Below are 144,179 nucleotides of genomic sequence, written 5' to 3'. Positions count from 1 at the left end.
CCAGTATTTTAAATTAAATTAATTACTTATATGAAGTTGAAAAATGTTATTTCATGAAAGCCTTTAACATAAGAGTTAATAATAAATAAAAGAGTGTGTAAGGAGAGGTGTTTCAAAGAGTAAGAGAAAAATAATTTCCAAGGAGATGCAGAACAAGGGATTTCTTTGCAAATATGGAGAGTTTGAAACAGGTGCAGAAACTGGGAGTGCAGAAACCCTTTCTCAAGATAAAATAGAAACATAATTTATTTTACCTTTGTCTTAGATAAATTCTCATGTTTGGGCAAGAACAGATGTTAAAGAGTATTTCTGTTCTTTCCCTAATTGTGTTGTTTGTTTGTGGTTTTTTAGCTTGTGGGCCTGAGAGTAGAGAGTGAGAATAATAAGGGGAAAATATAGGAAATAAAATCCTAAAAATTAAACTCTCTGTGTAACAACAACAACATTTCTCTGCAAATTGCACAGGCATAGACACAAATTAAACTACAGATTTTCTTCTGAGGACATGCTGCTAAAGAATAAACCTGAATTATTGAACCAAAACCAACCACCCCAGGAGCAGGATAATTTTCACATACAGTACATAGATGTGTCAGGCATATTTATTGTTCTTTATTTCCTTTGATTTAGTTTCATAGAGAAATCCTAAACAGAACTCTATAGATCTCTCTCTCAGTTGTCTCTATAGGGATCTCACCTGTGAGCCTCACTGGATTTTGATCAAAGGCCATGGAATAATGTGGTTTTCACGTGGCTCATTATGACATGTGGGGTTTTTTTGCACGTTCTCTTTAACTTTGTAAGGGGTGACACTCAACCTCACTTTGGGACCTGCCTTGGGTCAGGAGTTTGGAATTGGATCCAAGTGAAAATCTACAGCTTGACCAGGCTCAACTGCCTCAGATGAGCTTACCTAGACTGTAATTACAAAAAAAAAAGTATAATACTTAAAAAATACTTACTCTTTATAGCAGTCACAAATCCCAGAGTTATTTCAAAGCTAAAATTGTGGAAAATTAAAAAAAAAAGTCCAAGGCCATCATTTTTTGGTGTCTGTTAAGGGTGATAATTGCACACTCAGCAGAGAATTCCCTTCTAAAATCAGGCTAGAGGGCCCACTGAAAAATGCAGAGGCTCTTGCACATGGAGCAACACCAAGTTTAGGATCAAGACCTGTGATGTGAAAATGCTGGGCTCATTGGGAAAAAGTCTTTCCTTCCACCACTGTTAAGAGTGCCATCATTTGTCCCTTTATAATGCAGAGTAAACCAAGGAGAACTCGCACGGTTCAGGAGGCAAAGGAAAGAACTCCAGAGATGAGTTGTTGGAATATAATTCCAAAATGGCTGAAATGTTCACATGGGTCCAGCTGAAACTGGGAATTACAGGAGGAACTAATGGTGGATACTTCAATTTAAGAGGGTTTAGATGGAATATTGAGAAGGAATTGTTCCCTGTGAGGGTGGGCAGGCCCTGGCACAGGGTGCCCAGAGCAGCTGTGGCTGCCCCTGGATCCCTGGCAGTGTCCAAGGCCAGGCTGGATGGGGCTTGGAGCAACCTGGGACAGTGGAAGGTGTCCCTGCCCATGGCAGGGGTGGCACTGGATGGGCTGTAAGATTCTTTCCAATCCAAACCATTCTAGGATTCTATAAACCAGAATATTTTAGACTTTTTCCAGCCTTCCTAATGAATTTTGTTCACATATGTGTTTTCATCTCACTGGCTGCATCAGAGAAGGTGCTTTAGAGTCCACAAGCTTTACTTAACTACCAAAATTGAGGGATCATGTGGCTATGTCTAAATTTAAACATTAAACCTGCATTTCTGAGGAAAAGAAATCTTTAACTTGTGGAAAAAAAAGATTAAATCTTTGATTTTTTTAAAGTTACATTTTTTAGGGTATTTTCCTGACCTATTTCACTATTTTCAGATACATTAAATGGTTTTGCTGATTCCTGCAATATTTACATACCTGGCCCTTACCAATGTAAAAAAGGTTTATCAAAAAAGACTTGGTTTATACCAAATCTTTTGACTGTTCTGTCCATATAAGCTGGTATCTTTTTTATCTGGTATTTCCATTTTCCCAGGTACAGCACCTGGGAATTTTTTCCAATCATGCAGAGATTTCAAACTCTGATGCCACAGAGTAATTTTGGTCTTTGTGTATGTATTTTTTAAAATATATATTGCAGGCATCTAAAAATATGAATTAGGGAAAAGCTCTTGAAATTCAATCTTAAAGCTGTAGCTAGGAAAATTATTAAATTAGACTGCTATAATTTAGTTAATAATCCCACTATATTTCTTTAACATTGACTTTGTAGCTGTTTTCCAGTTATATTTTATTCTCTCTCTCCCCTTGATTAAACATTATGCAGCAATATACAGCAGTGCAAAACTCAGAGTTGTAATGATAATTATAATTCATTAAATATTGATCAAATTAAATCTAAAATTGCTTGGATGTCATTCATTTGCTAAATACAAAATAAAATCCTATAACATGCAAATAACTTAGTGGTTGTGTACATAAACTAATAAAATGAAAATATGCATGGTAATATTCTCAGTAAGGAAAGAAGTTTTTCTTAAATTAAAACTGTAATTTGACCAAGATGATTATCCCTGCTCCTGCCCTTGAAAATCTGCCATTTGACTGCTGTCACCAGCAGCACAATTCAGAATGCAAAATTACATTCTTATTTCTTTTTAAATCTTTTTAAATCATAGAAGTTTCATCAGCACTTTGGAGCTGGTAAGTGCATACCAAATACCTGATTTTTGCAGACAAGGAGGTTACAAGAAAAAAAATACTGCCACTTTCAGGTGCCAACTTGTGGCATTCACATTCTCTGAAAAAATCCCTTCGCCCAGGATTTTTCTCCTGGGAAGCTGAGAAGCCTCAGAGAAAAGGAAAACAATTCTTATCTCATTTGCTTCTCCTGTGTTTTGGAGATTGTTTACCCACAGGTGATTGTTTACTGGATTCTGCTGTGAGTTGTTTTCACTCTTTGACCAATCGGGGCCAAGCTGTGTCAGGAAAGACTCTGGAAAGAGTCACGAGTTTTCATTATTATTTTTTAGCCTTCTGTAAGTATCCTTTCTGTATTCTTTAGTTTAGTATAGTGTTCTTTAATATAATATAGCATTATAAAGTAAAAAACCAGCCTTCTGAGAACATGGAGTCAGATTCATCATTCCTGCCTTCATTGGGATATTCCCAGCAAATCCAATACCAACTCTTATGTTGTTAAGCAGTCATAGAACCACAGAATTGTTTTGGGGGAAAAGGACCTTGAAACTCATCCCATTCCACCTCCTGCCATGGCAGGGACACCTTCCACTGTCCCAGGTTGCTCCAAGCCCCATCCAACCTGGCCTTTGACACTTGCAGGGATCCAGGGGCAGCCACAGCTTCTCTGGGCACCCTGTGCCAGGGCCTGCCCACCCTCACAGGGAACAATTCCCTCCAATATCCCATCTACCCCTGTCCTCTGGCAGTGGGAAACCATTCCCTGTGTCCTGTCACTCCAGCCCTGGTCCAGGAGGTTGGTGATGCTTTCTGTTTAGGATTTTTACCCTTATTTGTAAAGGTGATGAGCAGCACGTTTGCCTGGATGTGTGGGACAGGATCCCTTGAGCATTTGGTGCTGCCCTAGCTGCTTCCCTGCACTGCTGGGATACTCAGACGTGGCACAAGACCCTGAATACTCTGAGCCCAGACATTTCAACTTTACATTTCCTTCCCAGGCAGCTCAAATCCCTGTTCCCTGGGCCTCCAGCAAGGGCCACCTGCTCTGCCTGACATCAGCCCAGCTCACTCTTCCCCCAGTCTTCACAGCATTCCAGCAGGCAGTGAACCTGCTCTCCAGCCCTGCACGGAAAGGAAAAGGTGTCTAAGAACATTTGGAGAGGAGCTTGATGTATGAAAGCTCTTAAATGTCCCTGAAATTTCTGCTGGCCTTTTTCCTTCAGTCGGGCTCGGTTATTTTTGCCTTGGTTCCATAGATTTTTGAATTCTCTCATAACCTTTAGAAAATGCACCCCAAAGAACCCAAAATACAGGCTGTTTTGGAGTTTGCTTTTTCTCCCTGATCAAGGCCAAGTGTGAGGTTTAATGGACAAGCAGCTGTTGGATTTCAGAGGGAGTCAGGTTCAGGGATGCTTTGCCAGCACCTGGTGTAGGGAGAATTGGTACCTCAGTAAAGATGTTGCAGAGATTTCATTTCCATGGCAAGTTATCCACAACTGGGGCATGCCCAGGAATGATTGCTGGCTTTGTCAGGCAGAAGGAATTGGGAGGAATGGCAGTACTGCAGGAAGGAGGAGAAACCCTGGCAGCAGAGGGAGTGGCAGGGCTGAGCAGCACCCACAGGGAACACCAGTGCTAGGGAAGATGAGTGATCCACACACTGCTGTGGAAAGGGAGACAATTCTGTAAAGCTGCAGAGGGGGAGTGACAAGCACACACAGTTACAGGGAGCTGCTGAGAGCAAAATGCACCATTATTTGGCCAAAGGGCAGCTCTGTCTGGTGAAATCTCTTCTGGCAGAGAGCAAAATGCACCATTATTTGGCCAAAGAGCAGCTGTGTCTGGTTAAATCTCTTCTGGCAGCCTACAGCTCTTGAAACTCAGCAATTTCCCCCATTTTCCCTGTGTTTCATGAGGAGACATGTAAAGAATCATCAATTCTTGTCACCAGCTCTGTGTGTGCAGCAGAGCACAAACTGAGTGGCAAGATCTACAAACCTTCCACATCCACAATCGATTCCAACACTGTGTTCATGCAGCAGCAGGAATAAAGGACAGCAAGAAAGGAATGTTTACATGAGGAATTACTTTAACAAACTAAATCAATTGGTCATATCATAGAATTTCACAGGGATGTGTCTCTGTCAAACTTGACATAGGTACCAGAGGAGGAGTGAGAGGGTAACAGCAACAGAAAGGCACCAGAGCAGTGACTGGATTCAGGACTGGTTTAGTTTTTTTAGACAAAAATTTATATGAACAAGCAGCAAGCTGACCTGTTTTTCAGAACAATAGTCTGTAACAGCAGAAAAGGGAGGATTTGCTGTCCCTGAGCAATGTAATTTCTGAGAGTTAAGGCACCTCAGCCCTTCTGGGCTGCTGCTTCTATGGCAAGCCAGAGAGCAAAGCCAGTGATGCTCAAAAGTTTGCACCAGTTAGAGCAATAAATACCCTGAAGGAGATGATGTCAGTCCTTGTGCAGCAGGATCCACTCCCCTGGAGGTAAAGCAGGGTAATTACTGACTGACTGTCCCAGCTATGTGAGCCTTAGAGCAGCTGGGAAGGAGAGAGACACTGCCAGGAAATCTGAGTTACACTAGCTAAAATCTAGTACTTGTTGCAAAGGAAAAAGTTCACAAAAAGTTTACAAACCCAGATGAAATGCTTCTGGTTCATCTGGAAATTCTGGAATTCATACCAGGAGTGTTGCCTGAAATGAGCCCTTCTTCTCCAATGCCAAGCTCAGGCTGTGCCCTAAGTTGACGATGTTTTGGTTCACACCCTAAAAGTGAGGATTTCAGCTCAAAACAGGTTCTCCCTCCCTCTTTGGGAAGAGTTGGTTCCTCTCCCAGCCTTGGGATGGCTCTAGGGAAATAAAAGGAAGTTTGGGGGTCCATCCTTCCTGGCTGGCAGTGTGGCAGAGAGGCACTTTTATGCAGTGTTAAATTTTCACAACTCTGTTGTATTTCTTTCCTCCCTCTGTGAAATAATGACAGCCATAAAAACTTGGATTGAAAGATTATCTAGAATTATTACAGAAAAAATATAATTTAAGGGAAAAATGGAGCACTAGCAATGTGTACCAACCTTGTAATGAAAACAAGACAACATTTTCACTGAGACTGCCAATCAGTTTCTTAGTATGAATTATTTTCCTACATTCTTATTAATTTTACAGCTCATATCTTGGATGTAACTAGTTAGGAATATTTGGATTTATGTCATAAAGTCCTAAAAGCTGTAGCTGGAGTCCTATAACAAAATATACCTTGATGAACAATTAAAATTAATTTTATTGTTCACATATAAATAGCAGATTACCATTGCAAATAAACAGTGGATTGTTAATAAATTCAAGACTGCAGCTTGTCTTTGTTCTTAACACATTTTAGTTGCTGGGCAGTTATTTTTGAGTTTAATTATACACAATGGGAAATAGGATGCCTGACAGAAATGAAACTTCATTAAATAAGATTATTTTAGTAGGCTGAGTTACAGGGTTTAATTCTTATTTACAGCAGGGTCTGTTCATATCACACTGGCAATAGATGTAATAAGCACTATATCAGACCCTCAAATACTGCTGTAAATTAGACACAAAGTACAGGCCTGTTTGATGTGGGGCTAAATCATCATTCAAAATTAGATTAGAAACTGAAAATCTCATTTGTGCTAAAAAGCCTTTAGATAATAAAGGCCCAGGCAATGGCTTGGAATCCGGGAAATTATCATATTATATATTGGGAAAATGGACAAAAGACAAAAAAAATCAGCTGGCAGGGTGTACTTAGGGAAATATCCCATCTTTACCAGCCTTGTTTAAGAAAATGAACCAGCAAATTCTGTGACAGAAATACCGGTGCCATCAGTACAAAAGCAAATATTTTCCATCACAAACCAAGGCCAGTTTTAGCTACCAAAACAGTCCTTTAAAACAGCTCACCCCTCTCCCCAGGGAGAACCAAAGCACCTGAATTTGGGACTGAAATAAAGATTTGGGGGTAGGGTTAAAGTCACAACGTGGCCAGACTGGGAGAGGAAGTCTGGCACAAGTTTTAGCCCACAGAGTGGAAAGGTTTAGGAACAGCTTAGAGCAAGGCTGGATTCAATTTCCCCAAGTGCCTTGAAGGTTTGGAGCTGAGGGAGGATGCACCAGAAATGCATCAATGCACATAATTTAGAGGATTGATCAGTGTGACACACAGATGGAGGAGACCTCATTGCATGCCAATAAAAAAAGAAAGCCTGCTAATAAATTTGCACACTAGGAATGATATTCCTTTTAATTTCCATGTTACTTTGAAGCTATATAAAAAATTCTCTATCCAAACTATCATACCCTTTCAGACATGGAAACCTATTCAAAGGCTATAGCTTATCTTTTACAGAGTTTATTAACTGTGCAGCCATTCATTTTTTAGGATTTTTTCAGGTGATTTTATGAAAAAGATAATAACAAGTTAGGTCACCAAGTCCTGTTTACTGCTACCCGTCTACAAAACCTTGAAATATTTTCAAGTATTTTATCTGTATGTGCTCAACCTACTCTAACATTTATTTTAGGATTTTAAGTGCTGCTAATGGCATAATAAATTCTCCAAAATTTTCTGTTCTTTCCTTTATTGCCTAACAAGAGGGGAAAAAAAAGAAGCCTCAATGAAGTAACCTTTTTTTAAAGGTCACCTTTATTATGGCAGAGATTATCTCCCCAGGTTATCAATGTTCAACATCACTGTTTTGATTAAACATTATTCTAACCTGCCACAACTATAAAACAACCTTTCCCCAGCCATCTCTCTGTGGATAATGGACAGAAATTCTTAAATATAATTAATGGCTGGGTATAACCATCCGTTTTATTGGGATTTTCCAAAGCCACAGTGCTGTGACACGGAGGTTGATACATGGGTGCCAGTGATGGTAACTAATCATTTATGTCCTGGGAAAGTGGTGTTTTCTGTTTTTCATTCACTGCAGCCTGAGAGTCTAATGGCAGACAGGTAATCTAACACCCATTAAAAGTGTAAATTATGTAGTCATTTACAGATGGGAAACAGTAAACAAATCTGTTAAGCACTTTGCTGAGACCATCATTTGAAAGCCACAACATTATCAAACCTTTCCACAGCTAATGCCTTCGAACCCAGCACTGGAAATTTGTTAATGCTGTCAAAGCCAGTTTATTCCTCCCTGCTTTATCTGTCAGGGGCAAATGTTTACATTATCACTCCTTCTGAGACATCCCTTTATGTTGTCCTTGTAGCAGAGAACAGAAATAGCCAAGATTTTAGCACTTTTCAAAAGTAGAAGAAAGAAACAATGAACTGACTTTTCAGTTTTCTCCCCATTAGCAAGTTAGTTTTGAATTCTGACAGAGGATGGCTCAGTGATTTGAATAACATTTCAATCATTAATCACTCAAAATTATGGCTAAGAGAGTTGAGAGCCACAGGAGAAGGAATGAGGCTGTAGCTGAAGCAGCTCCACAATTCAGTAAAACACTTGTGCATCAAGGGGAACATTTGGAGACTGTTAGTGCTTCCATTTTTATAGATGCTCCTCCAAGCCATTGTTTGAAATTTATACCTAGATGGATTTAGCAGGGCTTCTAGTCCTTATGTAAACTGGATAAATAAAAGAATGTTTAAAATCCAGTTTTTCTAATGATGCTGAATTTTTAGTGACCTTGAAAAACCCAGAAGAGTGGTCATTCCTTCTAATGTATCACTGCAAATTGGAATAAAAAATGGAATAAAAAAATAGTTATCTGATTCATCTGGTACTGGGCACTGAGAGACAGGAAAAGATAGTTCTGTGCCAAAGGTGTGACTCCAGTCAGCTTGGGCATCTCTAGCCTGGGCAGGTTTGTCTGTGCAAAGATCCCCAGGTTGGTTAAAGCACCAGCTCTGCTCCTTCCTCCTCTCTGACCACACAGGTCTAGTAGGTTGTAATTCTCTCATTTAACTAACATCCAGCTTTTTCCATCTGGCTCAGATTAGTGCCTGAGATCACATCCCTTGGAGTGGCTAAAACAAATTCCCACTCTGATACTTCCAGCATAAACCTCACAAATACATTGGTGGTGACTCTGTTACCCTGTTGTCTGCAAGACTGTTAGTTACACTATTTTACAGTAACCACCTTATGGGGTCCCAGTCTGCACCTGACTTGGGTCCATGTGTGGAATCAATGGTTTGGGTGCTGCTTCTGCATCAGGCACTTATCCAAGAACCCAAAATTGCAGTGCTGTGACAGTGACTGATTTTTGTCTTACTGATGTGTGAGATTTTCTGGGTTTTGGGCTGGGGATTTTCTTAGTTTTCACTAAAAGGGAATAGGAGCAAGCAAATGCAGTTTCAGGACTGAATTTGGACCAAGATGCACATTTCCCTGGGGATACTCACGTGAAAGGCTTTCTTTCCTATCCAAGTGTCTTCTTTTGATCAAGGTTTGAATTCTGGGGGAAAATGGTGCCAATTTGCTTTAGCTCCTTGCTGTTAAGTGCACTAAAGGAATGTGTGCACCCTTAAATAAACAACAGTCACTGCAAGATGGGAGCCTGAGCTGCTGCAAGTGTCACCCAGGAGGAACCTTGAGCTTAGCACAGGACTGGGGATGCCATGGGCATTCCATAAAAAGTGGCTCCTGATGGACATGACTTTATCTACTCACTCTTGAGCAGATCAGACATCCTCAGTACATTTTAGATAACACATCAATCACTGTTTTTGACATACTAGGTCATGACATGAGCTTCCTTCTCAAAATGCTTTCCAAAGGTCTCGTTTTATTACAAGCCTGATGTTCTACCCCATTTCTTGCCATTTGAAAGCAACTAATATAGAAACAGTTGCAAACAAGTGACTAAAGCTGTGAAGATCATCCTTGCTGGTTGTCTGGTAAACAGGATCCCTGGCAGATGTACTTCAAAAGCAACTCTCCCTCATTAACCTGCACAGAACAGAAGCTGTTGCATTAGTGGGCAATTAAACCCCTCAGATATCTTCCATACCACATTCCAAGCACGTGCCAATATTTAAGCATCTGCCAGACAGCAGGTGGTTTGTAAATCATTATCTTTTCAAATTATGTTGCTAATGGCATGTGTGAAATGACTGAAAAATGACATGTTTCCTCCTCTCTGTCATTAAAATCAAATAAATTGCTGCAGTGCATTATCTAAAGCTTGAGAAGCATAAAGCACTGGCAAACCTGGGGTTCCCATTTTCCATCCTGTTGTCCATCAATGATGGGCAATACCCTGGGATATTTGATTTCCATGACTCCCCTCTACCAGGAACAACTAAAGATAACCAAAGGCATCATCAATGAGTTCCCAAACGAAACAGAGCTTGTTAATTAGGAACAATCAACCAATTCTTCAAACAGTATTGACAGCTAGCACAGTCTGGCTATAAAAATAGTGAAGAATTCCTGTAAGAATGCAGGGACACTTGGGAAAACAAATGCCATTGTGGGGAAACAAAGGAGAGAATTTGGAAGTAAAGTTGAGCCCAGGGATAAAGGAGGGGTGGGAGGAAGGGATGTTAAGATTACACCTACTAAGATTTGATATAAATTCACCGAGTCAGATCTGTCTTGCCCAGGACAGGAATTGCTGAGTGATCTCTCCTTGTCCCTATCCAAACCCACAAGCCTTCAATTCCATTTTTATCCCCCTGTCCAGCTGAAGAAGGGGCTGATGGAAGGGCTTTGGTGAGGCACTGGGCATCCAGCTGGGCCCAACCACATCACAACAGACAAATCTCTTGGGTTTTTGACAATCCTTCAGTGCAGAGCTCCCAGTGAGTACTCAATGAGGAATTCAGTTTCTTTTCTGCAAGCTTAGGGCTTGCAAATACAGAAACACAGAATGGTCTGGGTTGGAAAGGACCTTAAAACCCATCTCACTCTGACCCCCCAACATGGGCAGGGACACCTTCACTGGCCCTTCACTTGTTCTGAATCCTGTGCAACAGCTCAATCTTCTGAGGATAAAACACTTTTCCAAGTGCTTGGCTTGGCTGCTGGGGGTGGCAGTGCTTGTTCTACTTTTCCAAAGCAGTCTCTCACCATGGCCTGCTGGGTGATGTGGACACTTCAATGGACACATCCAGGACTGTCCTGTTCCTTTTCAGCCCGAGGAAACCATTTATCACAGAGTCACAGGACAGCCTGGGGTGGAAGGGAACTCAAAACTCATCTATCTCCAACCATTGCATAGATGTCCTACTTAAACCAGCTGTTAACTCAGAGAGAAGGGTCAGTCTGTGCCTTACCCTGTAAGCATGGTGCTTGGAAATGTGGTTTGTGCCCTAAATAAACAGATAAACAAAAGGAGAAACCTACAGCCCTATAGAACCACCTCATTGGGGCACAAGTTGAAAAGAAGGAATGTTTAAATACATGTCCTTTCAGGATCTCCCCCTGTTGCAAATGACTGGCAGAAAGGATGCAAGCTTCATAAAATCAGGCAGCCAGAGTTGAGAATTTGGAAAGCTAACTTGATTCTGGGCTGGAAAAGTTTTCTGAAGTAAATTAAGCAAGACAGGTAATTTTTTTTTTCTTTTTTTCCATGCTAATTTTATATCATTTCTATTAATGAACAGTTGCTTCCAAAATCCCTACTGTTTCCAGATCCTGAGCATTCTAGGTGACTGGTGACTTCCAGATATTTTACATCAAGATAACTGCCAGTTAAAATGATGGATGAGCAATGGGAAAGGGTTCATAAGTATTGGAGGAGAGCTGTGATGTGCTTTAGCCCTGTAGCCTTCTGGCACAGCCAATAAAGACAAAACAATAGTGGAGATTTACTGTAGGAAGGAGCTGTAAACAAGGCAGCAGTGAGTGAAAAACACTGCTGCAGTGCAGACACAAAGTCCCACACAACTCTGGGACATTTCTGTTTTGCCACCTAAAACAAACATATAAAAATCACAGCCCATTCAAACCTGATTTTCTTTTTTTTTTTTTTTTTCTCATTTTAGAGAGGATCAGTGCATTGGAAAAGCCTTGCAGCTCCTAAGGACTCCACACAGATCTCATATTGGAATTAAAATACCATGGCACCACCTTTATATTTTGTCTGTGTCCATCCTTTATTGCCTTCCCCATATTACCTGTGGTAGCACCAAAAGATCTGGTCCATTTACTGTAATCAAAATTCCCCACAAATCTCCCTGGTTCATATTTAGTCTGATTGAAGCACCAGTGATTCCTCTGAACAGAGCCCACCTCACTGAAAGGCAAAGAGCAGCAAACCCAAAAAATTGGTACCATAAATCACACAGAATGGGTTTGCTCCAAAATATTTCCAGTTTCAGTAATTAAGGAAGCATTACCAAGCTTGCTGAACTCTTCAGTGTGTTTTAGAGTCATGTGAGCAGTTCTCAGAGCTCCTGCATCCCTGTGTATATTGAATTATTTACCTACAAGACAAGAACAGCTCAATATCACAAGTGAACCATTTAAGAGGTTTCTGCAACGCTTGGATTGAAATGTTCTGACTATAAACTCAAATTAATTGTTACTAAAATCTTTTGAACTGTTTTCTTCATGATTTTGTAGTAAGGGAGGTTGGATGGCCAGCTCAGGCTTTGCTGTATAACCAAAAAAAAGAATGAAAATGAGAATCACAGATTTGGGTTCTTTCTGAGTACCTGTTCCCACAAGGGTTCAGATGGATGTCGTGAGGGGCAGTGTAGGGGATGGTGAGCAGTATTTGCACATCTGGCTCCAAGCATGGAGGAAATCCATGTTAAGCACGTGAATATGATACAGAAATATCAACAGGTACCACAATCCTTTCAAATAAACTCAGAATTGGGAATGTGACTGGAAGATTTAGGGGAAAATTGAAAATAAAGATCCTTTTGCAGGTCAGCAATATATTGAATATTTGCATGTTAGTTACAGCCTATTCAGACAGTCTCCTCTGCATTTCTGCTGGGAGCAAAATTAACTTTAATTTCCTATTTAGGGTTGTAATTTATTCTTGATTGCATTAAGGAGCTGTCCTTCACAGCTAATAACAGATACAAATACACTGTTTGGAAAATACATCTCAGATAAAATATTTCAAACTATTAAGTAGTTTGAGTTCAGGAAGACCCCCTAAAAATAAATTTTGTTTGCAGTAAACAGTCATTTCAGAAGACCAAAACTAAAGGCCATATTTTTAGTGGAATTTACTAGTAAAGATACAGAGAAATTTGAGGGCAGGAACCTGTTAATATTTTCTAAATTTGCATTGTTATTCATGGAAGCACTTGTGGAATATTCTCCTCTATCATGTTTGGAAATCCAATTCCAAATCCTCATTTGTTCAGGCTTTCTGAATCAGGCACCTGCTGTGAGGAAGGCTCATAAAGCAGTTTAAAAGGTATTTACAGAGAATAAAGTGCATAAATGCTGTAACAAGCACACTGGGATTGTAATTTAATCTGAAATCCCTTTTGGCATGAAAATTTTACAAATACTCTCAAATTCCTGCAGGTGTAAGAGGGAAGGTGGTTATTAAGATTTTCCTATTCAGCACTACAGCAAGTGAGAGTTCCTGGTTGTTGTGTTGAGCACAGTGATTAATTTGGTCCAATTAATGACTGTGTTATAATTGTTTCAGCCTACAACCTTCCCTCCATTGCAGCTGAAATTCTCAAACCTAAAAGAGGAATAATGTACCAATGACTGGATCCATTCCAAAGTCAAATGGTTTTCTGAAGGAAGTGGCAGAAAAGGTGCAAGAAGGAGGGAGTTGTGTGCAGGGCATTAAATCCCATTGCACAGGAGCACCAAAATTCATCCTAGGTGCAGTTTTATTAAGATGTACACGACCCAGATGAAACTGAAAGACTAAAGCCATATTTTTTTCTGAATTAGGGCAGAGTTTGATCCTTCTACCACAAAAGGTAACAAGTTTCAGCAATTAAACGTGACTTAGAAGAGACCAAATTCTTCATTATAAACAAGAAGAAAGAGACCTTGTTGATAAATTGAAGGGCACCTTAGTTTGGGTTTATTTTTTAAATTTTCATAGAATTGTTTAAATTGGAAAAGACCTCTAAGAACATCAAGTCCAACCAGCACTGCCAAAGCCACCACTAACCCACGTCGCCATGTGCCACATCCACATGGTTTTGAAATCCCTGGATGGGGATTCCAGCACTGCCCTGGGCAGCTGTGCCAGGGATGGACAGCTCCTTCCATGACGAAATTTTCCTCAGTATTCAATCTAAGTCTCCCCTGGCCCAGCCTGAGGCCGTTCCCTCTGCTCCTGTCCCTGTTCCTGGGAGCAGAGCCCGACCCCCCCGGCTGTCCCCTCCTGTCAGGAGCTGTGCAGAGCCACAAGGGCCCCCTGAGCCTCCTTTGCTCCAGGCTGAGCCCCTTTCCCAGCTCCCTCAGCTGCTCCTTATCAGACTTGTGCCTTGAGCCTCCAGCAGCTTGTGTCTCATGTTCCTCAAACTGTCTTTAGAGTTGGTTTTGCAGGTTAATAAATGCTAAAAGCACCTTCATATGGCTCTGTTATTTCCAAGTGGCTAAAGTTTTGCTCATGCAATGAATTCACCCACCCTGAAGACATCAAATCTCAGTTCTCTTTCTTCTATTAAAAGCCAATGAAGAATTCCACCTTCTTCCCTCTGAGGATGGGCTGCATCCAGATTCTCCTTAAATCTTCAGGCTTCTGAAATTGTAGTTGCACTAGGTAAGAACTGCTTGACCACTTTATTCAGAGGAAAAAAATCATTGGATTGGTGCAATGATCAGCTTTTCCCCAGGCTGCTTCAGGACAGTTACAACATCTTCATGTGGTATCCTCATGGAGCTCAGTGGGATTCAAGGTGATGGCAGCAATCATTTGAGAAAGAAAACAAATCATAGGGTAATGTATCAAGTCTTAGACAATGATTAAACCTCAATACCAAACTAACCTTAGAGAAATTCGAACATTGTAACAAAAAAATTAAAGACTGGATTTAAATAAATTATTAAGATTTATATTCAATAACTGAACTTGAAAGCAAGTCTGCAACCTCACTTTGAAACTGGACTTCATTTTGCAAATGGAAGTGGTGAAGAACAACTTTTATGTGCCTGATCTTGATCATCTTTAATGTTGTACATTAACTGCAGATGGGTTAATGGAGTAATTATTTTATTTATAATTAAAATCACTATTAGGGAGTGATAGTGAAAGACTACATAAATAACTTCACTATGCAAAGAGAAAATAACTGAGGAGAAGTTCAATAATTGTGATGCAGTTCATAAACAGAATTAGGGGTTGTTTTTGCAGATTTGCCTACTTTGTCTGAAATAACAGCCTCTGAGGAGTGGGGCACAGAGAGAATGAGAGACATTTTAAGCTTTCACTTTTTAATAGAAAGTGAGCTTGTCTCCAAATCACCAATGGCTGGAAGAAAAGGTTATACAAGTGAATGGGAGCCTAATTATATACCACAGGTAGTAAATGTAATGTTATGTTTCAATGATTTTATGGATAAGGAGCTCATTTGTGTGCTATTTCCAATAGGAGTTTTATGACTAACACTAATAAATAAAAGAAAATATGTTCTGATTTTTAACAAAATGCAGGTTCTTATCCCAGCAGTTTATCTCAGTCTTATATCCAGGGACAAGGCTATGGCCCAGCTTAAAAAGCAAGTTAAGTTCTATTACTTCTGCTCACCTCTGCATAAATACAGACCGTATTCTTTAATTGCTTACCACCACTATCATCCCTTCCCATAAAGTTAATTGGCAATAAACTTTCCACGATGATGGCAAGATTATTAAAAAAAAAAAAAGGAGAAAAGAAAGGAAAAAAGCTCTCAGCCGTTTTTGCAGGGATCACCTTTCCCTTGCAGGCAGCACACCGTGATTACCATACGACAGATCTCAGCATGACTCCTTCTTCTCTAATTTCCTTCCCAGGAAGAAGTGTCTGCCCTTTCCTTTACCTCCAAGTCAGCCTCTTCTGCTGCATAAATCAATACAGCACCATTAGCTTTGACAGAGCTAAGCCAGTTCACCACAACTGATGATACAACCCCTTGTCTGCACACCCAATTAAATATTAATTAAAGATGAGCAAACAAACAAAATTTCTTGCCAGCAGAGGATTTGGAAACCTCTCCAGCATTGCATTATTGCCCCTGTCAGTCAGGACATTGAGGATGAAGGTCTGGAGCTTGCAAGCAGTGAACTGTGGTGGAAGAAGGGAGTGATCCATCATCTCTCTGCAACACAGTGCCCAAAGCTCCCCAAATATTCTCCTCCTCAGAGGTGTAAGCCCAACGAGGGTGGATCAATGCGTTGCCTTACATTGAACCCTCACTTCTGCCCTGGTTCATACCCCAGTCCTTGAGGATGTGGGCTTACCACATTTTATAGTGGTGATGTGCTCCCAAACATCCAGTCCATCTCTGGAGAGACAGCCAGGACCAGGGGAATTTTACACTGCCTGGAGTTATTTCCAGATTTAAAAACTGAAGGTGTAATTCTGTGGGGTTAAAACAGGGAGGAGAAAGGTTCTATAACTAGAGTGGAGCAGGACTGAGAAAGGATGAAGTTACTCCATAATTCAGCTCACCAAATTTTGGAAGCAAATAGCTCTCAAATCAATCATTTAAAAGCAGAATCTCCTTAAAAGGGGCGAATCAAAGGATTATAAAAATCCTCTTTACTAACTGCTTGCTAACTCCACAGAGTGACATCCACAGAGAGGATGTCAGCCCATAACTGCTGTAGGAGCTAATGAGCTTAATGTCCCAGCTAAAACCATCAGAGATATTTGCAACTCACCCCAAAGTGGGCAATTTACAGCACAAAGTCTTGAACAGTTCTTGTCACACACTTGGGTACAAGCATCACTAAATGCAGAGGTGAGGGATAGCTCCATTCTTATGCTGATAAAGGGAACTGCCTTTTTCTCTACAAACTCAGGGTTAAAATTGGTGTTAACCTGTTAAAATATCCATTTGCAAACTTCTGTGGGACAGAGAGGTCATTTAGAGGTCATTTACTTACCTGGCTACAAAAATAGCAGAAGGTGATGAAAGCTTGCATCAATTTTGAATTTGAACCATTAATGTTAAAACAAGTGAAATGTGATTTGTTAGGAGATAAGATTTGCATTCTCAGATTTTAATTTCACTTTACCTACTGTATAATCTGGATTTTTAAAAATGTATTCTGATTAGCATTGAGCTTGGTAAGAAAAGGGCTTGATTTGGTCTAGGCTTTATATAAGCCACGGGTCAACTTCCCATTTGCACCCAAAAAAGTGCTGATAAAATTTTGTCCTTAAAATAGATTTGCAGGCATAGCTCAGGACTGATGGCATCTTTGTTTGGGCAGTGGGATGAAGGAGGACACAGCTCTGGGCAATTGGCCATGTTAACATTATGACTGCTAACATTACCTTCTTTCCTATATTTATCCTAAATTCACATACAGGTGTGAAAAAACATTTTTCAAAGGTTTTAGTCCCATGATTTCTACAAGACAGTGAGCTTGGCTGCCTAAAATTCTAGGTAGTAAAGTGCTCATATTGCACTAGTGGGAAGTGGATTATATTTATTTTTTAGTTCTTCTAAAATGTCATTTAATTCCTTCCATAAAGCATCTAGGATCAACACAACTGTTCCAGTGCAGAACTCAGAGATATTTGGCTTATATTCTTCTGGAATAAAAGATTCTTAATGGAATTCAGGTTGTTCAGCTGGGAGAATATAAAACTCCAGGGAGACCTCATTGTGGCCTTCCAGTACCTCAGGGAAGCTTTTAAAAAAAGAGGGAGAGTGACTATTGACAAGGATAGATAGTGAGAAGAAAAGAGGGAGAAGTTTAACCTAACAACAGGAAATTCTGATTTCAAATAGTTACTAGGAAGGAATTCTTGGCAGTGAGGGTGGGCAGGCCCTGGCACAGGGTGCCCAGAGCAGCTGTGGCTGCCCCTGGATCCCTGGCAGTGCCCAAGGCCAGGCTGGATGGGGCTTGGAGCAACCTGGGCTAGTGGAAGGTGTCCCTGCCCATGGCACTGGGTGGCACTGGATGGGTTTTACTGTTCTTTCCACCCCAAACCACTCTGGGATTCTGGATTCCATGACTCAGCAGAGTGCAATGAAAACAACAAGCACTTCTGATTTCTCAACTCCATAATTTTATTTCAATAAAAGCATTTTATCTAACCTGTTCTAACTTAGCAACCTAACTTTAACCTACAGAATTCAATCTAATTTTCACCTACAAAATTTAACCTAACTTTAACCTACAGAATTTAACTCTCTTAGTTCTACTAGCTCTCCTCCACAAATTCCTGAGGGAGCAGCCACAATGACACCTCAGCCATGAGCCTCCTGGCCCACCAGCAGATCAACACTGCCATTGAGCTTGGTGTCTTCTGCTCAGAATGACTGAAGGTGTCCTCAGTTGTCCTGTCCAGGTCCTTGATGAAGATGTCCAGGCCATGGTCAGGGTTACTCGGGGCAGAACCCTGATCAGCTTTGGGTCTCGCTTTGCCTCCGTGGGTGTTTTATCGCTGGCAGTGTGGAGCCACGGTGGGATGGCCTCTATGGGTGGAGGCATGAAATGAGGCATTTGAAGCTCCTGAGCACCCTGAGCAGAGCCCTGAGTGCCCTCCTGGAGCGGGACGGGCGCTGCACGGGGACAGCTGCAGCTGAGTACAGGCGCCGCAGACGCTCAAATGTGATCCTGTCCCTCCTGAGCAACTCTGCCTCCCACCAAGTGGGCCCCATGGCAGCCTCCAGGTCCCTGAAATCCCTCCCTGCATCTTCCACTTGGGACAGGCTTTGTTCTCCTGACTGCGTGCCTGTGCCCCTGGGCAAGAGCAGGGATTTCCTGTGATGTGGGCAGAGCAGGGCTTCCTGTGGCTGATCCACACCATCGTGGGTGGCTGTGCAGACTTTAATGCCCCAGCTCCCAGCCTGTGTCTCACACAGCAGGAATGCTGAGGCACTCACATTCTCCCTGCTCGGGTTCAGGCCTTGGTCTTCTTCCTCTGACTCCCATGAGAGGGACCATGACATGGTGGCCATCTCCGTGCTGTGGCTTGGGTCTTGGTCTTGCACCCAAGCCTCGTGTGGTGGGGACATGAGGCCAATCTCCTCCTGAGCCATCCTGCCTGGCTCTGTGTCTTCTGGCAGTGGCTCAGATTGGAGGGACCATGAGGCGCTCTCTTCCTCCTGAGCCATCCTGCCTGGCTCTGTGTCTTCTGGCAGTGGCTCAGATTGGAGGGACCCTGAGGTGCTCTCTTCCTCAGCGCTCCAGCTCAGGTCTGTGTCTTCTGGCCAGCCTGGGGCAGGAGATGTGCTGCGCAGGCCAAAGTCTGCCTCCTGTGCCTCCAGTGAGCTGGGCTCCACCATGAGGGCTGGGCAGAGGGGGTTGACCCAGATGGTGTGGATGGTGACATCCTTGTTCTTCTTCTGCCACAGCTCTTGGGCCTTGCTGTCTTCCCCATGGGACACTGATGGATGTGTGTCTTGGTGAAACAGCTTTTGGAGTTTTCCTGTCTGGGTGCCCGTGGAAGCTGCTGGGTCAGGAGATGTGCTGGGCAGGTCAGAGTCTGCCTCCTCTGCCTCCAGCGAGCTGGACTCCTGCATGAGGGCTGGGTAGAGGGGGTTGACCCAGATGGTGTGGATGGTGACGTCCTTGTTCTTCCTCTGCCAGAACTCTTGGGCCTTGCTGTCCTCCCCATGGGACACTGATGGATCTGTGTCGGGGAGGAAGAGCTTTTGGAGTTGTCCTGGGCCGCTGTCAGACTCCGGTTTGTCTTCCCCACTAATGCTGGCCTGGCAAAGCGTGGACCAGTCCTGCCTCTGGTTGCCCAGCTCTTCAAGGAGTGCCATCAGTCCTGACCTTGCTCCACACAGCTCCAGCTCTTGCAGCTGGTCGAGCGAGGGCCTGGGAGTGCGGCAGCGCTCTAAGGGGTACGGGCCTGCGGGCGTTGTCCGCTCGGACTGGGATCTGGGGGGTTCATCCGGGCCCTGCTCTGGGCATGGGTGAAGCTCCCAGGGCTCTTCCCATGCTCCGTGTGCGAGGGGCCCGGGGGGCCTCTCTCCCTCACTGCTCTGACTTTGCTGGCTGCTGCTTTCCTTTGGCAGTGTCTGGAGAAGGCAGTGCCTGTCCAGCTTGGGGAAGGGCTGCTCCGCACTGTGTGCTGCTGGCAGGAGAGCCCCCAGCTCTGCCCCTGCCCCCTGGGCACCGACAGCTTCCAGCTGGCCGGGCGAGGGGCCGGGGGCGCAGCAGGGGCCGTGCGGGGCAGCTGCTGGGCTCTGTGCCCCCGCTGCTGGAGCTGCTGCTGCCGTGGCTGAGCCCGTGGCCCGGTGCAGGGGCCGCTGTGTCCCCGGCTGCCGGATGGCAGCCGCCACCCTGCTGAGGATGGCCCGGCAGCCGCGGCGCAGCGAGCGCAGCAGAGCCCGGCCGCGGGCCCTGGGGCTGTGCGGGGCCGCTGCCCGGCTCTCTGCTGCTGCCGCCTGCGCGCCAGGGCCAGCACGGGAGTCCCGGTGCTGCTGGGCCTGCGGAGCTGCTGCTGCCCGTGGCTCAGAGCTCTGCACCTGCACGCAGGAGGAGAAGGCTGAGGCCGAGGCGGCCGCGGGGGAGCCGCAGCGCTGCCCTGGCACAGCGGCTCCCTCCGTGCCGGCAGGCCCGGCCCGGCCCCGGGGCAGCTGCGTGCTGCCATGGCCCACCTTGGCCCTCCTCAGAGAGGGCAGCCGCCTCTGCTTGGGCTGCACGCCCCTGGGTTTCTCCTGGCTCGAAGACATCTCTGCCTCGCCTTGGCGCTGCAGAATCCCGGGAGCTGCTGTCTCCTGACGGAGCTGCTCTCCTGGGAGTGCCACCCCCGGGCTCTTTGCGCCCTTGGAGACCCTCCTGGCCGGGGCGCGGCCCCAGGTGTCACAATGGGCTCTGGGCACACGCAGCCCCGTGTCACAAAGGGCCCTGGAAGGCGCTGCTGTCCCCGGGGCCAGTGCCCAGCACCCCGAGGCCAGCGGGGGGCTCCGAGCCAGCTGCAAAGCGGCTGGAACCAGCTGGGAGCGGCTGGGACAGGAGCGTGTGCAGAGTGCGGGGACAGCGCTGTCCCAGCGCTGCTCGCACTGACACATCAGGGACTGCCAAGGAAAGCAGTGCTTAGGCCACAGCTTTAAAACGTGTGTTTCCACATCATGCACAGCTGTTACATTGTTGTTGGGAGTTAGCTTTCTTCCCTTTTGTTCCTTTTTACGTCTAGAATTTCTTCTCATAAATGACTAGGGAACACGAAGAGCTGGGTACTTAAGAGAAACAAAAGTGGTGGCCAGGCTGCGGGGAGGAGGGCATCTGCTTGGGCTTCTCTCCTCAGCAGTTTCTCCCTGAGGGAGGGGCAGAGATCCTGGGAGAATTGGGCAGGGACAAGATGGGGCTGGGCCAGCTGCTGGCTCTGTCTCTCTCTGTTTTGGAGGAGCACGGTCGGAGCTGCTGCTCGGGGAAGGGAATTCGCTGCTGCCGCCGCCGGGGCCCAGCCCAGAGCTGCTGCTTCTGCCCTGGGGGGAGCCTCTGCTTGTGAGAGCAGGCCCTGAGCTGGGCCCTCATTCACACCCTCCTCACTGAAACTCATACGGTTCAGGAGGCAAAGGAAAAAACTGCAGAGATGAGTTGTTGGAATATAATTCCAAAAGGACTGTTATGTTTACATAGCTCCAGTTGAAACTGGGAAATTACAAGAGGAAATAATGGTGAATATTCCAGTGGAGGAGTGCTTAGTTGGGCTACTGGGACGGAATTGTTCCCTGTGAGGGTGGGCAGGCCCTGGCACAGGGTGTGGCCAGAGGAGCTGTGCCAGAGCCTGGATCCCTGAAGTGTCCAAGGCCAGGTTGGATGGGGCTTGGAGCAACCTGGGCTAGTGGAAGGTGTCCCTGCCCATGGCACTGGGTGGCACTGGATGGGTTTTACTGTTCTTTCCACCCCAAACCACTCTGGGATTCTGGATTCCATGACTCAGCAGAGTGCAATGAAAACAACAAGCACTTCTGATTTCTCAACTCCATAATTTTATTTCAATAAAAGCATTTTATCTAACCTGTTCTAACTTAGCAACCTAACTTTAAGCTACAGAATTCAATCTAATTTTCACCTACAAAATTTCACCTAACTTTAACCTACAGAATTTAACTCTCTTAGTTCTACTAGCTCTCCTCCACAAATTCCTGAGGGAGCAGCCACAATGACACCTCAGCCATGAGCCTCCTGGCCCACCAGCAGATCAACACTGCCATTGAGCTTGGTGTCTTCTGCTCAGAATGACTGAGGGTGTCCTCAGTTGTCCTGTCCAGGTCCTTGATGAAGATGTCCAGGCCATGGTCAGGGTTACTCGGGGCAGAACCCTGATCAGCTTTGGGTCTCGCTTTGCCTCCATGGGTGTTTTATCGCTGGCAGTGTGGAGCCACGGTGGGATGGCCTCTATGGGTGGAGGCATGAAATGAGGCATTTGAAGCTCCTGAGCACCCTGAGCAGAGCCCTGAGTGCCCTCCTGGAGCGGGACGGGCGCTGCACGGGGACAGCTGCAGCTGAGTACAGGCGCCGCAGACGCTCAAATGTGATCCTGTCCCTCCTGAGCAACTCTGCCTCCCACCAAGTGGGCCCCATGGCAGCCTCCAGGTCCCTGAAATCCCTCCCTGCATCTTCCACTTGGGACAGGCTTTGTTCTCCTGACTGCGTGCCTGTGCCCCTGGGCAAGAGCAGGGATTTCCTGTGATGTGGGCAGAGCAGGGCTTCCTGTGGCTGATCCACACCATCGTGGGTGGCTGTGCAGACTTTAATGCCCCAGCTCCCAGCCTGTGTCTCACACAGCAGGAATGCTGAGGCACTCACATTCTCCCTGCTCGGGTTCAGGCCTTGGTCTTCTTCCTCTGACTCCCATGAGAGGGACCATGACATGGTGGCCATCTCCGTGCTGTGGCTTAGGTCTTGGTCTTGCACCCAAGCCTCGTGTGGTGGGGACATGAGGCCAATCTCCTCCTGAGCCATCCTGCCTGGCTCTGTGTCTTCTGGCAGTGGCTCAGATTGGAGGGACCATGAGGTGCTCTCCTCCTGAGCCATCCTGCCTGGCTCTGTGTCTTCTGGCAGTGGCTCAGACTGGAGGGACCATGAGGCGCTCTCTTCCTCCTGAGCCATCCTGCCTGGCTCTGTGTCTTCTGGCAGTGGCTCAGATTGGAGGGACCCTGAGGTGCTCTCTTCCTCAGCGCTCCTGCTCAGGTCTGTGTCTTCTGGCCAGCCTGGGGCAGGAGATGTGCTGCGCAGGCCAAAGTCTGCCTCCTGTGCCTCCAGTGAGCTGGGCTCCACCATGAGGGCTGGGCAGAGGGGGTTGACCCAGATGGTGTGGATGGTGACGTCCTTGTTCTTCTTCTGCCACAGCTCTTGGGCCTTGCTGTCTTCCCCATGGGACACTGATGGATGTGTGTCTTGGTGAAACAGCTTTTGGAGTTTTCCTGTCTGGGTGCCCGTGGAAGCTGCTGGGTCAGGAGATGTGCTGGGCAGGTCAGAGTCTGCCTCCTCTGCCTCCAGCGAGCTGGACTCCTGCATGAGGGCTGGGTAGAGGGGGTTGACCCAGATGGTGTGGACGGTGACGTCCTTGTTCTTCCTCTGCCAGAAGTCTTGGGCCTTGCTGTCCTCCCCATGGGACACTGATGGATCTGTGTCTGGGAGGAAGAGCTTTTGGAGTTGTCCTGGGCCGCTGTCAGACTCCGGTTTGTCTTCCCCACTAATGCTGGCCTGGCAAAGCGTGGACCAGTCCTGCCTCTGGTTGCCCAGCTCTTCAAGGAGTGCCATCAGTCCTGACCTTGCTCCACACAGCTCCAGCTCTTGCAGCTGGTCGAGCGAGGGCCTGGGAGTGCGGCAGCGCTCTAAGGGGTACGGGCCTGCGGGCGTTGTCCGCTCGGGCTGGGATCTGGGGGGTTCGTCCGGGCCCTGGGGATGGGTGAAGCTCCCAGGGCTCTTCCCATGCTCCGTGTGCGAGGGGCCCGGGGGGCCTCTCTTCCTCACTGCTCTGACTTTGCTGGCTACAAAGGAGTGGTTATTTGGGCTACTGGGAAGCAATTGTTCCCTGGGAGGGTGGGCAGGCCCCGGCACAGGGTGCCCAGAGCAGCTGTGGCTGCCCCTGGATCCCTGGCAGTGTCCAGTCCCATGATGGATCGGGCTTGGAGCAACCTGGGATAGTGGAAGGTGTCCCTGCCCATGGCAGGGGGTGGCACTGGATGGGCTGTGAGGTCCCTTCCCTTTTAAAACTTCCTGGGGTTCTTTTTAATCACAGTGCTGGGAAACTTCTCCCCTCTATAATATCCACCATCTGTCACAAAAAAAAAAGTCTTCCGAAGTCTGGTAATTCACAAGCGATAGCCCAAATTCAAATATCCTTTAGACACCTTATGGATGTAAATAAGATGAACATCCCAGCACATATCAGAAAGCAATTAGATGTAATTCATTTGAATATATTTCATATCTTTTCTAATACCTTAGAAACATCAAAATATAAAATGATATTGTGGGAGCCTACACTGATGGAGTATAAAGCTGAAATGTAATCCAGGACTACAAGAATAGATAAGAGACACTTTGAATCAGTCAGCAGAGAGTTACAATTAAGAAAGGAATTTCTCTTTTTAGAGAAAAGAAACTCAGGATGAGTCGCTATTACACATATGTACTTCTAGTGAATAAAATAGGAACGTGGTTGAGAAATGTGTATGTGAAATGTATTTTCCTCAGGAATTTAGGCTGCAGTGTCCCAGGTTACAGGGAGAAAGGAAACACAATTCTTAGAGGGAAAGAAAAGTACTAAAACTCAGGGAAGTTCTCAGAGATTATTAGCATTATTCCAACTCTTAATGTCACCATGCATATTAAATCTTGTTTGCCATGATTAATTGTTTGGTGGTTTTTAATAGTGTTCTGTGGAATACAGAGGACATCTCAACTGCAGTGCAGGTGACACATCAGGACCTTGAACATCTGCCTGGATATAAAGGCATACCCTGATTTCCAGCTGATTATCTCTAAGCCATTGTTTTTAACACTGACTGCTGCATTGGAAGGACAGTTATGGCAAAGAGTTTTATGTGAAGCTTCTAGAATAAAAAGTTAATAAGAATGAAATATGCGGAATGTTGCTCTTTTGAAAAAAGAATGCAAATTTAGGAGATTTGCTGATCTTAACATCCCATTTCCTGATAACTGCTTGGTATGGGAAACTATTCACCAGATTAACCAACAATTCTGAGCCACTGAGACTTTAGTAGTTGGCTTCAATCTATTCCTGGAAATCAGAAGAAAGCACATTTAGGACTACAAGGAAAGCTTTAAAACTACTGTTTTGTACAAATCAGCTTTTTTGTTCTCTACTGTTGCTTTTAATTTGAAATTTCACACTTCACAAGGAGAAAGAGAGGATGCACAGTCCTGATGGATCCCTGGATCTGGGCAGGTCTCAGGACTCCCTCCTGCTTAATCCCAGCACTGACAAAGGGTGGCACTGACAAAGTGTATCCCTGAGATGCTCCAGGAGAATATGCAGCTCTCATGTGATAAATTATACCAAACAGATGTCTCACATGTGACATGAAACAACAGCTTTCTGCCAGGTTGCCATATCCCAAGAAGACACCTGAGCAATTCACCCCTTCAGAGCCCTTTTCCATGGGAGTTTTTAAATGCCCTCCTTAAGCCCAGCAAGAATCTTAAGCCTGTGTTTTTAAAAGCTGGTGCCTCTGAGTTATTTTCCAGAATTCATTATGTATTCTGTACCAGTAGCACCTAAAGCTCTAAAGCTCATCATTGTCAGTAAAAGTCTCATGCATGTAAACAAGGGCTGAACTTGCCTGTTATTTAAGAACAGAGCTCAAGTCTCTGTTTTGATCCAAGCCCGTGCTGCTCTTAAAATTTCTGAAGGTCAAGACATGCCTGGACTGTTTTTGTTTTTGTTTTTTTTTAAAAAGGTGATGCACAAAATCAAATTCCATTTGCAGTCTGGTCTCCAAATCAGCACTTTAATTCAGCTGTTATTTTGTAAATGTCCTACTCATGCCACAATACACAACAATCTCCTTGCATAATAAATAGCAGGGTATTTAAAAAGGAAAATACTAAAGTGCAAAGCAAATTATAAAAAAAACAAATCCAAACAAACAAAACCACAAAGCCATGTACCGCCACTACATTGCTGCTGCTGCTCCTACTCCCTTCGCTCGAGCTGAAATCCATCTGAAGTTCACGCAGACCATGAAATCCTGAAGTTTCAAACAAGGCTTGGAGAGTAAATTTGTGGTGAACTGTCTGGAAGAGGACTCTGCTCTTCCTTCTCCCATCAGCACCTCAGTGTCAGCTAACACGGGAGGGAGCAAACCCAGAGGAAACAAACTGGACAAAAGGTGGTCTCCTCTGTCCTTTCCATGAGGCCATATCCACACCTGAGTGAAGAATTACCATCCTACTTTAAAAGAGTGGAAAGTCAAAACTATTTGTCATTCCTGAGGGTGTTTGACAAGTGAGGATGGAAGAAGCTAATGCCAAATTACTGACAAAGAAATCACACTGCAGGAGGAAAACTGCACATTTCTGGCTTGTGAAGTGGCCCTAATATGTACTCCATCTCGGAATGCTGCATTGCACTGGCACTTGGAGCTTGGATTTGCCCCTCTGAGGCCTGAAATATGGAAAGACACACATAGTTTTATTATGAGTTCCAAATTCAATAACTAAAGTCTAGCTCATATAAAAATCTTGAATTTCAGATGTACTCCAGTTTTTAATCCTGCCTGTAAACAGTATTCCAGCAGCACAAATGAAAATACCCAAATGCATCATTCATGGGTATAATATGAAATGATTGTTTAAATTTCAAGATATGTGAGGGGAACAGCCCTGCAGATGCCTAGGGTCAGGCCCTGGAGCTGAGATTCCCCTGCAGCCCATGGGGAAGTGGCTGTGCCACTGTGATACACTATTTAAATCATAGATTGAATCCAAGATAAAGCATATTATTGTATTAATCAATATTTGACATTTCCCCAGCAGTTCTCAGCATCTTACACAGCTGGGATCAACTTGTAAGTACTTAAGTGTTGCAGCACTGATGAAATGGCTTCACAGTTAATATATTCACAAGGTGGTGGCTGCAGGGTTTTAAAAAATAATAAAAAAAATAAAAAAAAGGTCACCTACATCTTTTCAACATTAATCCATGACTGGGTTTATAAAAAATTACTCGGTCATCCAGGTTAAGAGTAGATGTGTTCAAATGAACTGAAAGCAAACTTCCCTGTGTAGAATTAATTATAGCTGGCATGTGAACAGCTAATAAAAATGGTATTTTTTATGTCTTTGTTATAAAATGTCTTCATGCCATAATTAGGAGTCTACTCTGGAACTGCAGGAGCAGAACTATTGCTTTGCTCCAGCAGAGCTACTGACATTGCTTTACCAGGTATTTTCTTGGCAAATGGGCCAGGAGGAAAAGTAGAGTTCCACTAAAATACCTGGTGAGGCAATGGAAAGAAAAAGAAATTTTTGTTGTTGTTGTTGTTTTCTGAGTGATTACTCAGAGCCAAAAGGGCTGAGTAGCACAGAACCATAAAGCTTAAGCACAGATATGAAGTGTAGCCCTGGAGCCAGTTTCCCACAATGGCAGCTCATCAAGTTAAGGGAAATTCAAGTTAAGGGAAATTGAAGAACTTCTTTGACTATGGATAAGCACATCCATCACTGTCAGACACATGCTTAGGTGACTGACTAGATGCTTCCCAGAGGAGGTGTGTTGATTTGGCACGGCCTGGTTTTTGGTAGCAGGGGAGTGCCACAGATGTAGCTTCTATGAGAAGCTGCTAGAAGCTTCCACTATGTCTGACAGAGCCAATCTCTGTTTTAGTTCTCATCATCCTCCTCTGACTCTGTTAATAATAAATTTACCTTATACCTTGAAATTTGAACCTGTTTTGCCCTTAAAGTGTTTTTTCCCAATCCTTATCTCCACTCATGGGCCCTTCATTAATTTTTTGTTTCCTTCTCCTCTGCCCAACTGTAGCAAGAGAGAGTAAGCAAATGGCTTTTGTGGGTGCTCTCAGATTAGTTTATCATCCCCTCATAAGAAGACATTAAAAATCTGACATTTTAAATTGCAACCTAATAAAAAAGATATTTCAAGACTCTGCTGGTTTGTGCAAACCCACTTTTGTTGTAAAACATCATGTTAGAAAGTTTTTTTACAGATGTTGATGGCTATTTTAATAAAGAATGTAATTTAATGAAGCAATTGCTTTCTTTTTCCATGCAAGAGAAATTGAAATGTTAATTCAAATTGGATTGGACAGATCCAAAACCTGACTAATTGAATGTAAACAAAAGAGGAGGAGGAGGAGGAGGAGGAGGATGCCAAGTTGGCATCTTCTGCAGAAACAAGGGGATTGTGGTTATCATTCCTATTCTTTAATATTTTCCTAAAGGAGATGGAAGACTGAGAAATAATCATATTAAAATAACTGTCAAATTAATCTATATTGGGAGGCAGTTGACAGTAGAAAACCAAGCAAAGCAGAAACATGGGGAGAGGAAAAAAAAAACAAACCTAATTTAGGCACATCTGAGGTTGGGGGAAATTATTAAAGAATAGAGATGGTGATAGAAATGATCCAAAGCATTTATCCTTTGAATAAAGGAGAAAATAGAAAAGAAGCAATCAGCTGGCAATGGTGGAGCTGGAGAAACATGGTTGAGCATAAATATGTAAGCAATAGCACATCCACAGGGTGACCATTCTGCTGCTCAGCAAAGGAATTGCTCCAGCAGGAATTCTTTTCCCTGAGAAGCCTTCTGGAGCCAACTTCCAGGAGCAGTTTGGAGGAATTGCAGTCAATGAGGAGAAAATGGGAGCACATGGAAGATGGATGAGATGAAATGTGGTGTGTAAAGTGATCATACACTTGCTAAAAGGGGCCTCAAGGACCAAAATGTTTACAGCCAGAGTGAAAACAGCTAAGAATTAGTTTACACCACCCCATATACATATTCTTTTTACCTCAGCCAACAGCTGAACTTCCCTGAGTCCTTTATTCCAACACAAGGTGGGTTTCATTACAAAATGGTATCACAGGAAAGGACTTGATGTGATCATGTGAAGTACATGACCCGGATCTCTGCAAGGAAAATGAGTGATTCCACATGGGGAGCTGGACTGTGGCATTATTGGATAAAGAGAAAAAAATGAGCAGAGATTAATGGACTGAACAGCCATAAAACTTCCATGAAAGTCTTCTCAAGGAGTGCTGGAAGCTTAAAGGAGGATTGAAGAGGTGCTGGGAAGTGAATAGTCCTTCTGATCACAGGTGGCTTGCTTACATAATAAACCCGCTTTCCATCTATAAATTAGGACTTCATAATAAACAATTTGAAACAGGAAATTCAAACATCTTTCCTACTTTTATGCATGTGACTGGCATCTCAATCAACAAATGTAATTGCAAATTTTAAAGAACACTATAAATCACTCTCCTTTCTCACTGCAGTTTTCAGCATAAATAGAATTTTATGCTCCTGATTTTTGGAGCTGACACATTATTAGCGTCATACATTATGTCTAAAACAATTGAAGGAAATAGAATTGATAAAACAGAAATAAAAAGCATCCAGCAATGAAAAAACTAAACCAATAACAGACTCTGAAACATTCATCAAAACATATTAGCAATAAATTTTAATCAGCAGGATGTCACTTCCCATTGAGTGAGAGCAGAGAGGCTGTGCTGTTCCCACTTACTGACATAATATAACCAGCACTACAGAAAAATTGGTTATCAGTTGAACTCTCAACTTGAATCAGAAGAAAGTAACAGGATGAAATAAAAATGAAATGAAGCAAATCAGAGCAGAGCAATGTGGAAGAGCCTGTATGGCCAGGAAGCCAATTGTGCTCAGAAGGTACAGCTGCTGCAGAGGCAGTAAAGGCCTGAAATGATGCCTCATCCCTGTGAAGGCAGTGACATTTTTTCCAGCAGCAAAGGCTTGTGGCGTGTCCCTGAGTGATTTTTCAGGAGCCAGGCAGGCAGCCAAGAGTGCAATACCCAGCTCATGGCCTTTGCACATGCAGGGAACTGAGAGCAGTGCAAGAGCCTGAGGACATTCCCAACCTAGCATCCCCCTTCCCACTCAGGTACCTCCTGGAGAGCTGAGCCCAGGGCTGGAAACTCCATCCCAAAAGAGGAGAGTGCAGGATTGTTCATAGCCACATTTCCCAGCTGAAAGCAAGGCTGCAAGCTTGGGTTACAGAATCATCCTGGAGTAAGAACACAAATTAATCTGCAGAATGCTGTTGGCTTAGTGTTACTACTGCTGCTGCTGCTGCTGCTGCTGCTGTTACTACTACTACTGCTACTGCTACTACTACTGCTACTGTCTTAGTAGTATATAGTAGGATGGGAGCTTCAGACAAGGTTTTTCAGAGAGACCCGCTCATCACAAGGTACAGAAGGAACCTCCCAGCTCCCTAAACTCCTTCTCAGAGAAGATTTTGGGAGCAGCTGGATCCAGTCCTGGTCCCACACTTGTCTGAAAGAGCCTACAGGTGTAATCGAGGCTTTATACAACTTTGTCCTGAAGTATTGAGGATAAAACCCCAAATATATTTATATCAATTAAATAAAGGATTTGTTTAAAATCGTGATGGTAAGGATTAGACTTAGAGGTCTAATCAGAATGATTTACATAGTACAGACAACTATAACTAATATGGTGCAAAAAAAGCTAGAAAAACTGTTATTAAGTAAAGCTTGGTGTCACTCACCCATCCCAGTGACCAAATCTCTTTCCTCAGCCTCAAGGAGTGACCTTGAGGGGGTCCCCACTCCAGGGAGGAATCTCCACACACTCCCAGGAGGGGGGAGGTGTTAGATGATCCTCCCATTAAAAAGTGGGGTGGGCTTTTATTGGCACAAAGTGACTGATGCCAGATGTCCCCAGGCTGGGTTAGACCAGGTGTCAGCACTGTCACCTGTTGGTTCTTCTGTCAGGATCTCAGGAGCCACTCCTCCAACTCAGGAAGCAGTCCATCAAGAAAGCATATTCTGCCATAGTCCAACATTATGAGTACATGGAGAGAAGGTTCTGAATCATATTTATACAGTCAAGCCAAGTATCCTGTAAGATCAAATACTCACTTTTAAAAATCCATTCCCTTTTTGAAGGATACATTTCTAATATTCACACCAGAAAACTTTCACGAGTTCAAAAATATAGAGTCCAAATGAATAACTTGATTAAAATTATACACTCTGAACTAAAAATCAGTTTATATGGTCTACTATCTTACTGTCATTTAACAACTGTGCTCTGTTTTCTACCTCTAAGTGATAATCCTTTACTGATTGGAAGAAATTACCTGCTTTGGATTGTGTCAGAGTCCCAGCATTAAAATCTAGAAATCTGATCAAGAGCACTGTGTTTTTCCTTTTGCTGGAAAAGTTAGAAAATTCTTTTCTTTGACAGACTTCATCATACCCTGCTTGCATCCTTCCCTTTATGTGTTCAACCTATACCTCTAATCTTTAGTTAATGAAAGAAGTTCACAGAAAAGTTAATAACAGCATTCTGGAACTATTAATTAAAACCTGAAGTATCCCACCTTGGCTTGAATGTCTCCCCATATTTCTAAAGGCAAATAATGATACTGAGATCCAAAGTAATCCATCCTCAATGACTACCACTCCTTGTCATTTGATTGCCTCGATACAGCAGATAAATTCTAATGGCTCCAGTCGAATTTGAGGCATATGAGTGTGAAGAGCACAGTAATAATAAAACCAATTGACTCAGAATGGCTCTGCATGTGTAAGTGACTGCAAGGGAGAGCTCTCCTTCCACTGTTAACAGAGGCAAGGAGGCTCAATTTCTGTATCCAGGGCTGTAATTATAAAATAATTAGAAATAATCTGCAGGTACCTAGAAATAGAGCCTAATACCAGGGGTAGGTATATAAATGCCAAATGTATGGGCTCTAAGCTGATTAGCCATGGACTTCCCTGAAAGGCAATTTAAATCAACAGGAGTAGGCTCAGTGCAAAGGAGTCTTCAGACAAACTTACCCTCAGATTCATTAATTATTCCATCTTTCTAAATGAGCTGCCACAATTTTTTCTTTGTCTACAAAACATATCTAATAAATAGAACTGAAATTAATGTAAACCAAAATCAAGGACAAACAACAGAGAGGACAAGGAAGCAAAACAAAAACATCACGGTGTGAAATGATGCAAACCAAAACAACTTATTAAGAGAATTACCTCCCAAAAAAAGGTTAACCAACACTGAAAAGCTTTTATCTTCATGGAAATCAGCTCTAAAATCCCTCTTGCAACAGAAAGAGTGCAGCTGTGGCAATCCCACTGCACATTAAACTGTCTCTTTCTGAAATTCCCTGCTCCCCAAGGTAAGTGATCCCCAGAGAGGCAATCTCAAATTATGGCTGATGTAAAAGTCAATGGATTTGGAGGGGGCCACTGTCTTTCCATCAGGATAAATCAAAGATATAGTCTCAAAGGAAAGGAAAGGATCCAACCCGCTGCCTATGGAAAGGCCTCATGCATATTCAAAGCTGTGCTGTACCATAGCCTCCCCTGTCCTGGTCCTGCCAGCTCTCCCCTCCCTGCCTGGCTTTGGAACAGACACAGTTCCTGCTGTATTTCAGCCTTTGCATAGGCCCATGATGCAAAGCTAAAGGAAGAATCCTCAGAAATTATCCCTCTGGTTTCTCAGCTGAGGATGCTTTAATTTCACTTAAGAGTCTTGGCATCAAAATAAGCATCTGTGTTTTTCCAGAGGTTTTTCTCAGTACATCCTGGGGTTCCACAGACATCCACAGGGACAGGGGCTCAGGCCACTTCATGGACAGCAGCTATTCCAGGTTCCAACCTGTAAGGAAACGTGCAGGAGAATTTGTGCTGGGGAAACCATGGAGAGGAAAACTGTGTCTGTGGATTGTTTTACTTTTTGTCTGAGTTTTGTTAAGACAAGTTTCTCGTGTTTCATATCTGATTAGAAAATTGTTTGTGGCCTGGCAGTGAATGTGTTGTAGTAAAAAAAATCTGTGTTCAGCATGTCAGTTACAGCTAAAGGAAAATGAAAGAATTTTGGGCTTAATGATAATTTTCCTCATTTTAAGATGTTTGTTGAGGTAGCAATTTGGGATGCAGTCTGGGGTTGTGGCCATGTGTGATGATTTTCCACATTGCTGCAGCCAATTTGGGTTGGAGTCATAACTGGGGTTATAGTCTAGGTTTTTAAAAGTATTTTGCTAATAAGAAATGAAGAGTATGAAAATCTAAAAGCAAAAGACAAATAACACCCAAGCCTAAAATGTTTATCTATGTAAAGGCTTCAGTGTAGAGGAATTGTACAGTCCAGCCTTGTTTAGCAGTTTCAAGACTGAACTCCAAATTTGTTTATTTTTGTCATAAATCATGTTGTTAAATAACGCACTTGTATTCTTCTTAGTTTCTAGATATAATAACATTTTTGTGAAATGGGTAAAAATGCTTAAATTTGAATGTCATTAATACATGTAAAGCACAACTTCTGCATTTGACGCTATTCATCACATCCCAAATTAATCATCAGGGACAGAACCCAATAGCTCATTTCAAGCAAAGGCCAATAGCTCTTGGGGAAATTAAATCATCTTTCAGAAATATTTCATTTTGGAAAGCTAATAATTCAATGGAAATGGATTTTTAGGAGAAAAACCTGAGTGTGTTACATAATCTTTCTGTAGGGTTCTCCATCTCATACATTAACATTTCATGTCACATTTTAAAGCACAATTTGTTGAAAAATAGTTTACACTGTTGTGTTGAACGTCACAGTCCTTTATTATGTCTGAAGTGATAATAATACCATTAGGAAATTCAAGGGAACATCACTTAAATCTGATTGAAATGGAGACAAGCACAAAGGAAGCAACAGATACATAGCAGGAAATTCTTGTTTTTGCAATGACATTTTTATCTCATCTCTTCCCTCCCCTGTTGTACTGGAGGATGGGGTGTCCAACCACTTCTACAGAATGCTGTGCAATCTGCTGTTCTCTACCCCTCCCCTCCTGGTGTGACAGCTTAATGGAGAATGGAAATAGCATTAAAAGCACATTTATTTTTAACTTTGCTCCTCTAGGTGCTAGACAGCTCATGGCTGTGCAGGGAGGGAGGAAAGGAAGGACCTGCACCCTGTCCTGATGGGAACAGGGGAGATGATGTCCTTGGAAGGGGGGAAGGCTGGTTTGGGAATTTTTTTGTTCCAATAAGTGTTTATAACTCTTGCCACTTGCCAGTTATATCGGTCATTTAAAAATAAACCTATCATAGATTTGTATTATTATTATTATTATTATTATTATTATTATTATTATTATTTAATTGTAAAACAGGTTCAGGTTTGCACTGTGAAAGGACCAGTTCCACTGCCATGTGTTGGGTGTTGAGTCGTGGTACTGCTGTCAGGGAAGTTAGCAGTGAAGTCTTCCAAACACCGGAATGATTGGAATGTGCTCCAACGGCCAAAAGAGGGGTTGTTTCAAATGTTTTCAGAATATACTTGTTTCCTTTATTGGGATTCTCTTTCTCTAAATGCCTGGAGGTGCAAGGGGTGTGACCATCAGCAGGGCTCACCCTTTGGGGGTGCTGTGTCCCCATGTCACCCCGTGGGCTGCTCACCCCATAAAGGAAGGGAATCCTGGCCCTGCTCACACCTGGAGCTCCACCCTGCCCCACAAACCACAGGCCCCATGCTCATGAATCCTTTTGGATCAGTCCTAGCACAGGCATAACTTAATCCCCATGTTTCGTCCAAGTGACATATTAATTATTGATTATGCCTAATGAATATGCTAATGGGCAGGATTCCAGAGTTCCCGCTGTGCTCTCCAGGCCCTCATCCATTTTTGAAGAGGTGTCTGGAGGACACAGCATCTGGGCCTGTGCCAAGGCTCCATAACGAAGGCCACACACAGAGTTCAAGGGCTGGAGCTCGTCCTTCAGGGAGAACAGCAGAAACTTGTTCAGTCAGACAGTTGTTCTCGAGATTTGGAATTAGATTACTCACCCTCTCCCAGTGTAAATGGGGAAAGTTATTAGTGCTTTTACATTCAGTGGGGGATAAGGTGTGACCTCATTTTCCACTTCAAATGAAGGGAGAAGGGGGGAAAAACAAGTGGAAAGAAGTTCAGCCCAGTGGTGTAGTCGATAATGCATTAAAACTGAAGCACTCCTTCTGCCTGCATTTGCAATGACATTACAGAAGCTGTCAAGCCTCTCTGTCTTCTGGCTGGTTTTCATCCTCAGGTGAAATAACAAAAAGGGAACAAAAAGTTCCTCTGGCAAGGCCTTGACTGAGGGTTTTGAATGCAGCCCCAAGCAAGGGCTGGTGTTGAAATTGCTTCACTCTAAAGAGCCCTGGGTGCTCTGGAGTGTCTGTAGGGACCTCAGCGCCTGCTTTCATAAAGCTCCGTGGTTGGAACCATTTGTATTAGAGCAGGGACAATTAATGTAATAAAAGAGATGGGAATGGGAATAGTTTGGTGCACCAGGCTTGGAAAAAAGTGCTATTGTAATCCTTTACAAATAGGAGACAGAAGTGCATCTTGACAAGACTACCATGAGCACTCATGAACTGATACATTATCAACCTTGAAGATATCAGATTGCAAAGGAACAAAAAGCCCCTTTTCTGTTTTTTTGGACACTGAATTATTTAATTTCAGCAAGTGCTATTTTTCTGTTGTTTTTCAAATGTTAGGAGGCTCTCTTCAGTACCTCATAAATAAAATGATGCTGCAGCTGCAGGCCAAGGCCCCACAAGAGATCAAATAGCACCTAAAGAGAAGTGCTACTAAAGACATGACTCCAAAGCACAGAGTGGGTATTAATGAGACAGTAAAGTGAGTTAGAGTCACTTCCACAATCAGTTTTTCTTTCTCATAATCCTATTTCAAAATTCTTCCTTTGGTTTGGAAAAGTTCTTTCTTTGGTGAGGATTAATTGAGGGAAATATCATCTGTGGGGAACTAGAATGGGACCATGATTCAATCACAGATCATAATTTTTAATGTATCTTTATGTACAGGTTTATATGTTTTAAGTTTTAATTTTAGTGTAAACCAAAGCAAAAATATGTAGCACAAACTTGAAGAGAGATTTTCCCCCAAAGCCTGAAAATTCAGCTGCCAACATATTTTGGAGATTTCCATAGTTTGTAAAAAGGGAAGTTAGATTACTATTAATGAATAGAAACATAAACATAACAAAATCTCAATATTTTTCCCTTGCAGGAGCAGATAAGATTCCTCTTTCAGCCAAGGAAAAATACTTTTTTATTGATCCATCAGTTGTGCAACAGGAGTGTTGAGATGAAAGAATTTAAACTGCCCTAAGGTTTCCTAAACCAGTAGAATAAATTGTGTAACAGTAGGTTCTCTTCTTCAGAACTAACAAAAAAAATCAAAATCTTTTCATGGAATCCCAGGATGCAGAACATCCCATGTCTTCACTGACTGAAAATACTCTTCTAAAGAGCATGAAATTTTGTTTTTAGGGATTTGCATTGAAAAACTAGGGATTGTCCCTATTTCTGGAGCTGGATACCTGAAAAAAAAGGCTGTCCTGTAAGGCTGGGGTAAAATGCTGATTTTTTTTTCTCTGCTAATCACAGAGCCATTGAGTCACTCAACACCAGCTGATGAAGGAGCCTCTCTAACCTCTGGATACTTGCTTTTGTATTCTTTTTTTCCTTCCCCAAAATTGAAAATGGGATATAAAAAATAGATTGCTGGAAACTGGTAGTCTGGGCAGAAGTAATACAGACGGTGCTACACTGAATGAAGGGAAAGGCTTCTGCCTCAAAGGTAAACAAGAATAAACTCTGTGTTTCTGCACCTGCCCTTGGGGGTCAAAGCAATAAATACTCTGTTTTCCTTTCTTGAAGTTTATACTTTCTGTAGGAATGTGATTTTGTTTTCACAAAAAAGGCCTTAATTCTTCTTCCTTGTGAAAACAAATTTCATCACCAACCCATAAATAATCACAGGAAAAAAAATAATAGCAGCCTAATTTACATCTAACCTTTCTTTTTAATGATTAATGGATACTATTTATGTAAACTGTTTCTACATTCCAGCGTGAAATGAAATTTAAATTGCAAATTTTACAGTGGTGCATTTTAACTGGTGACCCTTTCCCCAATCACAAATGAAAAAAAAACCCAATTACATTTGTAATAAAGATGCTAATGCATTTCTTGTTTTTAGGGTATGTAAAGTTCTTGCTGCTGGCAACTTTCATTCTCCCCACTGATCAGACACTAAAAATGTATTTTCCAAAGTGCTCCAAGATGTGTGGATGTGGAAGAGTTCTCAGCTCATTCACTCTGTGTCCATGGCCAGCCAGGTAAACCTGTTGAGGGCTGTGTTGTCCATGATATTCCCTGGACAAAGGCAGCTCTTGGAAGAAAAGTGAGTTCTCCTCACCTTTGAGGCACTGAACTTTTGTCACGGACGTATTTTATGAAAAATCCTTTTGCCAGGATCTTTTCTCCTGAGAAGCTGAGAAGCTTCAGCTTCTCCATGTTTTGCTTCTTTGGAATGTGATTTGGAGAATTGGTTACCCAGCATGTGAAATTGTTTTTATTTGAGGACCAATGACAGCCACCTGTGTCAGGGCTGTGAGCAGTCATAAGATTTTATTATCATTTCTTTTCTATTCCTTGCTAGCCTTCTGATGAAATCCTTTCTTCTATTCTTTTAGTATAGCTTTAATATATCATTTTCTTTTAATATAATATATATCATAAAATAATAAATCAGCCTTCTGACACATGGAGTCAAGATTCTCATCTCTTCCCTCGTCCTGGGACCCCTGTGAACAGCACCACAAACTCTCACACAGAGGGCTCCAGGGATTACTAACAGCTTGTACACTGGTGTGGGAGATGCTCCTTCCTCTCTGCCTGCTGCAGGCTGGCCTGTCCTTCATGCAGGGCTGTGGGCATGGCCAGGAGAGGAGCCTGCAGCTCCCTGGGCTCTGCCTCTCCTCAGCTCTTCCTGTCCCACAGAGCTTGGGATTGAAGGTCTCAGAGGCAATTCAGTCCAGCCTTGTGAGGGTACTAGTTGTTGGTTTTTCTGGGTCTGGATTGAAGGCACTTGAGACAGTAATTCTGAAGTGTTTATTATTTCTTATCAGTAAAACAGTCTCACTACTGTGAGTTGGGCAGCTTTTCATTAAAAGGCACAAAATGGCCAACAATCTCTTGTTACAAGGTCTTTTAAGACTGAACTATCCAATTAAGAGCTGACACCTGGATTATTTTCCCTTTTAACCCAATAACTGATCCCAAAGAGCCTTCATTGTGCATTTTTATGCCCAATTACAAAATGCCACCCAAACCCATGGAGAAGAAGGAAGAAGCAGCATGAAGAAGAAACCCAGGATGACACCCTGTGCCCTCCATCTTGCTGCCATCCACAACAGACTAAAAATCCCAAAACCTCAATTTCTCACCAAGTGATTCACATACACTGCTCTCTATAATCTATTGCACACTTTTGTGGATTCCAGTCTATCTTGAAGTCCAGGAAACTTTCTCCATGAGTGAGGCAGTGCTCCCTTGGGGGTCAGGGCACCCCAGAGCAGACAGAGAAATATTCCCTGTGTGCCCTGGGTTTCCACACAGCCTGGAACAGTGGAGACTGTTCCTGGAACTGGAACACTTCTGCCTTTGCTTCCAGTTGCACTCAGGACCTCTTTGGGGATCTAAGGAGAAGGTAATTCAGTACCTTGCTGTTGCTCTGTTAAAACTCCAGAAGAATCCAGGAGTGGAGAGGAAGGAGCTGAGTGCTTTCCTGTGTCCCATCACACCCAGGACTGTGTTCAGCCATGGCTTTCCAAGGGCAGCAGCTTTGCACCCTCTCTGGAAGGGGCTGGGGGATGCTGTGAGCTGCACAGACCCTCTGGGGTGCAATTGGAGCCCCAAGGCCCCAGCAATGTGTCACATCCACTTGAGGATCTGGAAGGGAATGAGGAGAAACAGGGATTAGCCAAGGGTGTGGGGGGCCAGTTGTGCCAGAACTGGGTGCACTTTGCTGCCTTGGGGCTGCTGGCCTCGTGAAGGGAGCAGAGGCAGAGCTTTCCAGCTGGGTGTACTTTCCTCACAAAGGCAGAAAACAAGAGTCAAGCACATCAAAACTACCTGAGAAATCTTTTTAATTTTGAAAGCCTTTTGTTTTGGTGGGTAGAAGAGTTTTATTCTATTTTTGTAGCAATGCACTGTCGGAAAAGTGCTAGACTAAATATTGTATTTGTGTCTGCACATCTGCAGGGCAAGAAGAAAGGTGATAGGGACAAAAAAAAATAGAACAGTTTGCAGAAAGGCAGGGTTTGGGGACTGCATCAGGCTGTTTCTGACAGTGCCAGCAGACAGAGCACTGCAGTGCTCATCACTTTTTGCTGGTCTCTGTGTCCAGCAGTATGAAAATATCATTTTATCCACAGACTGTGCAAACTCTCATTCTGTGAAACATTAAATGTGGAACCCCTGGGTGTCGTTCTGAGATTTGCTTTGCAGACTAAAAGAGCACTTTAATAGCAGGAATATAAACCTGCTTAGCAATGCTTGTGAAAGCTGTGACAGAGATGACCCCAAGGAATCTCAAGCTGTAACTTTTGCAGCACTCAGTTGTTCCTGGATCTGACAGATGCCTTGGGAGAGGGAGCACCATGGTGTGGTGGGGATCCACATGACTTAGAGCTGTGCTGAGGCTGATCAGGACACTAATTCAGCAAAGGAAATCACCTCCCTTTAACTTGGGTGGGAGCAACTTCTCTGTATCACAGGGGCTGGAACTGGATGGGCTTTAAGGTCCCTTCCAACCAAACCATTCTGAGCTTTCATGATTTTATAATTACTGAACATCTTTCTTTTCCAGAACCCCCCAGTCTGTCCTTGGGCACCTAGGCTCCAAATCCAGCCTGATGATCTCAGCCCAGCACATCAGGATGTGCATTTGCAGTTTCTGGAGTCCATGGCAGCCCAGTGTTGGTGTTTTTGCTGGATCATTGATGGTACACAACACCCACTCACTGCTTGTGGAACTTTGCTCAGCTCTTGTCACAGAATTCATGGTTTTAAGCACTTCTCTCTGTCACATAATTGCTTGCCCTGACAATTTATTAGCACATAATGCTTCCTTTGTGTTGCCACCAGCCTTGAGCTCTGCTGTTGTGTGGTTTTTAGAGTTCCCTGCTATTGTTCTGGTCAGCAAAAGCTCACCTGACCTTACCTCTTTGCTTAATAACTCCTTGGGAAGACTAATTTAGTCTGATTTCTCTGTGCTCTCAATGCTATCTTATTATTTTCTCACTTAATTTCTAGCTGAAAGTGTTATGTAGCTACAGCTAAGAGGTTGGTTCCCTTCAGCAATTCATTTTTTTGTCATTGTACAGTGACCAAAGCACTCAGCTCAAGCGACAGAATTCACACAAAGCCTGATGCTCTGGCTGCCCTTCAGAGGAGGCTTCTGGGTTCAGATCTTTCTTCACAAAGAGGCACCAAATTGATTTAATGGACTGTTCTAACCTCAGCCAAGGCTTCAGATTAGCATAAAACCACTTTTTGCACCCTCAGTTACTTCCCTGTGGAGGCTAGTGGCTTTTACTTAACATTTACTTAACTTATTTCTGCTGATATTAGAAGTAACAGGGCTGGGTTTGTAAATGAACATGGTTAAACGGAGTCTATAATAGACAAAAATGAAAATTGCACTGTTTCACCTTTAATGAAGGTATTCAGGCAAGGTATTACTTAAATTGCTTAAGCAGTTGTGGTTATAATACAGCACTGAAGATGCTGAACTTGTTAGCTTGTTGATTGCATGGTTGTGTCAGGGCTAATCATGACTGACAAATAATTGAAGCAGTCTTTCTAACTCTATTAAAGGATATATTCAACAACCACAAAATCCTCATCTGAAAGGCAAATCCTGAGTGCTGCAGCCCACTGAGAACCTTTCCAAGCTGTGCACACAGCAAAATGTTTGTTGTGCTGCTAGATGTGAATATTGACTTTTAATTTACTCTTTAAAATGAAAATCAGAAGGGGAGAAAACCTCTTTGAAAGGGTTTTAGTCCTTCTCATTTAGGCAATTAGCAGAATATGCTTAAGGAAACATGATGCAAGATCCCTCTTCCGTGACTTGCAGTTTACCTTGTCGGGCAAGGGGAGGCTTTGGTGGTTGGTTTAGTTTTGTTTTTAAATGAAATTATTAATTTTATCTTATTGTGAGGGCAGAGAATGAAACCACTGCCTGGTTCTGCTCCTCCCAAGTAAATGCCTGCAGGGACACCTTCCACTAGCCCAGGTTTCTCCAAGCCAAGGTTTCTTGGGCACTGCCAGGGATCCAGGGGCAGCCACAGCTGCTCTGGGCACCCTGTGCCAGGGCCTGCTCAGCTCACAGGGAAGAATTTCTTCCTAATATCCCATCCAAACCCACTCTCTGTCAGTTTAAAGCCATTCAGTCCTGTCTGAGGTCTGGGTCTGTTCCAGACCCCTCAGGTCAGAAGAGGTTGGTGTTACCTGGCCGGTGCTGCTCATCTCCTTGTATTCGGATTTTGGGGTGGGTATGGAGGTGTAACTGCAGGTGTTTGGGGCACATTCCTGCTGTTAAGGATCTGCTCAGGGACAGCATTGTTCCAGGATGTTCCCTTGGGGACAGCCAGAGCACAGATGTGGATCCCGTGCCTGGGATTTGGGCACCTCTGTCCCTTCTGCCTCTGCTGTTCCACCTGCAGCTCGAGGCTGCCTCGCTGCCCAGGGCTGCTCAGGGGGCTGGAAAGGATCCTGCAAATCATCCTGGATCTGCCAGACAGGGATCTCCTGCCCAGGGAAAGATTTTCTTGTGCTCTTCTCAGAGTACAGACTCTAAAACCCTTTGAAACCTACTGAATTGCTTTTTTCTCTCTTCTTGTAGAGCACTTCTGAAAAAACCCCATCTGCCTTCCTTTTATGTTTTCATGGAATAACCTGAGCTGGAAGGGACCCAGCAAGATCATCCAGTCCAACCTCTGACCCTGCACAGACACCCCAACAATCCCCCCTGTGCCTGGGAGCATTGTCCAAACACCCCTGGAGCTCTGGCAGTGTGTAGAAAACTACATCACACATCCCTCAGAGATATTAAGCTCAGGGCTCAAATCCATATGACTTATTTTTATTTATTTTTATGGATGCATGTTCTTCTGCCAAAAATAAAACGAAGCTCAAGCAGAAGCTTGTCTCATGGGCATTGTATTTCAAATTTCATATTGTATTTCCTAAGTAACTGAAATAAAAATAAAAACATTAAAATGAAAAGCATTAGAACAGCAATAATGCAACACATGACATTTAAAAAAACCAAAAAGAATCACAGCTACATCATCTTAGGCCTCTGAATCAGTGAAACAAGCTGGACAGGAAACACCTGCATCAGTGAAACAAGCTGGACAGGACTGTTTCAAAAGGATAGTTTGGAATGTATTTTGGTTCTATTTCTTAAATTATCAGCTTAATAACTCTGAGGAGGGCTGTGGGTTGTTGCAGAGCTCAGTGAGTGGCAGAATGTGCTGTTCCCTTGTCATTTCTAGGCTGGTCTCATTTCTGCTCAGCCTGCCTTATCAGCATGTCAGATGGAAATCAGATCTTGCAGAAGCTCTATTATTATTGTTTTGTTTTTCAGCAGCCATAAAACCTGACAGTTTTCTGACATTTTCAGCAATTGAGGGCACAGACATTCTGGATTGCAATGTTTCTCTGCACAAAAGCTTAATAGACTTGACGTGCTTTTCCATCTCTCCTTGTTTAGGAGGGACACAGGAGCCAAAGTGAGATGTTAACTTCCACAAAGAAAATCAGAATCTGCCACTTTCTCTCTTGTCTGCTGGATCAGAGCCTCAATTTCCATCAGCTGTCTCCAGTTGTGCTGAAATATGATTGAACATTCATCTTGTTCCCTGGCCTCGGCGCACGCCGTACAGCACAAGTGACTACAAATTGAGAGCTCAATATTGGTTGTTATTTTTATTTGTTAAAAAGGTACCAGTTTATGCTCTTTTTGCTCATAGTAGCATAAAACTGGAGTTAAGCACTGCTTTGGCCAAAGAAAATGTGATATATTCAGGCTTTGAGCAGCCCAGTTTTGCTCTTTTTCTGTCCTTAATTTTGCTATTGTTCCGGTGTCAGCCTGCAGTAATGTAACAACCTCAGCTCATCCTGGGTTAAACACAGTGCTAGGGGCATTTTAAACTTTATGGATGCTCTCAGACAAGGCTGTGAAAAGGGGAGAGGGCAGTGAGTCACTGACCATTCCTGTGCTGCCCTCAGAATTCCACAGTTTCCCCTTTTCCTTCTTTCTGTACCTTGGTGCGTTTTCAGCAGTTTTAGTGAAAAATTTCACAGCAAGGTGGGTGTTGCTCCTTAAAAGGATTCATGGTAATGAACATCCTGGCAACTACACTTACTTTGGCAGTTTTTAAAGCACAGAACAGTCTTTTCCTACTGACAGGTCTAATTTCCTACTGACAGTCTAATAGGACTTTTCCTTTTGCATTTTTCCCATTGTGGATAGATAAATATGCCTATTGTGAATAGATAAATACTGCAAAGCTGTATGGACACCATTAGGAGGCAGGACTCGGGCTTTAGGAGCCTTCCACAAACATTTAGGGAGCTGCACAAAGAGCTTTCCAATTAATCTTGCTTTTTGTGGGTCAAGTAGTCCTGAGAAACCTTGGCCAGGAGCAGGCAAAATTCAGCTTTGCTGGACCAACAAGGAAGTCCCTTGGAAAGGGATGCTGAGGGATGAGGAAGGGGCAGGGGGAAATTGGGGCTTGAAAGAAGAATTCAATGAGGATTCAGGTGGGCCAAAAAGTATTGCTGGAACTGGAAAGTGGAAGGAAGGAAGGATTTGGAATCACTGCTTTCTGCCCATGCAGCCTCCCAGTTCTACACCCATTGAGTCCCAGGACTGCAGCCTTGTGCCTTCCTGGATGCTGAGGAGAGACATGGAGAAGATGATGTTTAAAACCAAAAAAAAGGGAGGGGAAAATCCTGGGAAGGGAGAGCAAAGAAACCCAGGTGAGTTTGGTGGGAAACTCTGGAGTTTTCCACTCCTGGCAGCTGGTGGGGCAGGACGTGGTGGCATCTCCTGAGGTGTTCATCCTGCTGTGGATTTGCTCACATGTCCTGTTGTCTTCCCAACAGGAACTGGGATGGATGGATGGATGGATGGATGGATGGATGGATGGATGGATGGATGGATGGATACTGTGAGACAGAAAGGCTGAGGCTGCCATTCCCTGTTTCAGCAGCTAAAGGAGCCGAACTCATGAGTTACAAGATGTTTACACAAAATAAGAGGGTTGCTACATGAGGCAAGTTCATTGCACAGACTAATTTTACTGACCTCCCCAGGAAGGAATGTAGCCAGGTAGGTATTAGCACATAGATTATCTGTCAGCTCTATGTTTTTTTTATTTTGTTTTGGTTTTATTGCATTTATATGCTCTTTTATTATTTTGAAAACTTTTCCTTTTGAAAAGCAGCAAAACTGCATCAAACCTCCTCAGTCTAAGCCTGTGAGGTACTTTACCTGTATGCTGGTTGCTCCTCATATAAAACTGATAAATAATACTTTTTGGACATTCAAACCATGTACAAATCATCATTCAACTCATCACTGCCATTTTGTCAGTGACTTACAAATCCAGGAGAAAAGTTTTTATAGCAGGTATCCTGAAAACTCCCATAATGAACTCCCAGGATACAGCAAAGACTGCTGCCAATAATATAAATAAATGTTGTATCAGGCTGTGAACATGAAATGGAATACAAAATAGAACAACTGAAAGGTTGAGAATGGTTGTTCTTTGGTACCTGGTTTATATTTTATAACTATGGGAACTAAATCAATACTATAATTCTTTATGCACAGATATTTCCTATTTTGCTATGGAATTCCTATAAAATATTCAGAAAACAGTAACTTGAAGGGCTCAGTTTATTTTCTTGGCTGTCAGGGGAACATTGCTTGAGAGGATTAAAAAATATCCCAGAGCATTTTTTCCTGGACGGTGTTTCAGGCAGCTGTGTGCTCAGGGATGGGAATAAACCCACAGTTTTAGGGAATTGTGTTAATCCCATTGATGCCTTGTGAAGGCTGCCCTAGAACAGAGGCTGGACAGAGCTAAAGAATAAAGCAGGGATTTATTCAAAGGCCTCAATGGATGCACCTTGGGCAGCACAAGAACCCAGCCAGGGCTGCACCCAAGATGAACCAAAATGGTCACAAAATGGACAACCTGCCACAGGGTCTCTCACTTTGATCAGTTCTGCTCCATTTGCATCTTGCAGTTCATTGTCCAGTTACAGCTTTAGGTTATGAAGTCCCATTTTTCTTGTTTTTCTCTCTTCAGCCCACGTTGTTTGTGCTCTTGGTGCTGAGATTTGGATCATTTGTCCTTGGTCCCCAGCTGGAGCAGGAATTGTTTTGTCTCCCTACTCTGTGCACAGAGCTCACCATCCCCTGATATGAAGCTCAGAATTACACACCACAGCAGCACAGAATCTGAAAAATAGAAAAGCTAAACCTGAGGCATCACCATTGGGAGCAGAGGTTTGTACCCACAATGACCTTTGCTAAAAGAGGCCGTGGGCTGGGGGAGCACAGCATGCCCTGGGATTGAACTTTCCCTAACCCCAAACTCTGCCCTAAAATGCAGAATCCCAGAATCTCTGAGGCTGGAAAAGCCCTCCCAGACCATCGAGTCCAACCCATGACCGATCCCCACCTCGTCAACCCACCCAAAGCACCGAGTGCCACATCCAGCTTTCCCTTGGACACCTCCAGGAATGGGGACTCCACCACTTCCCTGTTCTTCTCCAATGCTCTTTTTTAAACTCATAGATTCTTTCCCAACTTACCCATAAATTTGCTTTAAATATGTGCTTAAAGCAAAGCATTTTAAAACGAGCACCTGCTGCTGTAGAGAAGAAGAGAGAGCAAGTTTTCCTGTGAGTGGGAATCTAATTTGTTATCACCTGTCTTAGGTACTTAGGAAGATGATTTGTGGCCTACATGAAAAATGGAGTTGTTTCATGTAGTAAAGCTCAATTTTGTACTTCAAAGAGCACATAATTTTGTAGCTGCTTCTCAGAATAATAGAATTTCACTTTATTCAATTATTTATGTTTTATATTTGAGCTTACTCTTTAGTTAATAAATTAAGTTGTTTTATTTATTATTCTGTTAAACGGAATAATTTTATTATTTCTATTTCTATTAACTCCAATTCTTTAACTCAGAAAGGTTCCTGGGGTCATCTTCATCTTCTCTCACTTAGAGCATGGCTAATTTTGAAGGTACTGCAGCTTCCTCAAATTCATTATATATTTTTTTGTTGTTCTTTATTTCCAAGGATGGAAGCTCCACCACCTCCCTAAAAAAGCATGAGAAAACCATGAAACTGTTGATCCAATTCTTCTTCTGTAGAGCTCAGCACAGCACTAAGGGGGCACAGAAACCTCTGCCTTGTACCAAGGAGGGTTTATTTTTGATGGACAATACAGTTCAGGGGAGGTAAGGCAATTAAATACTGTTTATACTGCAAAATTAATCCCTTTATTGATGAATTGAGTGACTTGTAACATGGAAACTGCTTGGGTTTTTTTAGGAGAGTCTATAAAGGACGTCATGGAGGAATTTGTTAAATGCTGCATTCATGAAGAATATTCCAAATATTTCCTTTTTTTTTCCAAGAAGAAATGCTTCTTAAGGAAATGATTCATTGTTCCTTAATGCTTTAAACAAAAACACTGACTTTTTCATCCCGAGGGAGTCTCTTATTTTGCCTTTTGGGGTGGAAGCACTTAGCCTTGTGCGCATGAAGCATTAAAAACTCTGAGCCAGGCCTGCCCCATGTGTCTGCAACAGCTGTGATTTTACTCCTTTAGATTTTAAGGCTCCTTTTCTTCCTCTTCTCCTCTGTGGCAGCCTGGGCATTGTTTTCATATCTTTCATATCAAATCAGAGTTATAAATTCAGCTCTTACATCTGGAACCATTTCTCTCAAAGGAAAGCAGAGAGTCTGACAAACTCCCATGGACTCCAACGATGCAGGAATTATGGAATCCTTATACATGCAAAATATAAGCAACAAAATTTAAAAACTGTGACTGTAACTCTGTGTTTACAATTAGGACAGATTCCAGTGCAAACAAAAAATCCTGGATTTTAGGACAGACTAATTTTCTTTGATATTTGAATAACTATTATTTGCCCTTTCTTTTCCCTGTCTTTGCACTCCCAGGAAAATCCCATAGAAATGTAAGATGGGTAAAGAGGCACCAAATGATGGTGGTGGTGTTTTCAGCTAAAGACCAGTGTCCACAAAGGGGTTTTAGACCTGTTTTGTAAATAAAATAAAATAAAATAAAATTCACAAAACATGTTTAGGCTTGATCTTAATAAGCTTTTGGGTAGTCAGGTGAACTGTGGATTTTCTGACATCTCTCCAACCCTTTCTGTCTTTGGTGTATTTCATACAGAATATGTTTTGCTTTATCAGACCTCTAGATTTGATCAATTTGTGCTGGTATTGATGCAGAAATGAAGCCAGTGCCCCACGACAGGTGTTGCAATAAAATGCCTGTAAAGCAGTAGCCTGTTCTCTCTGCACTGACTTTCCCCTCATTTGAAGGGCTGCTATTTTTATATTCCATGTTTTTTACAGGATTAGCTCTGGTTGCTGGAATGGTTTCAGCTCGCTGCAGCCCTGGCAATTGCAGTCTTTGGAATTAAATTACAGACTTTTCTGCTGTGAAAGACCCAAAGGCTGTGTACTGCATTGTTTTTGAGCTAAATATAACACTGGGCTAAGCACAGGTTTGCTCCACAGCAGGTATGAAGGTCCCAGAAAAATCAAACCAGCCAAACTCCTCCATCTCAGGATTTTATTCCAGGACCTTCTTCCTGTAACCTCTGGTTTTGGGAAGCTGGAGGCTTGAGCTCCACATCTCAGCTGGGAGAGTGGCTCAGCTCCTTTGCTCCTCTTCCTCCATGGGCCTTGCAGGAGTCAGAATTTCAGAGAAAACAAACCTCACTCAGTGCCTTCCTTCAGGTAATGAGCCCTAATTAGGATCCCTGATGAAATTCTGGGTCTTTGCTAGATGGCAGAAGGATGCCAGTGCCTGTGAGTGCTTTTTTCATTAGGAATTAATACCATAAGATTTTAAACAATATTTCATTTAGACACTGTTAGACTTATTACAGAAAACCCCGAACAAATAAAGAGCAATCTCTAAGGTCATTGCTGCAGTGTGATTGCTTCACATTTCTCTTTATTTCACAAGGTCTTTGCCCTTCAGCTCCTGAGAAAGGCAGAACAGGGTTTTATATACACTTTATGATGTTCCCTTAAAAAAAACCCACAAACCCAACTGTCTCCCCCTCTGATGAATTGAGACAATTGAGTGTGAAATCCTTGCTGGGTGCTCTCAGTAGTGAACACATACTTTGAAGGAATTATTTGCATCTCTTTTCCAGGTGTTTGGTTGATATTTTTTTGTTTGTTTCCCTTTTTAGTTGCATTCATTCCATATGCCTTAACTTTCTGGGATAGTTCAGCCTGGAGAAGTCTCTGGGGAGATCTTAGAGCCCCTTCCAGTGCCCAAAGGGGCTCCAGGAGAGCTGGAGGGGGACTGGGGACAAGGGATGGAGGGACAGGGGAATGGCTTTAAGTTTCAGGAGGGCAGGGTTAGATGGGATTTTGGGAAGGAATTGTTCCCTGTGAGGGTGGGGAGGTTTGGCACAGGGTGCCCAGAGCAGCTGTGGCTGCCCCTGGCACTGTCCCAGGCCAGGCTGGATGGGGCTTGGAGCAGCCTGGGACAGTGGAAGGTGTCCCTGCCCATGGCAGGGGTGGGATGAGGTCTTTGAGGTCCCTTCCCACCCAAACCACTCCAGGATTCCATGGTTTATACACCAGAAGCCATCTCTGGGAAGCTCCCAAAAGCACAGTGTATTTAATGCATCTCAAGCTCATCAGGATTAGATTTTCTCCCTCTCTTTAAATCATGGTTTGCCTTGCAAGCTTTTATTGTGTAATATTTTATGCTCAAGCCCAGCCTGATTCCCTCAGGAGCCCATTCATCAGGGCTGGCTGTTATCACAGTGCTGTAACTTCGCAGCCAGGCTGCTTTGCCGAGTTGTCACCTTTGTTTGTCACCTAAATGCCCCGAAGGTGGTGGCACCCCTGGCCTGGAGACAAGAAAATTGTGTCCAAAAGCCCACCCAGGAGCAGGATACCCCATTGCTTTACAACCTGGAGTTCCTGTGCTGTGGGAGCAGCAGGTTCCTGGCCTCATGAATCTTGTTAAAGATACTTTTAGCAGCAAAGGAGGCATTTATCTCCACCATGGAAATATTAACAACGTTTGGATATTTATTCACAGCAAGGAGAATCTTATTTACTGCAGTGCTAAACTGGCCAAAGTTTTATTGTATCTTAAAAAATCAGCTAAATAGGTACCAAAAAGTGAGACTCAATAGCATAAAGATCAAAGCTTTTACATTTTGAATTTGCTTGGGAAAAGAAAAATCTTAAAGTAGTTTTAAAAATAGCAGTTTTCCAATGTAGCTGAGTGTTACTGACCTGACACAAACCCTGCACTGGAAAGGAATGACTGGAAACCTTCTAACACACCTTTGGAGTGAATAAAAACTGGGATTATTTGAGGAACAGTGTAAATTAGTTTGAGAATGAGGTAAGATACCTACCCCATATTACTCCACTTTTTGTTTATAATACTCACATTGGTGTTTTCTACTGCAGCTGGGTGTTAAGAATATTCTCTGCTGGTTTTTCTAATGCTTAATAAATGTTGCCCAGCCAAAAATTCCTAGACAGCAAAGTCACTGGTGGCTCATTTGGCTACCCTCCACTTCAGGAGTAAAGAAGCTGTATTTTTTAATAATTATTATAATCTAACTTGATATTAGTATTTCTTTGATTATTTAATACTTTTAAATGAGTTTGATCACAACTCTCGGATGAGACCATAAGGTCTTGGAACTCAATAAATGGGATTAGAAGGTAAAACTATTCAATTTATGTGCTACTAAAACACATGCCTTGTTCCAGCTTTTTTGTATTTTGTTTTTTTTTTCCTCAAAACTCATGCTCAGCCAAGACATAACTATGAGTGATAAAATCAGAGCACTCCAAAGATGTGTTCAAGCAGCAGCAGGCAGGTGCTTCCCTTTATTAATATATGGGGCTTGTCAGAAGTACAAGACTACAAAAATTGGCTTACTTTGATGTATTGAACTGTTTAAGAGAAATATTATGCCAGCAATTTCCCATCCCTTGTCCTCAGAAGGAAGTGTCTGTCTGAAGTGACTCTGGGGAGAAGGAAAGGTTCCCTCACAGCTCCAGGAGGCCAAGCCTAAGGAGGTTTGGTGGATGGACATGAGCAAATCTGACCTTCCTTTGTCATGATCTTTGCTAAGTGGGAGTAAGAGATCCTTGCAAAGAATGATTTTGCTGGGAATCCAGTACTGATGGGAGGAATTCAGTCTTTGAGGTTTGGTCACATTGGGGTATTCCTGTGGATCATGTGCCCTTCCTTACTCACAAGGTCGAGTACCTGTGCCTTCTGTGAATTGTCCAACATGGAAGGGATTATCCTGGTCACTACAAAATCCCCTTTTCCTGTCGCTTCCATGGGATGCAGGGTGGCTGTAGGTGATACACATCTCCCCAGCTTCTTTCCCCTCCTGTTCCCGTTCTGACCTTGGCAGTTTTTAACTCTGGGTTGTGCAGGGGACAATATTGCTGTCTGATGGAATTGAAGTGGGTCAAGAACTGCCTGAATGATCCAATCAAAGCCATTAAAAACTTGGAAAGTTGGCCCAGTGCTGCATCTCTGTTGGGCTCTGCCTGTGAGGATATGACAGGAAATTCTAAATGCTTATTGAGACAAGTGTTATTCATGTTTGCCATTTGTGCCATTTTGCTGGCTGTTCTCCTAATTAATCATCCCTTCAGGCTGCCATTTAGATTCTGACAATTGCTAACACATGCTTTCAAAGCCTGCACCCTACAGACCGTGCTGTTGGTGGGTGTCTGAGGGGAGGGAGGATGTGGCCATATAAATGCATTCCACAGCCTTTGAAATGAATTCCCAAGTGCTTCAATCACTCTTCCCTGCTCTAGGCCAAACCCAAACATTGTTCTTACTGAGATGAGAGTTTCATTTACCAGCGCTGTGATATTAAACTAACCAAGATTCCATTACACGAGGAGTATTGAAATGAAATATTATGGAAATGGGGATTGTCTAACCCTCTGCATGAAATCAGAGCCGTTTGAAAGGGAAGGTGGCCGTGCTAAACACTGTTATCTCTGCACGGTGTCAGCTCCCTGCTTGCCTTTGAGAAGGGGAGAAAAGGAGGAAGAGTGGTGACACCCCTTTAGTGCAGCCTCAGCAAACATGAATTTGATTTTAGTATAGGAGGAGCTTGCAAGGCTCTTCCCTGCTGTGTGCAAGATGAGCCCGGGGAGGAATGGAGCCTTCTTTCCTGTGAAAGTATTTAAATTATACAGTAATTAGCTGAAATTTCTAAATAGACTTTGTCACAAGGACTGGGGCCAGGCAGGACTCACAGGAATGTGTCAGGCTCCAATTTGCAAAGTCAGGCTCCAATTTGCTTTCCCTCTCCTTGTGCTGAGTATCCTGCAGGATTTTCCTGGTTTGTGTTGAAGGATTATCCTGGTTTGTGTTGGAGATCATCTTTCCTGTCCCAATAGAAGAATAGCCTTGATTTCACTTGGCAGAGCAGGAAATGGAACATTCTCACTTCTGTGTAAATGAGTGCAGTGTATAGATATTATCTGTGGTTTGGGTTTTTCTTTCTTCCTCCAGAATGTTGTTCTAAGATACCATTCTCCTAGAAATGGAGCTCAGGTTTATTCTGTGTTCAACTATTACAGATAAAGATTTTTAATTAGAATATAATGATTTTGTGTACAAGGTACTGATTTGGGATGTGAGAGGCGTCGATTCTGCTGCTGATTTCATCATGGACCTGCTGTTTACTCATGGACTTATTTCTTAATTGTGTCTGTGTTTCCTTTACCTTTTTTCTGTCTTGTCTCTCAAACACTGTACAGGCTTTAGGGATTGGGATTTTTTCCCTACTGAGTTGTATGAAGCAAACACAAGGCAACCCTGATCTCACTGAGGGCTTCAGTCATTACCATGTAACATTTATAATACTCCTGATTAATAATATATTCCAGATGAGCTTCCTAAAGCCCAGCTTTGAAAGTTAAATCAGTTAGCAATTTCTGAGATAATTCAGACACTAAAAAAAACATCTAATAAATTGATTTCTTTGTGTTCCTCTGTTGACATTGTGGTAACTCAGCTCCCAATCCTACAATGACTTCTCTGCAAACCTGAGTGTACTGTTGAGCAGCTTCCCTGATGAGGGGAGCAGCTCATGTTTGCAATGTTAAGTGTGTGTGAGCTATTGAATTAGAAGAAAACATAAAACCCCAGATTACCTTCATTGTTCTGAAATCCTGCTTTGTGTCCTTGCATACAAATCTTTGCCTTGTACAGAGGATTCCTGTCTTCTGACCTTTACAACGAGTTATTGCATGTACTCAATGTTTACAGCCCATTTACAGCAGCCCCAAAACCAGGCATTTTGGGTGAAAATGCTGTCATGCTCTCTGTGCTGGCTGTAGGAATATGGAATCCGTGTCATTTCAAGCTTCCTTAGTGTCTTTAATTATGTGCAAGCCAAAAATTAATGAGCCAGCTCTCTGCATGTGAAAGAAGTCAGCAGTTTTTGGGTATTTCTGCACCAACACTTCACAGATTCTGACTGAGGTTAGGGAGCTACTGTACCACAAATTAATCTCATTCTGCAGGGGATGTCTAAGGAAATTAGGTGATTACTCTCATCTCCAGTGTGAGAAATCTCTCACAGCAGCAGTGTGAGCAACCAGCCCAGATGAGCTGCCTGCTGCTGGGTGAGATGAGTCCCCTGGTGATGGGGCAATTCTGAGGGATCAGAATTTCTGGGTGCACAGGGTGGAGCAGGAAGCCTGTCCTCGCTGCCCTGGGTGTGGTGGTGTTTGTGGGTCCCCAGGACGAGGGAAGAGATGAGAACCCTGACTCCATGTTTCAGAAGGCTGATTTATTATTTTATTATATTATATTAAAAGAAAATGATATACTAAAAGTATACTAAAGAAAGAGAAAGGAGGCTAGAAAAAGAATGAATAATAAAATCTCATGCCAGACTCAGAAAGTCCGACCCAGCTGGCTGTGATTGGCCATTAATTAAAAACACTTCACATGCTGGGTAAACAATTCTCCAAATCACATTCCAGATGAACAAAACATGGAGAAGCTGAAGCTTCCCAGGAGAAGAAATTCTGGCAAAAGGATTTTTCATAAAATATGTCAGTGACACTCTGGGGAATGTTTCCTTCTGTGGGAGCACCCAGAGTGTTCTTGCATCTTCAGGAAGGTAGATTCTGTGATTCACAAGAAAGGAATTTAAAATACTTCAGAGGTTCTGACTTTGCCCTAATGAATGTGGCAGGCTGGGTGAGGCAGGTAAATATATTTTTGGGGTTTTTTTTATGTTTATAATTATTGTTTCTGGCCTGGCTGTGGGCAGTTTCCTGAAACCCTGGAAGAACCCTTTGGAAATTCCCCATTGTTGTTTTGACATTGAATGTTAGAAGAAAGGTTAACCCTGAATATAACTCATCTAGAGAGGTGGGGTTTGGAAAAAGTGTGCAATTTCTTCTCAAGGAATAGTACTTGGTGTCAGATTACTTTGTGCAACCAGAGCTAAGAGAAATAACTTACAGAAAACCTGAGAAATGACAGTTCCACAGGTCTGGAAAGCCCCCAATACAGGGTGAGTTGGTCCTAGTGGCACTAAATGATTTCATGTCATGTAGAAGCACTTACTGGGTTTTTTGTGATGCCAATAGTATAGGGCCATTGCAAAACCAGATTGTTTATCCCAAGGCAAATTCTTCTTTGTTAATATTTGCTTTCATCTTGTCTGGGAATAAAAAGTTTGAAGGATTTGTAGAAAGCAGAGGCCTTTAAAATATCAGCTGGAGATCCCTGAAACATTTGACTTGGTCTTGAGGTAATCCAGAGCTGCCTGCACTGTCTGATGTCTGCTCTGAGCAGGGGTTTCACTCTTGTGAGGTCTGAGGAGCCACCAACCATGAATCAATTGCATTCCACCAACTGTGGAATCACAAGGCTGGGGTGCAACTGCAGCAGGAAAAGGTTTGGTTTTGACTGTAGGGTGAATCTTTACCTCCCATTGTCTTTTCACAGAACCACAGAATGGTTTGGGTGGGAAAGGACCCTAAAGATCAATTTGCAATCCCCCTGCCATGGCCAAGGCACCTTCCACTATCCCAGGTTGTCCAGCCTGGCCTTGGAAAATTCCAGGGATCCAGGGGCAGCCACAGCTTCTCTGGGCACCCTGTGCCAGGGCCTGCCCACCCTCACAGGGAACAATTCCTTCCCAAAATCCCATCCATCCCTGCCCTCTGGCAATGGGAGCCATTCCCTGTGTCCTGTCACTCCATCCCTTGTGTCTAGGGCAGGGATGGCCTGTGGACACCTCTCCTGGGACACTGCAGCCATTGCTCCCTGGGCTGCTGATAAAATGCACCCAGGAAAGGCCCCAGGAACAAACCTGAGAGGCAAACTGAAGTTTGGTTAAGCTGAAGTGCCTGAGGGTGGTGGGCAGTGCTTGGAGTGCATCCTGAGCAGGCTGGGAGGCAGCAGGAGCTGGACCAGCTGCAAGAGGAGCCAGGTAGGACTGGGATGAGAAAACCTCACATGGTGAACCCAGAAAACAAAGATAAAGGTGACATGTCTTAGATAAGCCATCTTGTCATGACACAAAAGACCTGGAGGTGACCTCAGTTGAAGCTGTTTGGAGTTTTATGCCATTCCATTTTTCCCAGACTGGTTTAGAGTTATAAATCTACAGACAAACTCTGTTTGGGTTGGGTAAATCTGTTCCAGGGACACCTCTTCACCCAGCTGTGGACTATCTAGGGCTGGCACCTCCTGCCTCGGGCTTTGTGGCATGGCAGTGCTTGGATGTGGCCCCTGGCGTGGTGACAAGGCCACAGGAGAGCAGCAGCCCCAGGGCTGTCACTGGGGATCACCAGGCACACAGCACAGATGTGATCACAGAACTGGGAGTGCTGCAGCTGGGGAGAACCTGACCTCACAGAGATTGCCTTTGGTTGCCTTAATGGATTTGATGTGTTTGCAGCAAAAATGATGTTTTGCCACAGGGAGAACACCGAGTTGGAGAATTTCCGCTCGCTGCGACGCGCGAGGCGCTTCTTCATTTAATCAAATCCTTGACAGGCACACTTCACACATCTCTCACAGCAATTAAAGGAACCATTTTCCCGGGGTAAGGAAGGCGTTTGGTTAGACATTATTTTAAATATAAAATATGACATGTTTTGTCAAGACTATCTTTAAAATGACAGCCTTGCTCTATGCTCGATTCTCGCTCCGTGACTGACTGGTGAGAAGTGAGATAGCTTTTAGGGCAATAATTTAACATGTTTTTAATTAGTTTGCTATTTGCATCTGATATTTTGCTCAATAAAAAAGCTAGAAAATATTTTTTTTCCTGCAAAAGGGCTGCATATCAAAATTCAGACACCAGCACGGAAAGGTGCAGAACATTTATGACCTTGTGTGATTAGTGATCTCTGAATCTAATCTTAAGGTACTTTAATGGACTATAATTATCTACAGTGTATAGTTACTGCCTTTCCTGAGATTGATTTAAAATTGCCTCAGGAGGCAAGTGCTGTGTAATTATCTGATAAGAACTAAACTTGATACTCTGACTGGAAACTTTTGGAAACACAAAAATAAATATAGTTCAGGACAAAACTTACTGCTGGCCAGCTTCAGAAATGAAATCTGTTCTCCTAGGCTGTCTCTGCGGTGACAGATAAAGAAGAAAAGGGGAAAAGCTTACAACCATTTCCAAGATATCAGCCTAATTCAGCAAACTTAGTGGAAAGTGGGCTTACCCTCTGCCACAGATGTTCCTACAGAGCCTTGAGCAGAAGAGAGGAAGCTGAGGAGAAAGAGGTGTGGACTCCTCTGACCCAGATGCTGAGACAATAGGTATTCTGTTAAAACAAACAGGGTGCTCAGGAGGTTTTTCCATGGGAATTGGTGACACCAGGAAGGCAGGGAGGCTTTGCAAACATTCTGTGAGTTGTCCCTGGTGATCTCTGCTGGAGTTTCCAGAAGAACACGAGCCCCATCCCAACGAGACATTGTCAGTGGAGGTGGTGACACCAATGCCAGCTCACAGCTCCACCAACTCATCCTTTTTTAGTATTTAACACATGGTGCTGGCAGCATTGCTGAATGTAGCACAGAGCAGGGAAATTGGACATTCAATTACCTGTTTTTTAAAAATTCAACTCTCCTTGCACTTTTCCTATTATTTCAAACACCCCTGTTCTTTGGACCTACCCAATTTCAGAGATTCCTTGGGAAGTTTGCTTTAGGAGGAGGATGGAACTCTCTTTAGATTCTCCTCATGTGCTGACTGCAGTAAGAGCTTGGGAGTTCATACCAGTTTAATGAGTTGTCATCTCAAGGCATGATTGATTTTGGTAGGAATATGAAGGTACACAGACCCCAGCTGTGCTGGGACAAGAAACAGTGGCCTTCAGGATGCTGAGATCTTGATTTGGGCTCTGTCCTTTCTTTTTGATTGGCTTAGGTGGGGCTGAAAAGCTGTGCTTGGGAAAATGAGGTGTGCAGGTGGACCACACCTTTCCACATTCATTTGTGCCTTATTGTCCAAAAATGCATTGACAAGAGTTTGTGCCAATGGGACAGTCCTGGGAAGAGGAGAGGCTCAATCCCTCTGCCTCTCACTAGACCACAGTGCTTTCAGGTCCAGTCCTGTGGACAGCCCAGCTCAGCTTCCTGTTCCTGAGGGATGGTGCACTGAGGAATGATGCAGAATTATCCTGTGGCACTAAGGAGGCCTTTGGTTAATCCCCTGCAGTCTTCTCAAAGTGTCAGAGATCCTTTCCTGACACTAAAGTTGTTGTCTCTTCCCCAGTGCACCTCAGTTTGGGACCTTTTTGGATGAGGAATGTTGACAGATCACTCTGTGGAATGGGAGTTGTTGGCTGCTGAGGATCCCAAGTGGTTTGATGGTGCAGACAGGAGGCAGTCCCTACGTACTTAATGGAAAAGTTCTTCAAGTGGGAGAAGTTAAGAGCTAAAAATATGTTGTCAAGAAAATTTGAAAGAATAAAATGTCAATGGAGTTTGGAGCCTTCCCACCAAAATGCCACAGTGCAGGAACAGAGGAAGAAGGGTGTTCAGTGGAGAAGTGAAGGAAATAAAAAGAGAAAAAAGCAACACAAAAAAGGAAATTAGCTGACAACATCATGTGGAATCTAAAAACACAGAGAAAGAACCACAGCTGGCAGCAGGATTTTCTTATGTAGCTTTGGAAGATGAAACCTTTACTGGCCCACTGGAAGATGGAGGTGATAAAATCTCTAATAGTGACTCAGAAATGGCAACAGAATGAAATATTCAGGAAGAATGACACTCTGCATCACAGTCCACATGTCATCTGAGCACTTCCAGCTTGGGTAGCATGACATCAGTTGTGGATCTAATATGTTATTCAATTAATATGGAATGAGGGGACAGGAATAGAACCATCATGAGAGAACATGGTTTATGGAAATAGATTCTGGACTTGTTCAATCATGGGGAGATTACAAATATAGGTGGCAAAGGAACTGGGGAGCTTGATATACTTAGTCCAGCAGACTTTTGTAAGGCATTTAACCCAGTCTGCTTGACATTCTGTAAAAGAGCAAGTGATACCATGTCAGGGAAGCTCACATTAATTGGATGGAAGCCTGACTGGCACAGCTCAAGATGTCATTACTGCAGAACAACCATCAGATTTTTTTCTGATTTTCTCTCCCCAGAGCTGAGGTCTGCCTGGATTAGGAATAGGCAGAAGCTATTGAATATTTTTATCTAGAGGCAGGGCAAACTTAATGCAGATAAAGCGTGGAGATAACAGAGGGCTGATGAAGTGGTAAATAATGAGGAGGCCTGGGAATGATCTAGAAAGCTTGACAGGTCAGCCCACTCAAAATGAGTTTGTTTTAATATCATCCAAGTCAGGACAGGAAAGGTTTATATCTCTTTTTATGTAACAATTGCTGCAGCTGGAAAACAGACAATGCTCAGGTGTGTAAAACTCTGAGCAACCTGTGCTAATGGAAGGCATCCCTGCCCATGGGACAAGATGAGTTTTAAGGTCCCTTCCAACCCAAACCATTCTGGGCTTTTATGGGTCCTGCCCCTGCTCCCTCTCTGTTCCCTGTGGAGACAGTTCTCCAAGAGCTTCTCCAATGTGAGCCCATCCCAAGGGCAACATTCCACAAACTGCTGCCATGTGGGTCACTCTTCCACAGGGTCAGTCCTTCAGGCACATCCTGCTCCAGTCTGGGTCCCCCACAGGTCACAAACACCAGCAAACCTGCTCCAGCATGTAGGGCTCCTCTCTGCTGGGGTCTGCAGGTCCCTGCCAGCATCCTGCTCCTGCAGGGGCTTCTCATGCGCCACAGCTCCTTCTGGGCATCCCCTGCTCTGGTGTGGGCTCCTCTGGGGGCTGCAGGTGCATCTCTGCACCCCTGTGCCCTCCATGGGCTGCAGGGCACAGCTGCTTCACCCTGGGCTTCCCAAAGAGGCTCAGGGCATTCTCAGCTGCAGCACCTGGAGCATCTCCTGCCCTCCCTTTTGCACTGACCTGCAGAGCTGTTCCTCTCTCATGTTATCATCCCAGTCTTCTCTGCCAGTGGTTCCATCTGCCCAAAAACTTTTTATTTTTCCTTCTTACACCTGTTATCCAGAGATGTTGCTGTCATTCCTGCTGGGCTCAGCCTTGGCCAGCAGCAGCTCCATCCTGAGGCTGGCTGGAATTGGCTCTGCTGGACACTGGGACACTGCTGGACACTGCCCACATGTGACAGCATTCACAGGGGTCTCAGGATGAGGGAAGAGACAAAGAAAGATCTGACTCCAGGTTTCAGAAGCCTTGATTTATTATTTTATGATATATATTACAATAAAACTATACTAAAATAATAGAAGAAAGGATTTCATCAGAAGGCTGGCTAAGAATAGAAAAAGAAAGAATGATAACAAAGGCTTGTGTCTCGGGCAGAGAGTCTGAACCAGCTGGGCTGTGATTGGCCATGAATTAGAAACAACCACATGAGACCAATCCCAGATGCACCTGTTGCATTCCACAGCAGCAGATAACCATTGGTTACATTTTGTTCCTGAGGCCTCTCAGCTTCTCAGGAGAAAAAATCCCAAGGAAAGGATTTTTCATAAAAGATTTCTGTGCCACCCACAGCTGCCACCCCTGCAGCCACCTCAACTCCCAAAGCCTGACCATGCCATCCCAACACAGTGGAGAAGGTCTGGGAGAGGTCAAAGGGGGATTTGAGGGCAAGGGGACCACATGAAGGGGCTGGCTGGGGTTGCTTGGTGACACTCTGCATTTGGAGATAGAGAGCATGGGAAAAGTGTCCATGGAAAAGTGTCCCTGACTCCTTCCTAGTCAACAGGCAAGTGTCCCTGACCTCTGCCCACCTCAGGGTCCAGACAGGTGGTTAGTGGGGAAGTGGAAATGTTTCCCATGGATGGTTCTGTACTCTGGCAGAAGTTTTCACTGCAGTACCAATCTGAGCAGAGTTACTAGGTTTTTGTTCTAGATATATAATTTACTGGCTGTTTTGAAACAAATGTCACTTGCTTTTCATATTTACGGACAGCTGGGGACCATGAAGCAGCTGTTTAAAGAACTGTATTTACTTTTAGATGTAAACAAAATATTAAAGTGCCTTGCAGAAATCTCTGTGCTCACACAAACAGCTCATATTCTATATTATTTATATGTGAGAGTGTGTGGGTCGCTGCAGCTTGTCTCTGTCTGGTGCATTAACTCTCCTTATGTGACAACTCTCTCTGGATGAAGCAATCTGCAGAGGTGGACAGACAGTTGCTGGAGGGCCACTCCAAAGATGTTGTTAAAGGAAAAAAAAGTGTCCTTTTTTTGGTCCTCTTAGATGAGCAAGGTGAAAAAAAAAATCTCCTTAACCACAAACTTTTCTTGCTGGCAAAAACTTGGTGGATTTTCCTCATGAAAAAAATGATGGAAGTTTAAAATAAGTGTTTTGCATAATTTGGGAGAATGCAATGGGAAGCTCTAGCTCTGAGAGACTGTTCTTACTCATGATGAGCAGTGGCAGATGTGCTTTCTCTCAATTTGTTACGTGAATTCAGCTGCAGCCTTAAAATTCTCCCTGAGTCACCCCGACCCCTTGCCTGGTGGGGGAGATTCCCATTGGCCTGTGAGATGTTCCCATTTATTTTAAAAACATGGGGAAGGGGAAAGCCTCTCCTGGAAGGCTGATGAGAGTGTCCAAGGCTGCCGGGGTGTGGTTCTCATTCTCCCTGAGTGATTTCATGGGCCGTTCCCCCCTGGCACTCATTTCATGGGCTCTCCTGTCACAGGCCCGGATGGAGGCGTGCGGGGACACGTCCATGGAATGCAGGGTGACCAGGTGACACTGTGCGGGTGGAAATGCTCACAAGCAGCTCTGCAGAGGGGCTAGGGACAGGCAGGAGGGACTGGAGCTGAGGAGCTGATTCCTGCTTCCAGAGGGTTTGCTCAGGGAGGAGTGGGGATTGCCCAGGGCTCAGTCACCCCTGGGGCTTTCCTGCTTCACATCAATTTTGGCCCTTCACCTCTGCAGGAATGAACATGACATTTGAGTGGGGGTCAACTTACTCAAAACATGGAGGGGTTTTAGAAGGTTTTCAGCCTCCATAGAGGTCAGGATGTTATATGTGGACACTTCTCTGGGATATCCAGTGCTTCTGGTTCAGACAAAAAAGGTGTGGTTGGATGGATTTCATTTAATGAGCGCTGCGTACTCTCCAGTACCACCAACCTTATAACTTCGGTGTTCTGAGACAGCCTGTGCTCATATTGACTCAGACACATTATAAATTTGGGTGATATCCATAGTATCAGAGGAGAATTTTTATGATTACATGACACAATGCCAGAAAAACCCCCAAACAATCCGAGGCCTGTGAAAATCAGCAGCATGTGCTGAGAAAAATCAATAAGCAATTTGCCCAGAGAATCCCAAAGAGAATGCATGTTTTTTGAGACTTAGAATAACTTTTGCTTATTGATTCCTAAAATCTCCTGGACAGGGAGAAATGTAAATACAGGGATCCTGCTTCTCTGGAGCTCAGTGGGAGGAGGATCAGGCTGGCAGCTGTGGGATTTACAAAGGTACGCTCTGCTGCTTAATGAAACTGTTTAATTAGAAAACTTTGTCACAACCTATATGTGGCTCGAAGGCAGTTTTACCAAACAGGCTGAATAGTGCCTGCCAAGCATTAAAGCTGATTGGTATTCTCAGCTTGGGAGGGAGAGGAACACGGAGAGCACTGATAATGAGAGTGGGGCGGCTCCCGGGGACTCGCCCTTGTGGGCTCTGTGGGACTCTTTGTCTTTTGAGCAGGTCCTGGTGTCTTCTGCCACCTGACAAGCCAGAATTAAGCTGAAATACTAATAACTATGTATTTTGACTGGCTTCAGGTCAGCCTGTGAAAAGCCAGAGTGCTAAATCAGGACTAACTTAACTCAATGTCACCATGCATGGAACCACATCTGCTTTTAACCAGTTTAACTCTATGTTCACATTGATTTTTTGATTTTCATCTTAAAAGCCGCTGCTTCTGTCAGAAAATGGAGTATCTATTGCTAATTCAATCTGTGTTTCTGATGTTTCCATGTTTCTGATGTTTATTTGTTTAAAAAAAAAACAACAAAGAAGAATAAATTGAGAACACAATTTTTTAACTCAATTGCAGCACAATTTTAAGCCAGGAAAAAACTTTTCATCTTCAGGGTAATTTTCTTATAAAGATAAACCTCACATTTTGCATATTCTCCCATTTTCACACTGCTGGATATTAAAGCACAGTTGGTGCTCTCCATGAGTGAGATTGACAATTCTCTTCTTCTTAAAATGCCAAAGGAAAAAAATCCGTGTCAGTTCTTCAGTCTGTAGAAGATGTATCCAAAATATTGAGAATTCATGTGACAAGGAAGTGAAAAATTGTGGCAAACACACCCTTGTTTGTTCTTAAAAATGTCATTGTTTTTGCCTGCCAGTTATTGAACTGCTCCTCCTGACTTAGTGTGGTGCTTGATCTAATTTTACTGCTGGGTACCTCATATCATCATTCTCTGAAACTCGGCCTCATTTCCATCTCCTCACAAAACTCAGCTCAGACAGAAGCAGGCTGCTCCTTTGATTAAAATGTTAAGGCAAAAAATTTCCTGGATAAGCATTGAACAGATTCTTACTGTGGTCATACAGGAAGAGTATTCAGAAGTTAGGAAGAATTGTTTCTAAAAGGAACAGCTTCACCTTAATGTCATTCTTGTGGATTTTATAAAATTAGCTCCATAGAGTCAGATGTTTAAAAGACATGCAGCAACCAAGTATAAAAAAATGAGAGCAAGGGTTTTAGAGATGCTCTGTGACCATGGGCACAGACCCTTAGGACATATTTTGTGAACCTTATCAGTATGATGGGTTTCTTTGTGACATGTGGCCTCATCTAATAAACATTTCCTTTGTTTCTGCTCATGTCCATTGGCTCTTGCTGCACATTTTTGAGAACTGTGTGGTCTTGTCTTGTAGCTGAACGTGAGCAGTGGCAGAAGCCATGGCCAGATGCTCCAGTGCCTGCAATATCTGTGCCCTTCACTGGGCTCTCTCTGGTGTGTTGGAGCCCAGATCAGGACATGTGCTGCAGATGTGGCCTCTCCAGGGCTAAGAAGAGGGAGAATTTCCCCTCCTGTAAGTGCTGGCAGCATTCCCAGTGCAGCCCAGGTCCCTGTGGCCTCCTTTGCTGCTCGGCCACGGCGCTGGCTCGTGTCCATCCTGGCATCCACCCTGACCCCCAGCTCCTTCTCTGCCAAGCTGATTTCAGCCCCAGCCTGTGCTGAGCTTACCCCACCCCTGGGGCAGGAGTTTGCCCTTTCCTTCATTACCTTGACTGAATTTCAGGCCATTCACCCTGGCCCATGTTTCCGTGCAGTTGAAATCTTGCTGAAGGTGCCAGAGCTGCCAGCACACCCGGGGCTCTCCCAGTGATGAATCACAGAAGGGAGGGCACTCTACCCCAGCAGCCAGGTCATTTATAAACTCATGGAGCAGTACTGGCACCAGTATTGATCCCTGAGGGATGGAGATTGAACTTGCACGTGTCCTTTCTCAAGGAAAGCCTGTGGTATTTTCTGGGTCCGCCATCGGAGGAGGATGGAATGAATCTGACTCCATCTTCTTAGAAGGCTAATTTATTATTATATTATATTATATTATATTATATTATATTATATTATGAATGCTACACTTAAACTATACTAAAGAATAGAGAAAGGATACAGACAGAAGACTACAAAGAATGATAATGAAAAACTCGTGATTCCTTCCAGAGCCTCGACACAGCCTGACTGTGACTGGTCATTAAGTCAAAACAATTCACATGAAACCAATCAAAGGATGACTAGTTGGTAAACAATGTCCAAACACATTCCAAAGCAGCAAAACACAGGAGAAGCGAATCAGATGATTCGCTATCATTTTTCTCTGAGGCCTCTCAGCTTCCCAGGAGAAGAAATCCTGGTGAAGGGATTTTTCAGAAAATACGATGGTGACAGAAGCCCATGGAGCCTTTTAGAGGTGGCTGCTCCTGACTGTGGCAGCTCCTTGTGCACAGACACAGCAGTTTTGAGAAATCAGGAGCCTCTTGGATGTAAATGGTGAGAGAACTGGGCTGCACCTTCTCACTGATGACAATTTCAGTCCCTCACAATGTGTGGGTCACGTAACGCCACAGAGGTGTTAGGTTTTCCATTTAGGTTGGAAAAGGCCTTCAAGATCATTGAGTCCAACTTTCAACTAATATTTAATGCCTTTTTGATATTTTTAAGGTGTCTGCATGTTTGCAAACAGCCTTGCCTTGGCAATGTTACACAACCCAGATAAGAAGAGAGCTCAGCAGTTCCAGGACCCAGATTTTACCCTGCCAAGTTAGGGGGACTGGATGCTGCACCTCAGAGTTTTACCCCACCCCTGTCACAACACAAATATCTTCTGTGAGCCCCCTCCTGCAATTACTCATGGAAATTTTAGGTGGAAATAATATTTTCCTTGAAGGTCTCACAGTGGTAGGGAGTTTAAGACAGAACATGGCATTTTGTGAGGTAAACTCAGGGCCTTCCTTCCCTCTACATGCATGTGACTTCTGGAGGTAAATTTTGCACTTCAGTAAGATTTGGGTAGAGTTTTGAATGAAAATTAAGAAATTAAGTTTTTCTTTTTCTCACTGATTCCCTCTTATAATGGAAACTTATGCTCTGGATTTTAGGAAATCAGGCACAAGAACACTCCAGCGGCTGTTTTTCATTCAAATCCTTTAAAAGGATATACTGGTTATTCTGAGTTGGAATCCTGACTTATTTCCTACAACTACTATTTCTACTGCTAAAAATCCTATAACTGGGAAATAGGACATGAAACCCTTTTAACTGACTCCTTGCAGCTAAAGCCCACTTTCTGATGGAAAAAGTTTGTGCAGGATAGTTAAATCCTGTGTGGGAAAAGAGCTCCATGCAAGGTAGGAAGCTCCACTTGGAGTTGTAAATGTGTTTACACGAAAAGAATGCTCTGATTTTTCCTGATTTTGCCTTAGGAGCACAACGGTGATGGCTGAAGTGCTTCTCCTGCTTCTGGAGTTGCTATTCCCTCAGCAGAAGAGCAGATGATTTAAGAAGATGGATAAAACTTTATTTTGTATGCAACTCCTTTCTGGTACCTTGTCCAAGGTGGTGGAAAGAGTGAGATGAGACAGGATGAGAGGAAGCAGCCTCAAGCTGCCCCAGGGAAGGTTTAGATTGGATATTGATATATATCTCCAATATAAATTGGATATATATACATAAAGGATTGTCCAGCACTGCCACAGGCTGCCTAGGGCAGTGGTGGACCCAGCATCCCTGAAGGTGTTCAAAAAACAAGTGGGTTTGGACAGGGCTTGGAGCACCCTGGGCTAGGGGAAGGTGTCCCTGCCCATGGCAGGGCTGGGGTGGGATGATCTCTATGGTTCCTTCCCAGCCAAACCATTCCAGGATTCTCTGCTCTCAGTGCAGAGGGGTGGGTCAGAGCACAGGCATTGCTTCAGTGCTTGCAGGATTTATTGATTTCTTTTTATAACTCATTATCAGTTCGTGCTACCCCTGTCCTGACTGGACACCAAAGCAGCCTGCAAATGGAAGAGGAGCATGGCACAGAATGTTTCAGACTGCGAACCTCTGCCAAAAAACTCTGCAGTTTGTGGAAATAAAAGGAAAAAACCCTCTCCTCTCTGTGAAAAGATTTTGTTTTTCTTCTCAGGCTCTGTTAGATTCTGCCTACAGTTGTGATAATTTTCCTAGCCAGTTACAGACATAAGGGAAAAATACCTTGCAAGGATGAGGTAAATGGAAATTTCTCTTGTCTGTCGAGCTCAGCGGGTTGTAAAGGAAAATATCCATACTATTTATTTCTATTATATTCAAATTGCTGCCTATATCTCTCAGTGACTTAAAAATAACACAAAATTAGATATTTTTTTTCCACATTGCTGGACATCCTGTTGTGTTAGTTTTTTTTTTTTATTTTTTTGGTACTCACTTTATGCTGTTAGCCCAGGCTCTGGCGCTTTGCTAAGTAAGGGGCTAAGGCTGCTGATTTGTGTAACACCTGTCATTATTTCCAAGCAGTCTGACAGCTTTAATAAACCCTTTTTGCAGGGAAGAGGGAGCTGTATTTCATGGATCCGGAGGGAAAGCTGGCATCTCCCTGCCTGCTCCATCCTGCCTGCGTGTGGTGGTGCTGAATCAATAACTGCTGCTCCCAGCCCCTCCAGAGCATCCCTCAGAGCCTGGCAGCTCAAACCAGCGAGTCCCAAACAGTACAGCCTCTTCCCCAGGCTGTGCATGCCTGTTAGCTTCCCTCTTCCCCTTATTTTTCATTGGGAATGCTGTATATGCTTCATTACAATAAATGCTTTGCTGGTAGATTTTCTGCAGCACGTTTTGGCAGCTGCATAACAGATGGATGGATTCTGTGCCCACAGTGCAGGAGGACCTGAAATGAGGAGTTCATTTACCTTCAGCTTTGGGGATTGTCTTGTTTCACTGCTTTTCAAGGGAAAAGGAGCTATTCAGGGACCTGAGTAGGAACAGGATGAAATTCCCACTTTGTCCTTGGAAATGTTCAATAAAGACCTGGGAGTGGTACTGGGGGATGTATTTAGTGGTAACCTGGCAGTACTGGGTTAATGGGTTGGACTGGATGGCCTTAGAGGGTTTTTCCAAGCACAGTGATTCCATTATTCTGAATGGGTTGCGACTCAGGAGTGTCACTGTCGTATTTTCTGAAAAATCCCTTCACCAGGATTTCTTCTCCTGGGAAGCTGAGAAGCCTCAGAGAAAAATGAAAACAATAATTATCTGATTCGCTTCTCCTGTATTTTGCTGCTTTGGAATGTGGTTGGAGATTGTTTATCCAACATGTGAATTGTTTTTACTTAATGGCCAATCTTGGTCTAGCTGTGTCAGGACTCTGGAAGGAGTCATGAGTTTTTCATTAGTATCTTGTTAAGCCTTCTGTAAAGTATCCTTTCTCTATTCTTTAGTATAGTTTAGTATAGTATTCTTTTATATAATAAAATAATAAATTAGCCTTCTAAGAACATGGAGTCAGATTCATCATTTCCTTCCTGCCATGGGAGACCCCAAAAATACCACCCAGGAGAGCAGGAATACCTGGCACAGAAATGTGTTTTGTTCCTCAGTGCCACAAAGCCCAGCACTGGAGGAAGGAGCCTCTGTCTCACCCTGATCCCTGATGTCAGGAGGAGCAGGGAGTGCAGAAGGTTTCCTCTCCCCCAGGTCTCCTCTGCTCCTACAACAGGGGATCAAGGCCATCATTTGAACTCTCATCTGGGGCTGGAATCAGGGAATTCCCTGCAGTCCCAGGCCATAGCAGTGGAGGAGGGAGAACATGGATTTAAATAAGGTTGTTCTGGTTTAAAAAGAAAACTCCAAGTGGGAGCTGAAGGTGAAAGAATCCAAGTTAGGCTCTGCCCAGGTCCCTTGTATAGGCAAGCCCTCCTTGCTCATTTTCAGTAGTTCAAACACTCAGACTGCTAAATGGACTGAGCTATAAAATATTTAATCAGGTTTCCCAACATTTCCTTATGATATGCAATAATCATGATGAAGAAAAGGGGCTGGACCCCACTCTTCAAGGCAACCCAGGAGCGCATTTTAAATTCTTCCTGTCACCAAAGAAAAAATCTCAACTTTCTAAAAATACCTGGGTGAGAGCTGGTGTGTGTGCACTGCCCCAGCCCAGTCCTAGGAGGTGCTGGGTTCTGCTGGTTACACACAGCCAGGGCCAATATTCTAAAGGCATTCAAAGATTGTGCTTCACCCTCTTAAAATCCCCTACTTCATGTTAATTCATATTATAAAATCTGCTTTGCAAAAATGACCCTAAGCACCTTTTTCTATTTTTTAAGGATATTCTTGAAATATAAGAATATTTAGGCTTTTAATTCCCTGTGCTTTTCAGAAGAGGCTCAGGAACAGATGCAAAGCCAGACTTGAGAAAAGAAGGAACAAAAGATTTTTCTGAGTGATCAGGGGAATGTGGCAGGCTCGGTGGGATGATGGTGACCCTGAAGGGAAGGGCTAACCCACCAACAAGGGACAAAAGGAAGTGGGGACAGTTTCCTACCACCCCTTTTAGCTGCTTTCTGTCCCCTTTGTACTGTCTGTGTTTTAAGAAAGTGACTGTTGACTGCTTTGGTTGACTGTGACAAGTTTTAGTCTCATTTTGGGGTTAAAGGCCTCTTTCTAGTTCCAAGGATAGACTTCCAGAAGGGCTGTGGCACTGCAGAGCTTTGACAGGACTCAGCATCTTGTCACACTTGTGAACACAAGTAGCAACATGAAGAGATTTTGGTTATGTCCATATTCCATTTGCTATTTTTGCAAAGGCTGGAAAGTGCAAAACAACCTAAAATCTAATCAGAGGGCAATGGATAGGTCTGTATTTTGTGTCCTATTTCATGTATCACTAAGCCATGACTGCAGTGCAGGTGGTGGAGCTGTAGGAATAAATGACTGCTAATGAGATTTGTAAGAGTTCAACTTAATGTGTAAGTTTATTTATTTACAGACTGAATTTTGGGCAGGAGTTCAGGCCTTTGCTAAATGCTTTTGATCAGGCAAAATTCCTATTTCCCATTTCCATGGGCAATGTTTAAGAATGTCAAGAAATTATTGTCTGTACTGTTCCCATGCCAATTTATAGAGGGAGGTCCGACATGGCTGGATTTAAAGCAGGGATCATCTGCATTTCTTCTCAGGAGGTGGGAATGGTCCCCTCAGGCTGCAGCACACTCTGACACTCCAGCTGAAATCCCAGGTCTCTGGAGGTCATTACTCCACCCAGAGATGCTGCTGCATTTTTTATTATTGTGGTTATGGCACTGCAGCCATTTTACAACTGGTTTTTTTGAGCATCTCCATCCTAAAGACCAAGCTGGGGGTTTCCCCCAAGGAGTTTCCCTTGCTTGTTGTTGTGAACAGATGTATTCTGCAGAAGGTCCAGCAAATTAATCAACAAATTAGTCCACCAAATCCAGCAAATTAATCCAGACAATTATCAGGCTACATATTTGTGTCTTCTGACACAAGTTTGTGTCTTCTGGCACAAATATCTTTCTGTACTCCTGGTTAGGTCAAACCCTGAAACAACTCCCAAACCACTCCAGTTTGAGTAAGCAAGATTTCACTGCAAATTAATGGGAACAGAAATGCAGGATTTTCCAGTTCAGTGCTGTAAAGCTGATTTAATATTTCACAAGAGCTGCATTTCACACTGATGTGAGCAACCTGTTGGAGCTGAAGATGCCCTGCTCATTGCAGGGGAGCCAGGTCACACCAACTTTAAAAGGTCCCTTTCAACTACAGCAGTTCTGTGGCACAGAAAAGGACAACCAGGACTCCTGTTTACTCTACTGTAAATCCCTGCCTCCAGCCAGGCTCATACAGGGATAAAGCCCTGGATTTTGCAGTGCTGCTGGTTTCCCAGTGACAACTGGCACTGCTACACTGTGCTGGGCATTTCAGGGTGTTTTGTGAGCTCTGGGGATTGCAAACCTTGGCTGCACGTTTCCAAACCCTGGTTCCCACCCAGCAGAGACCTTATGGCAGCACAGGCACGAGCAGGGTTGCAGGAAGGAGCAGGGAGGAAGCCCGGCGTGCTCCTGTGTGCGGCTCTTGGAGGCAGATGGTGCTGTTGGCCAAGGAACGCTGCTGCAGAGGCTGCCGGGCTCCTCAGACAGACCCCCGCAGACAATTGCAATCATGATGGCTCTCAGAGCTCCTCTGAGATCAGCAGGCATCATTCTGGGTGGAGATGCTCCCAGAATTTAAAGCAGTGCTGACTGTCAGGGTTTGTGGGAGTTATCTGGAGGAGCGTCAGCAGCTTCGCGCGGGTTTGAGCGGCTCAAACCTTCCCTGAGCAGGAACTCTTCTGCAACAGTCTCTCCCAACATGCTGGTGTGGGGATTTCAGGGTTCCAGACATATCTGGGAGGAGCAGAGGTAGAACCCAAGCAGGAATGGTCTCAGGAATGCTGTTTCTGAGGGGCAGAGTGGCTCTCTGCTGGGCTTGAACCACGTGCTGCTGCTTTGTGGAATCACTCTGAGCTGCTCACCACACTCCAGGCCTCATTGACCATGTCCAGGCTGCAGTAAAACACAGCCCTTGCTCAGGATTACTGTTGAATATGAGTTTATGAACAGTGGGAAAAGGAGATTTAGGCCTTTTAAATGTGAAATGTGACATTCTTAGTGGCAAGTTGCACTTAGCAGAATGAGAACTGTGTCTTTGCACAGAGCTTGAAGGGAAGCAAACACTGTTAGATGAACTGCACAGGCAATCATTGGGCTGATCCATGAGCCACAAACCAGTCTTGGGAGTGTCCCAGGCATCAGCAAGGTCACTGCTGCCTGCAGGAATGTGCTCTGGGACAGAGAGGTTTGGGATTTTGGGCACCACTCTGGAATCTCTCCTTTGTTAGACTCACACTGACAGAACTGGGGCAGAACACATGAGAGGGGCACAGCCAAGGAGGGCTGAGGTGGCACCTGAGCCTAGAAGGGGCCTCACCTTTTCACAAACTAATCTCCCTTCTTTTTCCATGAGCTGTGTAAGTGCTGTTTTTATGGTTATGCTGTTGCTGAGCCCAAGTGTTGTGGAATGATGAAATCTAATAAACATGCCGGGCTCTTTTATTCATCATTAGGCTCTGAACACTTTAGGATTCACTTGGGTCACATTTGGGAGCTTTTCTCTGCAGCTCTCAGGGTTAGCAGGGCCATTTTATCCAAACAGGCCTGAGCTATTCACACATTCACAGGAATCCTGAGGAATGAAGGAGCTCACTGCAGATCCATGTGAGCTGAATCAATATCAAGGGCATGGAGATGAGGACTGTGATTTTATTCCTCTGTCTTTTTGGTTGGTTAAGTTCTCTGCCAGATAAAACTGGAGCCTCAGAATTTTTTTTTCCTTTATGCAGCCCTCCTTTAGTCTCAAGTTTTTCAGAACCAGGTTAAAAGTGTAGCAGAGGAAAAGTCTCCATTTGTGATACAAGTGCCTCTAAACCAAAAATCCTTTTTAGAATTCTTCCTTCACCTTTCCTCTTTTTCCTCATGTCATTATGCTCATTTTTAAGGTGAGCAGGGGAGAGGAAGCCATGGGGAAAAACTCAACCTGAAATTTTCATCAAGGCTCTGTGAATTTTCAACCACTAACTTACAGAAGCAATTTTAGTATTGGAAACTCAACAAGGAAATCTGTAGCTACCTAAATACCTTTCTTGAGCAAAGTGCTATTTTTTCCCAGACAATTATTATACCTGTTGTGGATTTATTTTTGTCTACTTGCAGTGTTTGTGTATGATATCTCACCAAATATGAGCTCAGAAAAGTATCTACTGGAAAACATTATGATCAGGTGAGAAATTTATGGGCTCAGTAGCAAATTTATGATGGATAAGTAAAACTGGACGCAAATAATAATGGAAAATCTCACTTATTCTTGTACTGTCAGCGAAAGAGCTGTAAGGCAGATTCATGTGACACAGGGCAAATATTTATTCCCAGTTAGAGTAATTTTATTTGAGTGTAGTGGGTGAGCAGCTGGGTGCAGCTTTCTTATAAATTAAGCTTTGGGATCTTGTTTTCTTCATTTTGGGTCTTGGTCAGGAATAGTCCATACCTGGCAGGAAAATTGCTTTCTCATGAATCTCTGGACCCTTCTTATTCAGCTTTCTCTGTGCCTGACATCTACCTTTTGCTTATATTTTTTTCTATTTTTTAATACATTTGCAAATTCTGATTAGATATGAAATGTTAATCTTTATAATTGTTTTGGTGTAGAAAAAAATAGTACTAAAATAACCCTTAGATTTTCAGCTTTTGGCTGTGAAATCAGTGCACCCACTGATATTTTATTGGTAAAGAGCTCATTCTGATGAATTCTTGAGGGTATTTAAGAATTATTAGTACCAAAGCCACCACTTGACAATAAACATTTCAGAGCAGATTTGGGAGGACATCAGTGAGTTATAAGAACAGACACTTCCAATTTTTTTTTTTTCAAAATCTGAATGTGGAGGGTGGAGTTTTAAAAGGCTGATACCCTTCATTGGTAGGAAAAAAAAATAAAATAAAAATAAACCCATCAGGTTTTTTTTTTTTTTTTTTGGAAGATTAGAGAGTGATGGTTCAAACTGTGGTTCTACCAGAGCCTAAAAAAGGTAATTCATCATGTAAGGAGCCCAGGTTGCAAATCTCCCATCCCATGTAGCAATACACAATTAATCCAACCTTAAGGATGTGTGCTGTAAATCCTGATGACCCTTTGGCAGTGTGAGTGTTACAGAATGAGCAGCTCTGGGCACATAGAATGAAGTTCATCAAAGACAGAACACCCTGGAGAAAAAATACCCCAAAATTACCTGGAAAATTAAAAAGGGAGATATCCCTTTCTCTTCCCCATGTTCCCCTCCCATCCCCATGCCTGCACACAACCTTTCACGTCTTAATTGATTTATGTGTGGGCAAACATCACCTGCATGAGTTATTTCTGAAAGGATTTTAATGCTTTGGAAGTACTTAAGGGGGGAACAGCCAGATTCATAGCTGGCATAACTCTGCACAGCTCTGCTGAAGTCAGGGGATTTATAATGACTTGAATACTTAGGAACCAGGCTTAAAATATGCAGCTAGAGAACTGCAATGCTTCCTTGCTTGGAAAAGTTTTCCTTTGGGTGAATCTCAGGCTGGAAGATGAAACACCTCAACCCTTTCACCAGGAAAAAAGGGGGAATGGTTCATCCTGGACCTGTCAGAGCTGCTGCATTTATGGCCAGTGTGGCTTAGGAAGATCTTCTGAGCCCCAGCATGAGGGAGACAGCTCTGTGCAGGGAAGAGCAGTTTCTATGGATCTCTTTCTGCCTTACCTGCTCTGATGCTGTGGCAAGGATTTATTCATGTCTGCAGTGCAGCTCTGGTGCTGCTGCCTTGTCTGAAGACAGCATTTGTTCCCTTCTGCTGCTGCAAGGAGGAGCTGCTGTGGCTGGCTGGGAAGGGGAGCCCATGGCCACAGTCTGTGCTCTGGATACTCTGCAGGAAAAAAAAAACCCAAAACTGTTTTGCAGGAATTTTTTGAATAGGTAAATGGTTCTGTGGGGAATCCAATCTCTTCCCAGGACAGAGCCTCATTCCCCAGGTGGTGACTGAGCCACTGCCCTGGGCCTGTGCCCACACCAGGGCTGGCACAGGCCTGGATTCCTTCTTGCCCATCTGAACCCACTCTGGCACTCACTCTCAATTTCAGAGTTTATGATTATCTAAGATAGAATAGGAATATCTCCAGTAGATGTGCAGCACAATGAAAAGCAATTTGCAATTGTTCCCAGCAGCTCTCATTGCTGCTGGAGGCACAGGCTGCTGTTGAAACCCTAAGGCTCTCCAGGGGATCCAGTCAGATTCCCCAGAGCTGCCCTGTGCTCCTGCCTGACCACTGCAGGCAATGCAGGTGCCACTGCTGCTCATTGCCTAAAACTGGCACAAACCAGCCCCACCAGTTCAATTGTTTGGGGCATACTGGGAGGTGCCCCTCAGCTGCCCCATGGCACATCCCTCTCATGGAGCCCAAGAGGTGATGCAGCTAGAAAAAAGGGATTATTCCATCCTTACCTTGGGATCCCAACCACAAAACAAGAGTCTAAATCAAGGACCAGGCTCAAACTGTGCAGCCAGAGGGGGAATCACCTCATTCACTCCAAACTTTCCCTCAAATAGGTCCTGAGGAAGTCTGCCCTGCAATGCACTCCAACTTCACTGCTCTCTGCAGGGGAGAAAACAGAGGAGTGAAATTTGGAGCAAACTCAGAGAGGGAGTTGGATCTGGAGCAAACTCAGAGAGGGAGTAAGATCTGGAGCAAACTCAGAGAAGGAGCAAAATCTGGGGCAAATAAAACGTTTAGGGTCATTTCAGAGTTGAGCCTCTGCTCAACTTCCATGAGATAACTCTGTGTAACAGAGGAATGAAACCCAGCCCCAAATCCTTTTAAGGAACTCCAAATACAATTTGTGTGCCAGACAGCAGCAGCATATGTGAGAGGCAGAATTATGCACCACGAGTAGCCCCTGTGTTCCTGCTGCTTATCAGCCCTTCCAAGACAGTTGGCTAACAGCCTCATCTGGGAATTTTGAGCAATACTCAGAATTCCTTTGAACACAGAGTTCCATTAGCTGCAAATTAATTGGATCTGTGGGTCAGTGGGAAGTGGATTACCACAGTGGAGGAAAGTGGTGAGCATGCTGCACATTGGTAGCACATTAAAATCCTCTCTGGGAACAATCTTTGGAATATTTCTACACAGGATGCATCTTATGAGTCTTAGGGTTTCAACAGTAGCCTGTGCCTCCAGCAGCAATGAGAGCTGCTGGGAACAATTGCAAATTGCTTTTCATTGTGCTGCACATCTACAGGAGATATTCCTATTCTATCTTAGATAATAATAAACTCTGAAATTGAGAGTGAGTGCCAGAGTGGGTTCAGATGGGCAAGAAGGAATCCAGGCCTGTGCCAGCCCTGGTGTGGGCACAGGCCCAGGGCAGTGGCTGTGCCCTGTGCTGGCACTGCTGAGGGACCTCGAGTGCTGTGTCCAGTTCTGGCCCTCGTGGCCAGAGAGACCTTGAGGGGCTGGAGCATGTCCAGGGAAGGGAACGGGGCTGGGGAAGGGGCTGGAGCACCAGGAGGGGCTGAGGGAGCTGGGAAAGGGGCTCAGCCTGGAGCAAAGGAGGCTCAGGGGGCCCTTGTGGCTCTGCACAGCTCCTGACAGGAGGGGACAGCCGGGGGGGTCGGGCTCTGCTCCCAGGAACAGGGACAGGAGCAGAGGGAACGGCCTCAGGCTGGGCCAGGGCAGGCTCAGGGTGGACACCAGGAGGAATTTCTGCATGGAAAGGGTGGCCAGGCCTTGGCAGGGGCTGCCCAGGGAGGTGTTGGAGTCCCCATCCCTGCAGGTGTCCCAGGAAGGCCTGGATGTGGCACTCAGTGCTCTGGCCTGGGGACAAAGTGGGGATCAGGCACAGTTTGGCCTCGTTGGTCTTGGAGAGCTTTTCCAGCCTCAGTGATTGTGGGATTCTGTGACCAGGCTGGCTTCCAGCATGTGATAGCATCCAGAAACCACATGTGTGTATTATAACAAATATACAAGAAATATGAGCTCAACACCACAAATTTAAAGAAAAAAGGGTGAGAATGAAGGTATGGTCTGAAAGGATGAGTATGGCATAGTTAAGCCTCTGATTTTTTTTGCCTAATTTTAAGCAAGATGTGCCCAACATCTACTGAACTTCTGAGCTTTCCTAAGATTTTTTGTGGACCTCCATCCACACGTTTACTATTTTCCCCTTGCTTTCTGCTTAGGGATTTTTTCCTTTGTTTGTTTGTTTTGCTTGGTTTTAGATTATGTTTTGGGGTTTAGGCTTTTTTTGTTTGTTTTGCTGTGTTTTTTTTTTTTTTTTTTAAATTTTTATTACTATTTTTGCTTGGTTTGGTCTTGGTCTTTTTTCTTGGAGCAATTTCCATGAATTTCCATAAACAAATCCCTAGTTCTTGTTATTTCCATCTCTAGTCTCATCACTTTCTGTTGTCCTTTTTAGGTTAGATCCTTGCCATCAGCTTCCTTCTTCCTTTCCTTTATTTCCTATATTCTTTATTGGCACAGACTGATCGTGGTTTTCCATGATGGGAGCTGAAGAACTCCATGTAAATCCCAATTTTCCCCATATCTTTACTAGGAAATAATACACAGCTAACAAGTCATCTTATATTTCCCATCAGCTGCACTGAGCCAGTGCTTTAGATTAATTCAGTTTATTGTTTCAGCAGGTTTACAAGTTGCAGAATTCCACAGATTTCCACAATGCTGGGGATTGGTGATGTTTGTATGGATTGGCCTGTTCCCTGGTGATGGAGTGTGTGTAATCATCATTTTCCAATATGCAAAAATTAGGAGCAAAAGCAGCCTAGTGCCTCCACTCTGTGATAATTGATGCTGGCTTTATGGATTATATTTTCTTTACTGAGGACCTTCTCGCTGAGCAAATTTGACAAATGAAAACACTTGCTGAGATTTTTATTTCCCTGGCAATTTTCTGTGTTTTCTTCTACTAGCAATATCATATTTTTGTTTGTGAAAGGAAGAGTTATTGTTTATCCTCGTTATTTGCCTCTTAGAGCTGAAGTAAAAATAACTGATATTGAGGACACATTAAAATGGAAGCAGGTGGAAAAGAGCAGCTTCTAAAAAAAAAAAAAAAGCCATGATTAGAGAAAATTTTACAAACTTGCTTGTGGAAAACTACAGCAAGTTACTCCAGAGGACAAATGATGATTTGACTTGCTGGGATGTTTTGCTTTTTTAAAATCTTGCTGGACACATTAAAGATCTAAAAGATGCTTTTAAGAATTTCATTTATTTCTGTTTCTCTGGTAAGCACCAAGTCCAGGCTGTGCTGGAAATGCAGAGCAGGAGGCAGCCCAATTCCCTGGGCACATTAAGCAGCTGTAGACATAGGACATATTGGAAAAGCTGTGTGACAACCTCTGTTTTCCAAGCTCCCTTTCTGGAAGATGCCTCAGCTTCCAACCCTCTTTTCCTTTTGGGAAGCAGGGTTCACATGTGGCCCTTGGGAGATGGATGAACAGCACCCACAGGGTTTATTCTGTCCATGGGTACTTTGGGAGAGGGAAATAGCTGTGGTGTGCAGCTGAAATTTGGAATCTGGGACATCCTTGGTGTGGACCTGCTGCTTGTGAGGGGGCACCACCAGGATTATCTCATTTATTCCTTCTGGGGAAAAAAAAAAAATCATCAAAGAGGATTGTCCATGGAATTGCCCACGATAAAGAGAAGAAATGCAGTGACTGCCTTTGCAAGATGACCTTCAGGACTTGCATTAATCATTCAACTCCATGAGGCAAAGGAATATTTGTCATAAAAGAGCTGTCATTCCTCCAAATGGCATTTAGGCATCCAATGAAACTGTGGATTGCCTACAATATCCATGGAATCCCAGAGTCCCTGAATGGTTTGGGATGGAAGAGACCTTAAGGGACCATCCAGTGCCACTCCTGCCATGGGCAGGGACACCTTCCACTGTCCCAGATGGCTCCAAGCCCCATCCAGCCTGGCCTTGGGCACTGACAGGTTCCCTCCTCTCTGCCTGGGCCACACAAACCAGTCTTGAGACTCCCCCCAGAATCTCCAGGGAGTTTTGCACAACTTCCACCCTTTCAGGAATGCACAAAGCAACAACTTGGATTTGGGTTTTAAGGGTTTGCAAAACAAAGAAGACAAATAGACACAAAGGTTTTCAAGCAGGCGCGTGGCTCGGTGCCACGCACAGAAGTGAACTGGAATTAATCCCTTTTCTCTGCAGGTCTTGCAGCAAAGGTGCCTCCAGATGCTCCTCACCGGGTAGGAATTCAGGATTTATCAGCAGATAAATGGGAGAGATGTGTTTGGACAAAAAACAGATAAGGTGAGAGCTGGGATAGCCACACTACCCCAAAGGGAATGGCCTGGACAATGTTTGGTTTTTTGTCAGAAGCTGAAGAAAATGTCACTGTTAAATTTTGATAAGGAGATGCACACCCACACCCCCACTTACAGCATCAACTGATGCTGATGTCATGAAATGTGGATGGAAAACATGATTTTTTTTTTTAAGTCCAAGCTGTCTGCTGCAAAATCTGTTCTTATTCAATCTTCCTTTCTTTTTCTTTCTTGTTTGCTTGTAAAGTGAACGAAATGGTCAAGCCTGGAAATTTCCATCAGTCTCTTTCTATAAATTAAAAACTTCATTTGATGCCTTTTTAATTGTCAATTTTAACTTATTCTAACAGCATTTAAAGTAAATATAAAGATAAGCTTTGAAAAAGAATATTTAATCATTTCACTAGTGTAAAACAAAATTTATTTCTAACCTTAGATTTTAATCATGCAATGAAGAAATAGTTTTAGTAACAAATTCATATACTGGCTCAGGCTCTAAAATATGATTTAAGGTGAGCTACAGCAGAACAGGGCATTTTTAATTGTCACTCTCTAACACTCTTTAAAGAAAAGTGTGATTGATGTCCTTTAAATGTTTCGTAATTTTTTCTTTAAAAGAAAATAGATTTATTGGCATTCACTGGGGTCCAAGTTCCTCCATTATGTATGTCTGGAGGTACTTAGAAATTTCAGATGTAGTCACATCTCTTTTACATTCTCTTTTCTTTAACTTCATTAAGCAGCCTTAAAGCCATGGGATCAGACCTGGTATTACTGATTTACAATTATCTTTTGAATTCCTTTTGTAACCCCCACATGAACCAATCCACAGAAAAAGTAGCATTTTGTTAAAGGTAATCAAAAGGCAAAGTAATTCCATATATCTTCTTTTCATGCTTTACTGTTTGAAATCCCACTGAAATATTATTGCCAGTGGTTTTTACCTTCTCTGTGCTTTAAAACAATTTAAGAAAAAGTCTGATTAAAGCAGTAGCTGCTTGTGATAAGAAAGAGGAAAGAAAGGATGACAACAATTCTTCTGTACTTTTAATAAAGAATAATGCAGGAATTCCTGGTGAGGGTGGGCAGGCCCTGGCACAGGGTGCCCAGAGAAGCTGTGGCTGCCCCTGGATCCCTGAAGCATCCAAGGCCAGGTTGGACAGGGCTTGGAGCAACCTGGGACAGTGGAAGGTGTCCCTGCCCATGGCAGGGGGTGGAATTAAAAGATTTAAGGTCCCTGCCAACTCAGGCTGTTCTATGATTCCTCTTTTGTTGCTATTAATTATAATGAAATAAATTTCTATTTAAGTAAAGTTACCTTTTTATTTTTCAGTACTTTTTTTTTGAATCTCAAGGTGTTTCATAAGAAGCAAAACAAGCTCCCTAGGATCTGTGAACTGGCACATACAGGGGGGTTCAACAGCTTTGGAAGGATTGCTTGTGAAGGTGATGTGCATGAAGCAGGTGTCTCTTCCTGTGCTGTGAACAGTGGGATGGCTCTGGAGTCAGTCAAAGCAGGAAGGATGTTAAAAGCTGTGGGGATATTTGTTGATAAATTTGCAGGAGTTGCAGTTGGCTGAACTGCTTTCCTCCCCCACATCCTTCACTGCAAACTCAGTGCTGAGTGACTCTCCCACCCACTCCCTGTCAAAAACACTCTGAGTGCTTGGTTTGAAAAACATAATGTCTGAATTTGCTGTTGTAGCTGTTGCCAGGTTGTCTAAACTCACACAGCACCACATTTTCTCCAAGCTCTAAAGGTAGAGCTCCTGTTAGAAAATTACCTTCCCCAGATTAGCGAGGTTACTTCAAAAATTTGAAAAAAAAAATAAAAAAAAAGCTCAGTGACTAATGCTTCTATTAGCCAAATACACAAAGCAAAGAATGTCTTAAGTTGTGTGCTTTGTTGGAAATTCCAAAAGTGATGGCTCTCCTGGGGCCTGTATAATTCATACAGCACTTTAACCTGTGATTAATTACAAAGTCAGCAGAAGCTTTGCTCCTTCCCACTTGTGCTTTCATCAACACTGCAAATCCTAAAGTAAATCTGGGCTAGGCTCTGAGAGGCTCAAGTGACTTGCTGGGCTGATTAAAAACCAGCCATCCTGCCCAGCCTTGGGACTGCAGTGGGGAAAACCAGAATATCTGGGAGGAAACATCCACCAGACACCAACTGGAGAGAGAACTTTGTTGTTGTGAGGGGAAAAGTGACGCTGAAAGAGCAAAAAAAGGGTTCTGCACAAGTGCAGAGCTGGTGTGTGTCAGAGCAGGTAGGACTTTGGGATTTGGGAATAGTGTTTTTTATGGGGATTTGTGAATTTCTGATGTGCTCTGGAGGTGGAGAGAGGAAAATGTGCCATGGGAGCAGCAGCTTCAGCTGAACCACTGCAGGGTGAATCACAAATTGGGGAGTTTGGCCATGCAGAAAAAGCCTCTTGGCTGATGCTGTTTGAAGTGCACATCTTCCTGGCTGAGGTGAATGATCTGTGGGCAGGAGGTTGCTCTCACTGCAGCCTAGAAATAAATGTTCCACAGAAAACCCAACATAATGATGTGAACTTCTCTCCCCACGACTACTCTGCTATTTTTTGTGTTTATTTCTCTTCCAGGCTCTCACAAAGCTCTGAGGTTATTAGAATAAGGTGAGATGAAAGGGTTAGACAAAGAGGGGAGGGATAAGATTTCATTCTGGATTTTTGTGTGGTTTGAACCACTTTTTCCTTTGTCCACCTATTTCAGCCTTGCATGGGGAATGGTTTTCTGCAGGTCACTGCTCCCTGCCTGGGCTCTGCTGTGGCTGTGGCTCAGGAGCAGAAGAGAAAGGAAGCGGGAACACAAGATGCACCTTATTGTGAGCAGAGAGTGGGCACATCCCTGTGTTTTGACTGAAAAGGAAAATATGGGTTTGTGGAAGGCAGCCAAGCTCTTCTTGGGAGAGCTGGGAAAAGCAATCAGGAATACCTCTGGGAGCCACAACTCCTTGGAGTGTGTCTCACCCAACACAGGATGTATTTGTCAAGGATTAGGATCACTGAGACCACACAAAAAGCTGTTTGCCATTATTTCCCCATCCCCACTTTCCTCCCCTGACAGGTTCTACAAACCTCATTGCTCTCAGCCAGAGAAGGGAGTGCAGAGCTGTGGAAGCTGCACTTTGGGGCTCGTTGTTGTCACTGTGGTGGTGGCACTGCCCCAGCTGTGGCTCCCTCCCCTGATCCTGCACCTGCCCCGGGGCACAGCCGGGCTCTTCTCCCTCCTTTCAGAGATATTCAGGGAGCTGCAGAAGGAAGTGAGATAACCCACATGAGCAAAATCAATCAGAGAAATAAGGAAGTAAATGGTTCTGCCTTTCAGTTTTTGGAAATGCACGAGGAGAGGCAGCAGCTGGAGCTGAGCAGGGGAAGGGCAGAGCTGTAATCAAGATGCTCATTTTTCGGCAAGCCCCAGATGCAGATCAAGAAATGCAAAGTTTGTGCTGACAAGGAGACAAGGGCCTCAGCTCTCATCCAGCAGAGGGTAAATTAAAAAATAATTATGGAGAACAGCAATTTCTCTCAAAGTGTTCAATGCCTTGCATATTTACCCCAGAGTTATTTTTTTTTTTTTTCTGTAGATGAAATAGAAAGGCCTGGGGATATTTAATGCCTGTTTGTTTCTCTAAGAGCCCTACTCTGCCCACAGGCCAGGAACCCTGCAGCTGGCAAGCATGAGCTGGTCTGGAAGGGGAGTTTTCCAGGTGGTGGGGTTTAGGAGAGGTTGGCAAGAGTATGAGCAAACTTGTAAATGAGTGGAACTCCCAGGCAAGGAAACTCAGAGACAGCAAAGCCAGATTTTTCTCATTTGGTATTGCCATGGATTGAGAGAATTCAGTTTTGGGGGAATAATCACGAGCAATATTTGCACACCTAAGTGAATATTGAACAAGTTTCTCAGGCTTGTCCTAGAAATACCCAAGCAGCTCCACTGCTGAATTATGGGTTCAGTTCATCATAAACATGAAATCAGTAAAGAAATTTGGGTCTTTGGTTTCTGGCCCTTTGGACAAGCTCATGTTAAATCTTAATGCTACCCCTTTGTGATCTATTCTTTGTCCTAACCAGTAACTGAGATAGGTCTATAAAGAGCATGGATTTAAGGAGAAAGTACAGGTTCTTGACCAGTTAAGTGTTTTTTAGTTTATATTTCCATTGTACCATACATTACAGCATAGGCTGCTCTTCAGTATATCATGGGAATGCAGAGAAAATATGAATAGGTTGGCTCATGGATTTAAAAGCACTGGATTGTTCCGTGTGTGCTCCCAGCTCCTCTTTGAAATTATCCTCAGCATAAAACATGTATTTACATTCAGATCAGAAGTATCCACAAGAGGCATGCAGCTGTGGAATGTGTTACATATTGTAATTATAAAGATATATTTGTTCCCTTTTCCTGGGAATAGATTCTGGTATTGATTTGTTCTCACTTCTGCTCACCTCCACCGAGGCAGTGGGGGGAAGGTGGATTTTATGGGAAACAACGTTAATTGCCTTATCTCTGGGGGAGAAATACAGTCATTGAAAACCTCACAACTGGGTAACAATTCCTCCAAACAGACTTAGAATAATGATCCAAGCCACATTCTTTCTTAATTAAGACTGTGATTATAGGTGGTTACTGGGACACTTGGAAGGTTTGGGCAAAAGAGAAAGCCTAGAAAGTCAAAGGGGGAAAAATATAATGTCGAGGACACATTTTTAAAATCATATGAAAGCTGCAGCTTCTCTAAATCGTTTTGAGAACAGGAGTTTTCCAGCAGATTCAAAGACATCTGATAAGAGAAAACCTGGACAAAAGCTCAAGTTTTACTTTTAATCCTTAAAAAAAAAAAAAAAAAGAACCAACAAAGAGTCAAAAGAGCAAAAAAAGAGAACCAACTCAATCCCCAGACCCCACAAAGAGATCTTTGTGGAACATTCTGACCCTCAGGCTTGGCTCTCGTTTTCCTGGACCTCGATGGAGACATGCTCCCCCAGAATGAGCAGAGGAGGCCAGGGAGGCACACGAGCTCTGTCAGTCCAGCCTTAGCTGCATGAGCAGAGAGCATTTGTGGGCTTTGAACCTTCTTTTCACCCCTCCTGGAGGCAGTGCCCCAAAATTGCTCATGGGCTGGATTGCTTTGGAGGTGCAGCTTTGGAAAGCAGTAATGAGCGTGAAGAACTCTTGGGCTGGCTGTTTTTCTTGAGCTGCAGGGCTTTTTTAGGTTCTGAAATATGAGAGCTTCCAGAATTACTGCAGCAATATGGATATTGTTACTAGAAAGTTCTTGGTGGTTGATGTAACCCTTCTATTCCGGTTTCTTTTAAGGATGGTTACAATATGCCTGTTTCCAAAAAAAAAAGAGAGGCGAGGCAAAACAAACCCTGTGTTGCAGAGACCGTTGCATCAGATAAATAGATCCATTTTCCTGGCAGAATAACAACATTTTTCCTTCTTTGATATGGGGCAAATGGAGCTGCTGAGCTGTGTTCTCCGCTGAGATTAGAGATGTATTTGGAGCCCAGAGCTCCCCTCTATCACAAGTCAGTACTAACAAAGCCACAAAAGCCTCTCTGCTTTAAGCACTGCTACTACTGCTATTAAAGAGTGTTTCTACCTGAAAGTAGAACATGAATGGCTCTGGCTTTTCATCCACAAAGAAATGTATTCGGCTGCTTTGCTGAAGCGCTTCGATTCATGATGTTTGTTCTGCTGTGGTTTAGATGAAGACAGCACAAAGGTTCTCCCTCTTACTACCCCAAGAGAAACATCTCCCTTCTCATCTCAGCATCCACCCAAGCCAAGTGTTCTTCCTTTTCCCATTCTGGGTTTTCCAGGATTTTTTTTTCTCCTTTTTTTTTTTTGTCTTCCCCCTTGCAATTATCGTAGGCACCTTTTGGCCCAGATGGTCTAGCCTTGCATGAAAATTAGATCTTAATTAATCTCTCACAAAAATTTCTGCCTCGTGTGGATGATGTCACGTTCCCATTATCTAACCCTTAATAACTGATTATAGCCTAATTGAATGTACTAGAGGAAAAACGACAGGATGTCAGGATATAAAGTTCATTAAGGAAAATCAATTTGCAGGGCTTTAAATTGCATTAAGGGCTACCCTTTAAATCATCTAATGTATTTCTTCCTGGTTTGGGAAGGTAAATAGGCACACTGTGGAGAAATATGTGCAAGGAGAAGTGGTAGGTTTTGTGGGTAAATTAAATTGCAAATGACTGAAGATCAGACAACAATTCCATTATCAATGACAAGCTGCCAAGGTACTCAAACAAATACTTTGCCAAGTGCCTTGTGTTTTCCATTTCTTTGTCATTTAGAAATAAATAAATCTTGCTTGGAGGCTGGACTGAGATCTCTCTCATTTTATTTAAAAAGCCAACTGAGAAGGGTTAATGAATATCAACTCCATTACTTGCTCTCCAGGATGGATTTGGCAGCCCCTTTCCATGCCAGACCGGATGTTTTCATCTTTTTCAAGTCTATAAACAGTGGAAGCTGCTCAGAGTCATATTCCTGGCACCAGCAGCAGCTTGGATGCATTTCAATTCGTGTCTTTTGTGCTCTGGAGTGAATTCCTACCTTCGTGAATTGTTTAACAAAAACAGGCACTGGGAGAGAACCTCACCTTGGCAGGCAGCTCCTGGGGCTTGACTGAGCTTGTGGTGACACACTGGTGACAGCTGATGTCCCTTGGAACTGGGACACAGCAGACAGGGGGGTGTTCATGGCAGGGCCTCAGGGTACCTGCACCTGCTCCTGGCCCCCTGGCTGCCCAGGGAAGGGGGGTTTGGAACAATTCCAGAAGGGAAGGTGAGGGTGGGCAATGGACTCTGAGGGGTGGAGAAGGAGGATAAGGATGGCAACTGCACCCTGAGGTGTGGAGAAGGAAGAGAAGGATGATAACTGCACCTTGAAGTGTGGAGAAGGATGGTAACTGCACCCTGAGGTGTGGAGAAAGAAGAGAAGGATGGTAACTGCACCCTGAGGTGTGGAGAAAGATGGTAACTGCACCCTGAGGTGTGGAGAAAGAAGAGAAGGATGGTAACTGCACCCTGAGGTGTGGAGAAGGAGGATAAAGATGATAACTGGACCCTGAGGTGTGGAGAAGGAGGATAAAGATGATAATTGGACCTTGAGGTGTGGAGAAGGAAGGTTAGGATGATAACTGGACCCTGAGGTGTGGAGAAGGAAGATTAGGATGATAACTGGACCCTGAGGTGTGGAGAAGGAAGATTAGGATGATAACTGGACCCTGAGGTGTGGAGAAGGAAGATTAGGATGATAACTGGACCCTGAGGTGTGGACCAGCCTGTGCTACCTTGAATGTGCTGGTGTGGCCTGGCTGGGACAGGACCATCCCTTGCTCTTCATGGCCTCTGTGCTTTAGCAGCAGGCAAAAATGGGTTTGTTCAAAACTTAAATAAAGTTATAGGAAAGCCCCACAGTATTACATGGCAAATTCACTGAGATTCCATCCTGGAACAGAAGGTTTTCTCTCCAGCACCCAGGTTTCTTCTTGATGCTGTTTTGGGCTGGATTTGAGGATCATAACAAGGGCTGGTGCATTTATACCCCTTCTCCTCTGGTCTTTGGCATTCACACATTGCCAGCACTGACAAAGGTCCCCCTCCTGTCCCTGATTTCTTTCCAGGCTGGGGGCAGCAAGTCCAGTTGTGTTGACTGTAAAGGTACATGAAAATATGTGCCTAAAACAAATCCAGCATAGTGGACCTGAGCCAGTCTCATCCTTCTCCTGGGATTCTTTGTCCAAGATCCAGCTGCTCACCAGAATTCCATGGTCTTCCTTGGCCTCAGTGGGATGAGGAACCCAGTTATCTCAGGATACAACAGCAGCCTCCTGTTTATTGTGATTCTCAGGAAAGATAATTAATTAGGACTTCAAAGGAAGGAGGTGGCATGTGGAGCAGAAGCTTTAAGTCACATTTTGTCACCTCCCCAGAAGTTGTTTAAAGAGGGGAGGATTGGTACAGTGTGTCTTCCTCTTTGAGAGGGTTTATACAGGGGTTTTTAATTACTTTGGAGATTTCTTAAATGTAATTTTGTGTGATGGCATCTGGTACAAACTGGATGCCTCGCTTTGATCTGCTGGGGAAGAGAGGGTGACAGTTTTCTTCGAATGAAGAGTAACATCAGCAGAAAAACAGAGAGGGAATTAACATATTGGAGCATCACTTTTCTTGTAATCATCACCCTATTAAATATGGAGGGGAGGATTTTGAAAATCAAGTTTGCATTTTGAACAACGTTACTGGGGCTGAGTTACCCTCATTAGCTATTTTGTATTAAATTTGATAAAAAAGCCTGCTGCTGACAAGCACTGGAAATGCTTTTTTTTTAATCCTGTTTTTAATCATTTTAGATCACCTACTAAATATCTTTTAATATTTTAATGGGTCTCTCATTCATAGTAAAAAGAGGTGAATAAATTGAATGGAGAAAATAAAAATGCAAAAATCTTCTCAGGCTTTTGCTCCTCGTAACGGTACCAAAATGAAATTTATGGTGCATCTGTGTTTTGCTTTACTTTCAATTTGCAACCATATTTTTGCATATTTGATGTGACTGGAAAAGCATATTTTTGCAATGAATTTGCATTCCAGGTACTAAATTTTGGCCAGTTTTCTTCTAAATTTCACATGACTCTTAGGCCATTTAGAGATCTTTTTTTTTTTGCAGGATTTTATGACATTCCCAGTCTCTTCCCTGAGTGTAAATAAGATGCATCCAAATATACAGATGCTCACTTTTATGTCTTATCATCTCACAGATGAACTCCCAGCGAACATTTTCATTCTGAATAGGTTCCATTTTGTTGGCTTTATTTTCAAACCTACATATTTGGGAATGTTAAAGAGGGAGAAGATACTTTTTATAATTCTTTTTGTTTATCATGAAAACATATAAAAATTCCTACAAATATTCATTGAAGCCTTTCTTCATTGAAGGCTTTTATTTCTAAGGGATATAATATCTATGTTTTGTGTGCCAAAAGCATCAAATTAAATTTTTTCCAGGGGACTCACTAAATCCTTTCTTTCAGGAGGAAGTTGCTGCTGGAGGGTTCCTGGTTTTTTTCCAGGCACTGATTCCTTGTGAGACATCCAGAGAGAAGGGAAAGGCCAATGTCCTTGTCTCCCAGATGGTTGAAAGGGGGCTTTAAATAAGGTTACTCTGCTTAATTATGATTTTGTAATGTTCTTTTAATGAAGATTTGGTGTGCTGCAGCATCTCCATCAGAAAAGCCATTGGAATTGGGGTAAAGCTCTTGAGCCAACAATCCCAGCCTGTGCCACGTACTGGGGCCTTGGCAGCTCATCCCAGTGGGTCAGGGAATCATTAAAGCTGGGAAACACCTCAAGATCTTCAAGTCCAACCTCTGGCCAAATCCCCCGTGCCCCCAGCAGCACTAACTGGCATCTCCACAGGATTTATGGGCACTTCCAGGCATGGAGACTCCACCACAACCATTTGAGAGAAGAAATGCCTTCTTTTTGTTTGTTTCGAGCTCTCTAAGCCCTCCCCATGACTTCATTTGCATCAGGACAGCAAAAACCCCAAATTTCATTCAAGATGGAATTTGGAATTGTCAAATTTCATTTCAAAACACAAAGGGAAGCAGAAGAAGGAGCCAGCAGTGTGAGGTACCAAAAAAAGCATCTCTTGGTCCCTCTCTGCCATGGTAGAACCCTCTTTTGGAGGTGGGGAAAGAAAAGAGCCAGCAGGAAATGGCACATCCTTGTGTCCTGTCCCTCGTGCATCCCTGAGCCTGATAATTTGAAGGCACATTGGCAGTGATGGTGTCCTCTTTCTGTCTGCACAGCTCAGCAGAATCCCTGTCCCTTGAGGCAACTGTGAAAATATATAACCAGGCAGCCCAGGTTTCTCATTTTCCTAAGAGTTGGGACACCTCTGGAAAATGATCATAGTAAAAGCACAATAATTATGGTTGACTTGCTCTTTGCTATTAGGAAATTTTGTCATGCAGGGATTGCTGCTTAGCATGACAAAAAGCCAGACAGATACAGAGCAGAGCTGTGACAGGAAAACAGCAAAAGTGGTAAGAAATGAGAGGGAAAGCAGGGCTTTGTTAGGTTTGGGACAGCAAGGGGAGTGATAAGAAAATCCATTGTGTGTTTTCCATCCTGCTGGAAATCAGTGCAGTTTAGGCAGCGTGGTTGTGCTGCAGGGATGGCAGGGAGAGGGAGGCAATCTGATAAATGAAATGATGCATAATTCAGTGCTGCAAGGGCAGTGTAGGAAAACAGTATCATCTCCAGACAAATTAATCTGTCTTAGGTTTATGACTGTCTCAAGGCCGTTTGTTTCATTGTCAGTTCAGTCACAGGTAGAGATGTGATTATTATTTCAAATGAAAAGTTCTTTTCCAACAGCCATTTTTGAAAACTGCTGTCTCAGAGCAGAGTCCCTTCCCTGAAGTAATGCTTTCATTTGGAAGTACAATAGCAACTGTCAGTTTTGCTTCCTTTTGTTTTATTTCCATCATCTGTGTGTTATCATTTCAGGAAGGAAATGTGTCTGTGAGCAGCCAGTGCCAGATGTCTGAACTTGCACTTGTCATTTGAGGTGTTGGCAGCACCACTCACCCACCCCGGCCACAACCAGCTGCAGGAACTTGGCCCTACTCACAAACTGCCAGAAATTCATAAAACAGAGGGGGAAAGGAATGTTATGGCACTTTGGAGGAGGCTGAGGCTTGGAGAGGTTTGGTCCCCTGCCCACAAAGGTGTTGGAGGTCCTTGTGCAGCTCTAGAAGCATCTGTCTGCACACTGTGATCAAAGTCGCTCAGCAAGGGCTGCTGCAGCTGGGACTGGAGGCTTGAGCTCCATGGATGGGCCTGAAACCCCTGAATTTGTGATATCCCACCTTTGGCAGCACTGAGGTGGGCTCTAGATGTCACTAGAATGGACTAATGCTAAATAATGAGTTTAATATATTTGAAATGATAATGTGTATAATTATTATATATAACATAATGTAATACTGTGTAATGCAATAATAGATGTTAAATATAATATATGATATACAATTATAAACCCTAAGCACATGTTCAGCTTCTGGAGTGATTTCAGTTTTCTCTCCTTTTATAGAATGACAGAACAGTTTGGGTTGAAGGGTTCAATCTCATCCAGTCCCACCCCTGCCATGGCAGGGACACCTTCCACTATCCCAGGTTGCTCCAAGTCCTGTCCAACTTGGCCTTGGATACTTCCAGGGATCCAGGGACAGCCAGGATTGGGGGCATTTCCCCAAATATAACCTTATTTTCCTTCAAGATATGTTTTCTTTCCTAGACATGACCAACCTGCAATGAACCCTGCCCTGCCCAGCCTGCAGCCTGTGACCTTTCCAGGTGGGTTTGGGTTTCCAGCTGAGCACATCTGGGCAGAAGGAGTTCAAATGTGAACAAGCTGCATCCAGGGGGAGATGGAGGGCAAAAAAGAGTTGTTTCAACATTGGCATTAGGGATTTCATGTATGGAAATGGAAGCTGCAGCAGCTTTTGTTCTCTTTAGGACTAGACATGCTGGGAGCATGTCAGTGGCTCTTATCCCTCAGGCTATCTGCCAAAATTACAGATATTTCCTGTGCTGTGGTGACACACTGAACATCCACACACCTCATTCATGTCTCATTGTTCACAAACAGGGTCATGGCTTTAACATCCAGGGACAGAAAAATGTCCTTTTGAATTAGGCCAGCCGTTGTTCTGTGCTTTTTATCGAGTTTCCTTGCCCATTACAAGAGGGTTTTGTGGAAACAATAGAAGGCAGCAGATAAGGGAGCAGGCTACAACAGATAGGAGCACTTAGTTTCTGTCAGTAGACAAGCAGCTCCCTTTCTCCCTGATATAATGCCTAAAAAAGGAGAACACAAGCACATTTTCATTCACCAAGCTCCTTCAGTGCTGGAGCTGATAAAATCTGAAACTTTCATCCTGAGCCAGTGGCAATGGGAGAGGAGAAGGGACTCTTCCTCAGTGGGTAGCAAACAAAGGGAAGAGGAAAAAAATCCTGACATTGCCCAGTGGGGAGCAAACAGGAGAGAATTTGGGGAAGAAAGGTCTTGGGAGCAATGCTGTGGCTGAAATTTCATAGAATTCCAGACAGGTTTGGGTTTGAAGGATCATTAAAGCCCATCCAGTGCCACCCCCTGACACCTTCCACAAGCTCAGGCTGACCCAACCAACACTGCCAGGGATCCAGGAGCAGCCACAGCTTCCCTGGGCACCCTGTGCCAGGGCCTGCCCACCCTCACAGGGAAGGGAAAAGAAGTAGGAATGGTCTCAAATTTTCCTTTTTTTATTTTTTTAATTACATGTACTTGCCTCATCTTTCTGGAAAATCTGCTATAGGAAATAAGCAAGTTTAAACAGCCAAATCAGTATGAGTAGGTCTGAAATTATCTATTTAATTAGGTTTTATGCTTTGAATCTGCAAATGTTGGTATTAATTTATACTTAATTTTACAGAGCTGCCAGCAAAATATGCTGTGAAGGAACCAATAGTGTGTGTTGCTCACTTATTTCAGATTGGACCCAGAGAGTGTTTTAGGGCCCAGCTGAGGTTTATGGAAGGTTTGGGAGGAGAAACAGCACCACATTTCCAGACTGGTGCAGGTGGGGAAAATTTCCTCTCTCAACAGTGGCTCATGGCTCTTTTCCCAGTGAAAAATGTAGTGAGAAGTATTGGTTGGAACATTTCTAAAGCCAGTAGTTTCTTCTTTACAGAATATTTCATGTTAATAATGATTATGGCACATGTTCCATCTGCTTTCATGTTATTCTTTACAAACCCATAGAAAGAGAGATTTCCAGAATAACAATATTATTTAAAAAAAAGAAGAAAATAAAGAAATTTCTCTGTTTCTCACCATAATATATTCATTTGCAGGAGCTGAAATTCCCTAATAATCATAACAAACCAAAATTGCTCTTTGTGTAGCCATCAGGATTGAGTCTATATTTCTAAAGGTTTCATTTCTGAGGGTCTTGGAAATGGGACTTTGTGCACTGAAATATAAACAAATATTGTGTATCCATTTTTAACTTTTATTTGTTTCACAGGATAAAGCTCATAAAAATATCTCTTACTCCACTTGCTAATATCCAAAGCAGGTGAAGAAGCATTAAGACAGAGCACATAAACACAGCAGAAATGTAAATGAAAGAATTCTGGGAACAAGTGCTGCCTGAAGACATCCCCACCACACAGTGATATATATTTCCTCAAAAATAACTTGAAGATCTTCTTCTCTGCCTCCTGCACATTATAAAACACTCAGGGAAATATAGATGAAGTCCTGGAATGCATTTAGATCATTATTTGCAGTGACAACAATGCAGTTCTCTGAAGAGTGTGCATGTCATATATACAGAGGCAGTGGAATAAATAAGGCATCTATTGCATTAGGAAAAAACTACATGTCATCATTCAGGGGCTAGGGAGAATGATGGGGACAGGGAGAAATCCCCTCAAAGAGATTATGAGAGTAATTGAATTGATTGATGGGATGGAACTGATGCTGTGGATAGTTGGTGAAGATTCAGTGAATAATTGCTGGCAATAATTTTGTTTTCTGCAATGCAATATAGTGTTATACAAGTGTATCAACAACGGGGTGAACAAATCTTGGTAAGCCACTGCTCTCAGTGAAGTGCCACTGTCAGGGCAAAGTCTCTGCTTGGTACAGGGCTCACAGAAACACTGAGAAGTTCAGAAACACTGAATAGTCCCTTGGAACTCTGAGGAGTCCTGGAATCATCCTGTGACACTCCTGCCATGGGCAGGGACACCTTCCACCAGCCCAGCTTGCTCCAAGCCCCGTCCAACCCGGCCCATGAGCTTTTCCATGGACCCACAGTTGAACTGCAGAGTCTGAGAAGGTGATGCCATTCCCAAGACCCTGCTGCTGGCTGGGTTTGCTGTCACTCTCAAAGACATTGTGGTGTCACAGCAAACTCCGGTGACCACAGGGCAGAGGGGTGCTCATGGCATCGGGGTGTGCCCGAGTCAGTGGAGAAGTGACAGAGCCAAATCTCACTGCACTGACCACTCCTTTATCAGCTGTGGGAGACACAGGAATGGAAAGCTGGAATTTTTTGGGTTGGAAGTGGCCTATAGCAGATCAGAATTTCATGTCCATTTTAAAACAGAGAGGGGCTGGGAAAGCAGGAAGCAAAGTCATTATAAAGGATACAACAACTGCCGTGCTTCAGGGTCATTAGGTCTGTGCTAATCATTAGGGCTAAGGCTCATTAGACAGCACTAATGATGATCAGTGAGCCAGGGGGAAGAATGTTCTTTAGATTGCACTGAGGACTGGATTAGGGACTGATCCACCCCAAAAATCTGTACCTACAACATTTGGGCCACTTGGACTCTTCTGCCTACAGCACTTGAGGTGGTTCTGCCAGAGTCTGCAGCACTGCCAGCCTGGGAGCAGCCAAGTCTCATGGCACAAACCAGAACAAACAAACCCCAACTCAAGGGCAGTCAAAAACCATTCAGCATCAAACCTTTACCAGCAGCAATTTGTCAAGTTCCATGCCTGTCATGCTGGAAACAGCTTGCTCTGGTTGAATGAATTTTTTTGGGGATGTGATTAGGAGTCACTGACATGAAATCAAGTGTGATAAATATCAATAATTGAATGTTGGATCAGTTTTCCCTAGGACAGCTTAATTCCATTCACCCTGATTTGAGGACCTCGCCCTTAATATTGTTTTGTCTGTGTTTCTTTTTAAATTGTGTTTTCACCAATCTTGATATTAAAAAAAAAGCCCTTTGTAATAAAGTGCTTCAGAAATCCTGGCTGCTTTACAGTATTTGTCTGGCCTACTTTGGAGATTAGTTTAATTTAGGTGATATTTGATTTCCCTGCTGCTGGTGGTGTGATTTTTTTGTTTTTCTTCAGTTTCTCTTTTTATTTTTTCTGCTTCTTGTGGAGATTAGCTTTCTATAAACATGTTATCCATAACATAAATCAAAGAAGCTGGAAATAGTAATATAGTATGGTCATGTATATTCATGGTTGTTTGATGAAGGAAAGATATTAACATATTTCTAGATTCTCTGTCATTCCCTTTAATTTCATTTTTATTCTGTAGAAAGAGGAAAAAAAAAGAAAATGTTCTGGTAAATTCACGTATTTAGGAGAGTAAAATTATCAAAACAGGTAGGGCAAGAAGTCTCCTTTTCTCTCTAATTTGGTGATTTGTAAATTAGTCAGAAAAAAAATCCAGGATTTTTTGGTTCTGTTGATCAATGATGAAGCAGATTTTACTCTTCTAATTAGGTGCAGTTTTTCCTTGTCCCCTTTACAAGGAGAATTTAAGTGGAAATCAGCACCAGCAGCACTTTGGGAAGCAGGAACACCTCAGGTGCTGCAAGGAGAGCTCAGAGCAGCTCTGCACACCCTGTCAGGTGCATTTCAGTCCCTCCAGCCATCTCCTGCCAGGGTAATTCCTGACAATTCCTTACCTGCTGCTTTGGGTTATAGCTGAGACAGCCCTTCCTGCAAGCTCTGAGCAATCTGCTTATCCAGGAGAGGGGAGAATTCTCTTACCTGGAGAATTCAGAGCTCATCCTACCCTGGGCTCTTTCGTGCCTTTTATATATTAACAGTCACACCAGAGATAAATCTCTCTTGGTGCTACACCCTCTGTTCTCTGACAAGGTGACAGAATTACTGCTCACCAAGTCAGGTAAGTTCTTCCTTAATTTTAAATTAGGGTCATTCTTCCTTTCTTTACAAAATCTTTGCCATTCTCATCGATCTGATGAAGGTGCCTGAACAGCTCAAGTTCTTCCTCATGCCTGAAGATCTTGTGGGAGCTGTCCCAGAGTTTTCCCTTGGTCAGGAGACCTCAATTCCTGGATCCATCAGGGTTACACACACAGGCCTGTCTGTAGCATTCACATTCTCTGAAAAAATCCCTTCGCCCAGGATTTTTCTCCTGAGGAGCTGAGAACCCTCAGAGAAAAGGAAAACAATTCTTATCTCATTTACTTCTCCTGTGTTTTGCTCATCTGGAATGTGTTTGGAGATTGTTTACCCACAGGTGATTGTTCCATTGCATTCTGCTGTGAGTTGTTTTCACTCTTTGGCCAATGAGTGCCAAGCTGTGTCAAGACTCTGGAAAGAGTCACAAATTTCCATTATTTTCTTTTAGCATTTACTAAGAATCCTTTCTGTATTCTTTAATTAGTATAGTATTCTTTAATATAATATAGTATTTTAAAGTAATAAATGAGCCTTCTGAGAACAGGGAGTCAGGTGCATCGTTCCTGCCTTTGTTGGGACTTTTCCCTGCAAATACAATCCCTGGCTGTGCACTGAGCCTTCCACATACCCTGCAATGGGAGGCTGGGCTGTGCAAGGCTGGGTCAGCACCTCTGACAAGCTGGATTTACTCTTCCTGCATGGAGAAATGCCAGTTCAGGCTTCTTAGGGCTCCTAAGGATTCCCACTGGAGCCAGGGGGAAAGGGGTTTCACTGGATGTGAATGTTGAAATGGCTTCAATGATTGCTGAAGTCTTTGGCTTATTTATCACTGAAGCTAAATCAACAAATCTCAGCAGACCACCTTTGAGCTAAATAAAACCATAGCTTCTCCTCTCCTTTAAATATCTTGTACTTAAAACAGATGAAACTGATTTTTTGCAGTGGCTTTGGTTCTGTCTGACGTGGAGCAGATCAAAGGTGAGATTTTCTGTCTGTGAGATATCTGTGTTTCAACAAAAAAGGGGGAGAGGTCATTCCTGCATCTGTGAATGAAAAATTGGAGTTCTGAAAGTTTCCCAAAGAGGGTAAAAAAAGAGAAAAAGATAAAAGAAGCTTGGCAATAAATGAAATTGTAAAGCCTGCAGTGAGCTGGAGGCTGTGCCCAGGCTCTGGGGGTTCCCTGCTCAGCCCCTCTCTGTTCTGTCATCATTCCCAGCCCAGGGCAGCAACCAGGACAGGAGATTTTGGATTCTGTTCCAGCAGCCATCCCTTCAGACCTTGGGCATGTGCCAGGAGCTCTCCACGTTTCTGCAAGCTCGAGAGGTAGGAGGGAAGCCCTGATTAACCCAAGGTTCCTTTGCAAGGCTTTCATCACTGCCTTGTTGAATGAGATAAGTGAAGTGAGACTTAGCACTGCAAGCTTAGATAAGCCTCAAGAAAGGAAAAACTGACAATTACCAGTTTGATCTAACAATGCAGTAATGTGAGAAACTGAATTTAATACACAGGAAAACAATATGAGGCAATGGTGATACTATAATTAAGTAAATAACTTAATACATACATGTTTAATTAAACCCCCCATTTATCTGAGAACACTCTCTCTGTTTGGAACAGCAATTTGAAATCACTAAAGCTCAAGCTGAACAATATAATTTTCATTTAATAGTAATCTTGGACCAGCACATTGAAGACACTCATTCAGCACAGTGGAAATTAGATTTTCAGGGAACTGTATTATGGGCTGTCTCTTGGATCCCAAACTGTGAAACCGTGGATCATGGAAGCCCACCACATAATTACCCTGGTTGCCTAATGCAGTGTCCCAACTCTGGAATAATATTGTGAGAGTTTCTATTTGTAATCTCTACAGCTTTGAGAATACCACAAATTTAATTCAAGATGGAATTTGGAATTGTCAGATTTAATTTCAAAATACATTCACATTGAATAAAATCACAGTAAATAAGTTGCTGTGTGTTTCCTTTGAAATTTTATACAGTTTATTTATGGAAGGTTGGAAAAATAGTATAGTAATGAAAAATTAACCCTTCCCTTCCCTCTTTCCCCTTTTTGTTTATTTGGGATTTTTATGTGTTTGGTTGGTTGTTGTGGATTTTCCTCCTCCTTAACAAAATACTATGGAAAACCATGTGCATTTTACCAAATGCTTCCAGAACCGGGGGCCAAACATAAATTTATCCATGAAAATGCAGATAATAGGAAAAAATGAAAATTACAATTTCAGAGTGCAACAGGGTGTGAAGTGAAGCTGGATTTGTGGAATGATGTTCTCCAAGGCATTTCTGATCAGTTCCAAGAACAGCTTGGGGCTTAATCATTTAATTATCTCATCACATTCATTCTTTTCATACTTTCACAGATATTTTTCTCTTTGTTTCTGTTTTAATTTTGCAAGAATTAGAAAAAGGCTTATAGAATTAAAAACTTGGCTTCAGCTCTCATAGAAGCTTCTAGAATGTGATGTTTTTCCTTTGAAAATCATCAAGCTTGACCTCAGCTTTCTTACCAGAACCCTTAATCCACTTAGTAGAAAGAATGAGACATTTCACTGACTTTTCTTTTATTGGAGTTTCCACATGTCCCCTCTCGTTTTCTCAGCTGGGCACTTAAGCTGCCTCCCAGGAAGTTGTAAGTGTCATTTTGTCAAGGTTGCTTTTGGATACTCAGGTTTTTGACAGCCTCAGTTATTTGGAGGGCGTGGACCTTCCAGAGTGTGGTGATGCAGCCAGTGGAATTATGGATTGGAGTGAGTTGGGAGGGACCTTAAAGCCCATCCAGTTCCACCCCCTGCCATGGGCAGGGACACCTTCCACTGTCCCAGGTGGCTCCAAACCCTGTCCAGCCTGGCCTTGGCCACTTCCAGGGTTCATTCTTCCACCTTGTTCCTTCCACCTTGTTCCAGCTTGTTCTCCCCACCGCGGGAATTTTGAATTAAATATCTCACAGCAGACTTCCATGCCTTCACATCACAAAAAATATAAATGAAAGGTAGGAATGCTGCTGCTGCTGCTGGATTGAGTATTCCACAGGGTCAGACTGGGCAGGAGGAAACACCTTTCTGTGCGTGGGAAGCTCCTGCTGAGTTGTGAAAACTGGAATTCCTCCCCTAGTGAGCAGTTGGGTAGCAAAGCCATCAGATCCAGTGACAAGTCAGGAATAACTTGGGAATCCAGCTGGAGCCTGGCCAGTGCTCTTTGGGAAGACTTTGAGGTGTTCTAGAAGTCTCTGCTTTTGATGATTAACTGTGTCTTGGACAAGGTAATCCCTCCAAGGGCTGTCTCCTTGATTTCCAGTTCCAGCAGAGCTTCCTCAAACTGGGAGATGTTTTGGAGCAGTTTGCCACTCCTGTTGGTTTATGGGAACAAAAGAGAGCCTTGGTAAAAATGGTGGGAAAATGCACAGGAATTGCTGTAATTTGGGCTCCTCATTCGCACAAAAATTATTTTCTGTGCGGAACAGGAATATTGGAGATTTAATAATCTGTATTTTAACAGACCTGAGGCATCCAGGGAAGGAAGTGTACAGGTTTTGCCCTCTGTTGTGCCATGAAAATAAAATGTGTGGAGGCTGAAGGCTTTGGTGCTGGAAGCCTCATGGAGACAATGTGAGTGTTGCTTATTTTTAAAGCTGAACACTGCGTTGGTTTTGGGGTTTTTTTGTGTTAAAAACTGAAACTTTAAAAAGAGGCTTCTTTTGATGAATTTCTTCATCAGTTTTCTTCAATTCTTCAATTCAATTTCAACTTTAAAAAGAGGCTTCTTTTGATGAATTTCTTCATCAGTTTTCTTCAATTCTTCAATTCAATTTCTTCAAAAGTTCTGTGTTCCGCTATCCTCATTTTCTTCAACAAATTCTTTCAAGATGTAAACCCAATTCTCAGTGGAAAACGATAAGAAAAATAAAACATTATACCAACAAAATTTTAAATTTGGTTGAAATGAAATGTTTCAGGGGATCCAATACAACCTAGGGGAACTTTAGGTCTGAAATATCTCAACTTCTGCTTTTTGTCCCAGTTCAGGGTAGATTTTCCTCCCAAAGTTCTTGTAGAGCTTGTGATGTGTTTTTGCCATGCTCCATTTAATAATGTTCTAACCTCGGATGGTCCCCAGATTAAATTTTTGTTTCAGAGGATTTGTAGAGGCAGCAGCAGATGTTGTGAATTCTATTTCTTTGGAAACTCTATTATTTCCTTGTCATCTTGGCAACTGGTTCTTTATTAGCTTCTGTCTCTTTCCCTAGACGAGCCCAACAGCCCTGAGCCCCCAACACTTTCATGACCAGAAAAATCCCACCCCACTTGAGGCCTCACCATGGAATGGGAAAAGGTTCTATGGAATGGGAAAAGTGGAGAATTTCTGCTGAGTTTTCATTCAATTTCATGGTAGGATTCCAGCTGGTTTTCAGCTGGGGCTCAAAGATCTTCCATAGCTGCTAAAACCTCAGGGAGGTTTTAGATAACACCTCTGCTCCCCCAGCACAGCCAGCATGGGCCTGGTTCTTGCTGCAAATCTGCTGCATCTGTTTTCATGGATCTGAGAATTTTCCAAATGCTTGGTGCCAACTATAGGTCCTGTCCTTGCTCTATACATCAGGTGGAGTTGATGAAATGCAATTATTGGGGTGGTTCTGATGAGGAAAACCCTGCATGTTTGTATGTAGGTATTTGGATGAAATTAATTGGATTTTTTTTTTTTTAATTTAAAAGAAAACACTATTTTTCCTGCTGAATGTGTATTTTAAAACACCACAGTGAGTGAGGTGGTAAAATCTTTGGGAAGCATGTGATCTAAATGACTGGCATGTGGGAAAACAGATTTTCTGTAAAAAAAATTAATTTATTTAAATCAACCTGTGCAACCAAAGTCATGCACATCACTGGGAGCATAATACCCATGAAATCACTGCTCACCACAACCAGAACAACACGGGGCCCTCAAGGCTCCTGATTCCCTGTGCATGGGGAGCATTTCAGGGACAGAATTAGGGATGGGAGAAGAGCAAAACAGCTGAAAAAATCTTGGCTGATTTTCCAGCTTGAGTGGCTTTTCCAGCCATGCTAAAATAATGCAAATTTAAACATCTCCTATTTTTCATCAAGCTGATAACTGTATTAACAGCTTTCATTTTCTTTAGTCTTTGATTATTTCTCCTAGATGTTAGTTATTATATCCTAGAATCCCAGAATGGTTTAGGATGGAAGGAACCTTAAAGATCATTTAAATCCTCCCCCTGCCATGGCAGGGACACCTTCCACTGTCCCAGGCTGCTCCAAGCCCCATCCAGCCTGGCCTTGGACACTGCCAGGGATCCAGGGGCAGCCACAGCTTCTCTGGGCACCCTGTGCCAGGGCCTGCCCACCCTCACAGGGAACAATTCCTTCCCAAAATCCCATCTAATCCTGCCCTTTGACAGTGAGAAGCCATTCCCTGTGTTCTGTCACTCCAGCCCCTTGCAAATAGTCTCTCCTCCATGTCCATGAGGTTTCTCACAACTGAAGTGTCCAAGCATGAGGGGACTGTACCAATTTAGCCAATTGGTATTTTAAACAAAATTGGTTATATCAGTGTGCCTCTCCATTTATTTCTAATTTAATTATTGTCTCTAACAGTGGTTAGAATTTAGTGATGGATAACTGCAAGAGACAGAATGTTCCCCAGAACCACTTCTCTGGGAATTACCCAGGAGAACAACAGGATTTCTGTTCACTAGGTTTAAACAGCATCAAGAAATTGCTTGTTTATTGCAAATCTTGTTTGGATTGTTAGCAGGCCCATCACAGCTGAAATTCAGACTCTTATGTCTTGGGCACTCTTTTGTTTTCTTTTTAACCTTTTTGGAGAACATATTTTAAAAACCATCAAACTCTGAAAAAAATTTCACATTTTAGGAGTAAAACCTTCCTGATATGAGGGCGCTTTTGCAAAGAATTTCTGATTGCAACAAGCTGAACCCTCTAAAACAACAACAAGAGGGTTTGGGCACCAAAATAACTCTTTTACATCATGAAACATGGGCCCAGCAGAGACATTTAGCTCTGCAGCACTACCCACAGCCAGCCAACACCTCAGATAATTGCTTGCAAGGCTCTATCCATAAGGGAATTTGATTTTATCACTGCTTTCCTTGCTAACATCCCCCTCTGCTCCCAAGTTGCTAACCACCATTTCATCTCAGATTGTCAAACTAATTAATGTAATTAAGTTAAACTCAGGCTGCCACCTACAGCTGTAGGTGGCAAAGCCATTTTTTAAGGAGTTTGCACCTTTGGTCCACCACAGCTGAGGCAACATTTCTTGAAATATCCTTGGCATGTTCCCTTGGAGGAGGAAAAGCCAGGGTGGGCTTCTTGTGCTGGAGCTCTGCTGAGGGACAGCACCTCTTGTGTGCCCCTTGCTCTGATTTTGGGCAGAGGAGGCACATCAGGCTTGGGATGAAGGTGATCTGCAGGGGTTTGGTCAGCTCTGAGCTTTCCTGCTGGCTAAAATATCCTGGGGAGGAAAGGAAGAGCAGGGTGCCCATGAGCTGTGAGGACCAGAGCCCTTTGGGGGAGCGCGTGCTGGAGACAGGGACAGGGAGACAGGGACGCCACCTCTTCCAGAAGAGGACACTGCTTTAACTCTCTTCCCACCAGGGAAGGGACAGCAGGGACACCAGGGTGCATGGGAAAGTGGAGTTTTGGGGATGGGGATAGCATGAAAGTGGTGTGATCTTTATGTCCAGAGCAGTCAGGGGGGCCCAGGCCATGGAGAGCTCACAGTGCTCCCCAGCTTTCTTTCACTGGCATTTCACCGATAAAAATGCTCTCATCTCCAGCTGCATGCTTTGGTGTAAAATGGGAAAAAAAGAAGTTTAACAGCCTTCTGCAGTTTCTGTTGCCTTCCCATCTGTCAAGGCTTTCTTTTATATGGAGCTTGCTGGCTTATATGAGTCACTGGGGAGGCTCTGCCTTGATTTACGTGGCGGTGTCATAAAGCAGGGTGTGCTCAATCCAATGCTAATAAAAGCTAATGATACAAGTAGAACAATAGAAGGTGGGACAATGCTAATGTTACACCTTTCTCAGAGCATAGAAATAAACCTTCCTCAAGTTTTCCACCTCCCAGTGTGGGTTTTCCCCCCAACATCTCAAGGTTACATTTACATATTTTTAAAAGGTTTGGTATTTGTGCTGAATTCCTCACCACAGAGGAGGATAGTGATGCACATGTGTTTTTTAATGATTGATTTGTTCTCTATGAAACTTTTCAATTGTTCTAGCCACAAAGAAAACTCTCACTTCCATGCAAATCATTCCTGGGCTTTGGTAGCTGAAAATCTGGTCTTCTTCCTGATTTTAGGATTTAAAACCAAAATGCTGTACTTTCTCCACAGGAGAATGAGGCAAGGAAGTTGCATCCTGCAGCTAGGAGTAATTCCCAGCTCCTGCCTGTTGGTACAGTGCTGCACAGACATCCTTCACTTATTGGGTCTGGCAGGGGAGAAGCTGAGCAGAATTTCAGGTGTCAAGCACAATTAGGTGTTAATTAAAATGATCCATTTGCCTGTCCCCCAAGGTCCCCTGCTCCAGCTCAATGACAACATGCAATAAAAATATCGGGGCACGTTTGTTTTCCAGCTGTCCCCGTGACAGGGCAAGTGCATTTCTGGTTGGTCAGTGGGTGACTGTGACAAACCCCCTGTGACACAGGGAGAGGGAAATCTTGTGACTCCCCCTCTACTAATTCACTTTTCACTTTTTTTTACTAATTCTTGGGTATCTTGTCCTGGATGCTTGGAGATTCTGCTGAAAGGGGTTCACAATACACAGAATCCATGAGTACTCAGCACTGCACACATAATATCTAATTGCCATGTAATTAGGATGATTTTTCATTACCCCCACAGTAGGGAATTTTTGGCCTCTGCTGCTTTTCAGCATGAGCCAATGCTTCATTTCTTGTCTTATTCTTTGCTTTCATTCTTTTTCTTAAGGTTTAAAAACTTTTTAAAAATATTTTGAATCCTCTAAACACCAGTAAATTTCTCTTAAGTTGCTAAGCATTGCCATTTGAAATATTTCTTTCCTATATTTCGATTTTTCTTCTCTTCTGTGGCATGAATTCTGATACATTTGCACAGCTTAAAATCCCACTGCGCCCACAACCAACATGAATGCAGGGTATGACTTGTATTTAGGAGTAGGAAGTGATCAATTCCTGCCCAAAGCCATAAGAGGAATATTCTTATCTTTCCCACTGGGATTCAAAGCCCAGGAGCAGAACAACAACCATATGACTTTTGTGAATAATCACAATTTGCTGCTCCAGCTGGAGGGTGGATTGCTCGGGACTGATGGGTGACAATTTTTTGTCTTTGGGTCAAAGAAAAGGAGAAAAAGTTGTAAATGAAGGGGAAAAATTAAAGGAAAATAAAAGAAATGTGATCAAACATTAAAGAGAGTAGAGTTTGAGCTGGCTTAAATCTCCTTGGTGATATTGCAAGCTGAATACTAAGCTAAATTCAGCACATAAATGTACCTTCACCCAGTTTTTTGGTGGGATGGGAATGACACAGTAAGTTTTCCATGACTCCTCTCTGCTTTTATTTTGACTCCTAAACTCTGTATGTCTCATTTGCTTCCCCCTTGTGCACTCCCTCCCAATCTCCCACTCCTTTTCTCACTCTGGCAGCTTAGTGTTCTCCAGGAGTTTGCTTTCCAGTCCCACCCTGCTGCCACCTGCCCCTGGCCTGTGTCTCCTGGGATGATTCACCCCCTTCTGCTGTGCCACGTTCCCCCTGCATCCGGATCCACCTCACTTTGCACCTCCAGCCCTAATTCTGTGTCACAGCTGATCCATCAGCATTGATCCAAGGCCATAAATTAATTACAGACTCGTTTTGCTCTCAGCTGGCTCTCCTCCTCTCTGCATCCCTTGGTGGTGGAGATTTGGCCCGTGAGGTTCCCATGTCCTTCATCCCATCCCTCTCTCCCTTTGTGCTCTCATTTCTGCTGGGATTTCTCCATTCCCAACTACTCATTCCTGCCCTACACCTTGTCCATGACTTTTTGTGAGTTTGGTGTCATGTAGGGAGCTTATTTGGAGCAGAAATTCCACTCCTGTTGGCACAGCAAATAAAATGGGGAGTACTGAATCCCAGCAGATGGGAGAAGATGTCATGGCAGTGCAAGACAGGCTGAAAACTTTTGGGGACAACGACTTAGACATTCAGAACTGTGACAAAGCTGAAGCAATTGATGCCATTGCAGAGCCCAGTCCTGTGGATTTTGGAGCTGATGAGATTTGCTGTTTCAAAGTTGTGGTGTCACAGGCAAATCAAATGTCAGAGAAAGGGAGGAAACTGTTCACCAAATATTTACTGCTGGGAACAAATCACAAGGTAAAAGATGGTCAAAAGCCACCAAAATAAATTCAAATTACATCAGTAGGAGAAACTTCAATTTACTTTATTGTCTGATGCTTAGGAACAAACACTGATGAAGGAGGAAATGCTTAAAAATCTTTATGAAAATCAGTTCTGTACGAAATTGCCTTCTTTGGAGCGTCTCTCATCTGTGTGTTTGTGTTAGGATTGAAATTTTGCCTTTTCTCTTTTTTTTCTTTTTTCCTTTTTTTTTTTTTTGATCAATCATAAGATGTAAGAACAACCACATCAGCAGTTTTGTCAGCAGAGAACTGAAGAAAATATTCAAACATGTACTTAGCCTCAGCCTCGATGATATTTGAGGGTAGTTAAAAAGGCTTTTCAGGGAGAAATCCGATGCAATTAACCAGCTTCCGATCTGCCTTATCAGCAAATCACATATTTGTGTGTGGAGACAAATGCTGACACACAGCTCTGGAAGTTTACTGAGTTTACTGCTAGACTGAACTGAAGAGATTAAAAAGGCGTTTGAGGCAGAATCTGCAAAATGAGCCTGTTGATGAAAAAAAGAATGAGTTCAACTCTCCCATTTCATTAAACAGATGAAGGTGTGGAGATCTACAAAGGAGATGGAGAGGCACTGTTTACAAGGGCTGGAGTCACAAGAGAAGGGCAATGGCTTCCCTGGGAAGGAATTGTTCCCTGTGAGGGTGGGCAGGCCCTGGCACAGGGTGCCCAGAGAAGCTGTGGCTGCCCCTGGATCCCTGGAAGTGTCCAAAGCCAGGCTGGATGGGAGCAATGACCAGGCAAATGAATCTGGAAGCAGCCTGGGCTAGTGGAAGGTGTCCCTGCCCATGGCAGGGGATTGCAAAGATGGTTTTGAAGTTCCCTTCCAACCCAACCCATTCTGGATTCCCCTGATTCTGTGATCCAGCAGAGGTGGTTCACTGATGCCACAGCATCCATTCCAGCTTTCAGGGAACAGTTAAGAGTCACTTTTTGGATAACAGTGGTTCTAATTTAACTTTTGATAATTTCTGTATTTATTTTAATTCTTCAGGCAGCTGTGCAGTCACTCCTGCTCCCAGACACCCTCCTAGGCTGGGTACTTCAGGTTCCCCCAGACTCATCACCCCAGAAGGCACAAAATCCTTTGTACTTCCTGTGAGCCTTGGACAGCAAAGTTGCCTTTCTCTGCCTCGGTGACACTCGAGATTGTTGTCACAAATTAATTAAAGGTGTGATGTGAACACATTAATTAAACCCCATGAACACCTGCATGGATCCTCTCAGTCATAACTCATATCCCCTTAAATTGCTTTTCCATAATAACAGACCTACTCTGGGACTGAGCAGACCTGAAAAGGGCCCTCCTGAAAGCAGCCAGGCAAAAAAGGAAAAAAAACCCTCCCCTGCAGGGGCTTTGGCTTGGCCATGGCCTTGGAACAGGGCCCAACCTCATCAAAAACGATGAGAATGTTTTAAGCACACTTGGGACAAGATAATTTCAAATGAAGGTGACACTTGTGGTCTGAGGCAGCCAGTGAAACACCATGATTTGGAGAGGACTGTGCTTGGGGACCGAAGATTTAGTGGCGTGTCAAGCTCAAAGTCAACACAGCAGAATTTAAAGCTGTGTAAGTGGGAGCCAAAGACAAAGCCCTCGTGAATCCACGGGATAGATGGGCACGTCTCCCACAGCTGCCCTCTCCAGCACCAGGGCTTTGCTCAGAAATAACCATTATTCCTAGCCAAAAGAAAACACTATTGATTTTCAGTCCTCACTGAAGCTTTCTGAAGTATTTTTTACATGAGAGAAAGCCTTTGCAGTTTTTAAATTAAAATTCTCTTTTTTTTTTTTTTTTTTTTTTCCCTTAAAAGTCTGCTCAGGTGAAATCGTGAGCACAGCCAGAACTGGATGCATTTCAGACTGATCCTTGAAGGAAGGAGGAAGTAAGAAATGAAGAAATGGCTAATCCATGCCCCACAGAGATGTGCAGGGCCCCCCCAAACAGCTGGAATGTCTCTGACAGCCAGTGACACTTCTCCTCAGGGGCTGTTTGCAATAGTCACCCTGAGCTCCCTCTCATGGAGTGCTTAAACTGCACGTTGTGATTTCACCTGGCAGCTTTCAGCTCCCCCCAGCAGCTGAAGGATGTGGATAAAACATGGGAAACACTGCAAGAAAACAAAGCTGTCTGTTGTAATATTTGAGAGCGTTTTTAAGGTGAAGTTTCTGTGATGCTTTAGCTCAGCAGCGCTTGGTGAAAGAGGAGAGGTGTTTTATTTATGAGTTTCAATGAAGTTGAGGTTGCTTCTTCCTCTTTCTTATAAACTAGAACAGTCTTAGGAGTAAATAACATCCCATGCTGGGGAAGTGCAAGATAAATGCTTCTTCAAACCAGGGCATTCATGCTGGTATGGATTTTTTATTCCTTTTTTAACATGTGTGATGCATATTCTCTATTTCCTCTCAGCCAGACTTCTCTCTTGCACCTGTCTTTCATTTCAAAGACATCCTATTTTCCCCAGTTCCACATCTCTGTAGTGTCTGTCTGAACAGGCTGTGTTCACATTAGCTCAAAGCATGTTGACTTTGTTCCTGGTCTTTTACTGCACAAAAATTGTTAAACTTTCCTGCAAACACACTAATTACCACTGGATATAATTATTTTTAAATCAGATGTCATTTATTCTGATTTTGTTTTGATCAGGAAACAGTTTCAACAAATTGCTTGGAGGATTGATTTCAATTAAACTTCTTTCTGAAAATCTTTAGTCAAAAATTAATCCTTGATGAAAAAAACCCAAAGAACTAAGCAAGCTAAAAGCTTGTAGAGTTTAAACAGCCTCAGCAGTTCTCAGGGCTGAGAAGACTTGCCTCATTTCCAGGTTTTCTTGCTTTCTTTTCCTTACTGGAAAGAAAGGAAAAGAGAGAATAGCTGAAATGACAAGCCTAAGTGCCTATTTGTTGATGCTTCCATTTTCTTGCTATGCTACCAAAAAAAAAAGGAAAAAAAGACTCATATGGAGTCTTGTGGCAAGCAAGAAGCCCTTTAAAATGAACTAAATTAAGTTGTTTGAAATGTGACCTTTGGCAAAATGTTTCAGTTTTTCTCATCCCCTTTGCATTCCCCCACCTCAATGCTGCTCCCGTTCCTAGAGCACAGCTAATTTAGAGCATCTGCCTCTGAACATGATGAGGTTGTTATGGAGAGAACTGCTGTGCTGGGGGATAATTCTGTGGAAAAGCAGAATCCCTCATTTGTCTGATGGAGGCTGCGAGGTGTCTGTGCCAAAGAGCTGAACCCCAGCACAGCTGGTTTGCTGCATCTGTTGGGAGTCTAAGGGATGCCAAACCCAGGATCTGCTGGGCCAGAGATTGCCTGAGACAGTGCAGGAAAAGTGGGAGGATGAAAGCTGGACCAGAGGCAAAGAGATAAGGAGAGAGAGCAGGGAGCATTTAAAGAGCTCCAAAAGCTGATGGGGTAGAAGGTTCTGGGGGTAGGAACCATCCCTGGGGAGGCTGCTGGTTAATTTGGGGTCTGTTGGGGTATTCACAGCAGAAATGCTGGGGTATTTGGCTGGTTTGGAGGGGAGTGTCTCCATGGCTTTCTGTCAGCCTGGTTATAGAAGTAGGAGAGCACTGAGGAACTCTGCTTTTGGCAGCAAGCTCACCTCGATGCTTTGGAAACTCCATTTACACCCTGAGCAAAGCTGAGGTAGACCCAGAGGATCACCTTGGTGTTGGGGCTGCTTTAGTGGTCATGCACACTTGTGCTGGTGGGTGACTCAGGAGTCAGGGTGAATGCAGGTTCTCCTTTCTCTGGACACCCAGAGAAAGCAAAGCCAGGGGCAGGTTTGACTCATTTGTATTCCAGAGCTATTTCCCAGACTGCACCCCTGACATCTGAGCAACCTTGACTCACTGAGGAGAAAAGCTCAAAGATTGGGAAAGAAAGGGTGTAATGAATGTTTTCCAAAAGCAGGGACAGCAGGGAGCACAGCTCTGCAGAAGGGCAGGAATCCACCTGAGTGGGTTCATTCCCAGTGTTTTGTGTGAAGAATGAATGAGCTCTTCCCCTTTCATAGATCACTTCAATGCCTCTCATCTTTCTCTTTCTACCCAAAGAGAAAAAATCTCCAAGACCAACTCTATAGAGGTTGGTAACACTCACAAACTTTTATCTTTCCTAGAATCAGGAGGAAACAGAAGTCTGAACTTTCTTTACAAATGTATTTTAAGGACTTGTTCTTAATCTTTCTGTCTTCCCAAGTTTTATAAATAGACCCATATTATCAATGTTGTGTTTTTTTCAGAAAGCAAACTTCCCATTGTTGCTATGCACTCCTTGCTAAGCTCTCTCTATTCTTACCCTAGATATTGTCTTCCACAGAAGTTTGAAAAATTTTGGAGCTCTGACTTCATTTTCAATATGTCCTTTTCTGCTGCTGTGGTGGCACAAGAGGAAATCTCTATGCTCAAAGCAGACTCAAAGCAAGCCTAAACTGTCCAGACTGCAGAGAGGCTCTAAACCTGGTAACTAAATCATCTGGTGCCTATGGGGATATTCTGACTCAGGGTGGACCTACAAGGGCATGGTTTGGAGCACACAGGTCCCAGTCCTGCAGTTTTAAATGCAGAGTGCAGTCAGAGCCCCCCCCATTAGAGTCAATACATATAAACTTAGGTAAGCCTAAGTCTGTTACATTGATGCCATCTATTTTTATTTATGTTTGTTTCCCTTGTATCTCCATTTCATTTATTTTTCACAAAGTGATTCCTCTGTTTGTCTGAGATATCACATTTCTGCTAAGTCCAATTATTTGTGTGCATTTCTTTTTCTGCCATAGTTCTGTCCTCCCTGGTTTTGATCTCTTGCAGGAATATACACTTTTATTCCTCTCCTCTCTGGGAAAAAAAACTGTGCCTTAGAGCCACCAGACAGTAATTATGTGCATAGTGTACCATTTTCTCGTGCATTTAGAGTAGTTGCAGTGGTAAATAATATTTTATTTCTCTTTAGCATTCAGGGAGCAGAGAGGATGAGCCTGGTGTGACCATCCCTGAGCAATGGCAGATCAGAGGACAGACATGAGGCTTCTTAGCGTTTCATTCCAGCGCCCTGTTAACCCTGGGAGCCAGCAGCAAACCCACAGATCTTTGCTAAATCCCAATCTCTCTATTCCTTTTGGACAGGCCCTCACTGAATGAAAGTATTTCTGAGTCCAAAGTGGGTCTGTGACACGAATAAAGCCAACACATCCCCCTCTGAGCTCAGAGTCCACGTGAATGCACGAGTCTGCAATTTTATGTTTGAAGTGGTTAAAACAGCCAAACTCCAATTACATTTCAGACAAAAAGCCTGATTAAGCTCTGTGTTTCCTGCTGCAGTAAAACATGTGAAATACAAAAATTCCCAAGAGGCAGGAAGCACAAAAATGCTGCTTCTTGTTTATTTGCTTGGTGTGACGGCACAATTTAGAGTGGCTGTGCCGAGGCAGGGTGGAACAAAAGCTTTTCCCCCCTACCCTGCTCCTCAGTGCATCTTCCCAGCCCTGTTATGGATTTCATAATGGACCTGGAGATAATTTCAAGCTCCTGTTGATCCAAGATGAGTCAGACAAGCCAGCGCGATGTTGAAGCAGGCGGTGAAATTCCAGCATGCGAGGGAGAAGATGAGAACTTGCTCATGCAGAGATATTCCCCACTCCCAGCAAACATGAAAATCTGGAGTTTGTTTTTCACAGGCCTTTGTGCAGCAAAAATAAATGATCACTTCCATTTACACCCCGTGTCTGGGTGAGCTTTGTCTCACACTGCTAAAATACCAGCTGGCTGACATTAAAAACCCTGAAATGCCATGGCAAATCTTCGCTGCCCCAATTAATATTTTTCCATAACTGTAAAACAAGAGGGTAATTGTTAAAATTGCATGAACAATACTGGCAGCAAATGTTTGTTGCCCAGAGAAGCTGTGGCTGCCCTTGATGCCTGGAAAAGGCCAAAGCCAGGTTGGATGGGGCTTGGAGCCACCTGGGACAGTGGAAGATGTCTCTGCCCATGGCAGGGGATCCATCCCAAGATTTTGTGATACTGTGACTTGTTGGCTTTGTGGCCATGGTTATTCCCACACTTCACTACAAGAAAACTTTATCAGCATTTGTTTACTCTTACTTCACCTCACCTGTCACGTGTTTTTATCTTGCCACAACATCCTGTGCTGTCTTAGTGCCCTGGCTTTCTTGTGCAACTCTAACAACAGTTTAAAAGTGAGGTTTTTCACTCCTCACACCACCTCCCTCCTTCCCCCTGCTCTGTTTTAGTGCAAACTCTATGCTGCCAGTAGGAGGAAAAGAAATTGAGTAGAAAATTTGTTTTTCAGTTTTCAAAGACAGAGACCAAAAGCTTTATAAAACAATCAGAAAGGAATGAAAGGACAGCCTGCCTTTGGAGAAGTTTTATTACACTGGGGAAAAAACCCTGCCTTGTGCAATTTTCTGTAGAGTGATTCCATGCTGTCCAATTTGCCTGCTAACATTTTAATTGGATAATCCTACAAATGCTCAGGAGCTGATCTGACTGCTCAAATAGGTTGAGTCAAAAACTGGAGTGGTATGGAGATCTCTTGGCCTGACAGTTGGGCAAGTGAAGGAAAACTTTTCTCTGCATGTCTTCAGCTGGTTTTTCTATGATTGGCTGTGGCTTTTTCATGCCTGCTGACCCCTGAAGGTCTGAGAGAAGGAGGAGGTCACTTTTCCTGCCCTCTTTAGAGATTCCTCCTGGGATTACTGTGTTAGGCAGGAAAAAAATGAAGCTCCCCCAAGGTTCAATGCCTGCTGAGGAACTGCAAGAAACTGAGCAACTGACCTACTCTGCTTGGGTTTGACCATAAAATGAAGTTTCATTTCAAAACCATAGAAGAAAATGCATGAATTAGAAATATTTTTACCTTTCTAGACCTTTTGCCTGATACTTGATTTATCATAGAGTCATAGAATGGCCTGGGTTGGAAGGGATCTTACAGCCCATCCAGTGCCACCCCTGCCATGGGCAGGGACACCTTCCACTGTCCCAGGGTGCTCCAAGCCCCATCCAGCCTGGCCTTGGGCACTGCCAGGGATCCAGGGGCAGCCACAGCTTCTGTGAGCACCCTGTGCCAGGGCCTGCCCACCCTCACAGGGAACAATTCCTTCCCAATATCCCATCTAACCCTGCCCTCTGGCAGTGGGAAGCCATTCCCCCTTGCTCTGCCACTCTGTCTTTCCTGGAAAGGCACAATCAATTAGATCACCCTGCAGCTTCTCTTCTCCAGGCTGAACAATCCCAATACTCTAAGACTGACTAAACCCTGTGGTACAGCACCAAACCCCAAAATGGCTGCTGAAATCTGCTGGTGGGTACATGTTTTTTTTTTTTTTGGTTCTGCTTCATCCACTCCAAAAGCTGCAAAAAAATGAACCAAATAATTCAATGTTGCCAATTGCGAGGAAAAAACCATTAAAATTTTGGGTCCATACACAGGTACCAACTGGGAACACACTCTCAGCTCTGGATAAACCCATGGACAAAAAGCCACATGTGGGTACTGGATTCAGAATCCTCTGCTGCATCTGGCTGCTCCCTTTTTGGGGAGGAACATGCTAGATCAATAAAAAGTTGCCTTCTGTGTAGCAACCCCCACCCATCAGTCTTGCTCAAGGTTAAGATTGAATTCCTTTATTTGGAATATTCAGTGGGGTTTGCTGGATCTGCAACCTCAGTGTAGTTCATCCCATATAATAAAATAAGTGTAATTACAGCTGTAAATCACTTTATTAGTTCCTCTGAACACCAGCCAGTATGTGACATAGTAAAAACATCTGCCTTACAGAGATAACACATGTCCAGGTCTGCTGTTATTTTTTGTACTGCTATAGGTTTAATTCTGAGTATTTTTCTTTCCTGGTTTGGCAGCTGAAGTGGGAGGTAACCCAGTTTGTGCTGCTGTGTTACTGACCCAGCTAAATCTTCTGCTTCAGCCACGACTGGTGTCTAGCCAGCATCCTACCACTCTTTGTTTTACAAGTGCCAGAGCAATCTCCCTCTTTTTTATGTCTGACCAAAACATGGGCTTAATGAATCTGGGATAAAGGAATAAAGGGCTGGGAAACCCTACACCTCCAAGGGCATGCCTCAAGCCCAGGGTCTGATTGTGCACCCCTGCAAAGCGTGTGAGACCCTGCAGACCCCTCCCTTTCCTGCAGGTGACAGATGCTGGGCTTCTCTTCATTGCAACACTGCAGGTTTGTAAAATTAAAACCTCCAAGGGTTTTATTTACCTCTCAGAAAAAAAAAAAAATCTGGGTTCTTAGCCCTGAGAAGTCTCATTTTCCAGGTCGGTGGATGCTGTGGAGGGATAAGCTCACTGCCCTGGGCCAAACTACACCTGGTGGGAGGTGAAACTCCTCTTCTACCCCTCTGGAAATGGATTTTGTGAGTCCTCAGCCCAGGCATCAATAGCAAGGGCTGCCAGCTCCCCTGCAGTGTCTTCCCAGGGCTTTTTCTCTCTCCAAGCCATTACAGACAGGGAATTACTTTGGGAAGCTGGTATTGAGGCTGAAGCTCCTGAAAGAGGGATTTGAACAGGAGCTCTTTGTGGCTATGTGTGTCCCAAGATTTCTGAGAATATCAGAGAAAGCTGATGCCACGTGAGGAAGAGCCCAGAATGTTTAATCACTCATTTATTTAGGCTTGTGTACAGCTTGCTTCCAGAGATCCTGAAATCCACTGCCATGGCCAGACATGTGCCTCAATACCACATAGATTATGCAAAATTTCTCATGGTTATCTCCTTGTTAAAAGGATTTAACTTTCCTTTTCTTCCCCTTCCCCTTTTCTCCTTCCCTTCCATTTTTCTTTCCTCTTCCTTCTTCCTTTCTTCCTTCTTCCTCTTCCCTTTCCCCTTCTTCCTTTCCCTTCTCCTCTTACTCTTTATTTTCCTTCTCCCCTTTTCCTTCTTCCTTTTTCCACTTCCTCTTCCTTCTCCTTCTTCTTTCCCTTTTTCCTTTCTCTTTTTTTTCCCAACCTTTTCAGGGATCCAGGAGCAGGCACAGCTTCTCAGTCCAACCAGTGCCAGGGCCTCACCTCCCTCTGAGTAAAGAATATCATTGCCTTCCATGGAACAGGCTCATAATCAGAAAGAAAACTTTGAGAATGCCCCAGATCCCATATATTTCCATGTATTTCTTTTCATATTGTCTAAACTGTATTTTTCTAGAAGCATTAGAAAGAAAACCAGAGCCAGAAGATGCTGCCATGGAGCATGGATGGGACATGGCTTTGTGCTCGACTCTGGGAGCTGAATTCCTCACATCAATTAAATAAAAAAGGAATAAAAAGCCACAAGTATTGACATAATTTCTGCAGTTTTCTATTTGGAGAAGGGAGGTGTCCTTCAGACAGAAGGGCAAACTAAGCAAGAGTGGAAAATGATTTTAAAAGGACAGAGGAAGCTACTCCATCTTCAGGAGTTGAAATGGTGCATAAGATTTTGAGTTTTCCTTGGTAATTATTCAACTGTAACCTTCTCAATGCCTTGTCACTTCTTAATTTATTCTGTATTGTAAACACCTGCAGGCGCAGATGGCTGAGCTATTCTCTAAAGCTTTGGCTATTTTGCACTGCTAAAATGAGGTAGGGCACTGGTGCAATACAGATTAGGTTTGTTGTGCAGATCTGATGGAATATTCACACTTCCACATGCTTGCAGGCAGGAGGATGATCCTTTATGAGTCTGTCCCAGCAAACTCTCTTAAGATCCTTCAGCACCCCTTTTCCCTTAGGTAATACCTTCTGGTGATGGGGTAATTTTTCGTTAATCTTTTATTTTATTTATTTTTTTACCCTTGATTTGGGGTAGCAATATTGCTCTGGGCCAAATTTTGCTTTCTGTTCTTTCACAATTTCAGGCAAGGCAGCAGGACTCTGATTCTTATTCAGTCCTTGGCCTCTGTTATTGAATCATGGAACCAGGGAATGGTTTGGGTTGGAAGGGACCAGACAGCTTATCAAGTGCCATGGCAGGGACACCTTCCACTATCCCAGGTTGCTCCAAGCCCTGTCCAACCTGGCCTTGGGCACTGCCAGGGATCCAGGGGCAGCCACAGCTTCTCTGGGCACCCTGTGCCAGGGCCTGCCCACCCTCACAGGGAACAATTCCTTCCAATATCCCATCTAACCCTGCCCTCTGGCAGTGGGAAGCCATTCCCCCTGTCCTGTCACTCCTGAAGAAATGAATTGTCTCTCCCTGGCTTTCCTGTAGCACCTTCAGGTCCTGGAAGGTGCTGTGAGGTCTCCACACAACCTTCTCTTCTCCAGGCTGAACATTCCCAGCTTCCCCACCCCAGTTCCATAAGGGAGGAGCTGCAGCCCCCTCAGTAACTCCATGACCTCCCCTGGACTTGCTCCTGCAACAGTTCCATGTCCTTGTGCCTGGGTCACCAGAACTGGACACAGTGCTCCAGGTGGGGCCTCAGCAGGGTGGAGCAGAGAGGGAGAATCTGAAGCTCTATCTTAGCAAACAATGTTTAATGGATCTGTTGCATTTTCTGATAAGTAAAATGAGGGGAAAAAAATCAATTTCCATCATTTGCTGCAGGCAGCCCTTGGAGGCTGTGACCTGAATTCCAGCAGAGCCAGGCAGGATGGACTTGGATCTTGACTAGTGATGGACACAGCTGCAGCATGGAGAACAACATTGATTTCTGTTACCTTTATCTCTGTGCTCATCACAATCAAATCCCTCTCCATGCACCAAGGGCGCAGGAAAAAAGGGATTAAAAGTCACTTCTGACCTCCATCAGTCAACTCCCTGGATTCCTTGGGAATACTCATTCTCTCTCAATGGGTACCACCCACTGGGAAATATGCCCTGTATATGGATTAAAAAGAATGGAAAATTTATTACAACAACAAAAAAATTGAATAAATTGTACTCTCAGCAAAAATAACAAGATGATGTGGGTTTTGCATAACTTATTTACATTATTTTTATTAAATTTCTCGAAACTAGCTGATAGTTTACTAAACCACTGAAAAGAATGTCTTTAATACACAGTAACCATCTAAGAATAAGGAAAAAAAATCTATTTTTTTCACAGATTAGAAGTACGTTGTGTTTATTATGCTAATTTGGGGATTGGAGACAGCAAATTGAAGTATCATTTTTCCAGTTCATTAAGATTTGACTTTTGACTACTGCTCTGCAATTGATTAGTTTAATTATGCAGATACCAAATGTTCTGAAGGCAATGAACATGGCCACATTCTACCTATGATAAAATGGGCTGTTGGTAAATGATAATGAAAGTTTTTCTAGAGAGGGAACTGCTCCATTTGGCTGGAAATCGTAAATCCACCATCTCTTGTCAAGGCAAGCCATCGTGGTATCCTGTAATTAATACATGGAGCATACATGTTCTTTGAGTGATGGAAATTACATCTAAAGTGACAATTAGCCTCCACCACAGAGCAAGACTTTCACACCCCATTAACAATAAAATTAGGAATAGCATTTTCTCAGCATAATCCATGGTCATTATAAAGCCATCCATGGGGATCAAGGATTGTGGTTGTTATTGAAATGTATCATTATAACAAGGGTAATGATTGCAGTATTCATCCAGCTGTAGTCATCAGTTGCTCTTTTTTTTGCTCTGATTTGGAAAGGAAAAATCTGCAATTAAAAAGCACATAGTCACAGAAAGTCACTGCAATTATTTTTGTGCCACTTTTGCTCTTTAGAATAATTTTCCAGAAAGTTCAAGAAAGAGGCAGAATAAACACAATTTGATTTTTGAAAAGAAATAAATGACAATTCAAGTGCTATGTAAGTTAATTGATGGGATCCAGCATGTGAACCTAGATATTAAATGAAACAATGCAAAAATTTGACTAATTATGATCTCTCTTTCCCTTTCCTTGCACTCCTGGTTCTCACAGGATGACTCATGTAATGACATCACTCCATATTTTTAAAAACAAATCCAATCTTGGTCAAGGCTTGGCACCAGAAGGGATGCACATTGGTGGTGGTGCAGAACCATCACTGGATAAAGGAGCTCTCCTGTGAATCCAACACATGGTCCATGCCTGGATCTTTGTCACGCAGTGAAATTTCTGTCTTGGTTCCTTCTGTTGACTGGCTGCTCCAAGCCCTGTCCAACCTGGCCTTGGACACTTCCAGGGATCCAGGGGCAGCCACAGCTGCTGTGGCCACGCTGTTCCAGGGTCTCACCACCCTCACAGGGAGAAACTTCTTCCTTTATATCTGATTTCAATCCCTCCCCTCTTTCAGTGTGGCATCATTCCCTCTTGTCCTCTCATTCCATCCCTTGCAAACTGTCTCTCTCCATGTTTTCTGTAGGTTCCCTTAAGTCACTCAAAGGCCACAGTTAGTGGCCTTGACCCCTACACTTCTCCAGGCTGAACAATTTCAGCTCTCCTATCCTTTCATCACTGCAGAGCTGCTCCATTCCTCTGATCATCTTGGTGCCTCCTCTGGATTTGCTCCAACAGGTCCATGCCTTTCCTATGCTGGCACCCCCAGCTCTGAGATCCCCAGCTGCTCTTTCTGGTGTTTCTTTTCACCAGTCCCCTTCAAGTTTGATAGTTTCCATTTTATTGTCCAAATCCCCTTAAACCCAGCAGTTCCTTTCATTTTACACCATTAACCTCACACACTGATGGCTCACAAATCTGTCTCCAGATGGGTTATCTTTCACACAGAGCAAAGCCCAGTTCAGATGACAAGAAAAACTTTGTGTCCTCCATAACTTAATAATTTTAAAAGTGTTCAAACTGGACATTGGTGATTAACCCTACAGAGTCTGATTAAAATAATTGCATTTCATTTCACACTTAAATTTCTTGGGAATCAGTGAAGTGTGAGAGCACTGACTGTGCACCCTCATGCCACAGGTGTTTCCATAAGCTTTGGAGGGTCCTGTGCCTTCCTGCTTCATCCTCTTTGTTCTGCAAAACCCCTTTCCTGGTCTCCAAAACAACCTGCCTGTGAGCTGCTGAACTCTCCTGACTCAGTGAATGCATCCTGGAAAGGCATTTTGCAGATTTTGGGTAGTTGCACCAACCAGCATTGGGTGAAACTGGTTTTGTTGACACAACATCTGGGGTTTGTGCGTAATGGGGACACGTTACTGAGATTTCAGCTCCTGCCATACAATTAATAGCCTTGAACATATGTTTTATGGGGACATTTCCAACAACCTTTGCTGGATAGCAGGGGTGTTTAAAGGATGTTCCCTTTCTGCCTGCGTTCAGCTGAGGTGCAAGTGCAGCTTTGAGAGGTCAGGTCTGGTGGTAAGTGCTCCACTTGGGTTTTATGGCCGTGTTTGCTGATGTTTCCTGGCAAAGGGGAAATTGGGAGAGGCAGCAAAATCCTGAATACATTTAATTCCTCCCATCTAAATCAAATAAATTCAGACTGCAAATCAGGCATACATGTGTGTATTTCTAGTAGCAGAGAAGGCACACAGCAAAAGTAATGCCATTTTCCCTGTTGCTGTCAGGGCTTTTAGATTTTGTGTTGGAGAAAATTCCTGAAAAGTATCCTCTAGAGGAAAAACAGGAAACTTTTCTTCTACAGAAAATTTTGCTAGTTGATTGCACCTGCTCTTTCTGGCCTGACTGTTTTTTTTTAATGGATTTATTTTATGCTAATAGGGAGCTTGGGACCTTTACTTCTCTCAAGCATATAAGGCATATAGGATTAGCCCTGGAGCCAAAGTTTGTGATTCCCCTACAACATTGAAATTCAATGCAACAAAATAGTGATTTTTTTTGTTGTTGTTCCCAGTGAAATAAGTAGAAGTAGATAATGTTACATTTTGGGGCAGTTCAAAATGTTTTGAAATGTTGTTTTTCCTGCAGTTATTTATCCCTTTAACCATATTTTTCAATTTAGATACATTTTTAGATGAACCACAGTTCACTCTTTTGTATTTTGGAATTAAATAAACTTTAAAAAAAAAATTAGACACCAAACTCCTCCCTTGCCCTGCTTATTTCTTGAATTTTTTAGGGCTCCTATTTATTGCAAATAACTAAAAATAAAACAGTTTTGCTCACAATTTAAAATTTACAACTTTTTAAGAGATAATAATTTTTCTCATTGTCCACTTTGGCTGGGTGGAGTGGTAAGGAGAGTTAACCTACATCATGTATTCCTTTTTTTTTTTTTTAATAGAAACCTAATTAATCTTCCAATGGCTTCATTATGGGGGTTGTTGTTGTATTTTAAGTGAGATTTTTTCTGTTTGAATAATGCAATATAAAATACAAGCTGTGGAGTATTTATCCTGTGCTCCCTGCCCAGGTTTCCCCTGCTCACAACCAAGCTGAGCCTTTCCATCTGACAATATTTACAAAGTAAAAATCTATTTCAGTCAGTAAACGATATTGCTGCTAATAGCTTGGACTGCAATCCCATAAAGAGCTTAAGCATATGGATAATATCTGCTGGAGTTAATTGAGCTGCTGGCATCATTGGAATGACAGACATACAAAGACCTGAGAGCAGGAGCTTGGCAAACTCCTCTAAGTTGTGTTGGGGTGGGAGATTCCCCCTGGAGTGGGATCTGGGGACTGTATCCCTCACTCCCCACCTGATGCTGGGCTTCAAGATCCCCCTTGTGGGATGATTCAGCCTGACATGGCTCACTGCTCATGGGGAGTCATTAAATTATTAAAATTGTTCACTCTTGTGGTCTGGCAGGGCTCTCATAGGCGCCCTTGAGCTTAAAGGTATGGTGAACCTTAGGGAAGAGAGAAGCCCAGGTCACCTCCTGGTATCACTGATACAATCAAAATGTTATCATCACTGATAACATGTTTTTTGGTATAAATTTGGTGGAAAAAGCAGAATAGCCAGAAAACAGGGAGAATAGGTGGACTGTTGTATTTTCTGGGACCTACAACGAAGGGAGGAATGATGAATCTGACTCCATGTTCTTAGAAGGCTCATTTATTATTTTGATACTATATTACAATGAAGAATACTATACTAAACTATACTAAAGAATACAGAAATGATACAGACAGAAGGCTAGAAAGATGCTAATGAAAAACTCGTGACTCTTTCCCGAGCCTTGACACAGCCTGACTGTGATTGGTCATTAAGTCAAAACAATTCACAGCAGAAACTGTGTGTCCCAATCTGTCCCTGTCTGTCCCTGTGTCCCTCTGTCTGTCCCTGTGTCCCCCTGTCTGTCTGTCCCTGTGTGCAGAGGCCAGAGCAGGCCCCAGGCCCTGCCCCAGGCCCAGCCACGGCCCCAGAGCCCCGGGCAGGGCCTGAGCCCAGCAATTCCCCTCACAGGAGGCAGAACTTCTGTCCTGGGCAGGGCCAGCCCTGAGCAGAGCCCAGAGAGGCTCTGGGGGCTCTCCCTGGGATGTCCCAGAGCCACAGGGACACTGCTGTGCCCTGAGCTCTGGGGGCTCTCCCTGGGATGTCCCAGGGCCACAGGGACACTCTGCTGTGCCCTGAGCTCTGGGGGCTCTCCCTGGGATGTCCCAGAGCCACAGGGACACTCTGCTGTGCCCTGAGCTCTGGGGGCTCTCCCTGGGATGTCCCAGAGCCACAGGGACACTCTGCTGTGCCCTGAGCTCTGGGGGCTCTCCCTGGGATGTCCCAGGGCCACAGGGACACTCTGCTGTGCCCTGAGCTCTGGGATGGCCCTGCTGGAGCAGGGAGGTGGCACCGCATGAGCCACTGAGGCCCTGCCAGCCCCACCCATCCTGGGGTTCTGTGATTCTCTTCCAGAAGAGTGCTGAGGTCTTGAAATTCATCCTTTCAAAGAGATTTATTTGATAAAGAAGAGAAAAGAGCACCCTCATTTATAGTAACTACCTCATACTATCAGAGCCAATAATGATTTGATTTTTCAGGACAGAAAGGCCAGTTAGGCACATTCCATTGCCAGAATGAGAATTTGTATGCTCTTTAGAGGTTCATTTCTGAAAAGCTTCCCAGTGTGTTTTACAGAATCCATAAGAATGGATATTCACACCACACTTGTGTGAGCTCAGTGGATTTGATCTGATGGGTGACCTGCTGGAGCAAGCCTGGAGCTGTCCATTCCTTAGGAATTGGTAGAATCATGGAACCCCTGAACAGTTTGGGATGGAAGGGACTTTAAAACTCATCCAGTGCCACCCCCTGCCATGGCAGGGACACCTTCCACTATCCCAGGGTGCTCCAAACCCCATCCAACCCAGCCTTGAATACTCCCAGGGGCACCTACAGCCTAAGTATCCCTTTATTTGGACCACTTGTCTTTAGTGGCTGCAGTAAGAGGAAGAGCAGCAAATTAAATTTTGCCAGTCACTAGCCATGGCTTCCTACACACTCCCAGAGTGGCTGGAAAATGCACTTGTGAATAGGCTCAGGAATGGCACAGCCTGAGTAAGTGAAGCTGACAGAATGAACATGGCTCTGCCCACTTAGAAGTGATGAGTGTGATGTTGAATAATACCCAGAGAGGTGTGTGCTGGGGCATGAAGCTGATGCTATATTCAAGGATGGAGATCATAGTCACTCATCAGGTAAACTTCTGCTTCGGGACATTACCCCAGAGTTGGAGATTTATTCCACTGGTTTAACTTTCCTGCCCTATCAGAAGTTCTCTTTATCTTCTCACTATATCACCTTGGCATTTGCCTTGACTGAACTCTGCTCTTGCTGCTGTTTTTTAGTGTGTCTGCAAATCTGTCACTGCCCCTGCTCTGTCTCCCAAGTCACAACTCCAGTGCCTAATAAAAGGTACAGTGAAGTCATTTTCACTATCCTTAGCTCTCAAATATTCAGAATTAAAGTGTGGCCTGGTGTCCAGAGCTGGGGTGTAAACAGGAATAATTCCATGCCAGCTAATGAAAGCAGAGCTGTGGAAAAAGGGGCTCTGCCTGTGATCCATGCTGCTGGGTATGGATTATGTATCACAGCAATCTTCTACCACAGCAGCAAATACAGTCCACTGTGTAATGGACCCAAGCACAGAGGTTCACATTAAAGACATTTTTCAGTCATTTAATTGAATTTGAAAATGTCACAGTAATTCAGGCTCTACTTCACTTACACCTGTACAAATCTGTTTATGGTGGCTTGATGTAATTTTGTCCACTATAAACTGGCTTAAATGACCCGAAAAGGGGATTTGTTTTCCCTTTCAATTCCCTGAAAGCTTTGAAGAAGTTAATAAAGCAAGTTCTCCGTGTTATTTTTGCAGCAGGCAGAATCTTCACTGCATTTTCCCCTGTTTAGTTGTTAATTCACTCCAGTATGAAGGAGTGCAATGTCATGGCCATTAATAAATGACATAAATAAGACTTTTAATGTGGTTTTGGAACATTTTTCTTGCTGATTTTCATTCTGGACCCATTCATGAAAATGCAGGTAACCTAAAGGATTCACAGGGAAGGGGCTGATTCAAGGGGACATGAATAAGGTTTAAGTTCATATTGAGGACAGTAGGATGGAGTGAGACTTTTATGACATTTTTTGGGATGCAGAAGGATGTCTTCTCAAAAGCTGGACAAAGCAGCAGTTCATGGTTGAGATTGACCTCAGAAGTTGGGGCTTTTTAGAGACCCACTTTGGGAAGAAATTAGTTGAATGCTCTAGTAATTGTTTTACATAAACCTCCCCTGGGCCCTCTTTTCCCAGCTTCTGCTGGCACAGTTGGGCAGAATAAACACCAACTCCTTCCATGTGGCTTCATGACTGCAGCACACTGACAGCATTCCTGTTTAACTCCTCCCCTTCCTTGTCTTTTGGTTTTCCCCTCCTTTCCATGCTCCTAAAACCAACTCTAAGGTGGAACAGGTCCCCTGATTTCCATCAAACATTTATTTGTTGTCAAAAAACCTTGACAGTGGAATGTTCTGTGCCCCTTCCACCCCTTATGTGTGGACTCAGCAGGCACAGCCAGTGCAGGAGATCCAACAGCTTCCCATCATTTTCCTGAAGGCTCTCCCAAAGTCACTTCAATCACATGCATCAAATTCTTCACTGGAAAAAATGTCTGTGAAAACTTTGTGACCCATGTAGAACAACAAGTCCAAACATACTGGGAGGTTATTAATATTTTTCTAAAGATAGAGTAAGTTTTGGAGTTTTTGTGTCCAGCCCACAAAATTAGCCAAAATTAATACCGAAACAAAATGGGAAGTGCAAAATTAAATCCATGAATGGCCCTCATTTTTATATTTCACCAAACCCAGTCTAATTAAAATTTGTTATTGGTTTTGACAGACACTTTCTGTCAACCATTCTGATGGTAAAAACATTTTCCTGCGGAGAATTTTGACTTTTTCTCGACCAGGCAAGGTCATTAAATCATTTTCTTAAAAGCATAAGATGTGCTGAACATTGATAGATGTTTGTTTATGAGCACTAAAAAAACAGTGCACTGTAAATGAGTTCCTATTGGTAGCAAATGAACTCTTTCATGATTATTAATGAAGTCTGGAGTTGCTATTGCTGTCTAATTATACCAAATGTATTTCTCAAGGTTCAGGGATCTACATAAATCAATAGAAGAACTGAGTCTGAAAAATGAAGTGAAAGCAGTTAATACAGTGCTTGATTGGACATTACTGATGGCTATTAGATACTTGGGTTTTTTCTGGTTTAATTTTCTCAGTAGCTTGAGGAGTCATTCTGTTCCAAGGCACTTTTGAATATCTGGTATTTTTTGGTAACCTACCTAGAAGTTATTTTTGCATTGTCAATGCAGTAACCATGAACTCTCCCCATATAATTGCTGTGGGGTTATGGAATTTTCCCTGCAGTGAGTTTTAATTATTCTGTGCTAATTAAGCAACTGATGCCTACTGTGAAAAATTCTCCCTTTGGAACAATGTGAGCAAAGGTGCATACATAAATTTCATAACATATGCATAAAAGCATCCTTTTTTTATCTCTTGTACTAATTTCATGTCCCCATGTTGGGGCGGCAGCATGAATAAATATAACTCCTAAGGCTGTATATAGAGTGCTCCAAAGACATAATATTCATCTTTTCCCGCTAAAAAAAATAGCAACATGGTATTTTTGGGCTGGTTGCATCCTCCCTTCAGCACAAAGACTGTCACCTATTAAAAAGTTAGATAAAAAATGAAGTGCTTAATTATACTTGAGTTAAAAGGAGGCTTGTTTGTGCCTTGCTGGAAAATAACCCCAGGATGGTTGTTTGGGTTGGAAGGGACCTTAAAACCCATCCAGTGCCACCCCTGCCATGGGCAGGGACACCTTCCACCAGCCCAGGGTGCTCCAAGCTCATCCAACCTGACCTTGGATATTTTGTAATTGCAATGACATTGAAAAGGGAACAGAGAAAGGGCAGAGGGAGCAGAAACTGAAGACAGATGTTTTCTTCTGGAAAGTGCATCATCCCTTAGGCTGTTGAATTTATAGGACAGAGGGTTTGCAAGAACTGGCAAGATTATAATTGGTGATGTGGAATTACTCTCAGACCACTCCAATGGTGGGCAGGCAATAGGAAGGAGGAAATTTGAAGACAAATTTAATGTATGGAAATGCCCAGGGAAGTAATTTCTGATCTAAATAAGTAAAATCTCTTTTATTCTACCTGAAACTAAATAGACTTTTTTGATAGCTGTGCTAGAGGTAAAATATATTAGCTGAGAAAACTTTCATTAGAATAAAACACAAGCTTTTTTTTTTTTTTTTTCCTGAAAGAAGTGTCAGTATTAAAAACAAATCAGCATTAGTTGTTTCCAGTGGTGGTTTGGAAGGGAAGATTTCTGCCTCACAGCTGAAACATTGCACTGGTGCTTATGATGGGACTGAGCTGAGTGGATGGATAATTGGATAATTACAGCACTAATGGAGCCCTGGGAAAACAGCTCCAGGTCCCTCCTCCAGCTGTGTCTGCTCTGTGAGGTGGAGGTGACTGAGCCAGCTGGGGGGATTGTGTTGGCTGTCACTGCACTGCTGCCCTCAAACACCCCAAGGGCAGCTCTGGAACAGGAAAGCTCTGTAGGACAGGGATGGACGCGCTTGAGAGCAGCCCAGAAGTGCCAAAGGACTTGATTTCCCTGCTTATGAAAGACATGGAGGCTGAGCTGAGGCTCAGTTTCAGGGTTATTGTGGTCTGGAGCATGTCCTGAGGTGTTGTCACACCCAGGGGGCTGCGCTGGGCTGGACTGTGAACATCTTTAGCCAAGCCATGTGAGGCCAGGAGGAGTTGGAGGCTGTTCCTGGAGAAATTTGGGGTTCAGCTATGTATCCTGCAAAGGGGAACCCTTGTGAGCCATTAAAACCACAACAGCAAAGTCCTCATGGGTGCAAAGCTCTGCCCTGGGCTGGGCCAGCTCGGCCAGGGGAGCTCTGGAGGGACCACGGTGCCCAAGTAGCAGCATCCTGTGCCACAAACCTCCTGAGATCCCTTCCCCCTGTGATCCTTCAGAAAACTGGGCTGAGCACTGAGCTAGAAACTTATTTTCATGTTTTTAATTAAGAAATTCAGGAAGAAAACTCAAACCAGTTGTAAATTTATTTTAGACTAAACCCCAAAGATGAAATCACTGCCTGTTAGCAGGCAGCTCTCTGTGTCACCTGGGTGTTCCAGCTGAGCAGGCAGGTGGATATCCCAGTGATGTTCACCTGTGGCTCCAGCAGGGCTGTGGAGATCTGATCCAACCTGACAGTGACAATGTCCTGGAGTCAGGAGCTGTGGCAGGCACATACAGTCTGTGGAAATGTGAAAATGCTATCCTAGCAGTGAGCTGTCACAAGCAGGAACATGGGCTGCTTTCCACTTAAAATTCTCCATATGAACAAAAAAAAAAAAAAAAAAAAAAAAAAAAAAATCTGTGTGAATCATCTTTAGAACAGTCCATTTTCCCCCTTTTCAAATTACAGATCTGACATTTCTATAGGTTTTTAATTCCATTATCTTTAGCTCTGCTTAACTGGGAGCTCCTGGTCCTTGTAAAGATACAGGGCAAACATTGTCTTTTGGCAGCCCAGCCTCATCTCTCCTTGTCTTGACAAGATGCCTAAAGAAACTACAGGTTTCAAAGAGGCTCATTTATCTCATCTATTACTTCAAGATACTCTGGGCAAGTTCATCACAATGATTTCCACATTTGCCATTTTTTTGATCATTCCATCCCTTCCTCCTCTCAGCTGTGCTACATTGCAGGAACACACAGATATAAATCCATGCATTTGGTTTTTTTTATCTATGTGTGCTCCCTTTTAAGCTGTGCTGGAGTTTTCCTTGCCATGGCAGCTGACACTCAATAATCAGAAGAGAAAAGCTTTATGTCCATTATTCCCTTTTCCCCTGTTGAAGAAATTTGTACAACAAACTGTGGGACCAGTGCACATTGCAAGGCATTGTCACAGAGGGCTCCTGATTGTTCTGGCTCGAGTCCACAGAAATCTTTTTGCTCCCTAAATTTAGAAATTTACCCCCAGAAAGGACTTCTCCTCCTGCAGAGGGTGCCAGCACTTTGAATGGGTTTTCATTTTCATGGGAGATAAAAGGGAACGTTACATTTCCCTGTGAAAATAAAAAACTCGGCTCGCATTTGTCAAGGTTTACTCTTTCATAGGCTCCAAACATAACTTTTTAAGTGGAATTTATGCTGTTCTGTTTGCTGGAAGGTGGCCAGCAGTGGGGATAACCCATCCTGTGATGTCACCTTTGCTGTTCCCAGCAGAAACCCGCTGGGACACCTCGGCTCTGCTTTGAGTGTTGCTCTCAGTCCGGTAGAGAAGCTTGATGGAACATGGAATCACAGACTCATTTAGTTTGGAAAATCCCTCTGAGATCATCAGGTCCAACCGTTCCCCAGCACTGCCAAGGCCACCACACACCCATGGCCCCAAATGCTTCATCTACACAGCTGTTAAATCCCTCCAGGGATGGGGACCCTTCCCTGGGCAGGAAGGTGACACTTCCCTGTTCCAATGCTTAACCAGCCTTTCAGTGAAGAAAATTTTCCTTTTCTTTTCCAAGCAACGTGGTGAAAAAAGGGCTATTCAAATGCATAAAGTATGCAATTATCTGATATGTTAATTGTTTAATTGTATGTGTCTTAAGACAGAAAAAAGAAAACTGCCCAGTGCAATATCTGGCCAGGTTGGACAGGGCTTGGAGAAACCTGGGATAGTGGAAGTTGTCCCTACCCTTGGCAAGGGGTGGAATGAGATGAGCTTTAAGGTCCCTTCCAGCCCAAAGCACCCTGTGATTCCAGGATAAACTAGATATGCACTGAAGAATTGCTTTTCCAATTTTGGGCCATGACTAGAGCAGGAAAATGGTGAGGGATCGGCTTCCTCTGCTCGCTGCCACTGCCTGTGTGTGGGGTCAGGATGTATCTGCTAAAACACATCTCAAACTAAGCTGTAGGTCAGGTCTGGGGGGGCAGGATGGCAGAGCAGAATGTTCTGTGCAGTGACAGTGAGGGCAGCAGACTTTGGAGCATGACAGATTCCAAATTGCTCTGCTTGGCCGGATGAATTCCAGAGCGCCTCCCCTCCCTCCCCAGGGCAGGGGCTGTCATTTCCTGGAAAGGGAAACCTTTGATCCAGGATCTGTTGCTCTCCTGTTGAACAGAGCTTGCAAATTACTAATGATTCTGGCAAAAGAACTTTAATTTTGTGCCAGTGGGAGATTTCAGGTTAATTAAATGGTCTCGTTGCTCTGTGTTTCACCAGGTAACTGCTTTGGGCAGAGGCTGAGGAACTTTACAACTTGAGGACCTAATCCTGTCTTGACCTGAACTTCAGCTGGCCAAGCCAATGTCTCCAAGTGCCTGAACAAGTTCTGAAACTCACTCTAAAAAACTTTAGTGCCACACCAGGACAACAGTGTGCTCCAGGCTGTGAAAGTAACTCCTTGCTGCTTCCCACTTTTGTTAGCCCTCAAGCAAATGTCCAGAAATGTGAGAAGAGCAGCAAACCCAGCTGCTGAAGCACGTCACATAAATCAGGGGTCTCACCTGTGTGGTGGGTGAGCAGAACAGAAAGGTGAGAAATCCCAGGGCAGAAGGGAAAAACTCCAGAGCAAGCTTTTACCTGAGGCAGTCAGTGTTTGTGTCTGCAGCACAAAGGGAGGAGGTGGGTGCTGTTGGGTTAAAAATTGGTGTCCTTGGTGTGGCAGAGCAGCTGCTATCAAATCCAGTCCTCTCTGTGCATGGGCAGTGGTGCTGAACTTCACTTTGGCTCTCAGCTGAGATAGGAGGCTCAGATGGGATGGGACATCACACAGACATCACATCATGGGTGTAGGGGGAGTCCCTACAGAGAGAAATGGGAAAGGGGAGCAGCAGGGGGATTTGCTCAGGGGGAAATCTGGAGCAGGATGAGAGTCAGGGAGCATTTGAGAGGCCAGATATTGGGATTCTTCTAAGAGTTTTGTGTTTCTGGGTACAGGAATGGAGGAAATTAGATGAGCTCAGAATTTAACATCCATGGCTGTCTAAAGATTTTTAGACCACATTTTGTGACTCTGATAAAGTGAAACAGTGAAACAAGAACAACTGCAGAATGTAAGAGAAACATTGCTAAGATATCCAGAGGGATTTTTGCCTGTAATGGTTGCCACCACTATTTCATTCCAATTCAGAAAAAAAAAATCACATTATAATTAACAACAAGGAAAATAGGTAAGAATTTGGACAAAAATAACATGGATAAAAGCAGTCCAGGTTCTGTTCTGAGAGATGCAGATGAAGAGAGGATTTAAGTGGAAAAGGGAGGCAAGGTAAATAGAAAAGACATCCCTGGTGAGCAAAGCCTTTTTCAGTGCAAGGATGATAGTAATTACAGCAGTATATGATTTATTCAGTTTTTGTAGCCCTTTTCCTTGCACTCAAAAGAGAGATGGGGAAGGCTCAGGAAAATACAGAGAGCTGGAAAGGGCTCTGAAAAAAAAGCCTGCCTGATATTGCTTTCTGCAGCTTTCTGCCTCTGTCCTGAAGGAATAAAAAATATCAAATCTCCATATTTTGGGGCTTTGCCAGTTCTTCCCCTCTCTGTACTTTCCTGAGCCCTTGCAGGAGTGGCTGTGCCTGGTGAAGGCAGGGAGAGGAACAGGAGGTGTTCTCACCTGGCTTCACTCGCGTTCTGACCTGCTACACCCCATTGCTCATTAATATGGCATTTTTAGGGTAGGATGGCTCCAGGCTGGCAGGTGACAAAATTGTTGGAGGTATGTGCTGCAGCTGGAGCCAAGAATTGCAGTGGGACAGGTGGAGGTCTGTAAATAAGGACACTTAGAGCCTGTCTGTGTGATGCCAAAGCCATTCCCAGCCAGGAGAGAGCTGAGCATTAAACAGCAGGTCACTGCTGCCAGTGCTGCTGTTGTCACCAGGAGCCAAAGGACAGGATCTGCTCAGCAGGGGTAAGTTCACAAAATATGCAAAAGTTCCCAAACTGGCCATTTTCACACCATTTGTACAAGTTCACTGTGGTTTCTTACCACTTCCACCTCTCTTGTTGCAGTGCCCATGGCACCTGCAGCACCTCTCCTGCTCCTCATGTCCTGCTCCTCAGCAGAACAGCCCCAAAAGGACATTGAGGGGTTGGGACATGTCCAGGATGGGAACAGAGCTGGGAAAGGGTCTGGAGCACCAGGAGTGACTGAGGGAGCTGGGAAAGGGGCTTAACTTGGAGAAAAGGAAGCTCAGGGGGGACCTTGTGGCTCTGCACAGCTCCTGACAGGAGGCTCTGCTCCCAGGGAACAAGGGACAGGGTAAGACAAAACAGCCTTGGTTTGTACCAGGGGAGGTTCAGGTTGGAGACTGGGAAAACTTCCCAAAAAAATTGTTAAGCACTGGCACAGGCTGCCCAGGGCAGTGGTGGAGTCACCATCCCCCAAAAACGTGCGGGTGTGGGGGTTTAGGGCATGGCTTAGTGGTGAATACGGCAGTGCTGGGTTAATGGTTGGGCTCAGTGATCTTGGAAGGCTTTTCCAACCTTAACAGTTCTGTGATTTTATGATTCTAGGACCTGCTCCTAGAATTTGTAAAAGTCAGATCTAGATCTGCTCTTAGAAGGAAAACCTCAGGAGTGTGGGATTTCTGCAGAGCATCATGTGAATATCCGTCACCCCCTCTTTTTCCTGAAGGCAGTTTGCATTTTGCTACCTGGGCTTGGCTGTAAATCCCATTTTTGTGCTGTAGCTTTTCTTACACCTTTTCTCTGGTCCCTGCATTCTGATGTTTTGGCATCTACCTTTGCAAACAGTTAAAAGTCAAGATTGCCTCGTTGAGTTTGAAGGGCAGAGCAGTCCAGCACTGATTTTTCTTTGACATCTGCCTCATGAAATTTGCTCTATTGGTTCAATATGACTTATGGGCCATTTCAATTTGTTGGGACTCTGGTGGGGCTTTTTTCCATTGATGTGGAGGACTTCAGGCCATGCATGGCAATGAGAAGTTCGACCCAATCTGTGTAATAGGCTCAGGAGGTGGATTAGAGCAATATTACCAAACCATATCAATTTTTATGCAGGTCCATTAATGAAGTTGGTGTGGCTGGTCTGTTTATAGACAGTGTTGTTTGGTATGTCATAGATCATTTTCTGCATAACTGAAATGATTATTGCAGACATGCAATCAATGAAGTGTTCTTCATCCAGTTGGCACACTTGATTTTCCTCGTGAAATTTTGCTCAGGCTTTAATGGGAATAAATTTCCAGTCCAGCTAGGCTCTGAGGGCATCCAGTAAGGACACTGCAAAGGTCTATCCTTCTCCAGAAGTCACTCACTCGCCACAGTTCCTCAGGAAAGGAGCTGGGAATTCCAGTGGATTGTGCTTTTGGAAAGAGGCAAACATGAGCTGTGGATGTCGAAATATGGAAATGGTTCAGAAGTGGAATAAATTTGCTGCATTTAGGGTCAGTGGCTGAGCACCAAACTTCAGGAAAATGAGACGGAATCAGGGGGGAGTCCAGAGGCAGAGGACAAGAGTCAAGCTTTAGAAACCATGACCCAGAAGAAAAGATTGAAGTAATTGTGTGGGTTAACTTTAGAGGAGAAGAGACAGAAGGGAAACACGATGGCCCAAACTCCCAGCACATCTGTGGCTGCTGAGCAGTTTCTTCCCTGTGTCAGGGCAAAAAGTTATTTGGCTTGGATGGCAGCAATTAGTAAGCTAAATTAGGCTTATTATAAAATTTCTGATGGTTTGAAATATGTGTTGGAACTGATTTTCTCAAAAGATTATATAATCTCAGTTGCTGGGTGTTTTAAAGACCAAGGTCCATATATCCAAGAGGAATACAGCAGATATGCAGGGTTTGAAACCCTTCCTCAGTCTTTCCATATTTCTTTTCCTAAGCACACCTCTTTGTACATACAAAAATCACACATATTTTCACATTTTTGTCCCCAGTTTTGACATGCAGGTTTTCTTTGTGCTCTGTAAAATTTGCTCATAGATGGTTTCACTTAACATTCCCAGTCTTTTTCTGGGAATAGGAGCGCTCAGATATTTGTGAATCACAGGGTTCATAGAATCATGGAATGGTTTGGGTTGGAGGGGACCTTAAAAATCATCTCACTCTAAATCCCTGGACAATGTCCACTAATGGAAAGTAGTCACTAATCTGGTGAAGAAAGGAGAAAATCTATTTCAGATTTTTGGAGGAGGGCTCTGGCCTGGTCTCTGCTGACCATGTATTGTGTATGCTACTATGAAAAAATAATTAATAATTATACCATTAATAATGCATATTTAGTGAAGAATCAACCACCTATAAATTTCTGTGTTTCTATCCTGATGAAGAAGAGTTTTGCTTGGATAATAAAGTGAATTTCATCTGACAGTACGAAGATCTCCTGTGATGGCAGCAAACAATGTGTTCATGTCTCCTGATTACTTACAGGTTACTGAGCCTTCTGGAATATCTTTTCAATATCTTTGGGTTCTTTTCACTGAATTTAGTTTCCTTTCTCTGAGCACAAAAAATAAAATATTCAGTTGTAATAACAAATCCTCTGATGGCATGAAAGCGTTATTAAACAGCTTCAATAACCTCTAGGAACATAAATGTAATATAGGAGAAACATTCCTTTACAAAAGTCGATTGGAGGTAGGGTTTGATGCAATTTGTCAAATCCATCTTGTTTCTAAAGCATGATGGAAGTTAATATTGATTGCCATTTTAAAGCCCAGCTTGTGGGCTTTGTTCCACTCAGCTGCCAGCATTGTCATTCCCAAGGTTTATTTTTCCTGTGCTCTCAGATCACAGGGGCTACTGGAGCATGTTAGGGCTGGTAATAATACAGCTGCTGATAAACAAAAGCTGTGAGTATCAGCACAGCAGAATGAAGTGGAATAAGAAAATCTCTCCCTGCTGTGAACATGTTAAGAGCACTAATCAAAATTTATTTTGGGAAAAACTCCTGTAGTAACAACAGCAATCTGCCCGTGGTATCAGTTCTTCCTCTAATCTGCCAATAATGAAAAATATCTGTGAATTATTTCATCTGAGATTTTGCCATCTGACCAACAGAATTATAAATTCCAAAATTTAAAAAAAAATCATTATTACCTATCACTGTTCAAGTATGAAACTTTACCTTAATATCTTTAATTAAAAGGATTTATCTGTTGACACTTCTGTGTTTTCCCAAAGCTCTCAGGTGTTTCTCCCTGCAGGTGTCATCACTATTGGGTTGCAACTGCATAGTGAGGCTGCAGGAGTAGGGAAGTTCTGCCAGACCTCTTTTTGTTGCTGTCACATTCCAGTGTCCCTGCAGAGCTGGACCCTGGTGCCTCAGACTCCTGGCTTCAGAGGGGACATGAGGGATGCTCCCAGAGCAGCACCACAAACTCCAGCCTCACACTGAGCACCCTGTGCAGGCAGGAGGGCAGCCAGAGCCCAGAGTTTGCTCTAAAATGCCAGAAGGGCAGCAGCAGATCCCAGAGTACAACCCACAAGTCAAAGTGTAGGAATGCTGCTGACCCTGTGGACCTGCAGGAATGCAGGAACAGGAGTTCCTTCTTCTCCACCCCGGGCTGAAAGCCCTGAGCCTTTCCTTCATGGCAGGAATAAAAAATTCCCAGATAAAACCATTTCTGCCTCGTGCTGTCAGATGCCTTGATGTACTCTGCACACTGCTACAAAGTGCTCAGAGTGCTGCTCTTCCCTTGAATTGCTGTTTTTCACGGGAAGGTTGCTCAGCTGGAAAATGCCTTGGCTGGCAGACCCTCAGGAGGTCAAGCAGCACATCATTGTCAGGCTGAGGTACAGCCTCAGCCTCCTGCCTCCCCAGACCTGCTTGGGGCTTTTTTCCCATCCATCAGGACAGGTTTCTCCCTATGCTGGCGAGACACAGAGCGCTGCAGTTGCCTGTGCTAGTGAAGGCTTTATTAGCACATCTGCTTTGCACTGTCTGCTGATTGATGGGGCAAACAACCCCAAACTCCACATGGGTGCAAACTTTCTATTACTTCACTGCCCTCAGAGAAGCATCACCCTAAAAGAAAAGCCTCACAACATGATCTGTGTATGCATAAAGTGATTTATTTCAAAGGCACACTGTATTAGCAGTGCTTCCACCCATGTGCTCTTCCCCTGACAGAGACAAATTGCTATCTCAGCAGCTGGTCCTGCCAAGGCAATTTGCACTTGCTTTGCCAAGTGACAGGAAACTCCACTCTGTACCCTTGTCCCCCCTGAGTTGTCTTGTTAAAGCGTTTTTTGGGCTGCAGGAGCTGATCTGCAGCAGTCAGCCAAGGCACTGGGATGATCAAAGGGCCAGGAAAGTAGTCAGGAATTTTCCTGCTGAAGGGAACTTTTAAACATGCCCCCCTCTCCTCCTCCCATCATTTGCTCTGGATGTTTAATCCTATTTAAATAGCAACATGTCAAACATGCCCAGTCATCAGCTAGCAGGTGTCCCTGCTGAGATTTCCAGCTTGAAGTTTTGGTGCAAGGATTTTTTTTTCCAAATATTGACTTTTCAAGGTTACTGATGATGTGCTCAGGAACAAGAGTTGTTCAGCCCACATCAGGAAAAGAGGCACAGAAGAAGATGGATGCATTTATCAGGCAAATGGATATATACTTTTGGATTTACCTGTAAGACCTTGTTTGAATAAATCCCTGTTTTTCTATGATTACCTGTGCAAACACCCCTGAGCCCCCGTCTTTCAGCTCCTCAAAGAAAGAACTCTAATTTATGATGTTTACATGGCAGTGTCTGTGTGCTGGCACCAAACAGGCTTCAATCTTCATCTCCACCAAGAAAAAAAAAATCTTATTAAATAACAGTGAGAAACCTACAGGATCAATTGTGTGACAGTGCCTAATGTTGCACTTCCAGCTCCAGCTAAGCCAATTACTGGAGATATGGAAAAGGAGAACTTCAGGCAGCTCTGCTCCATCCTTTTGCTACTGGTGGGAGAAAGGGAAGGCAAAGCTGGATTTCTAGATCAGACCAAGTAACCTGAGTTGGCTGCTTTGGCTGTGACAGTGCTGAAGCTTTCACACCCTGCCACTTCTTTCAGGACACCTGTTCCATGATTTAATAACTCAGGTCCTTGCAATTCTATGGCTGAACTAAAATTAGATGCTATGTTTGAGCCATTAGTCTGGCTTTGTGTGTCCCAGGAGCAACAGTCCAGCAGTGCTGTGAAAAACAGTGGTGATTTTTTTTCTTTTTTTCTTTTTTGAGAGAACAAGAACAACTAAATTAGTGCAAAAAACCTGCAACCCAACCAACCAAGCAAAACCACCCAAAAAACAAAACAGTACAACTTGTTTTCTCTGTATACAGAGAACCTAAAAATCTTCAAAGCAGTAAAAAATTGGGAGGGAGGAAAAGCAGTTAAATCAGATGTTTCTATGGTGCTCTTTGACTGTGGTAGTGTTCAAAGTGGCTGGTAACCTTTTGTCTGAATATTTCACAATTGTAAAAAGAAGAAACAAAGTACTCAACCTCTTCCCTTTTTTTACTTTTAGTTAAATTAGGTCCAGAATAACTATTAAAGGTATTAACTGTTCTGTGCTAGTTTGTCAAATTACTCTCACACATTTTGGGTGCTGTTTTGGGGTTTTTCTTTATAGATGTGGGGTTTTTGCAGTGTTCACCCCACCAATCTCTGGCTTCCTGGAGTGTTTGTCATTCCAAACATGTCACCTTCTCCTCAGGGCCTTGCCTGCTCCCTGGCCAGCCAGCTGGAAGGATTCTAGCCAAAGATAATTAAAACAACAAATGGCAATCAGTGCAGAGCAAATAAGGAGCACTGAGCTCCTGCCTGTGCAGGTAGGGCCGTGTTTGCACATGGGTGCTGATATTGGGATAAACGGCTCTGGCCCAGGAGTTGTGTTTGCAGGAACTGGGAAACAAGGAGGGTGGTAGGAAAACTGCTGAGTGAGGGCTTGTGGATTTGAGCAGAGCAAATGCTGTGCCCAGGACAGCTCAGTCTGGCTGTCCCAACCCGTATTCCTACAGAGCCCTGCATGGTCATTTTGCTTTGGGAATCAGTTGAGCTTTGCCAGCTCCAACAGGAACACAACCAGTTGTTATAAAAATACTTAGTTGATATCAGTCTTCATCTTCCAGGATTGCCTTTGTCAGCTGCTTCAATTAGACCCTCTTAATGTCCACATTAATAAATGTTTTTTAGTGGGATGAAATGATATTCAGATGAGAAAATGTATTCAGTGTTACCATTTAGATGTAATTCCACTGCAGCTTTTGGGTATCCATAGATTCATTCATGTGATCAGAGAATCACAGAGCAGACTCAGAACATCTCGAGCTGGAAGGAGCCAAAAGAAGAAAGCCCAGAGGAGGCACCAACATGATCAGAGGGATGGAAAGGCTGGGAAAGTTGGGATTGTTCAGCCTGGAGAAGAGAAGCTTCAGTGTGATGTAATTGTAGCCTTCCAGTGCCTGAAGGAGCTGACAGGAACATGGAGAGAGTGTTTACAAGGGATGGAGGGACAGGAACAGGGAATGGCTTCCCACTGCCAGAGGGCAGGGTTAGATGGGATATTGGGAAGGAAATATTCCCTGTGAGGGTGCCCAGAGAAGCTGTGGCTGCCCCTGGATCCCTGGCAGTGCCCAAGGCCAGGCTGGATGGGGCTTGGAGCACCCTGGGACAGTGGAAGGTGTCCCTGCCCATGGCAGGGGTGGCACTGGATGAGCTTTGAGGTCCCTTCCATCCCAAACCATTCTGGGATTCCATCATTCAGGTATCCATTCAGTCTCTGTGCTTGTGAAAATGAATAATTAACAGAGAAATAAAACAGTTTTCTGAGACTTTTATAGTGGTTTCCAGGTCAGGAGTCATGAAAGACTGACTTGTGTAAGAAATGTTTGCTTCCCATCTGTAAGTCTCTTTCATGCTGAAGACAGCTCCTGGCAGCCTGCTCTTTTAAGTTTAAATGGATAAAACTTTCCAAACCTTCATTAATGTCTCACTGATCATCAATAGCTGAGGTTTTATTAATGTGTGGTGAATTGAAGCTTCATTCCCTATGATCATCAACATCTCTGGAAGTGTTGAAAAAATGTGTGGATGCGGCGCTTGAGGACGTGGTTTAATGTTGGATGTGGTGCTGGTGCTGCATTGATTGTTGGTGATCTTAAAAAAGTCCTTTCCTACTTTAATGACTCAGATAAAGAGAGAACTCATGACCTCTGGTGTCATCTCTTTCAGGCTCTTTCACTTATTTTGCAAACCCTGTGGTGCTCAAACCAAAATATGCTGGTGAATTTTCTGTATTAAAATCAGCAGTGTAATGGGTGAAGGGGAAAATGTTTATAAATAGAGTAGTAAGATTGTAAACCAAGCCTAAAGTGGGTGTAATGTCTGCTGCCTGCCTCTCACCAGCACCTGGAGCACGTTTGGCCCCTTTTCTAAACTGCAGAACTTGTCAAAAGTGTGTTAAGTAACCAAAGGCAATTTCAATCAATAATCTGGTCCTTGCCTGACAACTTTGGTATTGGATACATATTCATACCCTCCTTCAAAGCTGATTCCTCTTTATTCTTCAGAGGGTGAGAGCTTCATTGCTAATCAGAACACTATTCCCACTTATAACTTGTAGCAAATGAATCTCAGCCAGTTGTTTAAATGGAAATTTTTAGCTGCCAGTCAAGACAGGTCAAATGGGAAATGAAAAAAATTAGGATCACTGACTAAAAAGAACAAATATCTCCATGCATCCACCTGTGGCTCCATGTATTCTCTGGGATGTTAACTCCATGCAGATGGCAACTGTTCACATGGCTTTCCCATCTTAAGAAATTACTTCAATTCAAAGGAAATAAATGCTTTTAAAATGCCATCCACTCACTGCAATTGACTTTGCCAGCAGGTTAAAATATCTCTAAAATGAAAATTCCACTTCAGACTGGGATTTTTGATGACTAAAGTGACTCAACTGTGTCTGCAGCAATCGACTCCACTGTTTCTCTGGGGGGAAAAAAAAATCCCAACAAAACAACCAGCAGCCCTGGTATGGAGAGAAACCTCACATTTATTTATACAGCAGCAGGAAATACAGGCCCTAAACACTGAGGGCACCACGTGCAGGATGCTTCACAAGCAGAAATTATGAGTAGCTCTTGTCTCAATGAATTTTGAGTTTGATGACTCCTCCAAAGGCTGGAGGAGAAATAGGAGCACAAAGGTCTGGTGGCTGCTGTAAGGGTCTGGAGGGGATTATTGGCAGGAGGAGGGTTAGGGGGCTCTCCAGTCCCTGCCAGCACTACTTTAAATCCATAAATGCTGGTTTTCAGCCTTCAGGTGCTGTTAATGTGAGGCATTAAAAACAATTCCAGCTGCATGATAACCCTGGATATTCTGAACCAGGCCATTTTATCTCACAGAAACACCTTTCCCAGCTCAGAGAATTATGGAGCACTTGCCCTTAAAGCCTTGGTAATTGCTGCAGGTAACACCTTGGATAACTCAGCCCTGGGTTTGCAGAGCTCCTAAATGTCCCTTGTGGAGTAATATAGGGAAGGGAGGTCACAGTGCCAATGCAGGGACATTTATCTGACAAAGGCAGCATTTGATATTGCACCTCATTTTTTTCTTCTCACCGGAAGACAAGGACAAAGGACACTAGAAAATTACAACCTTTTTAGAGTTAATAGATGTAGGTGGCTCTCAGAGCATAAAATTCTCCTCTGAAATCTGCAAGCTTCTCTGTCTGACACGTTTTTATCTCTAAACATTGAAATTATCTGACTGAAATCAGTGAAATCATTAATTTACACTGGCAGACACAGGAATGCCAGCAGAGGCAGAATCATCCCTGTCACCAGGCAGTAGGGGATGCAAATGGCTTCTCTAGCTACATTCTACTTTTTCCTGATTTTCTTTTTCTTTTTCTTTTTCATCAATAACCCAATCTCTCTTCCTGTGTATCCTTGCAACAAAAGCTTCTGGAGACAGACGTGCTGCCCTGAGTTATTCCCTGACTCTGGCTTTTCTGCTTTAATGCTGGAACCCTGAAAAAGCAGAAGAGGATTTTGACAATTGAAGTTGCAGGCTGGTTTGCTCTCGGTGCCATTGTAATTTACTTGCTCAGATAAATGTCTTTTACACTTGGGTAATTTCTTTGCATTGAGCGTGTTATTCATAGTTGAGTGAAGTTGAAAATCCTAAAAGATGCTTTAACTTGGCTCTTTCTAGTTGGAATTGCTTAAGAAATGTTGATGGGATTATTGTTTGCCTTGCTTTTCAGTCAGTCTCAGTTGGAAGAAAGAAGCTGTATGTAACAAAAAAGAAAAAAAAAAAAATCCAAATACATCCTGCAGCAAACCAAGGCAGGTTTATTTGGGATGGGGATATTTGAGCAGGGCTTGAAGGGGGCTGTGTTGTGCTCTCTGATGGTGTTTCAGGGGAATTTAGGGATGAGATAGCCCCAAGAACAGAACCACACTGCTCAGGAACATTAAATTCATAATTTATCAGGTGGGACAGGCAGAGCAGGTGGGTTGTGATTTTTATGATAAGGTTTCTGCTGCATGACTTTTATCCTCACAGATTTCACACTGCCCCGCCCTGCCCTTGTCCCTGCCCCATTTGGGACCAGCAGCAGGGAGCCAGGGGCCAGGACTGCACACCCCACTGCTGGATGTGCCCTCTCCTGGGATGCAGCCCAGAGCTTTTGGGTAGATTTTCCCCACAAAAATTGTGTATTTTTGCTTCCCTGCACCAGAGTCAGTGCCAGAATCAGCTCATGAGCTGGAGCTGGACAAGTGTGACCAAGGTCTCAAGAATCTGAGCAATGCTTTCAGGGAAGGTTCCCCCCATGACAGCAATTTATTGCCTTTATCAATTATTTGGAAGAGAGGACTCAGTTGGTAGAGGGGGAAATAAAAGATACATAATGCAAAGAGTAAAGAGGCAAAGTTGACAGATAGTTGATAAAAATGTAACCTTCATTTTTCTGTTGACTGAGCTGCTGCAAATGATATGTATCTTAACAGAGCCAAAGGTCATGCTTTTTGTTGTAAAAACCCACTAGAATATCCTGCTGATAGCAGCAGACTCAACATCAGAGGAAATATTTACACCAAAAATGGAATTTTGTGGGGTTTTTTCCCCAGACACTCCATGGGATTTGATGAAAGAAATTAATTCAGGGAAATTTTGTGTCTTATGCTCCTTAGGACCTTCAAATCAACAAATCTTTTTCAAAGGACTATGGCAGTGTTGTGAGAGGAGTCTTGCACAGGTGAAGGAAAGTTGAGTGGAAAAGAAGGTTTTTTCCTCTAAAGATATAACCTAACTTAAAAAACAAACCAACTCTATAAAAACCAAAGAGGCAAACTCATAGCATAAACAAACCTGAATAATAATAATAATAATAATAATAATAATAATAATAATAATAGTAATTTGCTGATTGGCTGTCAGTCTGGATCAGATCAGGAGAGGGGTGTGATGATTATATCTTGCAAACTAAGCAAAAGCATCAAACTGACCTATTTTGTTATTTAGAGCTGGAAACTCCATGCAGACCCCCTGCAGCTCTGAGGGAAAACCAGGTCTGATTCTGCCAGGTGCTGAGCCTGCTGTCTGCTCCTCAGGAAACCTTCTATCTTATATTAAAACTTAATATCTCTGTAGTGCTGTGGTAAAAGTGAGTCCCTCGTTTTTGGGAAGCCAGGTCAGAAATGGGAGGTGAGTGGAAACAAAGCAGTTTAGAGATGGTCTTTAGTTACAGAAATCCAGAGAAGGGACAAGAAAAGGCTCTCTCTCCTTTGTCTGCACCAGCCTTTGAGTTTGGGGCCATTTGGGAAGATGAGGCAGTGTGTACATAGTGCATCCCAAGTGGGACAAACCCACATCAGGGCCTGCTGGGGACAGCTCCACTGAAACCAGTGCAAAAAGCCCTTTTGTATTCAGGGCTTTGAGTCCATCCCTGTCTGTCCTCAGGTGGCCCCTGCCTGCTGCTGCTTCTGACTCCACACTCTGAACATCTTAGAAAATGGCCTCTGAAACCATCATTTATTTTTTTTTATTTTTAACTTTTTTACTCTTTCAAAGGCCATCATATTTTTTTATTTTTAACTTTTTTTACTCTTTATGGAGCTCATTGCGGGCAAGGCCCTGACAGAACAATCCCTTCACGTCATTTTGTGCAACACGCCAGAGTTTTTTGAGGTTGTAAAACTTCAGTGAGAACATCTTCATTTAAAGAAAAAAAAACCAATCTGCTTTTGTTTACTACTGAAGCCAAGTCCCCTTCTGCTCTTGTGCCACACATCTTCTGCTCTGCAATGAAACAAACTTTTTCTGAGCCTTTTAATTGGGCTTTTTACATCTGTCTGTGGTGCTAAGTGATGGTGCCTAGGCTACTTTCATCTGCACAGCATCATTTTCACAGCCAAAGTTCCCAGTTTGGGTATTTTTCATATTTCCCTTTGTATGTACTATTGCTATTACAGTTTTCCTAGCAGCACCAGGAAAAAGAGAAGGGGAAAAGGAGGAGGTGAAAAAGTGAGGCTGGCGATGAGGACATGGGGAAGAGGGAGGAGCACACAACAACAACAACAACAACAACAACAACAACAACAACAACAACAACAACAACAACAACCACAACCACCTTCCCCTGAGCTTGTGCTGGGCTTTGATAGAGCAGCCTGGGCCAGTGGAAGGTGTCCCTGCCCATGGCAAGGGGTGGGACAGGGTGGGCTTGAAGGTCCTTTCCAACTCCACACATTCCCAGATTCTCTGGCTCTGCAATCAGTTCAGTGCCTGCAGCCATTAAAGAGTGGAATTTCCTGAACTCTGGCACATAAAATCCAGCCCCTTTTTCTAACTGAAGATCAAAGACTGTTCAGTTTTAATTCCATACCTTTACTCAGTTTATTCTGTTATTCAGGTTAGGGTGTCACTTCTTTTGTTGGTTATTTTAGGGATCTATCTACAGATTGACTGCAATATGAGAATCCTTTGGCAGAGACATGAATTGCCAGGGCTTTAATGTTCATGGCAAATAGAAGAAATCCAGCTCAGCTGAATCATCCTTTTCTTCTGGCTGTCCCTGTGACCATGCACACCTGCACACAGGTGCAAAAATCCACATGTATGTTGAGAAACCTGCTAGGCCTCATGAAGTCAGGCTGCTTGACAACATTAACCAGCTCTTCCAACTCCTCCATCTTCAGGGAGTTGTAACTGAGGTTCTCCTAAATATTCCAGGGCATGGGCACAGCCCCAAGGCTGCCAGAGCTCCAGGAGAGTTTGGACAAAGCTCCCAGGGATGCACAGGGTGGGATTTTTGTCGTGTCTGTGCTGGGACAGGAGCTGGACTCCATGATCCTGGTGGGTCCTTCCAACTCAGGATGTTCTGTGATTCAATGAGATATAAAAAGACTCAGTCTTAAATCCAAACAGGATGTTGTAAAACAACCTAAAGTATGAAACCAAACTACTTCATGGTCAAAGCTGCTTATCTCTACTTTTGTTTCAGGCAAAGAAGCTGTTTTGCCCTGCTAAATGGCACAAACCCCTTTAGGTCTGATGATATATTTCAGTCAGAAAGCAATCAGGGGAAAATCTACTGCTTTGCAAATCTCCCCATAAATTTGAGAGCCCACTTACCTTGCAATGAAGGGTTATTCTGCCAAGTGAGAGGGAACAGAGTCCCTGTAGTTGCCATCTAGGTTGAATTATATTTAACCTGGAGAATAAACTCAGCACAAGAGTTATGCTGCACCATTACAGTGGAGCCTGTGTGCCAGCCTTGAAATGACTGTAAGGTCACCCACAGACTCCCAACAATTACTCTTGTGCTAACCCCAATAACCAGATTTTAGCTAAATTATAGATACCTGCACTGTTCCCAGACTTCTCCCAAACACTTGGAGAGATGAGCCATTTAAAACTGAGGGTTTAATGGAAACCCTGCAGATACCAAGAGAAAAAAAAATAATGAAGCTGAGCAAAACCAGTCAAGTGCAGCTTGGACAAGGATGGTTTGAAAGGGATGGAGTGACAGGGCACAGGGAATGGCTTCCCACTGCCAGAGGGCAGGGTTAGTTGGGATACTGGGATGAAATCCTTCCCTGTGAGGGTGGGCAGGCCCTGGCACAGGGTGCCCAGAGCAGCTGTGGCTGCCCCTGGATCCCTGGCAGTGTCCCAGGCCAGGCTGGATGGGGCTTGGAGCAGCCTGGGACAGTGGAAGGTGTCCCTGCCCATGGCAGGGGGTGGAATTGGATGGGCTTTAAGGTCCCTTCCACCCCAAACCATTCTGGGATTCCATCATTCAGGTATCCATTCAGTCTCTGTGCTGGTGAAAATGAGTATGATACAGTAAACTCTGAAAAATGAAATCATTCACAGAGAAATAAAACAGCTTTCTGAGACTTTTATAGTGGTTTCCAGGTCAGGAATCATGAAATATGAACTTGTGTAAGAAATGTTTGGTTCCTATCTGTTTCCATGTTGGAGCCAACTCCTGGCAGCCTGTTCTTAAATGGATTCAACTTTCCAAAACTTCATTAATGTCTCACTGATCATCAATAGCTGAGGTTTTATTAATGTGTGGTAAATTGAAGTTTCATTCCCTATGATTCAACCACTTTTTCCTCTTCCTTCTACTTTCAGCAGATGGATCATTAAAGGGTCCCTATAGCATAAACTTATTTAAAGATATTCCTGGCTGCTTTGGCAATAGAAAGAGACTTGGAATTTAGTTTCTAAAAGTCAGTATCCCCTCATTTAATGTAATTACAAAACTACATAATTTTTAAAAATGAGACATTAACTCCACATTTATGATATTTAATGCTCTCAGTGTGCAGATGGAATGCATGTAAATGTGAAATTTAAAAAATGGTATTTTAGAAACACTCTACTCCAGGACCTTCTGTACATGACTTAGGGGAATCGGCAGCAAATCCATTCAAGGCATGAGTTATGGATGATAAAAATCCAGGGAACTTGTCTAATAAATAATGGCACTAAAACCCTCTTCCACAGTTCTCATTTCTAATGTGAAAATGTGCAGCCTGGTGTGACTGAAATGTAAATCCTGTGCCCTGAGACCTGCTCTCCTGGGGGAGGATGAGGCAATGGATCCTCCTTGGCCCAACCACAGCAGTGGAAGCCCAGCTCCATCCTGGATCCTCAAGTTCAACTTTTGACCCTATTTATGACCTGAACTTTTGGCCTGTGGTAGTGAGACTCTGCCTGTGGAAAGCTGCTGCCCTTGGATGGTTTTCTGAGCCTGCCAGTTTGTCAAGTGTCCTCAGTGCCACACCATCCTAACTGCTGGCACCAGGGATCCATCTCAGGGATCCACACGGATCCAACATCCCCCCCCAAGCTGACCTGACTGTAACAGACACCCCAGGCTCAGCTCTCCCTGATGAGCTGCCCACTGAGTGAAATTCCCACTTTTGTTTGCATCCTGCATGCACTCAGGCTCCCTACATCCACTAATTATTTGAATACACACAGAATCCATGTGATAACAGGACCCAAATAAACCCTCCTGATGCACTAGCAGGAGGAAAAGGAGCACAGGAATAAAACCCAAGGTTTTTTGGGTTTTACAAACACAGTCTGTGCTGTGCTGTTTCTCTTTTCTGTATTTCACAGACATTCCTGCAGCTGCTGCTGCCCTGCAACAAAACTCTGCCGGTTTAAGATGATGCTTTAAAACTCACTTGTCATCCTGGAGCTTTGAGCTGGCCACTGGTATTTCTTGCAGTGAGAAAAGAGCAGGGCAGGAGTGACTCATATTCAATATCTATTATAATGTAATTCCAGATTCTGGGTTCTGACAGATGCTTGAGCTGCAGAGGAAGGGTCATGAGTGACAGAGTCATAAAAAGAGAAGGAAATGAGATGTCAAGGCAAGTTAATGGGGCTCTTTGGATATTACAGCTCTCCTGGCTTGGGTCAACCCCCAGCAAAAGCGTACTTGGAACCACAGAAAAACTGTGCTTGAAAAAATGAGGTTAAACTGTTGGGGAAAAAAGGTTAAGCAGGCTAAACTGTTGGGAAAATTTTAAATGCTTGATTTCCACCTCTATTGGCTTAGATGATGTTGAAGAAAGGGCAAGGGAAGCTACCACAGGCAGTTTACCTCTTAAATCCAAAGCAAGAATTATAGATTCATAATATTTTTCAAGCTAAAACTATGGTTTTATACTTTTTTTTTTTTAACCTAGGGCAGTTTTCTTTCATTTTTCTCCTTATAAATAGGATCAAAGCTTTCACTCAATCTCAAAGTGGCTTTTTTGTTCTGTTGTTGAATTATAAAAATCAAGCCCAAATCCAGAGAATTCTGAGTTCAGTAATTGCAAAGCAGCTTATATTTTTATCCCCCTCTTTTCCTCTGTTTTGTCTTCATTGAGGAATGTAAGAGGTTGAGAAAAAGAACTTTTATAATTAAATTACTCACAAAAAAGTGAGCAAACCAGGACATCAGACTTCCCACTAATAAGCTGCTCCTTTTTTTTTTTCTTCCACATCCTTATATCCCTTTTGCTAAAGTTATTAAGATGAAAAATGGTTATCAATACTTTAGTTTTCTAATCAGAAGTGCACTTATTTCTTACACATAATTCCTTCTGACATCAGTCACCTTAATCTCACATTGTTTGTGCTTCAGCAGGCTTTGACACTGCTGTAATTATCTCCTGCTGTTTAATAAAGCCCTTTTTATTTGGAAGGCAGAACTAAAGCCTAACTGATGACCAGGAGACAAGGAAGCTGGCATGGGAATTGGCATGGATTTGCATGCAATGGGAGCATGGAGCCATTTAAGGGTCTGCTATTTGCCTCAGGTGGGGTGGCTGGAGGTTTTTTAGGCCAGGACTTGCACACTGCAGTGAGAGTGGCAGGGAGAACATCCCTGTGCCAGCTGCTGCTTGGCCAGGCACAGGGGGTGCATCCCACAGGCACCTCTGGAAGAAGTTTTTGCTGTGGAGTGGCTCTGAAAGTGCTGTGGGCTCTTTCTTTTGTGAACCAGGAAGAAGGGAACTTCCAGGATACACAGACACAGAGGATTTCCAAGGGTCTGGACTGACAGGACACAGGGAATGGCTTCTCATTGACAAAGGACAGGGTTGGATGGGATGTTGGGAAGGAATTGTTCCCTGTGAGGGTGGGCAGGCCCTGGCACAGGGTGCCCAGAGCAGCTGTGGCTGCCCCTGGATCCCTGGCAGTGCCCAAAGCCAGGCTGGATGGGGCTAGGAGCAGCCTGGGACAGTGGAAGGTGTCCCTGCCCATGGCAGGGGTGGCACTGGATGGGCTGTAAGGTCCCTTCCACCCCAAACCAGTCTGGATCCTATAAATGAATTGTATTCTTCACGTCTTGCAAGAGCCTTACTTGGCCACAGCCAAGTGTTGTTTCTATGAAAATGTTTTTTAAGCATCCAATTAGTAAATTTTATTGTTCACTAAAGCATTCCCTGCCCTCCATGAAAAGCAGTGAACAGCTGATACCCACAATGCCACAGAATCCTAAAATCCCAAAATCCCACACTGGTTTGGGTTGGAAGGGACCTTAAAGCCCATCTCTTTCCCACCCCTTCCACTATCCCAGGTTGCTCCAAGCCCCATCCAACCTATCCTGGTCATGTGGAGTTAATTTTCCTGAGGCAAGGAGGAATTTGGAGGATAATGTGCAGGGTGATTCACATGCTGAAGGTGGCCCTGTTAGCAATGCCACAGATGCTGATGCTGCTTTAGCTGCTGACAGTGATGAGTGGGGTGTAATATCTGATAAAGATTAGAGGCCTCAGAATCCAAACAAAACTCCTGAACAGGAATCCCATGATACCAAAACACCATTTACAAGCTCTGACAGTGAGATAATTGGTCTGGGTGTGGCTTCTACTTACTGGAATAAATGATGATAAATAGTGACTCTGGCTGGACTTGGAATGGGGAAAATGAAATACTCACAGATATATTTTTATATTATTTCTGCTGTCAGAAGTCTGAGAAGGGAATGCCTGTGCATTTTAGTGTGATCTGTGAGTAGAGCAGGGCTGGCTGTGCACAAGCCAACTACTGCACTGCTTCATTGTGACTCCCACCCTGTGCTCCTTCCCCATCATATCCTGCGTGTCTCATCCATAAAACCCACACCAGAGCCATTCCTCCTCCTGCCATCACCCACAGCCATTTTTCTTGTCACCTGTG

Source organism: Agelaius tricolor, unplaced genomic scaffold (genome assembly GCF_023055355.1).
Source record: "Agelaius tricolor isolate 1412-34295 unplaced genomic scaffold, bAgeTri1.0.p SCAF_11, whole genome shotgun sequence".
Lineage (NCBI taxonomy): Eukaryota > Metazoa > Chordata > Aves > Passeriformes > Icteridae > Agelaius > Agelaius tricolor.
This window is presented reverse-complemented; position numbering follows the sequence as displayed.